A 101,028-nucleotide genomic window follows, 5' to 3' on the forward strand; every position below is an offset into this window, starting at 1 on the left:
ACTAACATTACTGGTCAAGTGGATTTAAAGGCTGTCAAAGATACATTATTGGATTTATAAGCGTGCCGTGAACGAAGATATTAGTATTTTATGCAACAGTTTTCTTTTGTTCGAGCCTTCCTCCCTTGGTTATCTTAAACGTAAATTCACTTTCATCACCCCCCGTCCAGGATGTGAACTCCGTTCCTCCCGTTCTCTCAAACTCTCGATTCCTTCTCACCGTACTGGTTTTATGTCTAACTCTTTCGCCGTTGAGGCAATCCGTCTCTGGAATTCCCTCCCTCTCTTTATTCGACAAGCCCCAAGCAAACCCGTTTTCTAACGACTACTTCGCAAGCATCTTCTGTCAGAAGAACTTAAATAAGGTTCACCATCATGTATATGTACAGAATTATATGTATTAGTCTATCTTTTATACATTATATAAGTAGTAGTATTTAACTATTTATATATTTTAAATATTATTTGACTTCACGTTTAATTTTTTCCTTATTATTTGTTATTATTTTTTCCTGCACCAACATACACAAATGTCTCTGTTTGACCCAATGGTTGACTGGTAGAGAATGCCTTTTGGCATTAAGTTCGCCATTTGTACATTTTTCTTTATGTGTGCAATAAAGTTTAAATAAATAAACAGTTGTATAAGAAGGGTCAAAAAAGGCGAGTGGCGTGAGTTACAATGTGAGCCGGAGCCGAAGGCGTAGGCGAACATTGTAAAGGAATACGCCACGAGCATTTTTTGACCTACTTATACAACGTTGCATACAATATTTTTCCTACGAGTCAACAAAAATAAATCTTAATTTAGGTAAACAAAGCAAAAGTATATACCCAAGACGCGCGAGCATACCTTGTTACGCGCCCGGCCCGCCCCGGGCCCCGGCCGGCCGGTCAGCGACACCTTCTCGTAACTCATGAGGCCCTGGTACTTGCTAAATTAAATTTTTGGACAGTTTTTTCTCAATTTTGGCCACCGTAGCCTACGGAGACTAACAAGCAACGCTAAGCGGTCTTCGTAGTCTATGGGTGTTGCTATATTACGGGTGTCACATGCGTGTTTCTGACTTATGAAGTAATTATTTTTACTATGCAACCAAATGAATATTTTGTAAGTTGGCAGCAATGCACTTAGTTTAAAACTGTGTTCGTTTTGGTTTTGTTAGGTTGGTAGCCATTAATCGCAGTATATTTATAGCGATTAAAAGCACACGAGCTTTTATGAGGAATAGACAATATAGACTTTCCTTGAAACCTTTTATGTATGTTCTTATATTCGTGTTAATGAATGCATAAATGACAGATAACAGTAGAGGAGTAGGAAAATAAAATAATGTTTTCAGGGATTGATATGTTTCGTTGGAGATTTGGAGTTAAAAATTGACTATGATAACCGATGTAAGATGTAGAAGGAATATATCCCTTCGCCTAATCAAGAATATAATAACACTTAATATTCAAATTAGTTAGCACTTTCGGAAATTGGGATTTCTTCTTCAAATCACTCATCAAAGCTATTACATTACACTACTTATTTGGATTTTTCAGGAGAAACCTGTACATTAGTGCGGCCTGAAAAAGGGTTAATTTAATTAAATGATACAAATTATTGCAGTTTGAGATTGTTTATTATGAATAACACTACACCTAATCGAAGGAAATTTTAAGATTATTAGAGGAGCAAAACATTTTTGCTGGATCAAAATCACCATCATTTACGATAATCACACCAATGCATGCTGGCGCTAATTGTAATTTTTACTTCACTCTATCATCTTATATTTCCACCTATATAACAAAGCTATATATAAACAGTAAAAGTATATCTGAATATTTTTTCATATGGCTTCTATGTGACAATAATAAATAAACCATAAGGGTTGTTTATCACCGTTAAGTTCACGGCGTTGCGTGATTATCGTCAAGAACGTATAAACCGTTCGTTGGTCACAACAAAATAGTGTCATAATAATATTAATATAAAAGTAGTTGCAACCTTATCTAAATGATTGCATATATAGGTAGATTGTTTGTCTTAATGCAAATCCTTTTGCTCATTTAAAACTAAAGATCATATCTCAAGTAGAAAATGTAAATGCTGTCCTTTTAGACTTACTAAGCCGCGTCCAGACTTTTAATTATGTTTCTTAAAAATCTTATCAAATCAATATAACTACATAACACAGATCACTTTCAATTTCGTATATGTTCAACCGGGTGACCCTTTAGTTTTAAATGTGCAGGTGGAGTTATTTGAACGAAACGATACCCAGGTTGCCCAAGATAAACTACACACGCCAATCTGATTGGTACTTGGAAAGTTCATAAAATTGAGCGATGAGTGGCAATACATCTTTCAGACAGTTAAACGTATAACAAATTTTACACCCATTTATAAAGTTAGAACGCAGTATTTGAATAAATCTTATATAATACTGGAGATTCTACATAAATCAAATATTTAAAGCAAGTAAAATATTACCTTGAATTACGACACTCTCTTGCATGATTCTTGAGGCTACTGTTAAGGTACAGATGTAGTGCATAATTATTTTCCATCGTATCTTCAAGGAAACGTGTCTTGCTATTTCAGGCAGCCTCGGTACAAAAGGTACTGTGGTTGACTGAAGTATCATGACAAATACAAAGGCTTCTGAGAAAATACGATGAACAACAATCATGCACTACGGTAGAAGTACTAGTGCTCGACGCTGCACTAGATCTCGAAATGGGCACTTTATGTCAAAGTGACAAGGATCAAGTTCGAATACAGAAAAATCTTCGTTGTTCAAATTTAACCTTATTTCCATGAAATAAAGTGCCCATGTCGGTGACTAGTGCAGTGTCAGTGTCGAGCACTAGTACTTCTACCTTATATGTGTAATATTATACTCTTAGCTTCTTCTTTTTCTTTTAAAATATGGCCTCCATCAAACCTATAGTGGTTTTTCCAGTGTCAAGTGTCATTGTTCAGTAGTAACTTTTAAGTGAGCTCGTGGAGCATGACGTTGTTCAGTAGTTGCTTTCAGTAAAGAGATAGCTGGACTTTCCAGTGACCTCAAAATATATATCGCAGTACAGCGCCCTCTATTTTAGATGTCAAACTAGGGGCATGTTTTATACACTTTACATGTCTTAAACATCAATAACTCTTTGGTATAGGTAAAAAAAATTGCCTAAATTTTGTTCGGTATGCGAACGAAAGTAGCGTTTCGCAAGCATTAACCAGGCTGACTCAACTAGGAACAAAAAAGTTTTGTATGGAGTTTGTTTCGCAAATCATTGCCAACAAAGTAAAAGAAAACGTCAGTGCTATTTATTCTGTCAAATTTACATCAAGTCAACTGTCAAACCTAATTGTCTTGTTTGTCATGAAGGCTTCAATGTTTTGTTCGGTATTTCGTGCAATTTCTTTTTTATTTAGTGAAAATATCGAAAATAGTGAACCGTGATCAGAGTAAAGAGAGAGTTTGTTACAATGCCACCGAGAAAACGGTTTACTAAGTGTGAAATATGTGGTAAGCCAGCCACTCGAGAAAATCACGAAAAAAGGGATTTTATGGCGAAATTTCCCTTGGATGGAGACCGGTAAGTATTGCTTTAGATACTTTTGACCTTATTTTGGGTCAGCAGGCTATAAAAACATTGAAAATTAGATATTTTAAATTATTTTTCGTTGTGAACTAGGGATGTACTATAACTATCGATAACTGTAGGTTTATTTGTATATCACTATCAGTGTAAATAATTTAATTAAATATGAGAAATTCCCGAGAACTTGCATGCAATATGACCATAATTAATTCGTCGAAGATTTTCATCAGGCCATTAGTTAAGATATTTTTTTTATTTGGTAAGTAATTATTTAATATATTAAACTAAAATGTAAGAAAATTATCTCTGCTTTTATGATACTAAAGTATGCATGGCATGTGTTGTGGATACTTAAAAAAAAATTATATATATATTTATATATATAATTTTATTATATATATAAAATTATACATATAAATTAATTATATATATATAAATTATTATTATATTATTTATATATATAATTTTATTATATATATAAATATTTATAAATACATAGAAAACACCCATGACTCAGGAACAAATATTCGTGCTCATCACACAAATAAATGCCCGTCCAGGGTTTGAACCTGGGACCATCGGCTTCATAGGCAGGGTCACTGCCAACTAGCCCAGACCGTTTCTTATGATTAACAGACATATAAATATATAAAAAGTTAGAGCATTGATAAAGGGTTGTTGATAATTGGATGCCAAAAAACATGATTTATAATTGCATATTAGCGCTAAATAATCAGTTGATGATCTCATTAGTCATTAGCAAACACTTGGAATATAAACTGTGGATAAAGTCATGTTTATCGTATGTTTTCAGATGCAGGCAGTGGGTCTGGGAACGAAGACCTGATACATCTTCCCATAGAAAAGTTACATTTATTGAAACATGTATGTGCAGATCATTTTGAAAATAAAGCTCTTTTAATAACAAAAAACCTCGACTTAAAAACTGTATAAAAATAATTCGGCTCCACATTAAGTCCGACCACGTATTAGTCCACTCAAAGAACTATCCACTATATAACATACAACTTAAATGTGGACTCGATACTAACATGATTTCGAGTACAAAATTTATAGAGGAGTGTACATATGTTTCAACCCTACCCATTTTGTCGATATCGATAAGAAACGCAAGCGTGTAGCTTACTACACTATTTAAATCACTTATGTTGGTACTATGGTTCTTTGACAGTTCTTTGTCGTACATTTTGGTAATGATTTGCGAAACAAACTGATTCCACTCGCTAGTATGGAAGTCCTGTCTCTTAAAACGTAGTGATTAATATGCTCTTTGGCATTAACGAATATGTCAGTGTCAAACTCGTGGTAGCCATATAGAATTAAAATTTAAAACGATAAAAGTTTAAATACTACGGCGAGCTTAACAATTAAAGGTAAACTACAAGCCTCGTGTGTAATTTATATGGTAATCGATTACCTGGCTGCCTGGGTATTTCCTAAATGACAAAGATTTGAATTAATAAACAAAATGTAAAACTTCTAGTCTTGATCACTTATATATGTTTTCTTTAATTTGGATAATACTCAATTAAATCAGACTCGTATCTATATAGGTAACCTTGCGTCAATTTAAAATAGAAATGAACTTATGGATTTCTGTCAATTATTGCTATAGGTAAAAAACTTGTATATAACCTGTTGTATGTAGTTGTGACGTGTTCGAATAGACATTTGTTTTGTTTGTGTGTGTCTTTTAAACATGTATTGTCTATTCGAACACGTCACAACTACATACAACAGGTGACTTACTTAAGTTTTTTACCTATATTGCTTTGGCAAAAATAAACTTGAACTAAACATTACTAACTCTTAGTTTTTATGACTTTAAAGAAGAGTGCAATTAGACCCGCGCGTTTTTTTTATCTGGTGCACGCTCTTATACACATTGTTTAACACGTTCACGGTCCGTGCCCCGTATATGGGTCACGGGAAGCCTCCATTACAAAGCCGTAACACACACGTTTAACAATTTAGATTGGGACAGTTAACGTGTTAAAAAAACACGAAATCAAATTTCTGACAACCACTGAGGTTTAAAAAAAATAGCGGTTCAGTCTTTTCTATTACTTCTTACTTAGTATTACTTATAAACAACATAGGACAGGGAATATCTGTGTACAGTAAGTTATAAGTGTATTGAAAAGTTGTACTTAAAAAGCAAGTGTGCATTGATAATATATATTTTCTGAAAACAAAGGAATATTTATTTTCAACTGAACATTAGCTGTATAAGATTCTCGAAATTAATTTCCTCTCAAAAAATAATAATTCAATGAGTGAATGTGTAAGTGAAACATTACTATTAAGAATTAATGTAAGGTTTACCCGATAGAGACTCACCTGTGGTTCGACAAATCGACATCACAATTGTTTTCATTTAATTTGTAAAACAGTTAAACGGAGCTCCAACGAATCATCGTTAGTAAATCAATATGACTCCTTAAGAGCCCATCAACGTGCTCACTAGCGCCACTGGAAAATAATTGTTATTGTTTAAATTTAACGATAGATATTTAAAAAAGGGGGCCGCTACATACTGTATTTTGTTTTTAAGTAGGTAGTAGCGTAGTAGTAACGTAGCGGTCCCCTTTTTTAAATACCTATCGTTAAATTTAAATAATCACAATTATTTAGCAGTGGCACTAGTGAGCACGTTGATAGGCTCTTAAATGAGACAGGGTGGTATATCCTGAATCATTTTAAGTATTAATTTCCGTAGTTTTCCTATTATCGACTAATAGTTGCTTACAGATCTCAGTGATCAATTAATCAAAATCCAATAGGGAAAATGACAGTCTTGGAAGACTGACTTTAGAGCTAAACGAAATTAAACAATAAAAAGAGTGTGGCGCGTTAGTTCAGACGAAACCAAAGTTTTTCGTTTTGATTGCGAGTAACAGTTTGTGCTTTAGCACGTGTCGGGAGGAATAGAGCGGTATGTAGAGCCGCGAGATGCAGGTGTTGGCGGTGGGCAGGTGCGCGTCGTCGGCCGGCCGGATCGTCACCGACGGCATCGGCTGGAAGCCCTCCTCGCTCGCCGGCAGCGCGGGGGACCCGGTCCAGAAGTACACCTACACCGCAACACATACAAACCTATTTAGCCTTCGTTTTTAATACAACCAACTTTTGCTCTGACAAGTGATAAGAAATTCCGAAGGAGAATGTTTAAACTTTATCAAATTCAAATAACATATGGACTTATGGAGTTTTGTAGTGATGAGGCTATAGTACATTATAAAAGAGGCCGGAAAACCGCTCAAAGATAGACGAGTGAGTTTGAGGGCCGACATGTTAGTGGAGGCCCTCAAATAATACAAGTCCATCTTTAGCATTTCCGGCCGAGGCATTATACAGAGTGCTTTTCGAAAATATATCTTTGTTGATTTTACGTTTTAAATAATACTCATTTCTGTAGCACCTTATCACCATCACAGGCCTTTGCGTCTATTGCAAACGATTTAAGCATTGCTGTTTAGACAACGGGTTTGTGAGCGGCACGACCTCCCACATTTTTGGCAGAGAAAGCTCATGCCACCTGAAGTTCCAGTCCCGATTTGCTTTTTGCGACACCTTCTGCTATCTAATGTATTAAATCAGGCTTGGCCGCATAGCCTTCTCCGCTCCACAACACGCTTACGCCATCCATCACGGTCTTCAGCTAAGGTTTCCCAGGCATGATGGTATTTCAAATACTGACATGTCTCGCTTAACAGTCTTTAAAGCGCAGCATCGGTCTTCCAACGTTCCTTTTAGCATACGCAACTGCTCCAAGCAAGACACGTCGAGGTATTCTAGAGGGTTCCATCCGGTGCACATGCCGCAGCCATCGCAAGCGTCTCTGTTTATTTATTTATTTATGTTAATTTGTGTGTGTTTGAGAAGAGCGGCAAGACTAGGCAGCTGCGCTTTTTCAAGAACCCTTTGATTTGTCACTTTATCCTGCCAAGTTATGCGTAAAATGTTGCGTAGACAGCGCATGTGAAAAGTGTTGAGCCGTCACTCCTGTTTTGCATACGTCGTCCAGGTTTCTGCTCCGTACAAGAGTAAACTTAGAACGCAAGTCTGGTGTACCATCATCTTGGTTCTAACAGTGAGATGTTTGTTACACCACACCCTTGAACTTAGCCTCCCGAACATGGTCGCTGCTTTGCCAATACAAGTATCGATCTCTGCATCAAGCGAGAGATTGTTTGACACAGTCGACCCAACTTATTGACCACTTCCAGAGCTGTGCCATCCACCAGTATTCTGGGTGTTTCCGCACTGCCCTGCACTAACACGACTGTCTTTTTGGCATTGATGGCCATGGAGAACAAAGTGCACGCCCAGGAAAACCTGTCCATGATGTTTTGCAAATCAGCTGCAGAGTTCGCCACAAAAGCTGCATTGTCATCAAACAAGAGACTGTCGACGAAGAAGTCCTCGTGGTGTATTAAGGAGAGAGATGTTGTATAACTTCCCGCACCTGAACCAGCACCAATGAGCCTATGGCAGATGATGATAACAATGAAACATTGTAGTAGTGGTGGTTCAGGTGGTACAGCTATTGCCTACTTTCTAGCTTGGTTTTAGACCAGTTTAAGCGAGGCATGAAAAGACAAGATAAGATAAAGATAATTTTTGCATATTTGTATTGTTTTGTTTGTATTATTAATTAACGTTTTTTTTTTCATTTTATTGTCATTTTGTTTTAAATGTATCGTTTTTTATTTAATTAAATTTAATTTTTCGATAGACAACAATGGTCCATAATATAATCAAATAATAATATAATTAATTATTATATAATCGATTGTTCTCAACTTACGGAATGTCATATTAATCGAAATAATAAAATATAATAATAACAGACCTGACCACAACACTGTTTAAAAAAAAAGGATAGACATAATAGGTAACTGTTTGCGTGATAAATTATTATCGTAAAATCTTGTATTTACCAAATCTTGTCGCTCAAGATGCGTCATTTTGTCAACGATGGCCCAGAGCCAGCGTTTGAAGCGCGCGAGCCGCTCCGGGGGCTCGCCGCTCTCGTCGTTGAAGCTGGTGTAGGAGACCAGCGCCGCCACGTTGATGTCGCCGACCCCGTTGAGTAGCAGTCGCAGGTCCTCTGCCGTCAAGCCTTCCAAAGCAGACTCGGGCAGGACGTCCAGGACGCCCACTCGTATTGCCTAAAGTATACACTTGCATTGTTATTTGGACAATATTCACACTAGAATTGCCTCCACGTCCACATACATACGCCAAAAGAGGAACGTAAAATTTTTGTAAAAAGACACTTGTGAAAGTATTGTGGATTACGAAGTTTGATGATCTGACGCCAAGACGAGCCAAGCAAAGCGTAAGGGCACTACCTACCTCTTCTCGAAGCGTTTTTTCTTTTTTATAACCCTCATAATTTGGTTTTGGATTCTACCAGATAAACAAAATTCACGGGATATGATGTCAATAGTAGCTTATTAAACACAAAGTTTCAATTGCATAGTTTTTGTATTTTAGATTTTGCTGATATATAAAAAAAGATTTCGTCACTGACTCACTGATGATCAACAACATTCTAAGATCCTGCTTTCAGCGAAAAAATAATTTATTTTTACTGGATTATTCACTGCTCCTTACTTTTCTGTTACACAATAGTTCTTGGAGTAACGAAACGTCCACCCACGTATTGGACTACATGTAGAATTTGTAAAGTTAGGGCTTTTAGAGTTAGAAGCTTGGCTCCACATGTGAACAGATAACTTTTTGATAACGCGAGCCATATGGTATCGTCTTGGCATTATTTTACATGAAAATGGATCATATCTTTTGGCGGTGTGGCGTTTCGTTTCGTTATTTGCAGTACTAATTCAAAATTATATTAATAATAGTGGAAATATAATAAATGAACAATTGATAAGTGGGTACTGTAGGGTGTTCATATTGTACCTCAAGCGCTTTCTCCTGCGAGAGCAGCATGCGGTGTTGCGCGTACTTGCGCACATAGTCGTACACGTTGAGGGCAGTGACCTCGAGCTCACGCCCGCCCGCCACCAGCTCCACGCACCCGCCTCCCTCCTCTTCGCACATTTCCAAGCTGGCATAAACATCACCCAAAATAAATATCGCACGTAGTTACTAGTAAGGTAACAAAAGGAAAGCATATACTATTAGAAAACCAAGAGTTATTTAATATATATAAGAGTTATTTAATATATATATATATATATATATATATAATTACCTAAAGTTGAGATCTAGAGCAGCGAATAATGAATGTGAATCGCCTGTTTCAGCGTCGACCACGAGTTGCCTCAGGCTTTCGTATACGACGGGGTCAAAAAACGCCAAGTCGTGAAACCGAACTGGTCGACCGAGAATATATTTCAGTACATGTCGATTGAGGAACATAGGGCATAATTCATTTTGTAGCAGACACAGGCCGATGATTCTGGAATCAAAATATACAGGAGATATTTTTTATGTAACAAGTTATTACCAAACAAATTTAAAACCATATGAAACATTGTATGATTCTAACCTGCCAACATTCCTAAAAGCATTAATCCGTTCAGGGGTGGCGCGCCCTTGTCTGGGCGAGTAATAGCCACGCTTGCCTGGCGAGTAGAACAGAGGGGCGGCGTCGTCGGGTGGCGGCGGAGCCGCAACAGGCGGGCCCGCGCCGCCTGCGCCCCCCGGACCGCCCGCGCCGCCGCCGCCGGACCCGGAGCCCGCCGCGGCGGCGCTTCGTTCCGACAGTGAGAAAACGTCCAGATCTGCACCCAAAACGACTATGTGAAGTCACATTTTAAACTGCATGAGTTAATACGCGGGTGCCATTCAATAGTTATTTACGATACAAGTGCAGAAAATAGGCAATTCGCACGTGTATCGTACGTTTTACAGTACATATGGCTCTTCTAAAGTTTCCACATATGCACGGAAAGTGCTCATTCCCACATGCGTGTGGGAAAGTAGCACCATATGTACTGTAAAATAATTAAATGGACAAACGACACCAGATCCTATATTATTTAAGCAAGAAAAACCGTCAAGTAATTCCCCATACAGCCGAAATAAGTTACGGAAGTATGCATCACTTCAAATCTCAAAAACAAATGTAAATAGAGAAAAATATTTAATATTTCCAAGTTAACTCAAAATTTCGGTTGAGTTCAAAGAGAGATTCAAAGTTGTTACCAGTGGTAACTACTGGGATTTTTTTTACCACTGGGAAAAAATCCCACTAGTTACCACCAACTCTCGGTTTGGCTACTCGACTTATCTTATACCTTTAAACGAGCAATTCTTGTATATATATCCGGGATCTCGGAAACGGCTCTAACGATTTTGCTGAAATTTGGTATATGGGGGTTTTTGGAGTAAACAATCGATCTAGATTAGTCTTATGTTTGGGAAAACGCGTGTTTTCGAGTTTTCATGCGTTTTTCTTTCGACGCAGAATATGGTCGCTAATTTCGTATTGCCGGCCACTGTCCGTCTGGTCCAGCGGGTTAAAACGCGGACTGCTAAACGAGTGTTACGGGTTCGAATCTCGCCCGGTGACTAACTTTTGTTTTTTTTTTTTATATGTTCAAGTTTATATATAATTTTTTAATTTTTATTGTTTAATTTAATTTAGTAAAAAAATGTAGTTAAGATTATCACCTATACACCACCATATTACAATAAATAGTTATAACCGAGCGAAGCTCGGTCGCCCAGGTACTAATTATTTATTAAAGCACTCTATATTTATACTATACTGTTTCAACTTTTTTATTAGTATTGAACACAACGTTTTGGTGGTAACTACTGGGAAAAAAAATCCCACATTTTACCAAAAGGTAACTGGGACCTGACCAAATTAAGTTGGTGGTAACTAGTGGGAATTACAGAATAAATAATAGTACTACTGTACAGAAAGAAAACTTTTTTACACAAGCAAGCATACGGCCCCCGCCTGATGGTGGACTTTCTACAAAACTGAAGTTTTACAGCGATTCAGGGCCGAATCATGTTGTCGCTTTCTAATGCATGGAACTATCCCTTTCGGCTATTTAGGGTTGTAAAAATTCATGTAATTATCTTCTCTGTGATTGTGCACGCAAAGGAAAGTCAAGTTGAGCAATGCTGAGCCGAACGGAGCCGAGAACGCCCGAACGCTCTAGTTTCCTCTCCCTGATTACGTTAACCTGTGATGTGACACAAAATTTTCGAGGCCGTATCAAACACAAAAGCTGTCACTCGGACGCCACGGATATATCAGTCATTGGCGTTAAAAAGTTTAAAGATCGTATCGTATCTGCTCACCCAGTATCGCTTCGGAGGGATGCATGACGATGAGATCCATGGCCTCGCGCACCTTCTGCTGCAGCGCGTCCTCGCTAGCCAGCAGCACGAGCAGCTGCGCCGGCGTTAGTTCTAGCAGCATGCCAGTAATTTTACCCGCGAAAGAGGGGTGTAATGAGTGCACCTGTTTAAAGTAATTGAATTATTATTAAGACATGCACTTTGGACCGGTTGCACCTTCGAGCAACACCGGCTTCCGACACGTCAGAAGGGAGGAGCCTAAGCGATATCTTACCGAACAAATCATTCTGCCATTTTTTGCGGGGGGAAACGTGCACACAGTCGCACTTCTCCCTCACTACATACAAAATCCAATATGTAACCCTTTACCAGGCTGACAGTTCAAAAATGACAATCGAATGTCAGTCTTACTCATCGAAAATAAAACACATGTTTGAAGAGCCGCATGTGGGAAATATATATCCCTTAGCCTGGTAAAGGGGTAATGACGACACAAATACATAGAAAATGACAAACATCAAAGACAAATCTTGCACACCTCGATCTCTTTTTGTGTACGGACGAGTCACAATATGCACCGCCATAGGCACAGTTGTGCCTATGCTTTGGCAGAGGGGAAATAATATGAATGCCGTCTTCCTTCCCTGTGTTGCTCGAAGGGTTGCACTAAACAACCAAAATTATTAAACTTGATATCCGGCCTAAATTTTATACATTTAAACATACAGATAAAATACTTACTTTGGGATAAAGTCTTTCGCCTAACTGTGCTTGGTGTAACGTGAGATGTTCGTTATGTCCTTGTCTGTCACCGCTGTATCCAGCTCCTTCAGTCCCTGGCGCGGCCTGTTTACATATTGAAAGTCATGATACAAAGCAGCCAAAAGAGATGCTCGATGAGAAATACGATGGTACATTCTTGCCGGTAATGCTACAACCCTTGAGAGGGAATATAAAACGATCTGATGAAGTTCATAATAAAATTGAAGCATACCTGTGGTGAATATGGTCTAGCATCGACACTGAGAGCGCGCCGTGGCTCGCGTGAAGGCGGAGGGCGCGGCGCGGGCCCGCTCGGCGACCGCCGCGTCAGGTTCTTCATGCGTGGCCCGGGCCCGCTTCTGTCACACAACACAACAATAGTTATTTATAATATAGGTGCAGAAAATAGGAAATTCGCAGAGTGGTGATAAATTAAAACGCGACCAAAGGGAGTGTTTTAAATCGACACGTGTTGCGAATTACCTATTCGCACGTGTGTCGTACATCTTTTTACGGTACATATGGCTCTTTAAAGTTTCGACATATGCACGGTAAGTGCTCATTCCCGCACGCGAGCGGGAAAGTAGCACCATATGTACTGTAAAATAAATAACAACTATTGACTATCAAACTGTGCAAACGCATAAAATACAAGTGATGATTTTACAATACATAAGTCTAAATAAACCGACAAGCAACAAATGAAAACGTTCAACGGACGGATGATATTTCTTAATTGCCTTTGCAACCAAAAACCAATGACTGATATAGGTGAGAAAATAACAATGATAAGAGGATGGATTGTATCTCTCGTATGTTTTGCATGAACATTTTCGAAGAGAAATAACTGTTATTGGGTTTTGATAGATACCTGTTAAGTCCTAGACCAAAATATCGGATTTTTTGTATATACTTATTATATTTGCATAATGATTCATGTTTATAACAAATTGTTGTGTTTCTTGCCGGTCTTTTTTTTAAATAGAATAACTGGGGATACATTTGTTATTGACAACATTTTAAAACTTTAAAAGCTGAACAATTTATTTTAGTCTCGTACATTACCACTTGTATCTTAAGTAAGGATTTATTTATAAATGGATGAAATGTAATTACCGTGCACCAGTATTGCTGCTGCCACCGCCGCCGGCCGCGCCGGCCGACCCTGGCGTGCCGTCGGTCGTGGGCGAGCGACGGGCTAAATTCTTCATACGGGGACCAGATACACTCCTGGCACACAATCATACACTCCGTTTCAGTACTAACACTGACACACAAACGATCAATATATATCATAAAATACAAGTGATCAGTGTAAAGCATTGACAAAAAATCCTCATCAAATCGTATACATAGACTGATAAAACCGACAAGTAACGCCAATTTGTTAAACATTTTATTATGACCTGGCAGCACACACGCACTAATTTGGCATATTAAGCTCCCGAAGTCCTGAGTTGAAATCGAAAAACCTTGGGTGATTAACAAGGGCCCTAATCTTGATGGACAAGAAATTTACTGTTGTATACTCTTTGAATATAAGAAAAACACTACTAAAAATTACGAGATAAGGAGTAACATCATTATTGTGTATATATTCTGCAAACAATAAGGTCATTATTACCTACGTGGTTTATAATAGACCCCCGAAATAAAGTCAGACCGCATCGTTCCAAAACACCCTACGAGTCTTCATTCGTAATAATTAATTAATGAAATAAAAGTTTAAAATTTAATAAAAACACCATATTTTACGTATTTTATTATACAATTAAAACAATGAACTTATACAAATTTACGCAATTGTTACGCAGTAAATAATTCTACTTAACTACTTTTAACGATCTCTACTATAGTTAACAAATAGTAGTATCCGCAATTCGGACCGGATCTTACAAAGTTTTTTTTTTTTTTTACAAAAAAAAAGTTGTCGATTGAACTGTCAATTGATGTTCGTTAATTCATTATTTTCGTATTATTTTATTGAAATTTCTTTCGTTTTGTTTTATTGCGGTAAGTTAATTGTTAGAATACCTTCAGAAAACATGAGTGAAATAGTGATCCGTCCGTCTGGATTACATTTTTTCAAGTTGTATTTTTTGATGGCTGACTGACGTGAAAAATTTTGTGTACTACACGAGACCAAAGTTATTTACATCTCGTGCGCTTTTGAGTCCCTTACTGCGCTCAAGATTCTAAATTAGATTCACTCGCTACGCTCGTGAATCTATTATAGAATCTTTCGCTTGCACGGGACTCAAAACAAGCACTCGAAGAAATATCAAACTTTGCTCTCTTGTTGTAAAAATAACTATTTCCAAGTTGATTGTTATTATATTGCTTTTATTATGTTTCTTGATATTATTAGAATACATTTTCTCAAAATTGTAATGAAATGTTGACATGACTTACTTCAAAATAGGTCCGGAAATACCACATATGATATGAAGATGATATGTAAAGGAATTTCATACAGCCTTACACACCTAGGCCTGTAAGGCAACCTTCTTTTGTTTTTAAACGTCAAATTATGACACGTCTTGGCATTCAACCTTCAAAATCCTATTGGGAGCGTGCACGATGACAGCGCCGCTTAGCGTTCGCAACTACTGGGGAGCTGTCAAATAATGAGCTCAACAAAATAAAGATTATTCCTTAAAAATTTTTACTATAATATAGTTACAAATGTGCGGAACCTTTTTGGTTTTTAGTGTTAAACACACTTGACTTTTGCTTTACTGAAAATAGTCAGAATTATCTGTGTATTTTATATTATTCGGTTAATTTTCTTCGTCGTTGTTTCGTTAGAAATTCAATAAAAAAATGTATGTTTCATTATGTTTTGATGGCCCACTTCGTGATCCTCTTCCTGGGGATACGTATGATGCTTTCAAGTATTAAAGTTTTGCCCTTCTTCACAGGTTTTAACCGACTCATTTTATGTTAAAACATAATTATGTTCTTTCGCTTATCATAACGTTTGTTGTTGTGACAGACGCAGACAACTCTGCGTAGTTTGTGTGCCAAAAGTATATTTCTGACAGGCTTTCGGTAACTGTCATTATAACTAATATTACAATTACTTAATGTTGGTACACTGTATTAGCCATACTATTTTATTAACATCCAAGCAAAACTCTGCGTTGACATAGACTAGATAAAACGTTTCGCCGTTACGTTGGTAAGCCTGGAATAATACTATATGATATAAAAGCCTAATTTCTAGCTCGATGTTGGAAATATATAAAGTTGACTATTACTGTTTCGTCCAGTATTATAGTAGTTTACCATTTATCAGCTGTCGTGACCTATTTTTATCGTAAATACGATTTTAAAGCAAAAAACGTGAACAAAATAACGGAATAGTATGGAAATTGACAGAAACACACGTAGCATTTTTGCCATATTTGGCCACATCAAGCGCCCTGATCGTTCCGGCTTCCCCCACCACCCGCTTTGCACGCTTCCAATAAGCAAAATTCTGCCACTATGCTTTTTTTTGTCTTTTTTGTGTTTGTTAAACATTATTTCCGGGTTTCAAAGGGGAACCATAATGAGACTATTTTTGCGCTACGACGCACGGTTTAGGAGATACAGCCCTATAATTTTTTTTTCAGTCATGTAGAAAACCGTGCGTTGTAGCGCAAAAATAATCAAATTTTCGCTCCCCTTTAAAACCCGACGCACTCAATAATCTATCACATTAGGACAAGAAACAATCATTATCATCATCATCCTATTTTTATTATTATTATTTCATTGCAAGTTTGAGAAACGCACTATACAAATCTCGGCGAGAAACGGGGTTGCTGGCCGCGTATCCCTTGGCCTGCAACCCTTGGTTTCCTATCCTCTATAGCAGGGGTTCCCAATCTTTTTCAACATGCGGCGCAGTTACAAGTTTAGTATTTCGCAACGGCGCCCTTGTAAATTTAAAATCACGGTCGAAAAAGAGTGACATGACGATATATTTTTTTACCGATGCGAGCGCTCAAATTTACCCGCGAATATTTGAGGTTTCGGATAATGATAGAACTCACGGCGCCCCTCTTTACTTTCTACGGCGCACCAGGGCGCCGCGGCGCACACTTTGGGAACCCCTGCTCTATAGTAATGTACTATTTCATAACGCACAAAGGCATTTGTTTTTTTTTTGTTACTGGCGTGGAGACTCGCCAGTAGTCGGAGACGTACTAAACGCAATGAAGTGCCGGCAATTTTTACCTCATATTCATGTATATTGATGTCTAAAAATACTAAATATGCCTTTGCACGCACGGGGACTGGGGCCTATTTCTCGAACGCCATTAGACTAATATTATGACATGTGTTGCCGTGGTAACCTATATGATTTGACAGTTCGTGGACTAATAATATTAGTATAATACCATTCGAGAAATGGGCCCCAGGAATACGAATTCCTAAATGAGTCTCGGTTATGCTCGACCAGTTATGCTGCTGATTTTAGAAATTGAAAATTTTCGACTTCGCGACCTCTAAATGAGGTAATAGGAAGCAAATTTTTGGACCATGTAAACAATGGAACGAGAAAAGACTTGTAGAGCGAGAATAAAATAACTTTTTAACTCGCTACTTAATTTTACTCGCTACGCTCGTGAATCTATTATAGAATCTTTCGCTTGCACGGGACTCAAAACAAGCACTCGAAGAAATATCAAACTTTGCTCTCTTGTTGTACAAATAACTATTTTTCATACATTCGTGAACCACCCTAAATTATATAGCTACATAACGTTGGGTGATAACCACCCACTAAGTACGAAATTAACAAAATGGAGATAAAGGTGTTTTGATATTTATTTTGATTTTATAAATCTGTTTGTAATTATGATCAGATGAAACATATTTATTTCATTATTTAGAGTTCTATCGATTACGCTGATGTGTGCTACTCCAATATCGTCCAAACTTCACTTAACGAACTGGACAGACTGCTTAACAACTACATTAGGTTCATATTTTGCCTTAGGAAGTTCGACCACGTATCAGCTTATCGTAAGCAACTCAATTAGCTTCCTATACGTGAGCGTAGATCTTTGAGACTGTTAAGTACACTTTAGTCTTTCCTTTTTGATCCAAATACACCCGAATATCTAAGATCCAAATTTAAATTTGTTACTGCTCGCCCTGGTGGTGTCCTTCGTACCTCCCGTAGCCTTAAGCTTTTCATTCCCCCTCATCGCACCGGTTTCCTGACCAGCTCCTATACTGTTCAGGCGATACGCCTGTGGAACGACCTTCCACTCAATATCAGAAAAGCTCAAAGTTAATTCACTTTCAAGCGCATGTTGCGCAAGCATCTATCAGACAGATGTGAGTAATGTTTCTCAGTAGGTACATGTATAATGTATATATGTAGATATTTATGTAAGTATATTATACAAAATATATGTTTAAGTTTATGATTTAATTATATTATATTAATTAGTAGGTATTTAATTTGTAAATAGTAGGTAGTGATATCTTATTCTCAAGTACAAAGCCTGCACCTAACAAGTCTCTTTTTGACCCAGTGGTTGACTGGTAGAGAATGCCTTAAGGTATTAAGTCCACCATTTGTATTTAATATTTTATGTGCAATAAAGTATAAAAAACAAACTAGAATTATTGTCGATATAATATTAAGGATAAGTTAATAGTAATTGAGCGTAGTCACTTTAAGCTGCCGTAAATTAGGAGTAAGAGTGTTTATAATGAAATATTACCTTTATGATTTGTTGACGACTTACCCCGTAATAGTTAGCCACGGTACGATCACTCTATCTTCGTCCTTAATACATATCATAAAAATCGCTTAAATTGAGAACATGAGTTTGATAGGGCCCGTTTGATTTTGCGCAATTTATTTTCTCAATTTTTCATAAATCTATGTAATATTCTGAAAAAAGATATTATAAAAACATGCAATAAATACGCGGCCTCTTCGAGATGATTTTTATCCCCATTTCTTTATTTATTGAATCTTACGTAAAAGAAAAGCGGAGTCTTTTATGTTCTTTAGATATATAATTAATGAATATTGGACTGCCAAAATTGCAACTCTACATGTTTCAACATACCTACTCATTAGATGGCAGTCAAAAATAAGCGTGTTACTGCAAAGTACCCTAAATTTGAATCTGAAATACAGACCTGTTGGAGAACTAAATGTTGGTTATAAAATAACATTCTAATAAAATAGGTGCATGCAAATTAACAATTGTACCTATTTTATTAATCTGACATTGATTTTTACACCTTTTTATGAAGTATAATTTCTGACAATGAAGCCGGTATTCGAGTCTAACGACAGTTAGAAAGTAAACGAGTAGTAAATAATGTCGAATTTAAATTACAAAAATATTTTACTACGTTTTGATCAGTATAAAACAAGCTTTCGAATCATTAAATTCAAGTGTTGCTCTGTGTCTGAACAACTAAGTCATAAATTGTTCGTATGATATTTATGAGTTTGTCAGTAATTAAAACGTATAAAAATAAGACCTTCTCTACCCAAAAAAAGTATACGTAGTGACTTTTGGTTGTCACGCGACGATATGACAACACCTTGATAGTGTTTTGCTCTAGCTGACGTTACCCGTTTAGGCGCAGGTATAGAATGACTGTTTGATTACCTAGTGCCGCTGTTACCGGTGCCGGCGGAGCCGCCGGTGGAGCCCGCGGAAGGGTTGGCGGAGTTGCCGCCCGGGCCGGCGGCGGGCTCCAGCGGCGGCAGCTTCTCGTTGGCCAGCAGCGCCTCGGCCACGCTGGTGTAGAAGGACCGTGCGACGCCGCTGCCCTCGCCTGGCTCGTCGCGGAAGGTCACCTTCACACGGTTGACGGCTAGCGGCGGCTGCGCGCTGTGCACGCGCCGGTTCTGCCCGGTAAACGCGGTGTTCAATTCCGCAAACGTTTGCTGCAGAAGCTTCGCGCGATCGCGCTCCATCTAAAACAAATAATCATGATATGCATGTCATACAAAACCGACACTTGATACCTAAGTCAAACCGATGGCGATATCGTGATCGTATTGCAATGAATTGTAAATCGGCGGAACATCTCACCTTATGCAAGGTAAGATCTCTTTGTTGCGAGTTTCTTAGTTTCTCCATGTCACGGCGAAACTTGACCTCCTTGACGGGAAAGCCACCGAGCTCGGCGACGACGGAGCCGGGCTCCAGTCCCACGTCCTCGGTGAACACGCGCCCGAACAGGTCCAGCGACAGCCGCCAGCGCCCCAGCAGCAGGTCGTGTGACACAGACGCCCCCAGCGAGGGGCACGCGCGCCTATACACACAAAGCAATCTTTCACTACACCATTCAACGATGCAACACTAACATGTTAACATTCATCAGACTACATATTCAAACTTACGGTTGTTGCGGCGTGCTGATAGGCGGAATTAGCGGCGGCGGAGGCAAGCCGGTGGTCTCCACGGTTACGTGAGCGGAGATCTCCTGCGACTCTAGTGGATCCGCGGCGCTCAGCAACTCGCCCTTTATTGAATAATGAGTTTTAGTTTGCTGTCAATAACTAGATATGATAGTGCACGTTTAAAAAAGCAATAAATTAAAAGTGCAAAATAAGAAAACTTACAAAGCGACACTTCACTGGTAGGGGTAATTTTATTTATCGTAGTAAGTTGATCTCAAAGCCAGAGTTAGAATATTACTTGATACAATCTAATAGAAGGATCGGGTTAAAATTTTGATAAGTAAAGTCCCCCATAAAAGTGGAGTGACTTACAGCACGTACAATGACAGTCTTGATGGGGCTGCGCGACGACGATGCGCGGGGCTCCAGCGCGATGCCGACGCCCGACCCGCTCGGTCCTGCAAACAACACCCCCTATATACCTTACCAGTTTCTAAATAATAAGCCACGGATATTAACGCGACCTTTCCAATGTAATAGTAGAAATTGATTAATAATAGAGGAGGTATAAAGTTTAGGAACAAATTGCGGCTCGAAATTGGTAGTTCAAGAAAATGTCGCAACAAATGAATAAAGACAAAATTGTGTGTGCATTTTAAAAATTTCCTGTAGGTACAACTTATAGTCTTTTTAATATCGATTTGAGCTAGTCAAATAATGAAAGTAGCAAACCTGGTGAAGCCAAAGAGGCCAGTCCCTGTCGATGTGGCGCCTCTATGATTGAGCAGGCGGTGTTGACGAGCGTGTGGAACTCCGAGGGCGGCGCGCTGGGCTCCGGGATCGACCCCAGCCCGCTCGCTAGCGCCGAGTGTGGGTGTCTGAATGAAAACAAAAACCCACTGCTTTACGTCACAATAATCTTTCAAGAACATTTGCTGTATGTGCAAAAATAGAAGGATGTGCCCAACAAGCATAGGAAACTAAGACAAATTAGACTAGTACCTGCTATGATGCTTCTTTCTGGAAATGTGGCGAGCTTCATTTGAATCAGAGTCGGATAAGTACTCTCCATCGGTATCAACGTCCATTTTCCCCATTGTATCCTTAGTACAAGATAAATCCTGGTAAGAAAATACACGTTTGCTATAAATCATTGCAATGAAGCATTTATGTAGTTCTATTGGATAACGAAGAAGAAAGAGGATAATTTTCATGCTTACAGACATCACCGTAACAAGAGTTAGAATTTTCTTGTCATGTAATTGGGTTGTCCCCAGCTGTTACGTACCACCAAGTTGTAACAATTATTAGTAAGATTGCTGAGCAAAAGGAACAAGATAAATATTGCTGCATATCCAATGTTTTGTTATGTAAGTATTACCTAAGTATTTTTTTTATCAAGGTATTGTAATGGACCCAAGAATCACCTCTAGGGCGCACGCATCCATATTTATAAAAAATAAAAACAGCTATTTAGGTCGGGAAATAAATCCTATTATAGTTATTTGTACAACAAGAGAGCAGTTTGATATTTCTACGAGTGCTTATTTTGAGTCCCGTGCAAGCGAAAGATTCTATAATAGATCTAATTTAGAATCTAGAGCGTAGTAAGGGACTCAAAAGCGCACGAGATGTAAATAACTTTGATCTTGTGTAGTCCACAAAATTTTTCACGTCGGCAGTGAGAATATATTTGGAAGGTAAAAATATAACCTGAAAATATTTAATTCGTCTTCATCACTATTTCACTTATATTTTCTGAAGGTATTCTAACAATTAATTTTCATTACCGCATTAAAACAAAAAGAAAGACATTTCAATAAAAATAATACGAAAATAATGAAATAACAAACATCAATTGACAGTTCAGTTGACAACTTTTTATTGCCAAAGAAAACTTTGTAAAATACGGTCCGAACTGCGGATACTACTTTTGTCAACTATAGGAGTGATCATTAAAAGTAAAATTATTTACTTTGCGTAAATTTTTATAAGTTCATTGTTTTGATTGTATAATAAAATATGTAAAATATGGTGTTTTTATTTAATTTTAAACTTTTATTTCATTAATTAATTATTACGAATGAAGACTCGTAGGGTGTTTTGGAACAATGCGGTCCGACATATTTCGTCTATTCTTCTATTATTAACCGTCAATATACCGTTGAATTACGTGTGAGCTTTTTTGTCTCTTTCTTTTAGCTAATGACGTGAAAGGGACAAAGACAATAGAATCCAAATATTTCGAACTGGTATTAGAACCCGCACGTTGAAATGATATTCGAATATAAAGGTCACTTGAATGTTATTTTGTCTCACTCAGTGAGAAAAATGCGATTTTGCTCACTGTTTTTAAGCAGCAAATTACCCTTGTTCAAGTATGTTGCATTTTTTTTCCCATCTGTACCTGTCACTGGGTACAGATGGGATTTTTTTCCCATTAGTTCCCATAAACTAAGATTATGCAGTTTAGTCAAAGGAAAAAAGCGCCAACGCTTAATATTAATATTACATATCAAGGCAAACGTGTTGATAAAGTGCGTGTAACAAAATTTCTAGGCCTTTCAATCGATAGCGATATGTCGTCGAAGACGCATTCCGAAGAAGTATGTAAGAAACTATACCGATTTTCATATGCTCTATTAGCGAAAACTACCGACCGTAGCACCGTACTAACTGCCTATCATGGATTTGTTTCATCAACTCTACGTTATGGTTTAGTGTTCTGGGGAAACTCTACATATCGACAATCTTTATTTAGGGCACAAAAACGATGCGTAAGGGCTATCTGCGGACTAAACCGTCAGCAAAGTATTATGCCTCTTTTCGAATCGCTAAAGTTACTGACATTCCCATGTCTCTATATTTTCGAATGCTGCGTTTTTGTTAAAAGTAATTTAAACTTTTTTTCGTTTATAGAGCAAAAGCGAACTTGCAGCCTTCGCCCAAGAAAGCCAGCGCTATAAGTGAGTAGGACTACGACAGCCTTGATGCAAAAAAGCGTACTAGTGATGGCGCCAAGGATATTTATTAAGTTACCAGAATCATGGCAAACGGCACCAATACAAAAATTGAAGTCCTTATTATTAAATTTTTTACTAGTTAAATGTTATTATAGTGTAACTGATTATTTTAATGATATTGACATATGCCAAATGTAATTAAATGTAAAAAAAAAAATATCTTATTTTTTTATATATCTATATGAATTGACTTATTGAAATATATGTTTGCATATGCCAATCTCATTAGCTCATTGCCCGTGTAAATAAATTATTGAATATGTATATAGTTAGATAATAAGAAGTTATTTCGTACGCCAAAAGGCACATCATAGATGTTCCTTAGAATACTGAGTTACCACCTATTTATGTACCTGTGATGAACGAATAAAGAATAGAATTGAATAAAAAATATTTTAGAGTTCAATACTAATACAGACCGTACAAATATAGAGTGTATTAATAATTATTGTAATGGGTGTTTTTTTAGAGGTATAGAACTTTGAAATGGAATAAAACAAAGATATTCTTTTTAAATTGACATGAAATTAACTTTATTTGAAAGAAAATCTTCTGGCATTATAATTTAAATATGACTTCTGGCATATGACCGCCACGGCTGGCTGGAACGTAGTCTAATCTGGAGGTCCAATTTTCGATTACTTTTTCCAACATTTGTGGCCGTATATCGGCAAGAACGCGGCGAATGTTGTCCTCCAAGTGGTCAATGGTTTCGGGCTTATCGGCGTAGACTAGCGATTTCACATATCCCCACAGAAATAGTCAAGCGGCGTTAAATCGCACGATCTTGGAGGCCAATTCACGGGTCCGAAACGTGAAACTTAGCGATCACCAAACGTTTCCTTCAATAAATTAATTGTGGCCCGAGCTGTGTGGCATGTTGCCCCGTCTTGTTGAACCCACAGCTCCTGCACATCATGATTGTTCAATTGTTGAACGAAAAAGTCAGTAATCATGGCCCTATAGCGGTCACCATTGACTGTAACGTTCTGGCCTGCATCGTTTTTAAAGAAGTACGGACCAATAATTCCACCAGCCCATAAAGCACACCAAACAGTCAGTTTTCTGGATGTAACGGGGTCTCACGCTTACGCGTATACGCTTGAGGATTATCATCACTCCAAATACGGCAGTTTTGTTTGTTGACGTATCCATTCAACTAAAAGTGAGCTTCATCGCTAAACAAAATTCGCTTATGAAAATCGGGATCAACGGCAATCTTGTTTAAGGCCCATTCACCGAATCTACGCCTTGCTAGGTGATCTTGTGGCTTCAATTCTTGCACGAGTTGGATTCATGTTGAAATGCCAAACCAAACTAAATATAAATCACTTGACAGCTAACAAAATGGCCGCCAGTTAAAAAAGTGTTGCCAACTTAAAGTTCTATACCTCTAAAAAAAAAACATCCGGTATATTGCATTAAATAATTCTAAGTTGTAACTTGTAACCTATCCAATATTCATGAGGTTTTATTAGGAAATTTTGATGGTGTTTAACTTTAACCTAATAAATATTAAGACAACCAAATACATCTACCAACATTAATGGTAAGATCACATCCCCAACTCTACCAGACCTGCTAGCATGAGTTACGTTCTCGCGCGCGACTCCATATATATTTTGCGACTTAATGTATGGACTCGCGCACGAGAACGCGACTAATGCTAAACGGTCAGGTGTTATAGTAGCGCCAAAGACGTGTGTAGGCGTAGCGCACTGGTAACCCACTTGGTGGTAACAGCTGGGAATAACCATAAATTTAGAGGCTAAATATTACTGGGAATGTTTTCTTTATGTTACCTGTGGTTCGTCTCGACCCATCGAGTGCGAATGCGTGGGCGGTGCCGAGGCGGGCCGCGTCCCCGGCCACCAGCTGCGTTCTGCTCCTCGCGTGGACAAACCCAAGCGGCGCGGCACGACTGCATAAAACAATACATTTATACATATACGAATTGTACGGAGCTTTTTGCAAAAACCGCTCACAGGTCATACTGCGAAAGACGAATTTCGAAATGTCGTTATCTGCTTGCATATTCTAACGATAAATAGGAATCCGATTTTCGTTTTTCGCGGTAGGTCCTCATACAAAAACATTAAATATTCAGTTACAAAGAAGTAGCGAAATCGATGTGGAGTATTTTCATTCATTTAATTCGGGCGATTAAAATGAGGAAACTTATTGAAATTTTCCTTAACCATAACAACAGAAAAAGAAAATGCCGTTAAGTGTTTTAAGTGGTAGGCGAAGGTTGCTTAGTTTTTTTAGTTCCGCTCGTATATCATATTTGTGCGCAGTAGCCGTAGTGTGCGTGCAGTAGGTTAAGTAGGTAGATCGTTCTTCTGTTAATTGTGACTATACGCAATGGAGTATATGTAGATGTGCACGCACACATATATAGCTAGTATCGGATACAAAATAGAGATAGCGCTTAGAAATTAGTTTCCTTAAAATGCTTCAAGATTGCTCTCTTTTCCTATATACTTAGTTTACTCTTTGACCACGGCAGCATTGTATCGATAAATATAGGGCCTACCGCGATTACGCGCGCCTTTTACTCCATTTCGAATTATCTTTGATGATACTTTAGTAATTATTTCTACTGTAATTCACATATTTACGGCACCTAACTAAATTTTACATCGATCTGGCTGAATGCAGGGACACGTTTGCCTATGAAAAAAAAAAAACAAAATAGCGACTATATATTTGAAATCACTTTACCTAAGCAATGTCAAAGCGTGATAGGGACCATCTTTCACCGCAGGGACTTATAGTATCACTGTTTACAATTTTCTTTTGTATTCGTTTACGTTGTATAGAAATAGAAGTTGCTTGTCGTAAGTACATCTTCACAGAAATGGTTTACAATCTTTGATCTGAGTGATAAATAAGTAACCTTCTAGCGGGTTGTTGACGCCGGGTGGCGCGTCGCCGGAGGCGGGCACGGTGACGGGCTGCCGGGGCATTCCAAACAGCTCCTCGCGGCGAGCGTTGGGCTGCAGCAGCTGCGGCTGGTCGGCCAGCGGGAGCGCCTCTTGCATCGTCACTGCAAATATAAATGGTGTTAAGTATTCTCCTCTATACAAATTAAAAAACTACCAATTGTATTGAAGCCATTTTTGATCGAGCTTAGACTGATAGGTTAAATGTCCAGCCTGCTAATAGCTTACTATTGAAAGGGTCCGGTGGCGGGCAGCCGAGACACAGCGTAGAGTCCGACCGCTGGAAGAAGTTGTGTGAACGCCCGCGAGCGCCCTCGCCCTCGCTGTCGGACTCGGCGGCTGCGGCGCCTCCCACAACCATTTCTTCGTCACCTTCTTCGTTTTCGTTTTCGTCCTGTGTAGTGATAAGTCTTGTTTCAAAACATGAGATACTTGATAGCGGACAATCAAATTACTTGGGTTTGATACTTGGGATGCCAATCTCCAAGGCCAAAATGAAACAAACGAAGACAAAACAAACCAGACTCCTTTGCTATATATATTTATTTATATTTATCTATTCCTTAAATTAACACTTACAGTCAAGCTACACATGTTAAAAGGAGTGACATTATATACGTATTGATACTAACAATTTACTTACTGCTAACTATACATTAATTGAGCTTGTCGTCGTTATTGACTCTAGGTATCGGCTACTAACTGCCAAAAAACTAGCTTCAGTGCATTGGAATATATCTAGTTTGCTGTCGCTGTCCAATATATCATTGAAGAGAGACAATGCGCGGTGCAGCGGTGAGTGAGATAATGCCCGGGTCCGCGCCACCGGGACTGCGAACAGCGCGCGGCGACGAGGGCGCAGTTGAATACTGCTGTGGACAGGTACTCAAAGCGGAACCAATGCTAGCAACTGAGGGTTATGTATTTGGCCACGAATCAGGAGATAAAAATATTTTACTAGTGCCACATTTCTTCTGGTCTCAAGAGTGGTGTAGTTAACCATTCCGAGAATATACAGACTAGGGTACATGTGAGGATAGTAACCATAAAGTTTATTGTATAGATGACGAACAAATACTTCTCGACAGTCCTTTACTATAAACTGAGATATCCCATCAGGACCTTGAGTTTGCTTAGAGAGCAAGCGTGCTATTGCTTTGCGAACATCATCCTCACTAATGTTATCAAGTTAAGTAAGTTACATGGCGATGGGTTTCTTGGACACCACGTGCAGTTGCGTACGCTTGTGCGACAGATGCATCTAGGTTTGGAGGGGTTTGTAATAGTACATTACTATAGAGGCCGGGAAACGTAGGGTTGCAGGCCAAGTAGATATATACGGCTGAGCGTAGCGAATCGGGATAGAGATACGCAGCCGGCAACCCCGTTTCTCGCCGAGATATGTTTAGTGCTTTTCTCAAACTTGCAATTAAAGCAAAAAAAAATAGTCAATTTGTTTTGTGGCGACCTACTCGGCTCGCCACTCTACTAGCTGTGTATAACCTTACGCGCGTAGGTCCGCGCGTCAGCGCGATGCGCCACCGCCGTTGCTAAGCAACGAATATGCACAACAAATCACCGTACAAAGCTAACTGAAGCTAGTTGATGGTTGGATGCAAAGACGTTGTGTCACAATTTGACGTTAAAAAACAAAAGAAGGTTGCTTTACAGTCCTAGGTGTGTAAGGCAGTATGAAATTCCTTTACATATCATCTTCACTCATCGCACCTGATATGTAGTATTTCCGGACCTAATTTGACGTAAGTCATGTCATCATTTCATAGCAAGTTTGAGAAAATAAATATTTTTGAAAAAGTCGGCAAACGAATCGGCAACTTCTTTTGGGGACAAGTTTGCAAAAGTTGCTGGTTGGTTAGACATCCTGTTTCGTTTGAAGAATGTCCAGAATGAGGATGGGTTCTTTGCTATATTTGATTGGAGAGCCTCAAGGAACGATATGAATGCGTGTGTGCCTGACTGACTGGCTGATTCATCAACGCAGAGCCGAAACTACAAAAGATAGAAAGTTGAAATGTACACACTATAATTGCATTTATAAAGTGTACAAGAAGCGATTTTGAAAACTCAACCCCTAAAGAGGGTTAAAAAAGGGCAATAGCGTTCACATTTTAAGTTAAGAACTTAAAACTTCGTGAAAATGTATTAAATTAATATATAAGAAAAGTATTTCAGCGTTTCTGGAAATTCATCTCCTAAAGGGGTGAAAAAGGGGATGAAAAATTGTATGGGGATCAAGTTGTATATTAAGTTAGGAACCTGAAACTTCGCAATAAGACATTTTCATAAAATACGAGAAGCGTAATTTCTGCGTTTTTGATAATTCATCCCCAAGGGTTAAAAACGGGTTGAACCTTTGCAACGGGAACTATTTGAGTAGGGATTTGAAATTAGTAGGAAAAGAAAATATTAGAAAGTACGAAAAATAATTTTATTGCTAAGAAAGTTAGAAAGGTGTTAAGTGTGTTTAGGGAAATAAATCCACGCGGACGAAGTTGCAGACAACAGCTGGTATATATTTTTAAAACCGAGCCTAAAATTATAAGAAAATATTAATGAACTATATTATAGCAATCTCTCAACCCATATCAAAAACGCGAGTGATGTTGGACTCACCGAAGACCATAGATGATGGTGGTGATGCGGCTGCGGCTGTGCGGCTCGCATGTAGTAGACGAGCGCGTCGAGAACGTACGCCACGTGCTTGAGCGCGGCCACGTCCAGCACAGGCAACTGCTCCGCGTGTTCGGCGCTGTGCGCGCGCAGCAGCGACAGGCAGTACGCCAGAAACTCGCGCCGGGCACTGCCCGCCTCCACGCCTGCACGCCACGCCAATACACACTTAGCATGATACATTCTTTACTACGAATTTATTTATAAATAGATGATTATTTTCTAAGTGCATAGAATCAAATAGTATCACCAAAATCGTACCTTGTTCACGGTCTCTTGTTCTAGGACCTTCCGAGAACCCTATAATGCGGGTCGCAGGGGAAGTAAAGGATGTGGCGCGCCGAACGGCAGGTGCGTTAGGCCGCCCGCTTTCCACTGTGGTTGTGCTTACGTTGTTTGATGTCAGTGAAGCACCGAATCTAAAAAGAGTTCTTATATTGTTTACATCAATTTCATTTTTAGTTATAAATACTGCACAAAATAAAGCAAATGGATGAATTACCTCAGTTGTGCCTCGGTAGCGTCCATTACAGTCACTAACCAATCCCATGTTGGTTTAAGTTGCCTCTCGAGATAGCATTGCAAGCGTAACGCTTCGCGATACGAGAGTGGCAACATGCGAGGTATAGGCAATGAGACGCGCTCGTATTCCCATAGCAAGTCGGCTATTTGCCGAATGACGATGCCTGTAGAACCAACAACAAATCATTCTTTTAAATAATATCGTAACATATGCAATATAACCAAACGTAAGGCAAACAAATGTACCACACAATTGCTAGATCATAAATAATAGAAAAAAAAATCTATTTATTTCAGTGTTGTTGTTGAGATACAGTCCGAACTCAGTTACAATTTCTATATTTGGAGATTATCTTAACTAAGTTTAGCCTGAGCTATATAATATACTTATTAATGAGTTTTGTTTACAGTTAGTGCTTACATATTATGTTAATACTAGTTGTAACAAAATTAATTCATTTGAATCAGTGCTTTCTTAAGTGTACTCCTTATTTTATCAGGATGTTTTTCTAGTTTTTACTATTTGTATGGGGTAAGCTGTGTTATGAAACCCAGTAATTTTTATTGTTGGTTAATAAAACACAATTTAATCATTTTGTATAACCTCCTGTATTATTCGTTTCCCATCTTATCATTATTATTATTATTATCAATGACAATAACCATTCAAACAGAAATGTCTGACACAGCGTCATTTGAAATGTAAAGGGTTCTGGCGAACACGACACTTGATTTTATTAAATTTCTTCAAGTTTTTGTATCTTTTAAAACAAATTGCTTTACCCAGCCTCCAAAAGAAAAAAAATATATTTGAGATCGGACGAACCACACAAATTAAATTTCAAAAACAGCCGCAAAGGTAATACAAACCAAGCCATTACACTATACGCCTTTTAGACGTTAGCCAGTTTAAAGCTTTGCTTCAGGATCAGATACATACTATATATACAAAATGAGTCTTAGGGTCGCTGCCAGTAGCTAAATGAAACAGACCAGACTAGAGTCTGTGCGGAAAAAGAAGAGTCGTGGAATGTAAATAGGGCCCAATATATTCCACCACTCTTCTCTTTCCGAACAGAGTCTACAAAGGAGCCACAGGCCGATCGTCCATGTCAAGCCGTGCATAACGGGCCTAATGTTACAAATACTCATTAAGATAAATATAAATAAGACGTACCGAAAGCCCTGGCGAGGTAGGAAGCGGTGGTAGAGGTAGAGTGCGGGTCGTGCGCACCGGCGGCGGCGGCGGCGGCGGAGCGGCGCAGCGACGCGGGGTCGATGAACACCAGCGACGAGCCGCCCGCCAGCCGCACGCCGCCCGCGCTGCTGCTCGTCCCGCGCGTGCTCTCGCGGGAACTACTTACATAACATTATAATTCAATTATTGCTCATTTTACTTATACTCGTCTTAACTCTGTAGATACATTAGCAATGAATAAATTATGCAGTGTTAATAGCAACCTTTCTAGTAGAAACAAATATTTCCTGAATAATAAAGATGTTAATCCCACAACAAAATTAAATGCGAAATATGTACATATACATATGTCATGAAAGTAAATGTTAGATTAATACTTTATAATATATTTATTTAATCAACAATTTAATTTGATCCTGGCAGTGTGGGAACGGCACCATTCGACGATTTTACCCGGCTGAACCCAGGCATTTATATACAAAATCTTATACCAACTATATAAGATTCAAAACTGACATCATAATAATATGATGTCAGTGGGCACTGAGGAGTTAAACATTATTTTGCGTTCAAAAGCGCCATTTGCGGTCGACGATGAGATGCAAGCTACAGTACCGTATGGCCCACTGCATGGAGTGCGGCGCGAGGTTGGGGCGAGAGGGCGGCGCCGCGCGGCGTTCAAGTGCCTCTCCGTCGTGCAGCGGCGGCTCGGCCTCCGCGTCCTGCTCGTCCGTCTCGCCCGCCTCGCTGTCCTCGTCCTCGGGCTGCGTCGAGTCGCCGCTCTCGTCTTCTGGGTATAGAAGAAGAGAAGCTATTCCTGACAAACAAAATGTTCTATTCTGAGAGGACTCGGTCCGTATACAAGTGAAACCGCTCTCCAGGTTCATGTTATCGGGTAACCCGTTGCGTGCGGTGGTCCTACCACCGTCTCACCATTCGGAAAAAGTTAACCTAGTAAAGGATTTAGTTACGCATCATAATTATTAAATTGGTTTTTCACAGGCCAACCAATTGTCTTAATATCTTGTTGCCAAAAGATTACGTCTTCTGGCGTCAGTTTTTAAATGATGATTTTATAGGGTTTATTTAGTGCAAATTAACTTTTCTCAAACTTGTAAGAAATGTTGACATGACTTACATCAAATTAGGTCCGGAAATAGTACATATCAGGTGCGATGAGTGATGATGATATGTAAAGGAATTTCATACAGCCTCACACACCTAGGCCCGTAAGGCAACCTTCTTTTGTTTTTTAACGTCAAATAATGGCACGTCTTGGCATTCAACTATAAAAACCTATAAGCAAAATTCTGCCAGTATGCTTTTTTTTAATTTTTTTGTCTTTTTTGTGTTTTTTTTTTCTTTTTGGTGTTTTAAATATCACTTCGGGGATTCAAAGGGGAACAAAAATTTCATTATTTCTGCGCTACGACGCACGGTTTAGGAGAAAAACCCCCAAAAAGTTTTTTTTTTTTCAGTCAAGCAGAAATCTTTATAGGGCTGTATCTCCTAAACCGTGCGTCGTAGCGTAAAAATAATCAAATTTTCGTTTCCCTTTCGGTAACAACAAAAAACACGAAAAATAAAAAAAGAAAGAAAAAGAAAAGAAAAAAGCGTAATGGCGTGCGTGGTAGCGCCAAAATAATTACATTTCTGTTCCCCTTCTAAACGCCACGCACTGAATAACCTATCACATTAGGACATGAAACAATCATCATCAGCCTATTTTTTTATTATTTTATAGCAAGTTTGAGAAAAGCACTATACAAATCTCGGCGGGAAACGGGGTTGCCGGCCGCGTCTCCCTGTCCGACCTCGCTACGCTCGGCCGTCTATATCTACTTGGCCTGCAATCCTTCGTTTCTCGTCCTCTATAGTAATGTACTATTGTGGCAAATCAAGGGAACATTGTAGTTACCAAAACTATATTTCCACGAATCGACATTTCAATCGACGAGAACCCAAGGCAATCAACAATTGGGTTGTAACAAATTCACAAATATTAAGTATATAAAACGTAAAAGTGTACCTCCATCAGAGCCTTGTGCCGCACCGGTCTGCACGCTGCGTTGGGCCGGATCTGCGTTGTCCTGGTCGTCGGAGTCGCTCTCGGTTTCGGCTTCAGCCAGTAAGTCTAATTCGCTTTCACTCTCCCCTCCTTCTGCACGCTCTGTGCCATTTTCCACTACGACGTGTTGATCTTGTCCTCTGAAAGCAAGACATATAATCTTTAACAGAAAAAAACATACTTCACAAAACGGCCGCAAGACGTAAAATAGTTATCGCAGAAGAGCTCCATTCTGGTCTTCATTAGCGGTACAAATAGCTGTTTGAATGCATATGCTTGGTGTTTAGATTAAAATATATAAATAAAGAATGTTCTTAAGATTTGAGGAGTTCCTCAATTTCTCATAGAACCATCATCAGAAGTCGACCTCGACAAAAATGTTGCTTAAAACTTAAGACAAGACATGTCGTCAGACGTGAAGTGCGTGTCGTTGAGGTGTTCCGTTCTGGTCTTCATTAGTAGTTCCACTTCGTCAAATGTCACTGCATTGTTTGAATATAAATGCTTGATTCGTTGATAATAATACTAAAATTGCTATATCTATAAGATTAGAGGAGTTCCCTCGATTCCTTATGGATTCCATCATCAGAACTAGATTTTGTCACAAATGGAACCAATCTGTAACTTTCATATAATAAAAACAAATTGATTGAGTAATTATGGAGTTCTGAGGTAACAAACATAAAAAATAACATACAACCGAATTGAGAACCTCCTTTCGTTGGAATTTTGAAGTCAGTTAAAAAGTGATACAGTGTCAAGAAACTGCCTTCGCTCAATATTTTTAGTTGTGGCATCCGTTATATTTTTCATGTGCTCTCAAATCGACTGGCAACAAATAAGATAAGTGATCGTCGGAGAGCATTCACTTCTGGCCAAGCAATATCATGAAGCGTAATGATTACCTATCACCCATCGGATCATCATGGTGCTGATTATCAGTGGGCGGGACGGGAGCGGCCGCATTGGGCTCATCGGTCTCGGAGGCATCGTCGTCGCCACCCAGCGCCTCGCCAGCGACCTCGTCGGCGTACTCGGTCGCGACCGGCGTCGACGACCTGTCGGCTACTAACGTGGAACTGCCCATCGACGTGCCTCCCGTGCCTGCATCGCGACCCGGCGCTGCGTTCGACTCTCTGAACAATACATCGCGCGTTACAGAAGCATGTTGCGATTATGATTTCCACAATATATTGCCCATTTAATGTACAGAACATAATCTTACACAAAAGTAATAAACTTACCGCCGCGAATGCGCAAGGCGCGACGCTGCTGTAGATAGTGGCTCTACTCCGAATAAATCTTCACTTCCGTTAACAAGATCAACGAATGTCGTCGCTAGAGGGAATGGGGCCGTAGGGCGCACAACGCCCAAACGCACAGGGGCGAGTAGCGCATCCGCCGCCTCGACCAGCTCTTCAACTGCAAGAGCCACTAAAGCGGCGAACACGCGCCGACACCGTACCAATGACGATGTTATCGAAAGTGGCCTAAAACAAGTTTACATTTTCTAGTATCTGTAGGTTACCAAATACATATTTCTAAAATATATTAATACCTAAAATATGTTTTAACCTACCCCTTCTTTTTTGCGGCACCTGGAGCCATTTCTACGCTAAATATGACAAATATCCGAGCAACAGAGCGTACAAATCTGCGCGCCACTTCACGCGCTCTTTCCGGGCGACCTGGGATCGCTTCGTTCTGTTGTTCTCTTATCAGCGTATTCAGAAGTGTATCAAGCATCTAAAACATAGTTTATTGGTTAATATATAGTCAAAGAACACGTGTATGTTATTATTTCTTTGGGTGTTTGAAAAGAAAGGTTACCTCGTTGGTGCACTTGACAATGAGAGCATGAGTGAATTTGTCAAGTAAGGTGGTGCCGGACTGGTGCGGCGCGGGGCTGCCGGGGCGGCTGTCCCCTTCCCCGACCGCGCAGTTGGCGCCGCAAGACACGGCTGCTTCCACTGCCGCCCAGTCGCCTACAAAATAAATGTTTATATTTATACACCCTTTTAACTAATGCCAATTTTAAAAGGTAAATTCTACGGAAGTGTACATACTGAGTAAGAATAGCAGAGCGCGGCGAGCAAATCTCGGTGGCTCCAAGTCGTGATCGGGAGCATCAACCTCTGCATCAGAGCCGGGCTGCTTGCGTGGACCGCGCCCGCGGCCTCCACCTGCCCTGAATTGACGCTGTTCAACCGCTTGTCGGCCGACAGTTTGCACTAGGAATAGTAGAATCGACTCTCCCCTGAAAACATATTCTACGTGTTATGTATCGTGCTTTTAAATGAGGATAAAGAGTTAACCGTAGCATTATATATTTATTCTGACCTCGAATTGAAATGTGTGGCCAGCTGAGTGTCCTTAGCAAGTCGAATGAGTAAATCGCAACGAGCTGCCCAGTTGCCGCCGACCAGCGCCTTGCAGCGGCATTTCTCCCAGCAGTCGCAGTAAGCCGTTGGCGAGGTGCGCTTTAGTTTGCAATCGTGGCCTTTGTGGCACACCTGAAAAACAATCATCTTAAATCAACAACTCTATGTTCTAAGGGTGCTGGACAGGATTTCCGCGTCCACACACCCTACCATCCGTGCAACAAACCAATAGGGTTGTTTCCAATTTTTTGAAACGCTTGTAATACGTTCTATATTACCCAAACATTGCCCTAAAATTTAACTTATACCCTAAAAACGGCTTTAAATATGTTAAATTAACAAAATATATTTTGACCCATGTTTTCGCACCCAAAACGCTCTTTGAAAATTGTATGACGTCACAGTTTACGGTTTGACATAGTTATGTGTACATACCAAAGAGTAAAGTAATTATATAGGTACATACACACGTAACACCAAGGCCTCCCTTTGTCTATTCTCAGTGCAGAATTTGATACTCAAGCCGTAGCTATTTAGGTGGTGGTGGAACAGACAACGGGGGGCCTACCGCAAAAACCGATAATCGTATATTGTGGGGAGCTTTTTCTTTTACTCTTATCAAGTCGTAATTAGAATGACAGAGAAAAATGCCCGCAATGACGAACTTCGATTTTCGCGGTTCTAGCCCAGTGTCAAACCGTGAGTTGTGACGTCATCAGAATCTTCATTGTCGTTTCGACTTCGGTCACGTGACGTGTGTTAAAAGATATTTTAAATTCAATATTTACAAAAATATGCTCATTAGAGGTCCACTAAAGGTAGTTTAACATGTTCTTATAATATTGGGATACTATTCTGCCCTAAGATTTGTAGATGGAAACACCCTATTATTGTCGTTGTTGCTCTTCATTGAAGTTAGCTTAGGGGACAGACTATGCTAAAGGTTCAAGATTCAACCTACGTGACGCAGAAACAACGATACTATCTAAGTGGTTTCAAGATGTGGAGAACGAACTTTAGATTGCAACGGAGTTCGTGATGGAAGCGCACGCCCTGTTTGAAAGTCTTCAAAATCCAGTAGGTTTGTTGGTGACAATTATATATTTAGTTAGACGATACTGTCACTTTTGCAGCATAGGCTTGAAAAGAAAACCTGACTTCTGAGCCCATTCAAATATTATGCACGTTCCGTGAGACCATGCAACTCATGCAAGTGAAATAGAGATAACACTACGGATGGCCTTCAATTTGAGGTACCCTAGTCATACACTTAAAAACTACATTCAAAATTGTTCCCCAAAAGAAATCTACCCCATTACACATAACAACTCTATGTTAACGTGTAATTTACTTTGTATAAATAGGGTATACAACTGAATGAGTTCCACAGAATAACTTAGGGGTAGTAGAACGCTGCTGAGATGCTTAAATTTGTGTATAGAGTGAATGAATCTGTTTTGGACGACAGCGGCGGCCGTCGCCGCACGCGTCGGACGCGTGTACCTTGCCTAACAATCTGGACGACGCGGATGATTAATTTGAAAAATGAAAATGATTTATTTCATAAATTCCGAGTACACATATGACAAATTAAACAGTGGTTCTTTGTAACTATTTAATTACTTATCTGTAACTTAAAAACTAGAAGTACTTATCATTACGACGATTGAGCAGTTGTAGTAATAATAGCTTTACGTCATAATAAGAACACTGTAGTTGGGTGCGCCTGTGTGTGTGTGTGTGTGTGTGTGTGTGTGTGTGTGTGTGTGTGTGTATGTATGTATGTATGTATGTATGTATGTATGTATGTATGTATGTATGTATGTATTTTAATAATATAATAAGGATACGCACGTATATTGTTACATGCGTAGTTCAAAATGGACAAAATTAATAAATACTACTAAATGGAGATATTTAATTGTTTCAACCTCATGCATTCCCAAAACAATCGCTTCTATCTATTATAAATATCGCTAAATAGCGGTTTGCTATAATTGTGTTGCTAAAACTATAGGCTGGACAAATGACTACGAGTAGATTTGCTTGTGACAAGTGCACTACGAGATAACTGGTATCAATCTGGTCTGAAGCTGCCATTTTACGAGTCGTAATATTTGCGGACAATTTATTGTCTTGGCGGCCAAAAGGTTACAACACTTCTAATATCAACACTTTTTAAGTGTATGATCTAGCTCATTGTCAAGTATAGCAGTATAATTATTTATTGTATAATTTTTCTATAGTTTATGTAAATACACATAACTATAACTATAAAATTAAAAACTGTTACTCATACTCAAAACATTAAGTAAAAAAAACAACGACAAAAGTTACAAAAGAGATCTTTGGTACGTACCAACCACCAACCTATATTTAAAAACTGAGAACTATCACTGAGGTATCACAATCCCTTTATAGAAAACTGGAACTAAACATTCATTGTGTGCACTGTGCCCAAACAATCAAATCCGCAAACAGCCTCTTATCCGAGACACACACGTATCTCCATTTCGTCGCGGGTAAAAATTAACAAAATAGTACCAAGCCATATTCTGATGAATTTAAAAAGCAGTGGAACCATTAAGCAGTCTGTTTTAGACACATTCATTGGATTTGCTAAAGAGACACAAGTAGCTAATAACAAAATAGCTTAAACTGCATACTTTATCAATCAGGAACGTAGGGTTATTTTAAAAGTTGTACACGAAGTTTTGGTATCATTTTTTTGATCAGTTACAACTCCAAACTCAGATGCAGTAAATATCATAAGTGCTATGCTCTCAGAACTGACTCAGTGGTTCCAATACTGCAATTATTAGTTGTTTTTACTCGCAAAGCCGTGCCTACTATCACCAGATTAAGAATGCGGTGCCCTATTACCAAATGTAAAGCATTGCAGCGTGGCGTGGAGGATAAACATTACCTTAGCGCACTCGGTGCAGCAGCATAGAGATCCGGTCAGTCCACATGTTTTACATTCAAAAATGTCCTGAGAAGAAAATAAAAGAGTTTTACATCAATAGCACAAATGATCACGTACCAGCACTAGAAGACAGATTAACGAAGCTCACCCATGGGTTCCGTTAACCTTTACAGTTAAGGAACCCTTTACAACGTAGGGGTGCAAAAAAAAGGTTGTTACCTGATTAATGTGTTCTTGCCCCGTCCACGTGAAACTGCAAGTGTCATTGCAGCACAGCACGAGGAGCGGCGAGTGGTCGGGGTGTGCGTTGGGCGGGAAGATGGCTGCCGCGCGCTGCGCGTCGTCCGCTTCGCCGTCGGCGCACGAACGGATCGCATCCAGTAGCACCACCGCGGCGCGGTATGCCCGCTCCGCTACTGCAGCCATCAGGGGCGTCTGTCCCATGCCATCTCTGCGAGGACATGCGCATTATAAACATATTGGGTTCATGTTCGTTAAGCCGACGATAAGTAATGCAATATTTGAAAAGCACTCACGTGGCAGACAGCAGCTGCATGAGGTACGGCTGTAACGCAGGACTGTCGCACATAGCGCGTAGTGCCAGGAGCGCATTGCCGCGGCGCTCGGCAGGGTCGGCACTGACTATTCCTCCTCCATTGTTGCCACCTCCTTGCATCTTTCTGTAAAAATTACTGTCACATTACTTTTCACCAAGGTACAGTACTAAAAATTTACAATATTGCATAAATATATTGTTGATACGAGATGCACTCACCCATTGCCTGTGAGTCCCATAAGGCTATCCTCATCACCTGAGGCTTCAAAGGTTTCAGGGGGCCAGGATAGCGCCGGAACGGCTTCATCTGCACTAGGGTTAATTCCAACGGTGCCCCCTGACAGGTTAGGTAAAGTCGTAGCATTTTCGACTAAAAACACACATAGATTACAATGTTTTTCTAACAATAGGTACATAGAAAAATATATAAGTCGTCTACAGTTTGTGTACCGGAAAATAAACATTTGTATATGGTATGGTAGCTTTCGTTTCACAATGGTTTCATTTACATTGTAGACGGATTAATGTACCTAACTTCAATGATTATTTCTTGCGGTTAAAGTACTTACCTATATCAGGTTCCTTGTTTGATGTAGGCGCACACATATGAACGCATGCGTGTAGTATGTTCCTATTGCCATCGCAACGCTCTTGCAATATAGATAAAACTTGTTGCTCTGTAAAAAATGGTACGTACATTATAATTGGATTGTGAGTGCAAATTTATAGTAGCACGACTATGTCGGTACATTATGCTGTTATACTTTTCTAAAGCTAACAATAATGCTAAGTGCTTGACTTAAATGCAAGACAAAAGGTTGTGCATATCTTTCTTTCGGAATCGATCTAATTTTGAGAAATAAGTCTAAAAGTAAAATATGACTTACTGGTGACGTCTGATTCCAACTGGTGCAGTAGTTGACGAATTCCATCAAGATCGCAACGTAATACACGCGGCATCATCAGTTGTGGCTCCGGTACCAAAATAATAAGCGCCACCTATAATTATTGTTGGAAGTAGTTGGTTATGGCTAGGACCAGCGGCCTATTTCTCGAACGGTATTGGACTAATATTATTAGTCCACCAACTGTCAAGTCGTATGGGTTACCATGACCACACACTAATAATATTAACACTAATACTAATACCTATGGAAGGTAGAGGCAAGGAACAAAATCTCCATATACCAAAAAGTGTCCGAAAAAAAACCATAAATAGGTGGAGCTACAATACCTAGAATACTTGAGAAAAAAATCAAATCATAGACAGCACACTTCACTCCGTCAATACCGCCTAGGTTCTTAGCTACTCTAGCGCTACTCTGGAGAGATTTGGAACTATTATTTATAGCTGACAGCTGGACACTTGCGACAATTGTGCCTAAGGAGTTTCTGTTCCTTGCTTCTACCTTCCATACTAATACCGTCCAAGAAATGGGCCCTAGGACAGTAAGGCTTGTCCATTAAAAGAAAACAAAATACGTACTTAGTTAAAATTGAGATTTTGAATTCAGATTTCACTTTATTGTATCTTCGTGCGTTCGTAGCCTAAAGAAGGACGCTTACCATGAAGAATTTCGTACATTGACCCGCCTGTTTCTATCTCTATTGCACGCGCAAAATTATATTGCTGTTCCGCTCGCACGTCATTGACTGCCGGCATCATGGGCGCGATTTGGACGGAACAAATTGTGGTAGTATTATAATATAAACGTCATAAGCGCGCTTACAAGGCCTAGTTTCTCCTCTGTGTTGGATATCATATGACAACCTCTTTCGCAATAATTAGAGGCTGCTTATTCTTGGAATTACGATTGCTAAGGCGGACTACATACTATTAACGATGCAACTGGGATAGCGCTTAGATTTAGACATCCTTTAACTGAAAATCAAACACGACCTTACTTTGCCAAATATATTCTTTCTGAGTAATGTAAAACGTACATAGCATACCTGTGATTTTAGTGCTGTGTGATGTGTGTGATGCGTGCCGTGCGGGTAGAGCGGCAGCGCGTGTGCGGCCAGAGCGCGCGCCGGCGGCAGGTTGAGCGGCGGCGGCTCGCGCACCATGCCCACACAGTCGCGCGCGATCGGGTACAGCGCGCCGTTGCCGTCCAGCATCATCACCACCGGTTCGCTGCCCTGCATAGCAAACTTGCTCGTAAAACAAGGCTTGTAATAGTGTTCATTATAATCGTAGCCCTGTATTTCAACGGCTGTTTATTAAAAATAGCCACTGGCTACCATAAATCGCACTCACACATGACTAAGATATAGATAGGGTCATCCTATACCAGTGACATGTCAAACGCTTCGCTTGACAGACAGATGAAGTGTGCTAAAGGGAAGCCATCACGTATATGAACAAACCATGAGTGCGAAAGAGGCAGACTACATATATGAGAAAACGTAACCATTTTTGAGTTCCAAGTCGGCCGAGGCGGTCAAGATCATATTGCCATATTTTTAGACGTGAAAAATATAAGAGAATCAAAAAGAAAAATCTATATTAAGTAATTTAGTGAAGATGGTGTCATGTTGTGTTCCGGGTTGTAGTGTTTCAGGGCCAAAAAACCCAGGTAAATACTCATTTCACAGGTAATTATGATATTCTGAGCGAAGTTTTCTTAACGGTATTTCGTCAAATTAACAGCATAAAAAGTGTAAAAAGCCGGTTTATACAGTTAATTATAAGTTTTTCTTCAATTGTTTGTTAATATTTCATCATATTAGTCAAGTATTTAGAATATTTTGTGTAAAAACCTATACTGTTATTTTAAGCTAGGGCTTGACAAAACGTGCATATGACTGTATCGATAACTCGTCGGTATATTAGTAGGTATGGCACTTGCAGTCAACTCGGGGGATCTCACAGTAAGAGTTCGCAGAAAACTTAAAAATAAATGTAAGAAATGAAGTAACTCAAAAACGATTTATCAATGATCACACATATTTGTATTCACAATGGACTAATTGGCGAAATATAAAAAATAATGACATTGGTGTTTATATGCCTTTAATACCATGTTTTTTAACACGCTTTTATTAGGTCGACCTGTATGTAACTAACTATTTAATGGAATCTAAGGTAACTAATTTAACCATCTTCCAAGGATCGTAGCGTCATGAAAATTGGCAGCTGTATGTAGTTCTGATGACAATACAATAATATGGTACTATCAAACTGATCTGATGATGGAGCCAGAAGAAATGAACTGGAACTTCTTGATGGAACATCGTATCATAGCTGTGTTTGAATTTATTAATAAAGTCTTGTAATGAACTTTGACCACGATTAGGTTTCAAGGTCTGATGATGAAGCCGGAAGATAGGGACTGGCATTCCATGATGGAATATCGTATCATAGTCGTGTTTGCACTTGTGACAAAGTTCACGTAATGGACTTTGAACAAGATCAGGTTTCGAGGTTATAACAAACCACCATGCACCCTACACCATAAAAAGCGTGTTTTTCTAGTGTTTTTTAAACTATTAATTGATGTCCGTCTCCGATAAAAGGGCGTGGTAGTTTCGTTGGGGGAGATAAGGAAAGGCGGTCATTGAATCCTGAAGTACTTGGATCGGAATCCATTTTGATATGCCCAAAATGCAAATAAATTTACGTAAGTACAATTTTTGATTCACAAGTCACAACTGACTCAAATGTATTCCTTAATTTGTCTATGCACGTCGTGGGTTACCAGTCATAAAACGAATCGAACGACTTCAAACATGTCAGAGGGCCTACCGCGAACACCGAAGTTCTTAAATTGGGGGCATCTTCCTCTTTCACTCTATATAAGACGTAATTAGAGTGATCGCGGTGTAGTGTTCACGGCCCTTTGTTCCTAGCGCATATATAAAAGGGGTAATATCTTATTAAACCTTCTAATTAAATCGGCTTTTCTTTTTTAAGTTAATTTTATTTTTACATTATTAGTCTTAAGTTTTCTGAGTGATGCAGCACTCTGCAGGACTTGTTTCATTCTGGCCAAAACGTCGTGTCACTAAAATGTTTTCCGCTTCGGGTACGTTTCAGATTTCATGGTCTGGATCTGAACCCATCAAGATTTGAGGAGTTCCCTCAATTCCTCATGGAACTCATTATCAAAACTGGACCTTGACAAAAATGTGTCGTTGTCCTTAACAAACTTAACGAACAAAACAAGTATGGCCAAACGTGAAATGAGAGTCATTATTGAAGAATACCGTTCTGGTCTTCATCAACAGGTTCACTTCATCAAATGGTACTTTTTTAGAGCAAATGCTTGATTTGCTGAGGAAAATACAAAATTTGATGTATGCCAATAAGATCTGAGAAGTTCCCTTAATTCCTCATGGATTCAAACATCAGAACTCGTCTCTGACAACAATGGAACCAACTTGAAAGTATATGATTGCATGCAAAAAAATATTTTTCTAAATCGGTTGAGAAATGACGGATATGGGCTCTGGTGGCTTAGCGGTAAGAGCGTGCGACTTGCAATCCGAAGGTCGCAAGTTCAAACCCCAGTTCATACCAATGAGATTTTCGGAACTTATGTACGAAATATCATTTGATATTTAACAGACGCTTTTCGGTGAAGGAAAACATCGTGAGGAAACCGGACTAATCCCAACAAGGCCTAGTTTTACCCTCTGGGTTGGAAGGTCAGATGGCAGTCGCTTTCGTGAAAATTACTGCCTACGCCAAATCTTGGGATTAGTTGTCAAGCTGACCCCAGGCTCCCATGAGCCGTGGCAAACTGCCGGGACAACGCAAGGAAGAAGGACAGTTCAGAAATGACGGAGTTTTGTGGGAGCATACCTACAGACATACAAAAAATCTACGGTATAGTTTGGTCGCTGACGTACATACCTATAGCTTATATTTCTAATAAACCTTTTCCAATATGTAAATAAAAGAACCGTAAGAATAGACTGCACATAAGCATAATCCCACTCCGGAGGACCTTACCAGTCTGTCCTAAAAGCGATCATCTTCAAAAACCTATTTTAATGATCTATCTTGTTCACAGAGCTAAAGATTCGTTTTGCTATAAGTCAAATGAAAAAGAAAAATTAAGATGTATGTAAAATTGCTTGGAAAAATTATGAATGGAATTAATTCATAACGTAACGCTGCACTGTTGCAGCTGGGTGTATAGGCTAGTCTCGTATTTACCTCAGCAGCGGTGGCGAGTTGAATCGCTTGTCCGTTTGAGTGGCCAAGGAGGGCCCCGTGGTCAGTGGGGAAGGCGCTGTCGGTGAGCGCGCGCGTGGCGCCTACTGCGTACACGGCGTAGGCGAGCGCTCCGCCCGGCCGGCGGACTACGGCGTGAACGCCGCGCCCGTCCACCTAATCAAATATCGGTCAATTTATGGCCTTGATCGAAGATCCCACTAGCAGTAATGATTAATGATTCACTCGATATAACTTTTGTATGTATAAGGGTGATTCCATTAAAGTCAGTTAACTTTGTGTTTCAGAAATTATAACAGGTTCATATTAAAAATATTATATATGTTTTCTTTCATAGATAAATATAAGCCGTTTAATCAGGTCCTCCGTTTTGATATTGATCATTTATTATAGAAAATAATGATTGTGTTTTAAAGCTCGTGCAAAAGCCATGTCTTATTTCCAAATTTTAGAATTGTTATTTTTTTACAGTTAACACTTTAGCATATTTTTATTAAACTTTATAAGGTTTTCGTTGGAGTCTGCAAATATAGTCTATTTTCTGATTTTTGTCACGACATTTGCCTTTGATTAAAATGTGTAATAATTCAATATAAAAAAAACTAAAATTTTGGGTTGGCCCCCTCTTATTATATGGGGAGATACTTACAGCAATAGAAATGACTTGGACGTCAGCCGGAAGGGCTATCTTCCTAGGCGAGCGCTGTAGGCAGTCAGGACCGCGAGGGCCTGCCGTGCCGGAGCCCCACTTCACGGCCACCAAGTCATCTTTACGCACTAAACGGCAGTCTTGAAGTAAAGCCGTCCAGTCTTCAGGCGCTGATGGAACCACCTCCTGTTTAAATATGTAAACACGTTTACGTTAACTACCGTAAGAACGAAAGATCGATATTTTTTTAAAGGCTTTCATATAAATAAAGGTCAATGAGGACAACACACTGGCATTAGGGCATGCAAAATCACTGATATCGACTCAATCCTGGGAAATTTAAAACTGAGTCACTAGAATTCCCGGGTAATCGAGAAATATCTAGGCTGGAAATTAAGTTTCATTTTAAGTAGAATATTACCGTATATTCCTGTAGGCGTATAGCAATAATAAAATAAAAAAAACACTTCAACGTGTTTTAAGGCACGTATCGAGTCTTGTCCACGATCTTTAACCTATATGCACTGCGTCTCACTTTGTCATTGAGCAAAACGTGAGACGCAAATACACGTTGAAGCAAGATATTGGACAGATGGAATACCACCCTTTCCCACAGTTTCCGATAGCTCCGCACCATTCGCCTGTATTTCGAAGCCTTATACTTTGTGTGTAAGCCTCCGATTTCGCCAATCAATCTACAGAGATGCCCTGATTTCGCGTGCCAATTTGCAGCTCAGAGTAGAAGGTGGGTGAATCAACTTTTTTTGTTTTGTTATCCTGTCCCGTTGTCCAAGGGACAACAGTGGCACAGTTTGTTTGAAGAGACGTTGTATGCCGTTCTATTAACATGCTTAGTAGGGGGCCCATTATCGACATTGGTTAAAACGACCACAAAAACGCAAGTTTAATACATTTAAGTACCATAAAATCAGTATTTTAATGAACTTTTGTCCCCTGGACAACTAATCGTAACCATGGCAACGAGTGACGCTAAAAAGTTGATTCTCCCAGATGCACTGCACAATGCACTTTTTAAAAAGTAAATGTAGGTATTCCACTAATCCACTCCTTTTCAATTTGTATTTTATTTTGCGGTGTGAAGATGTTTTACTGATGAAAAATGTATTTTAACAAGTTAAGCGACGATAAAATTCGTTTTATAAATGAATAAACATTGGTTTTTCAGGTCATTTTGAATCATTTGATATTTACCAGTCGCTTTTCGGTGAAGAAAAACATCGTGAGGAAACCGCACTAATTCCAACCAGGCCTAGTTTACCCACTGGGTAGGAAGGTCAGATGGCAGTCGCTTTCGTAAAAACTAGTGCCTACGCCAAATCTTGGGATTAGCTGTCATGCAGCCCCCAGGCTCCCATGAGCCGTGGCAAAATGCCGGGATAACGCGAGGAAGATTCACGTATAGGTGCATACTTTCTACAATGCGTTTCTTCACGCCACAAAGGAGCTTGTTGAAAAGAGCTTTTAAAAAAATATCGAAGACCCGAGTCTCACGGATCCTAATCTTTTTGGGTTCTTCCAGCTCAGAATACTAGCATATTCAAACTTGATGCCAAAAAATGTCTCCAAAATATGTAGCTTTCCATCACAGAAGGGTCCTTATGCTTCAAGTACAATAAAGGTGTGTTCCATCTGAAACTCCAACCAGTATAATATATTTTGTGAATTACATATCCTTACCTTATTCATCCAAACTGAGCAGTACCAAATTTTCTCGATAGGTGGTAATCGAGAAAATTTGGTACTGCTCAGTTTGGTTACCTGTGTTAAAGTGACATCTTTGTTGGCTATGATTCAACTTAACCTCGCCATCTTGGTTTACATGGATAGTGTAAAGATCACTCACACAAGCAAACTAGAACCAAAATCTTCTCAATTATTAAATGGATTTTTCAATAATATTCTGCAATAACTAGTTATTATTTTTTATCTTGCGCAGACAAATGAATATGTTTTACTTAAATGAATAAAATTGTATGAAATTTTCATAAGGAGAACCACCTTAAATTAAATAAATTACCACCGCGCACTTGTTGTTAAGGAGTAGTTTGTATAAAACTTCTCAATGCGTCATTTTGCAGCTTTTAGCAAGAAAAGATAGTAAATGTGTACTAATTAATATTATTCAAACGTTGTCTATAAAAAGCCATATTAATAAGATGTGGATTTCATTACAGCTTCCAGTAATAGCGTCGACCTTTATTCAAAAACTAGCATTAAAACAGAAACTATAACAGTCAAAAGTCTCCACGGACGCTTCTTATCAGCATTTAGTAACCACTATCCATTTTTTCTTAATATTGTCTGTTTAATATTCCACAATACAGAATGTACACAGCTAATGGCTCTATTTTGCAGCTTTTAGTAAATACAAATGCTTTAAGCTGAATAATGTTTGACTAATTGTGTAAGAAATAAGTATTATTCAGCTTTATTATGCAAAACCGATACTATACAAAATTTAATTGAGCATAAATTGGTATACAGGCCCACATATTTCCTTATTCCGAATTTAATTACTTCCAGCGCTTATACACAATATTAATGCAATCGTAATTTGAATAAGATGATAATTTAACTGTATTATCCTGCGTGTGCTTGGGATAGCTTATAAAGTACTTGCAGAGTCTGGGAAATGGCAATTTGTGGATGAGTATCGATTTTGTCAGACGAATAATGGTTTTTTTTTTTTTGAGCTTGACCATAATGAAGAACTTCCTGTAATATTTTTGCTACAATAAGGTGAACATTTGCAAGCATATGGCCGCCTTTACAACTGCAAGTTTTACTTACGTAAGTCATTGACGATAAATTTTCAAGTGTAAACACTTGTTGTAAGTAGCTTATACAGTAAGCTTTTTTACTGCTTTCGTAAGTTGGGAAATTACAAGTCTAAACACGTTCGTGTTTGTTTATGGAAGCGACTCACAGCTTATCGAACTAAATTAATAAGTTGAGAACTTACACCAAAACAATGTCCTCTAAACAAAAAAAAAAAAAACAAGACCTGGTCACCAGACGAGGTAGAAACTTTAATTACCGCTTTTGAAGCACGTCCCATACTGTGGGACTGCCAAAATATAGAATACAAAATCTCAGGTGGTGAAATTGCCTGTCGAAAATGTATATCGTTTTCTTTTAATGACTGGTGTAGCTTTTTCCAAAATAAATCAAAAATTTGTAGCATGATTTCTTCTAATATTGAAAAATTTGGCTCGGTTTTCCATTCTCAATTCCTTCAAAAGATTTTCAAACGCACCTCGTGCCATTCTTATTACTAGCCAAAGATTTACCCAGCATTTTCTTTCAGCATTCTTTTGGTTTCGCCTTTTATTACATAAAATTATATAAGCAGCAGCCGCTTGTACGTGGCGACTATGCGTAGACATTTTTATTATTGATTTAGTAAGCATATGTAAATGGGCGTGTAATAATATATGTAAGTTTAAACACAAAATTTACGTAAGCATTTTTTACTGTAAGTTTATTTTAAGTGTAAATGCAACCGTAAGTAAGTTATATAAATATTACGAAAGTAACTTACAGGTGTAAATGCGGCCTATTAGAGAAAAATAAGTTAGTTACCTTGCCGTCTTTGCCAACAACCGGGAACCGAACGGCCGCGTAGGCGCCGTCAACCTTTAGGACGCGTCCGAGCGGCACGCTCTTGACGTCCTCAAGGAACACGACCTCCTTCAGCGGCCATTCCTCCTCGTCGCGTTTAGACCCGTCATTCGATGAACCCTCCTCTCCACGGAAAGTCACGCGTTTGGCACGCTCTGTAAACACGTTGATTGTCATTGTCATATAATATTACACATTAATTGATGTCTTAGCTTGAGTAGCGTTAGATAAGTAACACTCTAATAAAATGGTCTCCTTACTATGCGAGGTGCTAGTATCACTGCAAGTGGACGAGGCCGGACTGGGCGGCGGCGGCATGTCGAGCCGGTCTGCCATGTCCTTGTTACTGTCCTTGCCTGCGTCCTTACTGGCACTGCTGGATGATGAGGCTTTCACTGATGACACTGTTAGCGGTGACTGGTTCTGTATAAACAAAGGTTTTAACAATCACTGCTATGGACAACAAGAACAGCAAGAAAATTAATCTCATTATTAATCCCAACACAAAGTTGATGTATCTGTGGCGTAGCTTCTTAATGGATCACTTTGATTCCTTTTTTTGACAACTTTTTAAAGTGTTTAGTGAAAATCGGTGCAGAACATCGTAGACAATCAACTGTCATCTGGGCCGTATGTTTCAAGAACATGGTAACCTAAACCGAATTCAATTTTGAACGCATATTTGTTTGTTATTTCATTCATAGATTCATCGCAACTTACTTGTAAATCTCTCTTATCCTTGTCTGAAAGCGAGCGATCTGGTTGCGGCGGGGGCAACAGTTTAAACCGACAAGTATCAGAGATATTCCAGGCAGCATTTTGAAGCACACCAACTTTAGGTACTCCCGTTGACATATTAAACCCTAAAATGGAAATAAATGTTATCATTTCAAATGTTAACATAAGTATTCATAGGTATACAAATATTTCATCAAATTTGCCATGATTGTCAATAATTTTACAGTACATATGATGCTACCTTACCGCACTTGTGCGCAAATTAGCATATTACGTTACTGTGTCAAAAATCTAAAAGGCCATATGTACTGTAAACCGTTGTACGATACATGTGCGAATAGGTAATTCGCAACTCGTGTCAATTTAAAACACTCCCTTCGGTCGTGTTTTAATTTATCACCACTCGTTTCGAATTTCCTATTTTTCGCACTTGTATCGTAATGTACTATTACAGTACTTTACCGCACTTGTGGGATAACTAGCACATTACGTAACTATGTGGAAAATTTAAAGGGTCATATGTACTGTAAAACGTTGTACGATACATGTGCGAATAGGTACCCTTCGGTCGTGTTTGAATTTTTCGCCACTCGTTTCGTATTTACTATTTTTCGCACTTGTATCGTAATGTACTATAAATAAGTTGTAACGCCACGCAACAACACACAACGGCACGTCATTGAGAACCTTGTCAAAATGCACAAAGGCTTTTGGGTTTTAGCCGCGCACGTCAGTTAAAGCCTGTGCACACCGGGTGCGTGTGCGTAAACGTGCACGTGCGCGTTGTAATATACAAATCCTTATGAGAGGCGGCACACCGCTTGCGTGACGTGTGCGTGCGCGGCTTAAACATATTGGCGCACGCGCACATCTACGCACACGCAGCCGGTGTGCTCTGGCCTTAACTAGTTTAGCTGCTGAAGTTGCAGTAGTAGAGAGTACTGACCAACGGCCCCAGGTTGGTACATGGGTGCGTTCTTCATGGTAACGCTTTGTCCAGCCTGCAGGTCCTGCGGCGTCGCGGACGAGTGTCCGCGCTGCTTACGGGACCGCGCTCGGTGCTTCTCCCACAGACGGGCGCGCTGGCCCAGGGGCAGGACCCCCCTGTTAACAATCACATTACCATATAAGGAGTGTCATTCACGATGTGGCGTCCCTTGACTCGTAATGCCTTATTAAAGGTTAGATTTGACAAATATGCGCGGCGTCATCGTGAATAACATGAACTATAATATTGTTCATCATTGAGGCTAAGACAATAATATTACTATGCGATGTTCATCATTCCGAAACAGCTGTTTGTTACGGCATCAGTCATCATTGTTACATGTTGGAGGTAATTATCGTACACCCCAACACGCAAAAAACCTGTCTGAATCTGATGCATTTTTATTGTGAATTAATAGTTTAACTCTTTTTCCATAAAGGTAGTCTGATTTTTTTACCTTAATACATACTATAAATAAAGTACCAAGCTACATTGACGTTTTTAGGCACTTAACGTCCCATCATGTTCCTGTAGGCCGGTCTTTAGGCGTGCGCCTTTGTGGCTATTCGTCAAACATGCATTGTACTTACCACCAATAAAGCGCTCCTGATTCCAGTCTAGCGACAGTGTACAGTGAGCACACGTGCAGTGATATAGCCCTGTCGGAGCCAAACTCCGAGAATGTTTGTAGAGGATGTTCTAAGCGTGATGCGCCTAGTGCATGCGCTGCAAGGAATTATTATAATATATACATTTTTATAAATTGAAATATATAAACGCAACATTGACAGTGTTATTTGCATAGGATCATTTATTTTTGGGCTTAGTTGATAGGAATATAAATGTTGGTTTCAGTTGCTGGATAATAAAGACATTTGTATTTTCTGTTTCCTAAAGTTAAGAACATCGTCAAAACAAATAATCACAATTTTGTTATCATTACTGTGTTACTGACTTAGTCAATTTGTGTAATAATGTCCTATAATAATTATTTTTATTTATTTATTTATAACTACAAACAGAGGAGGGTTTTCACCGACATAAATCACACCCAAAAAGTATTCTTAACTTTCAGGAACAGAAGATACAACCTTTGTTTGAGCAGGCTATACAAAGTTTTTGAACAGGATGTAAATAAAGACATCTTGAAACAAAAATGGCAGAGTTAAATACCGATGGATTCATCGAGGAAGGTGGCGATCCTGCCGGTGTCGGAGAGCACGGACACGCGGATGCCGGCCGCTCCGACGCTGACCACGCGCTCGCCGGCCGCCAGTCCGAGCCAGTTGGAACGAGGGTGATACGCGCATCCCGCACCAGACGCCTTCAACCACCAACAAATATGCATTATTTTAAATATTTATTTTTATTACTATTGCATTTGGCCTGGTAAATTTGGTGAAGACTGTTAAATCGAAATAGGTACAAAGAATCACCTTTTTATGTAACAAGATTATGATCAATTAACCTGCGTAGAAACAAAATCGCTAAATCAGCTCTGACAATCTCCATGACACGTTCCCTGTTCCATAGCAAGGGTAAAATTTGCTCCCCAAGTTCACTTCAGTACTTGTTATATTTATAATGTATTTTTGGGTTTATAAGAATTGTGATATGTTGTAAGTGTGCTTTTTTACTTCCATTCCCATATAATCATGTGTCCTTTTGGATACATGGACTCCGGGTAACACAGTTTTGGTATCCAAATTGACATACAGGACAGGGAACGTGTTAAGCAGAGATACTCCTTCCTCGTGAGATTCATTAATTTACTCGCGGTGCAATGATTGTTGTAGCATTATAGGAGTAAAGATTGCCAATTGCTTCCTACAAACGGTTTTTGGAATAAGTCCGAACTAACAGGTTGTTTTCTGTAATCTATGGTTTATTTTTCCGCTATGTGTATGTGTTTGCGATTTATAATAGTACATTGTGCAACGAGAGGGGTAAGTGAAATTTTGGACACGAGGGCGGTAATTCCCGACAGCCGCAGGCAGGAGGGAATTAAAGACCCGAGTTTGCAATATTCTTACCCCCGGAGTCAAACATAATGTTTTTCATCACACTTGCGAAGAAATAACTAAATTTTAAGCGACATAATTCTTAAATACGGTGACATATCAAACATACGTCCGCCATTTTGTAATTTTTTGGCAGGTGAGGCATCGAAGGCACAGACCTATTCGGCATTCAGCCGCGATTGAAAATTATGTAAAAATATTTTAACGGCTGTTAAATTAAACAAATTAAATAATTTTAAACATTAACAAAAATATTAAATTATAAACGTCAGTATTTTAAAAGTAAAACTCATTTATGCTACTTTTGTGTTTATGAATAAGTGATATAATTAAAAAAAGCTATGAGGTTCTTCAAAAAAGGAGTGTACAGATTTTTAAAGGGTCGGCAACGCGCATGTAACACCTCTGGAGTTGCAAGCGTCCATAGGCTACGGTGACTGCTTACCATAAGGCGGGCCGTATGCTTGCTTGCCACCGTTGTGGTATAAAAAAAGCTATAACTCCCTAGGGAACAAAATAGGCCTTTGTCTTTCAGCACACCTGTATGAAATAAGATCTTTATCGAGCAAGTGTGATGAAAATTTTATTTCAAACATTAATTGTCAAATTTGAAAAGCATTACTTAAATTTGTTACAGTGATAACGAAAGAACAAACTACACAAGCAAACTATTGAAGAATTTCTGCCGTGAGCCTCGAGTTTATGATAAACAAGACATTGTTTTTATTTCATTACATTTTTTTAATATATGTTTTGTATTTGTGTAGTCTAATTATTCGGTGTATTGGCATATGCTGTAATGCCGTGTAAATATTTGAAAAAATATATAATTAAAACAAATAAATTACAAAAACTAGAATTCAAACCAATAAAAGCTCATTTGTCAGTAAGAACCTGTACCCCTAGTGTAAATAATTTCGATTTCGAAACGTCACGTACGCGTTTGCGTTAAGTCTCATTTTGTATGGGTTTTTGAACAGCGCGCCAAGCGGGACGTTTTGGAAAGTCAAAAATCTCATACAAAATGACACTTAACGCAAACGCGTACGTCACGTTTCGCTGTCGAAAATATTTACACTAGGGGTACTGTTCGATAACAGTAACAATACTAAGAGAATCCTAACGGCTTTCATATTGATTGTCATTATCAAAAGGTACAAAATGAAAGAAATCAAATTCTGTATACGAGGCTTGACACGTTAGTATACGAAATTAGATCTAACTAAACAACAGATAGTGACTACTTATAAATCTTATTTATTATGATGAACATATAAGCAGTGTCAGTCGCATATAATTACAATAGACTCAATGGCATTGCGTTAAACATATATGTATCAATAGACTTCGCAATCGCGTAGTACGAAAATAATAAAATGCAACTTTTATAAATAATTATTTGAAAAAAGTTTATTGTACATGGTTACATCGTAATAATTCAGAAATTAACCTTATTGTTTTTGTTCGATTACATCGTTATTTAAAAAACTAAGTGCTATGCACGTCCATGTCATAAATGCAAAATAAGTCTTACATCTTTTGACGGTTAATTTACTGAACCGATTTTGAAGTAATTTGGCATAAAGAAAGCTTGAAAAAGGAGCGAAGGAATGACACAAACGGAGCTGCTACAGCTAGTATTGTGTAAAAAAATGTTTGCCATACAAACCTGAAATAGATATTTGTAAAAAAAAAAAAACATTTTTGTAACAAGCTTTTCGCCGACTGTAATTTTCTTTCCACAGGCAACTAATACTCATAGAGAAAATTCTATCAACTCCAAAATACAATTAGGTTGCGTTGTTTTATCACAGAGCAACAATGGTCACCTCCTGTCTTCGTCATCAGATCAGCTCGATGGTACCATAGTATTACACTGTCCACACCCAACATACATATGTATGCTAAATTTCAGCTTCATTGAAATCCAGGAAGTGGCTCAAATTTAACTTGCATGACTTGGTTACAGACAGACAGACACACAGATAGACAAGGGGACAGATGAAACTAAATAAAACCTTGTTTTAAATACATTACATAAATATAAATACGAATATGTATTGCAAGAAATTCGCATAGCAAAGAAAAACTTTTAACATACAATGAATAACATTTAATTGAATTGTGGTGAAATCACTGAGTGAAATAGATATTGTACATTTATTTATATCGTAAACCCTCCATTACTGGCCACCTTATACTAAAATGGCTAAAATAAGAATTATATTCAATTAATCAACAATTGAAATAAACCAACGCCGAGGAGGGCAGCTCTTCCCGCCCCCCTATCCCCCCTTTTCCCGACGCTCCTAGAAAAAAACACCTGGCGTCGTCTTTGGAATCCTTTTTAGTATAAGGTTGCCAGTAATAGACGGTTTACCTTATTAAAAAAAAAAATACATTTGATTTATATTTGTTCATAAGTAGAAACAAATATGCTGTTTTGTCAAATTCACATTCCCTCGCCATGCTCAATGATTTGATAATTCAATAAAGCGAAAGTTATGACATTCTTCTAAACAACTAAAAGTTAATCTAATCTGGGTATCGTATAGTTGTATCAGGAATACAAAACATTACTTACTCTCGTCACCAACCTTCAGGTTACGTACGATAAATTTGTCTCATTCTCAGCCAAAATTAATCACAGGCTGTTGTTAATAAGGGCATAAAGGGACAATTCGAAATCGACCTTGTGGACGTCAGTCGGAAGAAATAGTGACTAAAATAGCTACATAACAAGATACAAAACGTACGTCTGTGCGCTGGTAAGGGTGTGCGTCAGCCCAACGCCACTGGTGGAGTTGGCCCTGCGTGGAGATGGCCACGAGCTCGCTGTACGTCGCGGCTATGTGCGTGAATCGGATGTTGCTGTCCCAGTATTCTAACTCCTCGGACACCCAAAGCGGAGACGCAGCCATAGCAGAATCTTTTTTCTTGCTTTCAGCTAAAAAAAAAAACTTAAAATGGAGTTGGGTTTTTCATCAGCAGTAGAAAGATTGGAGTGTGATAAATTATTCAATGCATTATTGCCACATTTTCTCTCAATAGTCAATTCGGTTGGTTTATAATATAGTCCATTTGAGAACTTCCTACCTTTACTGGAAGCATACACCTAAAAATACAAATGTTACACAATTTAACCTACATGTTGGCCACATGGGGTCGCAATAAAATAATGTTTCATTAAGCAAATGATTACTGTTGTCTTTATCCCAGGAGGTGTCGCGAAGCGCCGACTCGAGCCACCTGCGCGGCCCGAAGTACTGGCGGTCGCGCCACCGGCTGAACTCGGACGGCCGCTCCTGCGTCGAGCTGCTGCTCTCGCGGTTCACCGTCCCGCGCCCGCTGTTGTTACCACCACTGCGACTACATTTTAAACATATAATATAAAAATCGTGTTATAAAAAGCTAATAAGGGAGTCCCTACTTTGGACCCATTGCACCAAGCACAATTATTGACGACTGATCAACATTACTCAGCTGTCAATTATGGAACTTCCCAAACAAAACTAGCGAATGGTGACAAGACGATTTGGTGCAACCACCCCTTATTGATGCTTTCGGTCAAAAAGAGCCTTATGTCGAGCCCATGCATTACGACTGAACCTTCGTTGCTGTTTCGGTATAGGACGCGACTAGTATGGTGCCGTATTCCTCAATCAAAATGTTCCAACGGCGAATCGAATATTAGCCAAAATATTCTAACGGCGAAATCCAATAAGTGGTGATATGTGAGCGGCCTCAACCGATTTCGCATCGATCAGTGTGGGGACTCCCTTTCAGCTGCATCTACACTATATATCTAAGGTAAAACTCAAAAGTGAAATTACGTGCAAAATAATAAGACTGAAATTTAATAAACAACGGGATCGGCGTAAGCATGAGCGTGCCAATAGATCGGGTCGTGAGCTAGGTGTTTAACACGTTACAGGCAGGACGTGACGGAGAGAGGAAAGCAGAGCGTGGCGGGTGTACCTTCTGATAGCCGCGTACCCGAAGATGTCCTCGGAGAACATCGCGTCGGCGTCGATGATGACGGAGTTGTCCTGCTGCGCCGCGTGGAAGCCGCCGTCCAGCAGCGAGATGAGGTCCTCGGGGACGTAGCCGTCGCCGCCCTCGCCGCTCTCCGGCTCTTCGCCCTCCTCGTCATCGCGAGACAATAGGTTGTTCACCGCCAAGTTCACGTCAAGGTTTGTACGCTAAAACAATATCGATATCATAGTCATTTTATAACTACCTCATTGATTTTGGTCCATTTTAAGTTTGGGTTTAGGAGAATACTCATAAGATTAGACAGAAAGGATTAAGTACATTTCAATGCAAGTGTGTAAAGTGTGTCATTATTTACGAGTCCCGAGAAGACACGGGACATGTAAATACGGACACTTACACTCGTCGTTTTTTAACACATTTGCGAAAAAATCACAACAAAACAAATATTGGTTACGTGAGTATTACACTTACATTACAGACCAAACAATTACGAATTTTCAGCAATTCATCACTAAACACTACGTTCAGCGTTGATTTACATTACAAAAATTAATCACAACACATTTGATACAAAAACACTCTCAAGTTGCAATTTAAGTTGAATAATTTTGATACAACTAATTTTTAAGTGAAGATTCTGAAAATAGCGGACGCCGGTTTTATTTATTTATTTTTCTGTTAACGACAGCCAACGTGGCAATGATAGTTTCATTCAGCCAACAAAAAAAAGTTTATGTGAAATATCGTATTATATAACATTTAATTTATATAATAACAAATAAATATTTAATTTATATCGTGTAATAATAATTTTTGGACGTAATAAACGTGTAATGGGGAAATAAAAAAACATATAAAGTTTTTGGACATCCAAACTCTTTGGTGTAGACGTATGGATTACGGTCAGAAATAAATGTAAAAAAGTTGGAAAGGTAAAAAGCACTAGGTCGCAAAATCCAACTTTGTGAATGCTAAAGAGCAGCACTGTTTGAGCAACTGTATACAAAAATGTTTTTAATAGAGCAATTTTAAAGTGTCATGGTAATCAATAAAGAAGCTATGTTATTCAATAGGTAAATTTCTGAAATACATATAATTAAAATATTTAAAATGAAAATGCTTTTATCCAATTTATCCACGAATAATTTTAGCGAATTACATAATTAAAAAATAGAAATATATAATTGTAATTTACAATAAATAAAGTTACTAAATAAAACACCTAAAGAGGCAGAGGTAAACCACCGGTTGTAAGAAATTGAATGCCATGTTTCTTAACAACAAATTTTCCACCTTTTTAGGGTTCCCTAGACAACTAGGATACTATAGTTTTGCCCCATATGTCTGTCTGTCCATCCGCGGCTTACACATTCTAATTGAACTGTAGAAAATGCGGCAAACTTTTGAAGGCGCAAAGGCTAATAGTTATTTACGATACAAGTGCGAAAAATAGGAAATTCGTAACGAGTAGCGATAAATTAAAACACGACCGAAGGGAGTTAAATCGACACGAGTATAATAATAAAGTAGGTTCATTAAAATACAATTGTAACTATTTTATTAATGTAACCCTGATTTTTAGTCCCTTTTGAGAAGTACAATCAAGGCGAGTGCAAGTTCAAAGTAAACAATTTAAACAAAGAGTAAATAATATCGTTACTAAAATTTAAACCAAATTGGTTTAATAAATATATTAGGTTTTGATTAGCATAAAACAAGCTTTCGAATCATGGTACATCTTTTTTTATTAAAAGTTTTGTATTAATTTTATCAGTAAAACATCTCAGCTCCCAAATAAGGTCAAATTATAAATTAAGTCAATGGCAATTATTACTTAAACAAAACGTTTTAATTTCAAAACAATAAGGTAATGTTCAGAGCATATAAAATATCGATAGCTGTTGTAACTTTATCGACTTGTTCCCCTCTCTGATTCATAATTAAATTCCATCAAATCTACCACTGTGTTGCCAGTAAAATGAAACGTTCCATAAATAGTAAATATATTATTGGCGAAAGAATGCACGTAAGTAAATAATTTACTACTAATTTGAAATACAACATTAAAATGCTTAGTTCAAATAATCAGACTTATTAAAAAGGCAGTCCCATTAATTTATATTGAATTTAAACTATTTTGAAGTAGAAATGTTCGTTTTGAAATGGCAATACTTTCAGGTCTAATAAACAACATTTGGTATTCCGTTTTAATACAATAACATTATCGTCTTAAGATGTGTGTATTATTAGTATACCTTAACCCTTTTCCAGGCATAGTACGATTTATCGACCACATACGCGCCAATAGAATTTCAACCTTAGCCATCCGATTTAAGGTTCAAATTAGATTGCACTTTCGGAAAATGTGACTTGTCTTCAAATGAATCATCAAAGCTGGATTTATTGGCATATATTTGAATTTTTTGGGAAAACCTTGTAGATTGGTGCGGCCTGGAAAAGGGTTAAAACGTAAATTCGAAAACGACAACTACAGGATAGTGTAATACTTACGCCGTTATGGTTACCATGATAGATTTATGGCGGCCATGACACTCACTTGTCAAGTCAAGTTGTCACTTCATTCGGCATCTGACGTCTGTTACTTATAGTATTTTTCAAACAGAAAGGGTAATCATAAAAGAACAGATGTCATCTAAATACAATTTTGCGAGATTTGGCATTTTAAGATTATAAATTGTATGGAGGTGACAACTGTCACCGTACCCAGCATGTTTTAAAAATTCTCTAGTCCCAAACTGAGTAAGGCTTGTACTGTATAAATTATAAGTGCTTAATGATTAACCCCCTTATTCATAAACGTGTACTAAAGTTACGATGCCGCTGATCATCGTTTGTCCCTTTCCGACGTATTGGTATGATGGAAAAGGTCAAACGATGATCAGCGGCATCGTAACTTTAGTACACGTTTATGAATAAGGGGGTGAGTGCGTAATTTTGTACGTATAGTGAATAAATATTTACTTATATACATATGTAACAAACATCTAACAGTCCAGGTATAGGCGACACATTTAACAAAAACCTTTTATTTCTGTAGTTGGCAGTGTTTCATTAAAGGTATAGAAAATGGAGTGACCGAAACCGGGTTTCGGTCACATATTTTGACGTAATTTCTGTATTCCATACAAAAACGGTTTTATTATGTTCGTAATAATATTGTTTATAATTCCAAAAAGGTTGGAGACATCTGGTCCGTCATACTGACGTTGACAGATTTCATTGTGACAGTGACATTTCTTGGTAGATTTGATGGAATTTAATTATGAATTAGGGTATAGTGTCGCCGCTTTCGTTTCTTACTCCACGCGGTTTGTCCAATCACAGCGAGTGAGTTGGTTGTTTGGCCACGCCCTCAATGATGTGGTGGGGGACAGTTGGAGACAACGAGACTCATTAAAATTATGCTTCGTTATAAATCTCCTTACTTCTTATATCTGACTACTATACAGGGTGACCTTAGCCAACCAGACAAACCCTGAAATCCCACGTAGGGTTACTTCTCAGGAATGTTCTGACGTTAATATTTTTTTGATTAGAACAAAGGATTTAAAAAAAAATTCGAACAAAAGTTCTTTGCAATAATCGGCAACAAACAGAAACACACTGTGTTAATCTTTGGCAGTGTTTTTGACAATTTGTTCGAAATATTTGATAATGATGACATTTTTCAAAAGTCAGAAGCTTATTAGTGTCATAAATAAAAAAGATAATCAAAAAGGTCGAAGAAGGTTCCATACTATTCTTTGAGGATATAACCTTAGGAGCTACTAAGACATACAGGCTGCTCCAAAGTAAAAAATGGTAATTTGTTAATTTCTTCGAAACCGCTACACCGGTTGTTATGATACTTCTTTGTACACTGGTTCTAAATACCCTAATGCATATGTACATTTCAGCTTTGTCCAATGGCTAGGGACACATTGTATATGTATAAGTAATGTAGACTGACCTGTAATTCTCTAACTATAAGGTTTCGGCTCTTGCCCTGCAGAACCACCTGCGCCTGCGTGACCAGGTCCTCGGGCACGAAGGGCGCGGGCACAGACACCACGCGGCCCGAGCCCGAGGCGCCGATTATAACGCCCGCAGCGCGGCTCGTCGACCCTGTTCCAACCAGTTCAAGCATAATAATGACAACCAATAAATACTAACGTTTTTTAAAATTAAATATTGAAAAATCCGTGAGAATATAGTAATATCTCTTAAATTCATTACTTGAGTTTGAATATTTATACCATTTTGATCGCATTTCCTTTACAATGTGCAAACCGATATCATAGTATTTGAAACAACAATAAAATAAAACATTTTCTTATTTTAAAATAGGTATTATATATACACATTTTTTTAAATATACAAGGTGGAATTAAAATTGACAAGTCTATTGTAAAAATGGAGCTTCCGCATAGAGCCGTAAGTTTCAACTAAAGATTATACATATGGGCATATGTGACGTTCCATGGGTAAAGGTACCTTATGGTTTCGTCTTGGCAACATTTTACATGAATTCCCCATACAAACTTCAACCCCTTTTTCCGCCTAACGCCTTTTTCCTCCCCGTTTTCACCCTTAAGGCGTGATTTTGGGGTTGAAAACTATTCTATATCCTTCCCCATAACAAAGACTATCTACATACCAAATTTCAACTAAAGCGGTTCAGCAGTTACTGAATCCCCATAGGCACAAAATTTAACCCGCCTTTGGACCCCCTTAGGGGCAATAAATTCCAAGTTATTGAATTTTTTTGATGTTTGTATACTAATATTATCCTACATACAAAACTTCAGCTTCCTAAAATTTCAGGAAGTACCCTGATCTTCAGTGACAGTGAGTCAGTGACGAAATCGGTTTTTTTTTAAATGAATGTATGAGACCTATGCAATTGAATTTTTTTAAGCTTAATAAGTCCACTATTGACATAATATCGCGAGATTTTTGTTTATCTGGTATAATGCAAACCCAGGTTATGAGGGTTCTAAAAAACGACGAAGAGCGTCGAGAAAAGATAGGTAGTGTCCTTGCGCTTCGCTTTACTCATCTTAGTCATTATAATCGCCGTGTATTTTCTGTTTCCGTTAATTTCAAGGGTGCACCTGAGCTTAAATTAAGTAACTTTAATTATTTAATAATAAATTAAACAATAATTTATTTTTATCTGATAAGGCCCTTACATTAGCGTGTACATTTGTCTTAGGGCCTGTTTACATATTGAGTAGTGTTTAGACTAAGTACTACTTCGGACGTTCTCGATGTTCGAAATTATATTGATATCTTTCAGTTTTCAATTGTTTGGTTGAGTTAAATGTAATGCCCATGTTACAACAATTCTATTAATTTCTTTTTATAAAAAAAAAAAGTTTTTTGAAAATGAACTATGCCATTTAGTTTCCTTAAACATACTTGCCCATACCTCGAAGTTAACGGAATTCAATAAAAACGGTGGTTAATAATCGGTCATTGGGTATAATAGCAAGTCTTCAGGACTGTAACGTAATATACACAGCTGTTAACTATTTAGTGCATACCTTGCGAGCTTGTGGCCGTGCGAATGGAATTCCTCATGATACGTGCTCTGGTCCGAGGCTGTTGTCTTGATCCGCAACCACCACCGCTGCCACTTTGCTTTCCCCCACTTGTCCCACCACCCCCACTGCCTCCGCCTCCATTTCCGCCGCTCTTGCTAGCGTCATTTTTGCTTAAGTCCAATCGGTCAGGTATAATAGAAAATGCAGCTCGGCATATGGTTCCGTCCTCGAGTAGGCAGGCGATGTGTGCTGGGCCCGCGGCCACGGCGCGCACACCGCGCAGCGAGCTCAGCGCCGAGGAACCGGCGCCGGTCCCGTACCGATTCCATCGCTCTGCTACTTCTTTGAGTCTGTAATGGTAACTTTTATTTAACTTCAATGTTTATATGTACAGTCAGATGTAGAGAGAGGTGACCCCCCGTGCATATAATCAGTCTATGCGGGAGTCACCTCTCTCTGCATCTGACTGTACATGTATAAAATGAGCATAAAATTTTGAAAATAGTATATACATACAAGATTGGTAATTGTGCCATACATTTGAGTACCATAAAACGGATATGATCATAGACCTGTGACACCATAGAAGTGGTAAGAGAAATTGTAATAAAAACACATCCAACCAAAACGTAATAAATCATTATCTTTCTAACGGTATTTTGATAAGTCATTTTTATTTTCAAAGATACAAAATGTACATCAGGTTGCATATGACGATTTTCTATATTATTGCTTTTTGTTTAATATCGCATGTGTCTTTTTCCATAGTTTTGATATTCTGCTTAATGTCTGTGGGTGCCGGTAAGTGACTTGAGACTGAACTGAAACTTAAGCATCTAAAATACGTGTTAAATAAGTCTGAATCAGAACAATGTTTTATCTTAACCTTTAGTAATAATACTATGTTTTGGGTTTTAACTTGAGATCTTATGCTTAAAATAAATAAATTTTACGAGTGTAGGCAAGTGGAAGCAAAATGTCTGACCTGATAAATTTGGCATAGTGTTTTTTAAGATAGATCCTGAATAGAAGGTACAAAGGACTTGAGATTGGTACTCTTGCTTAGAAATGAGTAAATTGAAATAAATATTTTTCATAATAAAGCAGAATACATTTGTTTAGACACAAGAAGAATCACTATTTATATATTTTCATACCTAATTAGTAAAAAGAAAATGAATGTATATATATCCTCCATTCCTTTTTGTAGCTATAATGGCAAATGGATTTGTCAACATTGTCACAAGTGATATTTAACGTGATACACAATGTGATATATAACGAATCAAATTTGTCATAATATTAGGAAAAATACTTTCAGTATTGTTACTGTTAGGACTTTACTGTAGTACACAGTCAAAATAAGAACTAGGTACTATTCATTTAAGTCCCATAGTAAGCTCAGCAGGGCTTGTTTTTTGCACCCTTGAGGGTGCTTAGAAAATAAAGTACACATGCCTAGAAGAAACCTGAATGGTCTGAGTGTTCCAATGTGTTCCTGGGGTTATTTATAAACCGAAAATGTTGTATAAACATTTCCGAGTTTGGCCTAGTTTCAGAAATATTGAAACATTCATTGAAATACTTCATGATGACTCAATACTATGCACTTTTTGGTTTCCAAGTCTTGACATACTTATAGACAGAAATAAAAAAAAATTTGGTCATTTTGGGATTGATTTAATATTTTTTGCTTCTATTGAATTTGAATTGTGGAATGTGAATAAATCCTTCAGTTTCTTTTTGGGCATGATGGAAATAATAGACAAATCTTGGACTAACAATTCTGCAGACGGAGTATCGGTAAAACACAACTAGGATTCCATCATCCACCAATTTCCTAGTATTTACGCGTGACACACAGACATGTCGTGCCGTCAGTCGGATCGACATGTCATTTGAGTAAATTGGTGGAAGAAAAATATAAAACATGCCGACATGCGTGGTCAAGTGTTGTAAGAATTATACAGATCGGACGAAAAAAAGAGATGGGATAACTTTTCATAGGTAAGTTCATCAATTATGATGTTATCGTGCGTAAAATCACAATATTTCAATTTCAATTTCTGCGGAACAGGAGTATGACCAGTATGTTGAATAAGGTAATTTCCCGAAAGTAGGGTAATTGATGCCCTTCTTATTAAATCATTATGTACTTTTTTATTTTATTAGCCTACATTGTGTCCCACTGCTGGGCAAAGGCCTCCCTTGTCTTCCGCCACTCGTCACGGGCGTCACGGCTTTGTGCATGCTCACGCCAGTCGCCACAAAATGAGTCAAGGTCGTCTCGCCATCTCGTTTTTGGCCTGCCTCTGCCTCGGGTGATCTGTGATCACCCGTTATGTACTTATAAAAGATTATTTAGATAAATGGATAAATTATTGATTGCGAATTTCAAAATAAGTCCGTATGGTAATTTCCCGAAAATAATGAGATTAAAGACACTTTTATGACTAATATTTGACAGTAAACCTTTGTTATGTATATTATATTTTTGTTCAAAATCAGATATCTCTAATGTCTTTTAACAATTGATTTCATCTAATGTTAAATATTATGATTTTATAAGTGTTTGCACGCGGTGCATGTAATTTGAGTCCGTAGATATGGTGAGCATGTGTTAAGACTTATAAAAGCATATATCTGCGTAGATATTTGTAATTTAGTCTATATTTAATTAAAAAATATTTCAGGATTATTTATACTTTTATAAATAATCGATATTTATACTTTTTTGATCATAATTTATCATATTTTCCGATCTGCAACATATTTTTTGTTTAAAACTTATGGTTTAATGATATGTTTCAAGTTATATGTATAAATTAAAAAAAAAAAACGAACTGATATCATCCCGATGCTAAATATTATGATTTTAAATAATGTTTGCACAAAGTAATTATGCAACATTACGCATTTACTGTCAAACATAAAGCAGTGCAATTTTTTTAATTTAAAAATAATTTTTACATCAGGGAGAATATGTTTTACATGGTATCACTCGTCTACACGCACACTTTAAAACCATCCGCCATTCCAGTGTCACAGTTTGTCATAAGTCAAATTACCTCTGATAATATCTTTACTCTATGAGACAAATGCTAATACCTTCACATAGAAAATTTCAAATCATAATCATGCTTTTTGAACAAATGATTTGTGCTCATTGTTAGCACACCAATAAGTGCCTTTATTTGAACTCTGGACCTTCAGCTTTGCAGCGTTACATACATAGCTTTGCTTCAATTAATATGTGCAAATGAACATATTGATATTAAATTATTATATAAATGAAATGAAATTATTATATCAAGGCATATTTAATATATTTTCATGTTGTATAGTGGCACCAAGGTTAAAGTTATAATTAGGAATTAAATTTTTTATCACACAGTAAGATGTTAGGGCTAATCCCAACAAGGCCTAGTTTACCCTCTGGGTTGGAAGGTCAGATGGCAGTCGCTTTCGTAAAAACTAGTGCCAACGCCAAATCTTGGGATTAGTTGTCAAGCGGACCCCAGGTTCCCATGAGCCGTGGCAAAATGCCGGGACAACGCGAGGAAGAAGAAGAAGAAGAAGGAGTAAGATGTTAGCGAGCCAAGTTGTTTGTTTCCAAGCTTAACTTACGCTAGCCAGACATGGGTCTACACCTAAAAGTAAAAAATAAAATTTTATCTTGTCAACATGCTATGGAACGAAGTATACTGAGGCTGAGAAAAATACAAAAAACGAGAAACGCAGACATCCAAACTAAATTGACAGATGCCCTTGAATTTAGTTTAAAACCGAAGTGGAACTGGGCCGGGCACTTGTCAAGATACAAAGACAGGAGATGGACTTACCAAATAACTAAATGGCCGGGCCCAACAGGCAAAATAAAATGGGGAAGACAAAAGAAAAGATGATATTTTAAAAGTTGATATAATAACCACAGCAGGAAAATGTTGGTGCATATGGCAAAGGACAGACGAAGGTGGAAAAGAATGGAGGAGGCTTTTACCCTCAGAGGGGCCACATAACAAAGATGGAAGAAATAGTTGTAAATTAGAAACACATTGCAAAACTTGTTAAGTGAAAAAAAAAGCTTTAATAATAATAATAATAAAGATGTTAGCGAGCTATGGAGTCGACATTAGCAATAAAGTTCAACTCATATTTATACTCATTCATCTATTTAATTAGTAATTTTTATTTTATCATCAAGAAAAGGCACCTTGACGAGTTTATAAACATCCATTAATTTTGTGTTTGAGTATAATAAAAATAAGAAGAATAATGACAAATTTTTCTATTAACTATATTAAGGAATAATAGAATGTATATGAAAGAAGGAAAAATATTATGTATATAAATTGATAAATGCAAAAAATTGCTATTATTCTTGTTTGTGATATTTATGCAAAGACAAAATTATAGCATCAAATAAACTTGTCAAGGTTCTTGGCCTTGATTATAAAATTAACATCAGTCAAAAAATCATGAATGAGTATGAGTTGAATTTAATAACTAATGTAAATCTAGTACAATAAAAACTTAGATGCCTAGTTATCATGAGATGCAGCATATGTTGTAACAATACAGTAAATAAGTAGTAGTATTGTATAATTAAATCTATGTAGGCTCCTTAACTCAAAAAATCTTTTTAACTATGATTAGTAGTTGTTTGTTAAAATGCATGTGTTTTTTAATGAAATATACAGCTTTTTTTTTGAGTAATTGAAAGGTTGATATAAATATTCAAAATGTTGTTTGTCTCATTTCAAACATAGACAGAGAGTAATATTGTATTTGTCTTGTATTAGTACAAGCACCAAAAAGAAAGGGATGAGTTTCCTGGTTTTTACTGACTGATAATTTATGTTTGCCAGATTATAATTGCTTGAATAAAATTAGAATAGTAAATTTCTATTCATCAGTTTCACTAAAGGTAGAGTCTTTAGAAGGTATATATAGAGTTGTTATTATTTTACTAATCATATTTAGAGAGTAGACAGGTGCTACTCTTTATTGATCTGATGACCAAGGCTCGGAACCGGTTTATTCTTCATACATAAAATACCGGTATTATTACGTTCTTTTTCGTTCTTTGGTTTATTATTTCATTTTTAATGGGACTATGTAATAATGCAAAGTTGTTGCCTAATAACATGATCCAGTCCTACGTAAAGAGTATAAAATAATTAAAAATATTGGGCTATTTTGGGATTTAAAAATAAACTGCTGATGACTAATATAAATTATGACACTGCAGTCCATAAAACATAACACTGAATCACAAGACACTAGCTAAGAATTAGCTGTTTCTTAACTCTGACCTATATTCCTCAATATTTCCCAATTACTGTTTATGTAAAAAAAAAAATTGTACCTGTAATGATATTGACGGATGAACAAGTAGTTGTTTGATAAAAATAATATAAATAATCGTAATGTGCATTTTCCTGATCTAAAATATAACATCTATTAGAAGCAGTCATTATTACGAAGATTGCAGGTAGGAGAGCTAATTTATTTCGATTTATCATTTATAGTGTCTAGTCATACAATAATGATTACAGAGCTAGGTTTACGAATAATCGCGACATTAACCCACTCATTAGCTTATTACGCCATCATTTGTAAATAAATCGTGTGGTAAATCGACTAAGTAGATAAAACACTGCCCATTTTGATGGGACGGACATCTTAGTGCGACAATATTTACGAAAGCATGAAAACGTGGCCTTCGTTCATTTTGCTATAATCCAAGCCATATTTCGGAAATATTAACATGAGCAGAAAATATCGCAGTTCTTTAGATAATCATAATGGAGTCATATAAAAGTAGTTGTTCTAAAATATGCTTACCTGTCTATCAATTGATCCTCAGTGCCAGGCAAAGGATGGACCATAAAATGCATTGTAGACATTTCCTAAGGTCCTGTTCTGTGCTTATAATAGATTTTCTTGGTTAATCTTCAACATTTGTCGAAATTCATTGAAATAACACGATACTGCCATACCCAAGAGAACACCGCCATCTAAAATACTTTAGCAGCCACCATTGTTCTCGTGGTTTCTTTCGTGATCGTTTCTCGTTGTCGTTCTCGACTCAAATACATGTGAGGCGGTGCGTGACGGAAAAAGAAAGAAAATATTAACATGGCAACTATAGCGCAAGTACCTGTAGGTTGGCAATAGAATTTTAAAGCTACCATGCATTGTCAAACTAATCCAGCATATGTGTATTTGAATGTAATTTTAGCTCCTAGCATTTACGGGAAAAGTAATAATTAGTAAAAGAGAGAAAAAAGTTATTTCGGAAATCAATCAGTCAAAAGCTTGTTACACCTTTCTCATTTTAGTCACTGACAAGAGGGATGTCACGTGCCGTAATAAGTAAGACACGAAATGAGATATATCTTATCGCTTCTCACGTATTGCGGCGTCCTTTTTGTCAGAGGGCCTACGGCAAACCACGTTCGACTTGTTGCGTCCCCGTCATACTTGCGTACGAATTTACAAGTGCCACAGAGAGGCAAAATCGCGGTTCGCGGTAGACCCTGGCCACTAACAACAAAATAAAATAAAATCCTGCGCGGCGAACTGCAAGCGGTGGGCGGGGCTTGCAGGTTTTGCCGGAACCAAGAGGCTCTTGCTTGGGTGAATTCTGAATGTGGCGGACAATAAGGCGGACTACTATGCAGAATGTGAATGGAAGCTTTAGGTGGTCAGCCGTACGTCCGTTAAGGACGCAGCTAAAAGTGAGAGCGAAAAAAGATATTGTGGATTTGTGACCACCCCAAAGTCGTGATCCCCGTCCGTAAAGGCTTTTATAGAGAAAAATATTACTTATAAAAATAAAATTACACTGCCTATTATATTCAATTTTATTTCTGTAATTTATATATACTTACTTTACTCTTTTATTTACTTGAAGTTATCTAGAATGGAAAATCAGAAACGCCATTATGACATACTCTATGGTATGACATACTGTTCGCTGTCTGATGGATTAAAAAAGTAGTTAAGAAAAATGGCGGCCAAGTCAAAGAACAGACTCGTCAAAACTCAAAATAAATTACTGGAATATGATAAAATTCAACTGAGAGATGTAATTTGCTCTATTTGTCAGTCCATTCTCTTAGAACCTGTGACATTACCATGTTTTCATAACTTTTGCCAGAGCTGCTTTAAAAGTAGCATAGAAAACAATGCTTTGTGTTGTCCCCTATGTCGGTTGCGAATAGGTTCATGGCTAAGAACCACAACAAAACAAAATAAAATAGTTAATATTAAGCTGTGGGACGTTATTAAAAACAAATTCGCGAATGAAGTGAATATTAAATTACAAGGTGAAGATTTAAACTTAAGTCAAGGTAAGCACAATCTTTGATTATTTATAACATTGTTGTGATTTCGTTTTCTTAATAAATCCATATAATGCTAATAACGTTATTTGTCTCACAGTTGCCTACTGTCACCTACATAGGGTTTGCAATCCGAATAAATACCCGCTTAAAATAACTACTGATAATATTTGAATAATACAAATCCAAAAATCCGAATAAAATGGATGTTTTAGATAACAGGAATTTTAATACATAGACGTTACCCTAAGCCATTTTAAATTAGTGCTAAGTATCCGACATAATGTTATCTTTAAATCAATACTTCATGAAGAGGGTTTATACATACTTGGATTACCTGGTGCATATCTAATTAGTATTACTTGAAACACATCTAGTGCCTCATCCAGTCCGTTCTTATCAGTTCAAATGATCTTGGCCCCTGACATAAGAGAACACCACTCTGCCCTATGTGCCACTTCAAACCAGTTGTGTACTCTGATGGTGGACAGGTCTATTATGGCTTTGTCACTCCAGCAGTATCTGGGATGCTCTTCTCACAGCTTGAACCTCTCCCATTCTCTTCAGATGACCACGCCAGTGATTATAATCTCGCCAATGATATTCCAGGCAGACACCAGAATCCTGTCTGCCACTAAGAGCTTGCTCTCTTCTTTTTAAGCCAGAGACCAAGCTTTACACCCATACATCAAAATCAGTTTAATTACTGTCTTGTAGACCCAAATCTTGGTCTACTGATTAGATTGGACACTAGGACTCAGTGGAGCGCTGCCAAGCATCTTAGGGCAGTTTGGATTTAAACATCTATCTCCTCTTCCATTCGGTTGGTATTACTTACTGTTCAACCAAGTTACCTAAAATGCCTTTGTGGTGTTCTGACTACTAGGTCTTCTCTTTTCACTCCGATATTCTTTTAGCTTTCCATTAGGAAATATTCTGTTTTCTGGTGGTTGATTCTGTTACCAATCTTCTCTCCTATCTGCTCTACAATCCTAGCCAAGGCCTTCAGGTCCCTTTTATTATGAGCCAATAGTTCTAAGTGATCAGCATATCCAATGGGCTCATGTTTGCCGTTCAACTCTACACCCACTTTATACATAAACAGTTTTTGCAAACAAGTGCCAAGTTGAACAGCATTGGCGAAAGAGTATCTCCTTGCTTAAGACTAGTGACTAAATCAAATACGGCTGTTAGTTCTCCACAAAGTTATAATTTTTACCAATTTGGTTGCACTTTAAACTATTGCAGAATTTTATACAGTTCCTCTCTGGCAACACAGTGTTGGTTAAGACTTGAGTCCATTGAATCCTCTGCTTTAAGACTACTCAGTTTTCCAGACTCACATAATTAAGATGAAACACGAGTTCTTTTTAACTTATTAGAGACCCGAGCCTTTTGTAGAGACTTGAGTCCTTTTCGGAAAACTAGTATTTTTCCTAAAATAACTTCGAAATGCGTTGGTAAAATTCATCGATGTACATAACATAAATCATACAATATCGCCTATTGCCTTTACTGTAGTTTAGGTAAAACCTATAAAATTGTTGACTGAGTCTTTATTTGGAGACTCAAGTCCTTTTGAGTTGCGCTTAAAAAATACTCAATAAAGGACTCGACACGGGACTTAAAAGACTCAGAAGTTTTTTAAGTTCTGAGTCTCGTAAAAACGAGTTGAGTTCTTCAATTTAGACTTGAGTTCCTACCAACACTAAACACACTGCCATATGTGTGGTCTTGTGCATTCACTTTTCTATTCCATTTATTTTCCACAAGCTGTTTTAACAGGAATATCTGTTCCGGTTGCGTGTTGCGGTTATAGCAATGCATGCAATACTATGTAAATAAAAACAGGATGTTTGTCTAAAACTAATTGACAACTAAACTAAAACTTGCAATCATTATATTTTTTCTCTGCAATCTGAGGCCTTATAATGCAATCTGAGAAAACTCAAAAACATCCAATAAGATGTCTGTGAAGCGAAGAGTTCTAGCACACTCTGCCAGGCACAGATGGGAATAGGCACTACATACAAATCATTCTCATCTGTGCCCGCCTCTTGAATGGCGGTGGTCACGTGGGGCGGACTTTTTTTTTCATAGTTCATATATATATTCAACATAGCCTATGCTGGGCCATTATGGACTCCATGCATATTTTTGCGAATTTTGCGCAATTTATTACGAATTATGTTTCTTGAATAAATATTTTGTTTCATTTATATTTATCCGAAATTATCCGCAATATCCGAATATTAATAATAATGTTTATTTTTTTTATTTATCAGCTCACAAAGGATTTGTAACAATTTCACAGTATGATAACAACATTTAAATTCGAGATGAGATTGTGATCCTTTGTGAGAGGCTGGAGTCTGAACTAGGTATAAACCTGTATTACAGTTCACCAGGCTCTCACCCCCGAGAAAACATTAAGTATACCTATATTAATATATAGGTTTTGGTACTAAATCTACAAGTGTACAACAGAACTGATAATAAAATAAAACTAAAAATATCGGAATAATACAAAATATGTATAAACAAAGAGTTAACACTATTTACGTATCACAATGTGTATTAGTGTTACACAGGAGTTGAAAGTGTGATTAATTTGTAAATGTGCTCGTGTGTGTGTGTGTGTGTGTGTGTGTGTGTGTGTGTGTGTTCGTGTGTGTTCGTGTGTGTGTGTGTGTGTGTGTGTGTGTGTGTGTGTGTGTGTGTGTGCGTGCGTGCGTGCGTGCGTGCGTGCGTGCGTGCGTGCGTGCGTGTGTGTGTGTGTGTGTGAGTTGCTCGAATTATATTTTAATAATGAGAGGCTAGGCAATCCTCAATCTCGTTATAAGTTAACGTTTGTAGCCAGTCAGTGACTTTCTGCTTACATTCTCTTAGTGTGAGAGCATATATATCTGTAAGGTCGTTAACCTTATTGTACAATTTAGAACTAAGGTAATCAACATGACGTCCTGAAACTGCCAAGCGAAATTTCTGTATACCACAGACACGAACTCGACGTTTATTTTTATCAAAGGTTATGGTCTTATGTTTTTTTTAAATGACTTGGCGGAAAAATAGACTTCGTACCGACAGCACTTTACTCTCTCTATAAAGATCAATGGTAGGATACCTGAAGGGTTTCTTGAAAATTACCTTTAAGACTGCACGTTGCGCTCTTTCTAAGCGCAAGAGTAAGGTTTTGCGATAAAACAAATTTTATCATTGAAATTGTCTGAATATTAAAAAAGAAGGGATATTGTAAACACCACACCTTCTACAAGCAGGCTGTCTCGTTATTTCCCACGTTCTATCCCCTATTAATTATGTTGATGTTTGTTAGCCAAGTACCGTTTTTTTACATCACAAGAAATATTTTTGAATTCAGGTGTGTCTCAGCTGACATCTACCTATGAGACATGGTTTGTTGCGTGCAGCTCATTTCGATTTGTTTCATGTTTGTTGTAATTACATTAAATTTGTGATGCTCAAAAGCTGTTATAATATTAGTTTGTAAGGTCAATGTGACAAATACCCGCTATAAGCTCTTTTGCCGCTTTCAACTCTTGCATTTGCACATACTTAAGTGTGCAAATGCAAGAACTTCACATGAGTGGCGTATGCGTATGCGCCACTCATGTGAAGTTCTTCCTGTGTCTGATCGACATACATTGTATATTAATAATAGAGTTCCTGCCCTATTCCAGTCTTCCCACCAGTAAATTCCATATGCCGGTGTTCTCCACATTCACCTTAACTCATGTTTTTCTTTAACCCTTTTCCAGGCATAGTCCGATTTATCGACCCGATACGCGCGATTAGAATTTCAACTTTAGCATTCCGATTTAAGGTTCAAATTAGATTACACTTTCAGGAAATGTTACTTGTCTTCAAATGAATTATCAAAGCTCGATTAATGGGAATATATTTGGATTTTTTGGGAAAACCTTATAGATTGGTGCGGCCTGGAAATGGGTTAAACGGAGCACATAAATGACTATGATTTTAGCAGTAGCTAGTAGTCTATATATATATTCTATTTCTTAAAATGTTTTCGATGTATGCACATGAATCCATCTTTTAGGTGTTAGCTAGTTTATTATCAATATTATCATACATTTCTGTATTGGGAATTATGTATCTTAAGTAATCATAATTATATAATTTTTGTTTTCTAGAACAATCCACTGTATGTGTTAGTGCACCAGGTGAAATAAGAGCAGAGTATGAGGCAGAACTTAAGAGATTACGAGCAGAGCGCTTACAGGAGGAGCAGAAGCAACTTGAACAAACCACAATTCTTATAAAGTTTGTGCACCTTACTTTTAGCATCTTATTAAGATTAATTGTCTATGTTATATTTTCATACTATAAGTACATAATATTGTAAGACACGTGATCTCAAAAGAACTCAACATCTATCAATTTCATCTTGCAGTACGAATTTTTTAATATCAATAGTACACTTCCTGAAAAACATTCCTATCAAATGTAAATGTGTACCCCGCACCCCCATCATGTAATTGGGTTACGGTCTATCTAAGGTGGGGAATGTAAACGCTCCAGGTAGATTCTGATGCTAATATATTTTTTCTTCAAACAACACAATACAACTGTCGAGTAACTTAGACGTTGCTACTTTTAGAATGAAATCGCCTGTAGATCTTTATTCCTTTCGCAGGGCGATAGTTCTGAATTTAAGTAACCGTTGCCGTTGAGATTGTGAAGGTTTCCAACCTTCACAGTACCTATTACAGGCGGCTAAAGTTTAACGCCGCATTGGAAAAAATATGAAAGAGAGTATTAAAGTAAATATATTTATATGGAATATACATATATTTGGCGTACATAGGCTACGGATACTGCTAACCATCAGGCAGGCCGTATGCTTGTTTGCCACCGACATAGTATAAAAAAAAAATGGAGCTAGCGAGTCACCCAATGGTACCCAAGAGAGGGAGAGAGAGGAGCAAAGAGACCTCTAATGAGATGGGATGATGACATCGCGCAGGTAGCTGGCCGTACCTGGAGCAGAGTGGCAATAGATCGGAGAGAGTGGAGAAGGTTGGAGGAGGCCTTTGCCGAAGGGCAAGCAGACAAAGATTACAAAAGATGGGAGATAATAGAGAGATAATGTGCTACTGTTCTTTGTTCTGTAAATCAAGGCTATTTTATTTTATTTTTTATTTTACTTCCAAAAAGTAAATATTTACAAAATCTTTGCTATTAAAATAGCTCTCTACCGCTGCCTTTATGTTATTGTCAGGTCTTTTTTAATACATTATAATTATTACTTACGAGGCCAGTTAAAGTTTATATTACATTTTATTATTATAGGAAGATCCAGGAAGAAGAGGATGAAACCCATAAGAAGTATCTAGGAATTCTAAAGCAAGATGAAATATTGGCCAAAAAAGTGCAAGAAGAAAATAATAAAGAACATAGTAAAAGAGTGGCCCCCGCTAATAGACACCGTCATACATTGGCTCCTGCTAAACCCAGATTAAAAACAGCAAAAATAGAAGCATTTTTAACTAAGACATCTACAAGTTACAAAGTGTGAGTTTTCCCTTCCTCTGATCTGATCTCTATTTTAATATAGCGTTTTCTGCTACTGTTTTAGAAGTTGTATGTATGTAAAGTATTACTATCTCTATCTAGGTCTTAGAGCCAATCAGAAGTGTCGTTAAAAATAACACTTTGACAGTCTGTGCTACCAAAATCGCCGTCGAGTTAGCTTGGCTTTGTAAATGTGTCCCACCGTCGCCACGTGCATCTTTCAGAGTCAGGAATTTGAAGCTTCTACTCGTGAAATTTATTTTTTCAATTGATATTTAAATGCAATATGACAATATGTGATAAAAACGTCAATCGAAGTTTAAATAATATATGGAAATAGTCACGTGACGTTTCGTAGTCTCTGTCATCCCATACATTTTTACTTTTTTCACCTTGGCAAGGCCTCCTGTTTTCCTTGAGATTATTGGCGCTACTGTAACTACTGCCTCCTGCCTCTATTGCCTATAGTGGTATAGTGGAAATTGAAAAGATCAAAACATTATGTATTTATGCATTTTTTCATAATTTCCAGTAATCCACTGTTAATTGATGACAGCACTAATAGCAGCAACAGTTCTGATTTCGCACCAGTTAAAACCGAAACTCGGGGATCTCCTGAAATGGTGCCCAGTTACAGCAAATTTCTCAAAAACATTCTAGATAAGAAAATTAGAAATATTTCAGGAATTTGGAATAAAGAGAATGGTGACAACAGTAAAACAAAGGTATATAGTGGAAAATATATTATACTCTTTCTAGTATTGAAAGTTAGTTACTCAGTGTTAAGATGGGATTCCACCAGTGTGCGGCACAAGCATATTCAGTACAAAAATGCTTCTGCCACATAGTGTGGCACACTGGTGGAATACCCTCTTTATGACAAATTTAATAGACGCTATACATACATAAAAATATTGATTTTCTTTCCAGAAAACCGACTTACTACCTCACGCAAATAACTCATTTACTACTGATGAAAAAGATCCGGATAGAACACTAAATGCAACACAGTCTTTGCCTGTATCTTTGCCTTACACTGGGATTCTACAACATAAAATGAATACGTTGGATAAACGCAGTGTTGCGAGCGGCAGTGTTGACTCCATGAGGCAAGAGCTCTGTTATTTTAAGCCAGTGCAAGGAACAACAGCAACAAGGTTCGTATAATTGTATGCTCCGTTTGTATGACAGTAAAATACAAGTCTTGCAGGCTTAAATTCATCAGCCGAAGTAGCTAAGCAGTTGAGATATTTTAATTTATCTACAAACGCTCTTATTAGTCCGTTTTCTATTGGGAATGCTTGTATGGAGAGATATACAATTTTGAGTACAGCAATGCCATTTGGTACGAATGTTATACACGTCCACCGAAGCCCAAAACGCCCGGTAGTCAGTTTGAACTCCGCGACTGGTTTCAAAGTACAGAGCTCCCGGCGCTCAGAAAAAAAATCTGACGGATTAGTTTGGACCTTTGAGTCAAGTTCGGTTTCGTTATCAGGTAACTAGATGATGCCCAATTCATTCCCCAATTTCCCCATACCAGTTTTTTAGGGTTCCATAGCAAAATATGACGCAATCCTTACACAAATAAACTTTTAGTAGTGACACAATGCAAACAAATCCGAATAGTTTTATATTAAACTTGGTTTATAAAAAATACTGCTCGAAAGCCCATTTAATGCAGATCATACAAAAATTTTGGACCCGGGTACGTCCTTAAACTACGTCCAAAAGAGAGGTATGGGCATTGTGAATGTCATCTTGCGGTCGGCAACGCGCATGTAACTCCCCTGGAGTTGCAGGCGTACATAGGCTACGGAGACTGCTTACCATCAGGCGGGCCGTATGCTTGTTTGCCACCGACGTAGTATAAAAAAAAAACCTTATACGTATATATACATTTAACTATTTTCAATGTAAAATAAAATAATTATTGCACGTACCTTCTTGATTTTTGCGGGTGGCATGCGGGCGTCGCTCGGCGGGGTAAATGATTTCCAACAACTCTCACAGTAACAGCTAAGATATTAGATGGTTCGGCTGTAGCGCATATCTTGAGCCCAGGGCCGTCAAAAACATTCGGGGATTATGCTGCCAATGTGTTTTCATCCTTTCTGATTAGAGAGCTATCTAATGTTTGGGATATATCCGGCTTTACTCATGCGATAAAATATACTATTGTGAGGGATATTTCAATGCTACTTATGGCCATCATTTTTTTTAAATTAATACCAACAGTTTTTTTATTATATATTTTTAAATGAAAGCTGTTTTAAATGGAGTTGCCGTTTTTTCTAAGCAATTCGTAATGTTATATGTATTTATACACTTTTTATAAATATCAGAAAATTTTACTTTTAAGGAAAGGACTCATTGTTGACACCTATTAATTCATAATAATATTTACTCAATCAAAAAAAACGGCCAAGTTTCGTCATTAGTAGCACCTAAAAAATTTTTTTTTTTTTTACAAAAACTGTCTATAAAATGACAGGACATATGGAGTCTTGATTACTGATTTTCATGACTGATGGTTAGGCTTCGACGCATCGAGGAAAAAATAAAATAAAATAAAAAATAAGCGTTTTCTAAAAATGAATTTACACCACTTTAATGAGTACTGAAAAGTTTTAATCGCATGAGTAGTGCCGGAGCAACTAACAACTTTTGGATTAGCCCTCGTACAAGAAAGACAGTCTCAAGAATAAAACTCGAGAAAAACAAGATTCTGGCCAACGTAGTTGGCGAACATACAAGGATTCCGAAAGGATGGGCTAACTTTCTTTGTGAGGGATCAAACAAAGAAGAGTTACACCATCTTTTGTCGTCACATTGTTACTCACACATAGAGTTCCAATGGGTAAAGAGTTCAACATAACTGACGGTGACGAAGCTCTGAATAAAACCACTTCGACTGAAAATGTGACACCGTGCAATCACGAAAAACCGACACACGGATCATGCTTCAATCTTGCTGATGCTCTGCTGAAAAGACACTCCAAAATAATGTTAAAAACAGTCGGCACAGATGTCGTTGTACTAGCCATATCTTGTGTTCCAAAGCTAGAAGGCCTAGAAAAACATCCAAGGCCAACAAACACATCGGAACAGGACGAAATCATCAATACGTGGCATATCACACAATAGCTTCATGTTTAGGTAACTAGACTTATTACTATTAGTACCCAAATCAATTTCTTGACAAGATTTACTATAACATTTCATACTAAAGAAATGATTCTCTTTCCAAATCACACTAATATTATAAAGGCGAAAGTTTACGAGTGTGTATGTTTGTTACTTTTTCACACTCAAGTGGCTAGAACAATTTTGATAAATTTGATATGGCTGACACCCTGAATTAACACATTAGGCTACTTCTTAACCGCCGATATAACCGCAAGGCACAGATAGAATAAAATTAAAAAGAAGAAAGACATAGGTAAAGAGAGAAAAATACATTTGTTTTACATAATAAATAATAAATAAAAGAATATCAATAGGTTAGGTTTTTTTAATAATGTGTTTATATCTTTTAAACTGTTTTGTGTTCTTATATTTTACTTTTATATACATATTGTAAAAATCCTAACCTAAGAAGAAAGATAAATAAAAGAATATCTATTACAATTATGAATATTATGATATTATTGTAAGTACTTTAATTTATAGATATTATGAAAACTTCTACGGTCTTTTTTCCGTCCCCTACGCTACGCTGACAAACGTCGCAGTACTTCCAATATTGTATTTTACATTGAAAATGGTCAAATTTATATTTACTGTTAGAATCTGCATTAAATGAGCCTTCGGACAGTATATAAGATTGTGTTTCATGTATGTATCCCAAACCAGGCCCAGTCTTTCAACATTAGATTTTTTTCTAATCAGAAAGGATGAAAATACATTAGCAGCATAATCCCCGAATGTTTTTGACGGTCCTGGCTGCGTAGACTAGATGCCAATTGTTAACGCTCTGTAGCGAACGAAACGCAACTGTCTGTGTCGCACTAATATGGAAGAGTGATAGAGAGAGATAACAACGCTACGCTACGGAGCGGGAACGATTGGGTTATTATTCCCACTAGTTACCACCAAGTTGTTACCAGTGGTAACTACTGGGAATTTTTCTCCCATCTTTTACCACTGGTAACTACTGGAAAAAAAACCCACTAGTTATCATCAACTCGGTTTGGTGGTAACTACTGGGATTTTTATTTCCCAGTAGTTACCACTGGTAAAAGGTGGGAATTTTTTTCCCCGTAGTTACCACCAATTTTTTTTACCACAAAAAAGTTCAATATTAATAAAACAGTAGAAATAGTATAGTATAAATATAGAGTGTTTTAATAAAGAATTATAAGTCGTTTTGTGTTTCAGTAAACTTCCTTAAAAGTGATCAAAAATATTAAAGAAGTACAAAAAAATAGAGAGTAATTAACGTTTGTATATCTCCTAAAGAATATTAAAATTCACTTACATTGAGAAATACAAGTAGTAGTAGTAGTATACATTGTTAAGTAGAGTATACATTATTACATAGTGCACAATAGCATAAAATATATTCTAATACAAAACAACTTATTTCTTTTTGTAAGAAAAAAGTTGGTAAGTACTGTGTGAATTGGCAACTGGTAAGCCAGTACAGTACAGTGAAAGTGTCATCGCGCGAGCGCGGGCGGACAGGCCTGTCGCGCAAACCAGCGTAATGTGACCGAGACATTAATAAAGAGAGCGCGCCAGAGATACGCGTTTATACTGGTTGGTCGGAGCGGTCAACACGTCCGCCGAGCACGCCCAGCAGTTGGCGATATAGTCTGGCTAGCCAAATATTGTTGACAGATATTTCCATGTTGTATCACCAATTGTCTATGATTTAAAAAAAGCTAAAAGTCTGATGTCAATTTATGTCATTCATTCAAATTGTTCGCGGTTTATAAGGGATTTACTTTAAATAATATGAATAATGACTATACCGAGTGAGATCCGCAAACTATTATTAGAAGCTCATAAATAATTACGATAATGTGCGAAGTCGACGTGAAGCGTTGTATGACGAAAAACTGCTATGTTTACAAGTCGTAAACAATTTAGTAGGTTGGAGCTCTATTAATATGTTGATACTTTAAGTACTAGCTCTAACATTTGCCTATAACTTTGAAGTACGTGAATTTATTAATACCTGAATCTCTTGAACAAGAACAAGAAAAAGGACAAGTGTGTAAAGAAACGGATAAACTAGAAGTTCTGGAAAATATCAATAAAATCAAAACATTGGAACGTAATGAGTTACTGAAAACTAATATTTAGAAGAAATCAGTGGAATGACTGGTTAGTAGTAAATTGATATAAAAATATCTTGGCGAAACATGTCTATATATGTCTTTGTACTTTAAATAGAGGTAGAAATTACGTGAGCTGTCTTTAAGTGCAAATCAACGTATATTAACTTATTTCCTTAAGTACCTTACGTGTGCACAGAAAATCAAAAATATTTTCTAGTATCAAAGCTATAATTCCTACTACACAAAGTGTGACCGGCCCAAGAATTTTTGGAATTCCCGCCAAAATATTGTGTAATATTTCAGCAGCCAGACTCTAACAGTCCTACAACATGCATGGCGTTATATGACGTGTTAAATTTTAATCGCTACGTGCCGATAGCAATTCAATCAATGTTGTTTGTAATTTTTTTGATACGTATAATAAATATTTTATGTTGTTTTATTTGGAATTGTTACATTATATTAATTATTGGATTATATGTTTTTTTTCTTTTCGCCATCAACCTGGATAGCATGTGACATTTATCTTATTAATTGTAAATTGAATTAATTGTGACGTTATCTATGAAACCTGGACCTTTTGTCAAGGGTGCTTACGCCACACTGCGTAGCGCAGCGTTGTATTTATATAGGAGCATTGTTGATAATGGCGTAAGCGCCATCGACAATAAAATCCCTTTCACTAAATAACGTCACAATTATACGAATGAACAAACAAATCAGTCAGACGGATTTTTTTTACATTTAAGACAGTTTACTGAAACACTAATCGACTTATAGTTAAACTAATAATTAATTAACTTATAATGAATTGAACTTTTAATTAATTATTGATTAAAGCACTCTCTATTTAAACTGTTTTTATTACTATTGAACGCTAACCAAATTTTGGTGGTAACTACTGGGAAAAAAAACCCACCTTTTATCAGTGGTAACTACTGGGAAAAAAAACCCCAGTTGTTACCACCAAACCAAGTTGGTGGTAACTAGTGGGATTTTTTATCCCAGTTGCTCCAGTGGTAAATGGTGGGAAAAAAATTCCCAGTAGTTACCACTTGTAACAACTTGGTGATAACTAGTGGGAATAACCCGAACGATTGGCATCTTGTCTACGCAGCCTGGGCTCAAGATATGCACTACACCAGAACCATCGAATATCTTAGCTGTTACTGTGGGAGCTGTTGGAAATCATTTACCCCTCCGAGCGACGCCCGCGCGCGCCCGGAAACATCAACTGGGTACGTGCAATAATAATTTTATTATACATTGAAAATACTTAAGTGTATATTTATTTTTAATGTTTTTATGATCTGCATTAAATGAGCTTTCGGAAGTTACGGACAGTAATATTTTTTTTTAAACCAAGTTTAATACAAAAATATAAAACTATACGGATTGGTTTGCATTGTGTCACTGCTAAAAGTTTATTATTTTAAGGATTGCGTCAGGGGGGACACTATCAATATTGTTGAAGTTAGTAAAAATGGTAGCAATTTCTGTTATTTCATTCCAGAAAACCTGCTTTTGCGTAAAGTTGACTTCCGATTATGTACACTACATCACTAGATGTCACTACAAATGGATATAATGTTAAGGCATGAATACAACATTAAAAAGGTTGTATATACCTTGTTTGTCAAGACCTTTCTTTATTTATAATTTTGTTACCTAGCAACTATTGTTTGCTGTCAATCAAAAATAAATAAATGTCTTAAACATATTTAAGAGCTTATTTGTTCTCTTTAATTTTCAAGTGGTAAAGCCTGACAACAGTTTATTTAACCCTGAGATAGTGTCGCTGCCACGGACTTATAAGATTATCGGGATAGGCTACATTGGCCAAAAAGTGTGTTCACATGAGAAGTCAAGGTTGCATCTCTTTCTAATTAGGGTGACCATGAGTTATATGTATCTGGGATATTAGGATAACGTGGAATATATAGTTTGGCCAAGATCTTTTCTCATTCGTGCATAGTCAGAGAGAATCTTACTGTCTTTTTGGTGTCCTAGTATTATGGCCCCTGAAAAGGGATGGATATAGTTTATTCTCTTGTGTAAAACGCTTCACAAAGTCTTACTTAATTTAGTCGTCCTTAAAGCTGTTACTGATAGGCGTACCGGACCGCTACTATCATCGATCTTGAGGAAGGTGGTCTGCCGTAACTTCTGTCAAAAACACAGGTATGAGTAAGAGAGAGAGAGAGAGAGAGACAGACAGATATGCTGACAGAACCAGGGTCGCGGTCCACTCCGCCCATTTATTATAGTTTTTAACGAAGGCGCTTGTCAATGGAGCGTAATATATATTAGAGAGAAACATATTATCTTTTTCTAACGATAGTATTATGGAGCTTGTTAGAGTCGAGCCTATCGCGAACGCCGAAGTTCTCAAATTGCGAGCATCTTTCTATGTCACTCTTAACTCCCTTATATCTCCATGTATAAGTTATTAACTAATATAAACGGGACTTAATCACGTATTAAGTTTTATGTTTATGTCCGACGTTCCGAGGACGGCGTTGTTGTGGACGGCATCGATAATTTGAAAAATTATAACGCCTGCAAAATTGTAATAGCAAGCAAAATATAAAATGAGTAAAACTTGGAACCAAAAATAAAATGACTCGTATTATAATTGAATATGAAGGTACAAAAAAGGTACAAAAATTTGGCTTTTATAGAATTTATCAATAACCACGGGAACATAGCGTAATAAAGTACACCCGCCATTCTGCCTGTCAGGATGGCGGGTGGCCTGTTTTTTGGTGATAACTTTAAGTACCGTGAGGTACAATTTTTTTTAAAGGAGGTACTAAATAGTACAAATTAGGTACAAAAATATGGTATGGTTTTCATTTAATTTTATTTAGGTACACCCGCCATTCTGACATTCATAATTATTGAAAAATAAAACAGTAGACAAGTAATCATAAAATCATTCGATTTCTAGGTATGCTGCTATGATACTTCATAATTGCAAAATAAATAAGTAATACCTATTAGGTATAATAGAAATTGGAAGGTTTAAGGAAGGTTTAGGAAGATATCGGGGCTGCTATCGAGGGGCTTTGCCCTCCGAGCTCCTCTCGTAGGGAGCTTCGCTCTTCTGTCCCTCTCCCCCAATAGTCGGACTTTGCGTCGTTAAGACTATCGAAATATTTTGTTAAATCGCTTTTTCTCTTACGTCAAATATTTATTCAATATTATATGCTTTTAGATTGTACAGAGATTTACGTAATAAGTAGTTAGTGTTACCCGTGTGGTGTCGGGTTAAGAATTTCCCCTCCCTCTTTCCTCCCGTGGGTGTCGTAGGAGTCGACTATGGGATATGGTTTCAAGTGTGTTGTGCATGGGCGATGGGCTGGCAAACTGTCACTTGGTGCAATATCACAAGTTCGTTATTGTTTTGTTGATACCCCTTAATTGCTGGAAGTGACACTGAAACTAGTAGCAGTATGTGCTCGGCCTACCCCTTTTGAAAATACAGATGTGAGTTTAGTATGTATGTTATGTAATATATGACACTTGTTTAACATTCTACTCCAAGAATGTTAGGTATATTAAGCGTTCTCCAATGTTTATGACTACTGATAATAATGTGTACATAAGAATAAGTAACCTTCTTAACACAGCGTGTGAAGAAAACCGAGGAACGTGGAACATGGTCCTCGGCGACTTTAACGCAAAGGTCGGTATAAAAAGAGAACTGGATAACGACGATGTGATTGGTCCACACGGACTCGGTAGTCGGAACGAGCGTGGCGCTCGCCTTATTCAGTTCGCCTTTGGGCAAACCTTAAAAATCTGCAACACATTCTTTTACAAAAAACCGCATCGTCGTTGGACATGGGTATCACCTGCCGGAAACATTAATAATGAAATAGATTACATTTTATCATCCGATAGCTACATAGTCAAAGACGTATCTGTTATCAACCAACTACAGTTTAGTTCCGACCACAGACCGTTAAGAGTAAAACTAAGATTCAACACGAAAATTTACAGGCAACAGCTCTTCAAAAAACAAATAAGGCGCCTCGACAAAGATACCCTTATTTCAAACAAAGACACCCTTATTTCAAACAAAGACCAATTAAATTTGAAACTTAGTAATCAGTTTAGCCTTCTCGAAAAAGACGCAGATGTACAAGCACAGTATAATAAAATTAAAGACTGCGTTAAAATAGCAAGTAATAAAATAAAACAACCCAGAAGACACAACAATAAACTAAGACAATCCACTGTAAAATTAATAGAGAACAGAGAAAGGAACAAACATAATAGCAATCTATACTCATTTCTAGACAGACAAGTAAAACATACGAAAAGACGTAAGAGACTTCAATACAAAATTAGTAAAAATAGCCATAGAGACTCATGCCTCCCTCAGATCCGCAAAAAATGGATTAAGAAATGGAAAATCATAAGTTTACGAGATGTAGATGGAAGAAAATACAGCAACAGAGACAAAGTTACCGAAATCTGTACTAACTTTTATTCATCGCTGTATTCAAATCCATCTGCCTCGTCGACGAGTGATAACTATATATGTCCAAACACCATCCCTCCCATAACAGGTCATGAGGTCAATGCTGCTCTCAAGAGTTTAAAATACCAGAAGAGCCCAGGAGAAGATGGTGTAACGACTGAAGCTTTGAAAATTATTTAGCAAAGTCATCGAAAATCGCATTGCCTCACTGCTTGACAAACACCAACCCCCAGAACAAGCTGGCTTTCGACCCAGTTTCTCCACAACAGACCACCTACACACCGTCAATCAAATAATAGAGAAGGTCAATGAGTTCAAAATACCACTCTACCTTGCATTTGTGGATTACAGTAAGGCGTTTGAAAGTGTTAAACACTCTGCTGTATTTTCTGCTATGCGTGAACAACAAATCAATAACACTTATGTTGAGCTCATTGAAGGCATCTACCACAAAAGTACTGCAAGTATGAAACTGCATGTTCCCGGTCCTAAATTCTGCATCCAAAAAGGAGTCAAACAGGGTGACCCGCTGTCTCCAAAGTTGTTTACCTCTTGCCTACAGGAAATCTTCCAGAAGCTGGCGACCAAATGGGAAACAATGGGCATTGACGTCGGCGAAAAAAGGTTGACAAACCTGCGTTTCGCCGACGACATTGTCTTATTCTCCCGCACTGCACCCCATCTAAAGGAAATGCTACAAGACCTTAGCACGGCAAGTCTTGAAGTCGGACTCGAAATGAACAGGACAAAAACCCAGTTAATGACCAATGGCGCGAAACGTGGGGTCACGGTAGATGGGCAGGATATACAATATGTTGATGAATACACCTATCTGGGCCAGATAGCATCCTTCGATAACAGGCAGTCCAAGGAAGTCGATCGACGCATCGAAAACGCCTGGAAGAGATTCTGGTCCATGAAGGCGTTAAGGAAGGGCAACCTTCCACGAACACTAAAACGCAAACTTTTTGACATGTGTATCCTGCCTATCTTAACCTACGGCGCCCAAACTTGGTCATTAACAGAAGCTCAAAAGTCCCGACTCAAGATTTGCCTGCGAGCAATGGAGCGGAGCATACTCGGAGTCCGTAGAATCGATCGGATAAGGAACACAGAGCTGCGCTCCAAAACAGGTATCGCAGATGTGGGTGTGAAGGCTGCCAAGCTCAAATGGGATTGGGCGGGGCACATCTGTAGGATGCACCCGGACAGATGGGCCAAAATAGCGACCGAATGGGCACCGCAGATCACCCGAGGCAGAGGAAGGCCAAAAACGAGATGGCGAGACGACCTGGACTCATTTCGTGGCGACTGGCGGGAGCATGCACAAAGCCGTGACGAGTGGCGGAAAACAGGGGAGGCCTTTGCCCAGCAGTGGGACACAATGTAGGCTATAAAAAAAAAAGAATAAGAAAGGGATTTGTTAGAAATTAGTATTGACTTTTATTTATTAATACGATTAATACTCATTTGTAGCCACCAACTTTAATAAATCCTTTTTGTATTATCTAGTAATCTTTACGCACTGGAGACAGTACACGATTTATAAACCCAAGGAAAGTTTTATAGAATTTGTACAACTCTGTTATTCCGAGTAAAGAATATTAATTTCACGATTAAGTAAAACCGTTTTGTATTTCCTAAACTATGAAATTAATAAAATTTTCTTGAAATTATAATATTTACTATCGCCTAGAAAAACATTGTAAAAATTAATAGACTTTGCAATTCCCGTCTTTTAGATATCAGGTTTTTAATTCGAACAATATTTTTTCTCTCAGTGCGGGAGCTCTGTACTTTGAAACCAGTCGCGGAGTTCAAACTGGCTACCGGGCGTTTTGGGCTTATAGGTGGACGTGTATAACATTCGTAACAAATGGCATGGCTGTACTCAAAAATGTTATACTGTTTCCCAATAGAAAACGGACTATATTTACTGATTAACAGATTGTGTTAAAATTATATTGTAATAAATATCTCTTTCGCTTTCTACAGACTGCATGTAATATTTTTTGATTAGATTGGGCGAATCTAGATCGGTATTCAATTTGGGTCTAACTAAATTACACTTATTGGTAATTTTAAAATTGTTTTCTAGTTTATGAAACGGTAAAACATCTTCCAAGTTTCTAAACACCGTACACATATTCATCTATACTCGTAGATACTATAGAATTAAAGACAGTTTACAATTAAACCGCGAGCCAGGAATAGATTTCCATAACCAATCGCCTCCCGGCCGAAAACTCGTGTAGTGGTTAATGGCTAGGTATGATGAACCCTCGTGGACGTCAGCTGCCGCTCCGTTGGTGGGTTGAGGAATGGCAGCCATCGAAACACGTAAAATAAAACAAAAAATTGTCATCGCCTCTCGTTTGATACTTTGCCAAATGATAGTTCAGAATTCAGATGCTATTGTTAATAAAAAAAACAGCCGGTTATATCGCGGTCAAAGAACATCAGCTGGTCGTATGAACATGTAAAAATAAACGCTATACCTCTTTATGATAGCAATAACAAATCATGAAACTTTGCATATAGCATTTCATCAGGCGTTAAAGCCTGATTAGCTATCAACGGACTACGCAATTTACTAATTACGCATACTTTGCTGCACATAAAGTGGTCAGCACAGCTGACGGTCTTTTCACCGCGATACAACCGGCTGACGGTTTTTTAAAATTAAAACAGCATCTAAACTATCATCTGTATTGTGACCGAGATGGGAATCCCACACTGAGCGTGGCCCGACACGCTCTTGGCAGAGACTTATTAAGTTCGGTTAAAAACCAGTTTTAGGAGCTACTGACCGCTGTATAACCGAAACGATATTTATTTAACTAAACGACCTAAATTGCAATATAATAGCGTCAATGTTAAATGATTTTAACTGTAATGTAATTTATGTAATGCGATTGTGTTATTTATTAGTTTTCAATGCAAAGTAATCACTTGAAAACTTGTATAGAAGTCAGTTAATCCATCCTTATCGATTATTCTAAGTATTCTATTACCTTGATCCTGACAGTGGTAAGAATACCTACCATTATACCCAATTACAGTAGGGGGTAACATTTAGGGAATGCAAAAACCGGAGGTTTTTCAAAACCGGTTTTTTCTTCGGTTTTACCACAAAATAAACCGAAACCGGTTTTAACCGGTTTAGAATCAACAATTCTTAAATTCATCGCCATGGAATAAAGAAAAGATTGCTTCACGTGTAAAAACGAATGCTAGTATAGTACGAGGGTTGCTACTTATATATCCGGAAACAAAAAAACAAACGTACACGGCTGAAAATGGTTTTATTGTTTTTCAAAGTATTCCCCTTGATGATCTATGCACTTTTGCATTCGTGTGAACCAATTTTTGAAGCACTTCTATCACTCCGCCTGAGGTACCTCCATAACGTGTTGTTTGAATGCGTCGACAGCATCTTCAGCGGTCGAAAATCGTTGACCGCGTAATTTATTTTTTAAATTGGGAAATCAATAATAATCATTGGGTGCTAAGTCAGGGCTGTACGGCGGATGACCCGTTAATTCCACATTTTGACCTTCCAAAAATAGAGTTGTTTCGCGTGACGTATGACAGCTGGCATTGTCATGATTAAGAATGATTCTTCGTCGCTGGTTAGTTTTACGAATTTGTTCAAATACTTCCGGTAAGCAAATGGTTTTTTTTTTTTTATGGAGGATAGGCAGGCGATCGACGATCACACCTGATGGTAAGTGATGATGCGGTCTACGGTGGAACACGCTTACCTATGAGATACCTATTTACTCTAGCCTTGAAGAGATTCAGATTGTACTCATACGGAAACACAGACTCGGGCAGGGCATTCCACTCCTTGGCAGTTCGCATAAGGAATGTTGAAGCGAAACGCTTCGTGCGTATTTGTGGAATACCTACCATGAAGCGATGCCGAAGTGCCGATTGTCTGGTAGTCCGATGATGAAATGGGGACGGAGGAATAAGGTTGTGCAATTCCTCAGCACACTCTCCGAAATGTATCCTATAAAAGATCGTTAGGCTGGCAACCTTGCGACGATGCTCCAGACTTTGAAGTCGAGCATTCGTCAAATCGTCGTCATTAATAATTCTCTTGGCTCTCCTCTCGCCTTAAGCTGGTATTTGGCTGAACCATCCCACAGATGTGAACAGTATTCCACACACGATCGGACTTGTGCTTGGTAAAGGTTGAGCAGCTGCCTAGGTGTAAAATACTGCCTCACCTTGTTGAGGATGCCCAGCTTTTTTGCTGCTAACTGTGCTTTCGACTCGATGTGCGGGCCGAAGTTGAGTTTCGAAGTTAGCGAGATTCCGAGAAGCTCAAGATGGTCGGTTATCTGAAGGGATACATTTCGGAAAGTAGGAGTCAGATGGAATGGACTCCGTTTAGCGGAGATAAGACACGCCTGGGTCTTACTACCATTGAACGAGACCAAATTGGCTTCACCCCAATCGGACACTGCCTTCAGTGATACGTTCATGCGTTCGACCATAGCCTCTCTGAGTGACTGTATTTGGGCTCCACTAGCTCGTGAATTGGGTATGTAGCTTTCAACAACCGTAGTGTCATCTGCATATCCGAAAGTACCTCCTATAGAGATAATCGCTCCGAAAGAAAAAAAAATAGTGTCCCCCCCCCCCCCCCCTCTAACTTTTGAACCATAGGTCCAAAAATTATGAAAAAAATCGTGGAAGTAGAGCTTAAGAAAGACATTAAATGAAAACTATAGCGAACATGGTCAGTTTAGCTGTTTTTGAGTTATCGCAAAAAGTTCCCCCTTCATAGTAAAAAGACTTACTTTACCTAATTAGGTACTGATTATGCAAATTTGCCTATTTGTAGTATTTGTTTAACTCGCGTGAAAGGTACCGTTACATCCCTTGGTTAACAATTTACTATACTTTAAGCTCCAGTTTAGCTTATTGTGACGGAAGAGTACTACGGAACCCTACACTGAGCGTGGCCCGACATGCTCTTGGCCGGTTTTTATTGATGTACAGGTTCGATTTGAGTGCTGGTTCGTGTTTAAATGATGATTATTTTACCTGATTTCCTCGCGTGTTTGCAGAAAAGCACTATATATGACTCGGCAGGAACAGCAATTCGTGGATTCGTCTTCTTTGTCGGACGACGCGAAGCGAAATCGAAGCTCATCCACGAATTGCCCTTTCCCGGCCTCTGCAATCTTATAAGTTCAAGTTTCAAGTTTGTATATATTTTTTTAATTTTTATTGTTTTAGACAAGTTTAATTTAGTAAAAATAACCGGCCAAGAGCATGTCGGGCCACGCTCAGTGTAGGGTTCTGTAGTTACTCTTCCGTCACAATAAGCTAAACTGCTGGAGCTTAAAGTATAGTAAATTGTTAACCAAGGGATGAAACGGTACCTTTCACCTGAGTTAAACAAATAAGCAAATTTGCATAATTAGTACCTAATTAAAATAAGTCTTTTTACTATGAAGGGAAAACTTTTTGCGATAACTCAAAAACAGCTAAACTGATCATGTCCGCTACAGTTTTCATTTAATGTCTTTCTTAAGCTCTACTTCCACGATTTTTTTCATATTTTTTGGACCTATGGTTCAAAAGTTAGAGGGGGGGGGGGGGGACACATTATTTTTTTCTTTCGGAGCGATTAACTCCGAATATATTCACTTTATCAAAAAATGTTTCTTGAAAACCCCCATTAGTTTTGAAAGACCTTTCCAACGATACCCCACACTAGGGTTAAAGCAAAAAAAAATTTCACTCCCACTTTACGTGTAGGGAAGGTACCCTAAAAAAAATTAAATTTTTAGATTTTATTGTACGACTTTGTCGGCTTTATTGATTTATATAGCCATGCCAAATTTCATCTTTCTAGCACTAACGACGACGGAGCAAAGCCTCGGACAGACAGACAGACAGACAGACAGACATGGCGAAACTATAAGGGTTCCGTTTTATGCCATTTGGCTACGGAACCCTAAAAATGACCTATGTAATAAGAGAAATTGACAATAGATGGCGTTACTCTGTCACAAGTGCTGTACTGTAAGGTTAAAATCGATTGTAAATAATAATAATTGTCAGTTCACATTTTACTTTTTAAGTTTATGTAGATTATCACCTATACACCACCATATTACAATAAATAGTTATAACCGAGCAAAGCTCGGTCGCCCAGGTACTAATATACTATTCATGGTTTACTATGCAGACATTAATAGTCCCAAATTATCATAGGTACAATAATTTTCTACATGTATGGAACGTAAAAAAGCTATCATGAAGACCAAAGTATTTTTTTATATTACATACATATTACATGGTGCATTTTCCTGCAGTTATAATGCAAAGAGAGGGTTGCCGCTGCGTGTGCCCGTTATTCGCGTGGAGAAACCAGAGACCGCATTGGTGCACAAAGAAGCACCCACTCAAATGCAATACGTTGAAGGCCTGTGTCTCCTGCGCAAGCACTCCCTGGAGCATAATTTGCCTTCGGCATTTGTCATAGCACTCACTAAGGTTGGTACTTCTCACAAATTACTAAGGTACTAATTATTATTATTTATAACGTAAAATAAGGTGTTCCTTGCGTATTTTCCAGGGTCTTATAAATCAGTCTAAAACAAAGGCAAAGGAAAGCACGACGGGAAATGCTGTCCCTGAAGCAGTAACTAGAAGAAATTTAGCGACAAAAAGTAAACACTGCGTACAAGTCGATAGCATCGACAAATTGGACAAAGAAACAAGTTTGCGGCGGACAAGGTCTATGGGAAGTATTTCAAAAGCTGAAAATGAAACATCTAAAAAGGCCAAAGCGAAAGCTAGACAAGTCGTTTCTGAAAGAAAACCGTACTTGAGAAGCGAATCTAAGAAAAATAGTGTTAAGAAAGAACTAAATAGCCCACCATTCAATTCAGACTCTGCAAATAACAATAAAGTTAATTTAGCTGTAAAGAATTTATCTAGTCCATTGCAGCATTGCGATGTTAAACAAATGTTTGAAGAACAACTCAGAATTGTGAAACAGATGGAGCAGGAGAAGAAGGATCTAGAGTTGGCTCGCAAGGTGGACGCGGAGTTGAACCGCCGCATGCTACGCCGCGCGCCCGCCGCCGCCGAAAAGCGCGCGCTGCCGCTGCAGTACGCGCTGCGCCCGCCCAAGAAGCTCAAGGTTTAATGTTCCGTCACAATCTTATTACCTACTATCCTTCTCGCAAACATACTAATGTTTGCGTGATTATTTACTTGTTGTTATTTTTCTTTAGTTATTGAATGCAGCTGACCCGAGATAAACGTCAGATTTTAACCAGATGCTTACAGAGAGTACTTATGTACTAAAATGATTTGATTGAAAAAACACTAGTATACCAATTAGAACTTAGAAGGAAAAGACGACGGAGTACGACGTATGTTGATTATTTACTCGTATGCCGTCATAAATAATTATATGGTTTAAATCTGTCGACTACCTCCAGATCACAGTGTATTGGCACATTGCAGTGTGCTACTTTATCTCGTACAGTATTAAAACATTCAATAATAATTTCATTTCTAGTCTGTCCTGGGAACTTAGATTAGAATATGAACAAGTGCAGTCACAACCTGAAACTGAATAAATGAAAATTTTCTGCAATAAAAATATATATATTAAAAACTAATCAACAAAACATAATCCCCCTTATTTATAAACGCGTATTAAAGTTACGATGCCGCTGATCATCGTTTGTCCCTTTCCATCATACCAATACGTCGGAAAGGGACAAACGATGTTCAGCGGCATCGTAACTTTAGTACACGTATATGAATAAGGGGGAAAGTATAGTACGGAGCACTAAAAATTCATATACCTAATTACCGAACCCGCACACAAAATTTCACGAGAATCGGGTAAGAAACACGATGCGCTGAGGAGAACGGGCGAGCTGACATATGAAAGCAATTACGCCCAAACTGAAACGGAGACGCTTCTCGCTCGTTCGGTCAGAAAATCGGTATAACTCCATCACCATATCGTTTAGGTCGAATGAAGAGAGTAGATTTCTCACCATATTATCTTCATTATATCCTTTTCGTCATTTTATCCTTATTCATAAAATTTCAATTGCTTTTTTTAGTAAAATTAATATCATAGAAACAAATTGAATGTTAGTGAGAAGTGTGAGAACTTATGAATACATTGGTTGCACCGAGTTCACAGTACAGACTATAATCTTTTATGCCCTTTGTGGGCTTTAATGTTTGATTCTAATGCAATGCTTTTTAAAAGAATTGTAGTTTCTCGTCATTTACTTTGATTCCTGTTTTCTTACAATCATTACACACTGTATAGGCAAGATCCTATATGTATGTAGGTATGTATATTATGTCAGAATAACATACTGCATACAATTTTCTACCGCTGCAGCATCAGCGAAAAAATATATTTTTCTATTGCTTATTATTTTTAAGAGTTATGTAACTGTTTAGAGCTGTGAATCTTAGTTAAGTGTTAATATTTAGTAGCATACAATGAAAAGGAAATACGCACATATTAAAGTGGGTCAATATAAAAACTTTTCAGCGGCCTATTTTTTTAGACGTATTTTTTATAGACGTAAAGTGGCCAGGGATCTGCAGCAAACAAACGAATCAGCTGAATGTACATCCACAAAAATGCGTCTAAAGAAATAAGGGGACAAAACGTTCCGATATTAAGAGTCCTTATTCCTACAGACGAGCGTATTTTGTAAAATGCTTCCTTTTTCATTCAAGATTACGACGTAACTATTAGTATTTATTCAAAAACTGATAACGTACTTAAATAATCGTTTCCTAAACTAGGGGCTCCAACAGTTCAAATTTTCATTTTCTCTTTTAAACCTCTTTTTTAATGAGGTTTTTTGGGAGTCTTTTCCAAATTTTGCAGTGAGATGTGGCGTTTCGGTTCTCAATTTTGCTATAAAAAAGAATCATTTGGTACATGAATGACTACAATTTGATTCAACATATCTCGTACGAGGGGCTGGAATGATTAACAATCGAAAATTCATTTGAAAAAACTGATAAAATACCTTCCGAGTTTTCTTCATTTTTTTGGCGAAAACAGGGTTTTATTATATTTTATTTCCGCAAATTGTACGCATATTTTGCTTTAAAAATAATATTGTAGCAAACTGTAACTTTATGTTAACCTATAAAAAAAAAATCGTAACTATGGGACCTACATTGCCATAAATTTATATTTTTTTAAAACACGTATAAATCACGCAGCAGCGACGCCCCGCTCTCAGTCCGCGCGGAGCGCGCTTAGAGGACGGACCTGTGCTCGATTGTCAGGCATTCGTTGCGATCGTAATCAGCTACGGAGTTCCGAGAAGTGCTATATACTGCGATTAGAAAATCTTAATAAAAGTTCATTTTTTACAGTATGCCAAACAGACTCGCTTATTGATGGATTTTCAGTGTTACTTTTTTTTAATACTAAGTCGGTGGCAAACAAGCATACGGCCCGCATATGTACGCCTGCAACTCCAGAGGAGTTACATGCGCGTTGCCGACCATAACCCCCTCCCGCCCCTCGTTGAGCTCTGGCAACCTTACTCACCGGCAGGAACACAACACTATGAGTAAGGTCTAGTGTTATTTGGCTGCGATTTTCTGAAAAACGCATTTTCACTTGAAATTACGTTAGGGTTTGCATTATTATTTTTGACCCGGATGAAGTCCAAGTTCTCATGATGGAGTCAGGAGTTGGTCACCAGAACTCCTAATCTACTAATTATAATCCCATCGTGTTTGGGCTCAAAAGATTTGCCCTGACGAACACCATCGATCTAGATGAGGTCCAGGGTCTCATGATGGAGTCAGGAGTTGGTCACTAGAACTCCTAATCTACTCATTATAATTCCATCGTGTTTGGGCTCAACAGAGTTGCCCTGACGAGCACCTTCAATCTAGATGAGGTCCAGGGTCTCATGATGGAGTCAGGAGCTGGTCACCAGAACTCCTAATGTACTCATCATAACTCCATCGTGTTTGGGTTCAATAGAGTTGCCCTGACGAGCACCATCAATCTAGATGAGGTCCAGGGTCTCATGATGGAGTCAGGAGCTGGTCACCAGAACTCCTAATCTACTCATCATAACTCCATCGTGTTTGGGCTCAATAGATTTGCCCTGATGAACACCATCGATCTAGATGAGGCCCAGGGTCTCATGATGGAGTCAGGAGTTGGTCACCAGAACTCCTAAACTACTCATCATAACCTCATCGTGTTCGGGCTCAATAGATTTGCCCTGACGAGCATCATCAATCTAGATAAAGTCCAGGGTCTCATGATGGAGTCAGGAGTTGGTCACTAGAACTCCTAATCTACTCATTATAATTCCAACGTGTTTGGGCTCATAAGATTTGCCCTGATGAGCACCATCGATCTAGATGAGGTCCAGGATCTCATGATGGAGTCAGGAGCTGGTCACCAGAACTCCTAATCTACTCATCATAACTCCATCGTGTTTGGGTTCAATAGAGTTGCCCTGACGAGCACCATCAATCTAGATGAGGTCCAGGGTCTCATGATGGAGTCAGGAGCTGGTCACCAGAACTCCTAATCTACTCATCATAACTCCATCGTGTTTGGGCTCAAAAGATTTGCCCTGACGAGCACCATCGATCTAGATGAGGTCCAGGGTCTCATGATGGAGTCAGGAGTAGGTCACTAGAACTCCTAATCTACTCATTATAATTCCAACGTGTTTGGGCTCAAAAGATTTGCCCTGATGAGCACCATCGATCTAGATGAGGTCCAGGATCTCATGATGGAGTCAGGAGTAGGTCACCAGAACTCCTACTCTACTCATCATAACTCCATCGTGTTTGGGCTCAATAGATTTGCCCTGACGAGCATCATCAATCTAGATAAAGTCCAGGGTCTCATGATGGAGTCAGGAGTTGGTCACTAGAACTCCTAATCTACTCATTATAATTCCAACGTGTTTGGGCTCAAAAGATTTGCCCTGATGAGCACCATCGATCTAGATGAGGTCCAGGGTCTCATGATGGAGTCAGGAGTTGGTCACCAGAACTCCTAATCTACTCATCATAACTCCATCGTGTTTGGGCTCAATAGATTTGCCCTGATGAACACCATCGATCTAGATGAGGTCCAGGGTCTCATGATGGAGTCAGGAGTTGGTCACCAGAACTCCTAAACTACTCATCATAACCTCATCGTGTTTGGGCTCAATAGATTTGCCCTGACGAGCATCATCAATCTAGATAAAGTCCAGGGTCTCATGATGGAGTCAAGAGTTGGTCACTAGAACTCCTAATCTACTCATTATAATTCCAACGTGTTTGGGCTCAAAAGATTTGCCCTGACGAGCACCATCGATCTAGATGAGGTCCAGGGTCTCATGATGGAGTCAGGAGTTGGTCACCAGAACTCCTAATCTACTCATCATAACTCCATCGTGTTTGGGCTCAATAGAGTTGCCCTGACGAGCACCATCAATCTAGATCAGGTCCAGGGTCTCATGATGGACTCAGGAGTTGATCACCAGAACTCCTAGTCTATTCATCATAACTCCATCGTGTTTGGGCTCAAAAGATTTGCCCTGACGAGTACCATCGATCTAGATTAAGTCGAGGGTCTCATGATGGACTCAGTAGTTGGTCACCAGAACTCCTAATCTATTCATCATAATGGTAATTTGATGGTGCTTGTCGGAGTAAATCTATTGAGCACAAACACGATGGAGTTATGATAAATAGATTACGAGTTCTGGTGACAAACTCCTGACTCCATCATGAGACCCTGGACTTCATCTAGATCGATGGTACTCGTCAGGGCAAATCTTTTGAGCCCAAACACGATGGAATTATAATGAGTAGATTAGGAGTTCTAGTGACCAACTCCTGACTCCATCATGAGACCCTGGACTTTATCTAGATTGATGATGCTCGTCAGGGCAAATCTATTGAGCCCAAACACGATGAGGTTATGATGAGTAGTTTAGGAGTTCTGGTGACCAGCTCCTGACTCCATCATGAGACCCTGGACCTCATCTAGATTGATGGTGCTCGTCAGGGCAACTCTATTGAACCCAAACACGATGGAGTTATGATAAATAGATTACGAGTTCTGGTGACCAACTCCTGACTCCATCATGAGACCCTGGACTTCATCTAGATCGATGGTACTCGTCAGGGCAAATCTTTTGAGCCCAAACACGATGGAATTATAATGAGTAGATTAGGAGTTCTAGTGACCAACTCCTGACTCCATCATGAGACCCTGAACATCATCTAGATTGATGGTGCTCGTGAGGACAAATCTATTGAGCCCAAACACGATGGAGTTATGATGAGTAGATTAGGAATTATGGTGACCAACTCCTGACTCCATCATGAGACCCTGGACTTCATCTAGATCGATGATACTCGTCAGGGCAAATCTTTTGAGCCCAAACACGATGGAATTATAATGAGTAGATTAGGAGTTCTGGTGACCAACTCCTGACTCCATCATGAGACCCTGGACTTCATCTAGATCGATGGTACTCGTCAGGGCAAATCTTTTGAGCCCAAACACGATGGAATTATAATGAGTAGATTAGGAGTTCTAGTGACCAACTCCTGACTCCATCATGAGACCCTGAACATCATCTAGATTGATGGTGCTCGTGAGGGCAAATCTATTGAGCCCAAACACGATGGAGTTATGATGAGTAGATTAGGAATTATGGTGACCAACTCCTGACTCCATCATGAGACCCTGGACTTCATCTAGATCGATGGTACTCGTCAGGGCAAATCTTTTGAGCCCAAACACGATGGAATTATAATGAGTAGATTAGGAGTTCTGGTGATCAACTCCTGACTCCATCATGAGACCCTGGACTTCATTTAGATCGATGGTACTCGTCAGGGCAAATCTATTGAGCTCAAATACGACGGAATTATAATGAGTAGATTAGGAGTTCTAGTGACCTACTCCTGACTCCATCATGAGACCTTGGCTAGTCACTATCATGGGTGCGTAGCCAACATGCCAATCGTTTACGATACGACAACGAAACACTACTCTCTCTCTATCGCACTAATATACGCAAACGATTGATATTTTGGCTAGGCACTAAGCAAGTGTGTGGCCAACATGCCAATCGTTTACGATACGACAACGAAACACTATCTGTCTCTCTATCGCACTAATATACTTTATTTATACCTGCAGTCATTTACTAACTTCTTCATTTTCCATTGGTGTGAAAGAGACAGAATAAAGAGCAAGGGTTATAGTACACTCTGTAGTCTGTACACTTAGTAGTAGTGTACATAAAAAAAACTACTGTGCTTAAACAATAAAATAAAGAGTGCCCATATGATATCATATGACACTAAAATTAATGTTGCTTGAAATTATATTGACAACTATCAAGATTATTCTAGTCTGCATTGAAACGCGCGTCGCGTTGCCGGCGCTCGCGTACCGAGCGCCAACGCCATCTATCGAGCGTTATTTCGTGAAATCGGAGAACGCTCCAAGGATTAAGGGCTCTTAACCAGAGTTTTATAAACTCACAAGCAATGAAAACGGGTAAATTTCTATAGACATTTCATTTCCATATAAAAGAGTCGTTTTAATTGCTCGTGACTGCAGTTTATCAAATAACGAGGACGCCGATCGTGCGAGCCTGTGGCGGCTGGCTACGGCAGCAAATGTGGTCGTTGTGCCTAGTGTTGGTTCAGACTCGAGTCCTTGGACTCCTCTGCTTTAAGACTCGACTCGGTTTTTCAAACTCATATAATTAAGTCGAAACTCGAGTTTTTTTCAACTTGTTAGACCGGAGTCCTTTTCAGAGAACTCTCTTTTTTTACAAATAAATCAAAACGCATTGTCTACGTGTACAATGTATGGATTAGGTACACCACATAATACCGCTTATTTTGTGTACTGCTGCTAGTATTTAGATATAACTATAAAATTAAAAAGTCCCTGTCCCTGCGCTATATTCCAAAAAAATATAAATCCATTTTATGACAAAAATGCCTTACATCAGTATGGAAAAAAGCCGACATTCTTCAAACTGCAGACTTCAAAAATACCTAAGAACCCCCAAGGCCCCAAGGCTTAAACGTTTAAAAAGTCGGATGGACATCCGTCATGTCCGTGTTTGTGAGTTTGGCTTACGAAAGACTCCATAGCGAACCGACTCGCGTCTTTTAAGACTCGGAAATTTTAACGCAGTCTCGTAAAAGCGAGTCGAGCTCTTCAAATTTAGACTCAAAAGTTCCTACCAACACTAGTTGTACCTGCAAATATAGAAAACCAGTTTAATTTCAAATTTCTTCAACGTGACACGTTTTGAGTACGGACCTAAATACGTAATCTAACGTAGCGGCTGGTTAAAATGGAGTGGACGAAACTGGGTTATGCGTGCAAAGTGGGTGGTGGGGGAAGCCGGAACGATCACAGCGCTTGATGTGGCCAAATGTGGCAAAAAAGCTACGTATGTTTCTGTCAATTCCCATACTATTCTGTTATTTTGTTCATGTTTTTTGCTTTAAAATCATATTTACGATAAAAATAGGTCACGATAGCTGATAAATGGTAAACTGCAATAATACTGGACGAAACAGTACTAGTAAACTTTATATATTTCCAACATCGAGGTAGAAATTAGGCTTTTATATCATATAGTATTATTCCAGGCGTACCAACGTAACGTCTAAACATTTTATCTAGTCATGTCAACGCAGAGTTTTGCTTGGATGTTAATAAAATAGTATATATGGTTAATACAGTGTACCAACATTACGTAATTGTAATCATACATGTCAGAAACATACTTTTGGCACCCAGAGTTGTCTGCCGTCTGTCACAACAAACGTGATAAGCGAAAGAACATATTATGTTTGAACATAAAATGAGTTGATTAAAACCTGTGAAGAAGGGCAAAACTTTGATACTTGAAAGCATCATACGTATCCCCAGGAAGAGGATCACGAAGTGGGCCATCAAAACATAATGAAACTAACATTTTTTTATTGAATTTGTAACGAAACAACGACGAAGAAAATTAACCGAATAATATAAAATACACAGATAATTCTGACTATTTTCAGTAAAGCAAAAGTCTGTTTAACATTAAAAACAAAAATATTCCGCACATTAGTAACTGTATTATAGTAAACATTTTCAAGGAATAATCTTTATTTTGCTGAGCTCATTATTTGACAGCTCCCCAGTAGTTGCGAACGTTAAGCGGCGCTGCCATCGTGCACGCTCCCAAATCTATCGTCGTTTAAAAAAAAAAACTATTTTTCTAGATAAAAACTGGCTACCGACCAAATGTCATATTACGCTTGCTAGTTCAGTACCCTTATGTCTTATATCTATCTAAAAGGGGCAATGACGCAAAATAATTAACTATAGTGTGGCAAGCGATTTCCGTCAGTAGAAAAGGCGGCAAATTTGAGAAATGTAGGCGCGAAGGGTCGGTCTTTCATACAAAATTTGAATTTCGTTCATTTTTCTACTGAGAAACTGGATAAGCCAGATAATATATGAGCTTTTTTTTGTATAAAATGTGTCACCTGCCTCTCGCTCGTGGCGCGCTTTTGTTAAACAAAATCCGTACAGTCGGCGTCGGATATAACGGAGCGGTCAAGTTGTTCACAAATATCTGAACAAAGCCTTTATTATCAAGAAGTTAAAGTGCATGTTCAGCTATTTATGAGCACTTTGGCCACTCTGATAAATCTGGTGCCGACTGTATTGTAGATAAAATATATTAAATAAAATAAAATTTGGCGAAAATTACATAACAGTATCGACAATGGTAAACATTTCATAATACATGACGAGTGTTCCTTATAAGTTATAAGGTCAATATGGGTAACTTTGAACAGATAAATCAAGATCATAAAGTTGAATTTCGAACACTGCCCTAAGGTACAATACGGTACGGTTCAACTTTAGCTGGAAACAACGTGTTTTATGTTATTTTGATGGTTACTAGATGGTACTTAATGTTTTAAATGAAAGTAGCGTCAGAGTCACACTTCCCCAGCAAAATGAGGTACGTGTAACTGCATTGTTAGTGAATGCTAGAAAGCCCTTTTTAATTTTAAAACGTAATAACCATGATACTAAACGATGATAATTCATTAATTTATATAGTTAGTTATTATCATTTATGATAAAATAAAATCCGGGGTAACTGTGGCATATGTGTTCCTAGCTGGGGTGGAAAACCTTTTTTTAATAAATTTCTTTTATTTTTATTTAATTAATTTATGTGTAAAGATTTTAATTATTTGTTGTTTGTAATATGGATGTCTGGTCCAAAATAAAAGCTTTATTTATGCATTTTTAAGAATTTTTTTTTTAAGACTACGTCGGTGGCAAACAAGCATACGGCCCGCCTGATGGTAAGCAGTCACCGAAGCCTATGAACGTCTGCTACTCCAGAGGTGTTACATGCACGTTGCCGACCCTTTGAAAACCTGTACACTCCTTGTTGGAAGAACCCTATACTGTATACCCTCGGGAAAAACCTGTGCAGGGAGCTCATTCCACAGCCTCTCTTTTATTAAAGCCTTTATTATTGAACAAAAACTAACGATTTTATCAAGATTTTATTGTTTTACATTATATCATTAATAATATAACAAATAATTGTTTACGATCCCTGATACGGGGCAAGTGTATCATACAGTCACACTTGCCTCAAGTGAAATAGACACACTTTCGCAATCACTCACTATTTAGGTTACATTGTTAAATGCATGTACAACTCTTATTTTTTATAATTTTAAAGGAATAATAAGAATAACTTGAAAAATAAAAAGCATATTTGATACTTACCTATTCAGACAGAATAAACGGATTTGACGAATTTTCTTAGATTTTTATAGATCGAAGTGCATCGTGTGAACTGCAGCTTGTATTAAAATTTTTACAGATTTCAGAATGACGATAGTCTCACAATTTGCTTCACAACGTCACATGTAGGACTTAATTTGAATAGATCGTTTATTTGCTCATGACAACTGATCATACCAGTATTTCAAATAGTTTACGCAACATGAAGGCCAGTTACACTTATCCCGTAGCTACACTTACCCGTCCAGTTACACTTATCCCGTAGCTACACTTATCCGTATTGACCTAATTGACCTTACTTTATATTGTTTAAATGTTATTAGCAAAACAAATTTCGCTGTCCGACTATCTCTTATACAAGTTGATTTTGTT

At 38.1% G+C, this 101,028-nt stretch overlaps 2 protein-coding genes across 16 annotated transcripts; one reads left to right on the forward strand and one right to left on the reverse strand.

The window, feature by feature from the left end:
- Positions 1 to 1,606: 1,606 nt before the first annotated feature.
- On the reverse strand, positions 1,607 to 67,681 carry LOC133520466 (E3 ubiquitin-protein ligase hyd). Of its 15 annotated transcripts, none has more exons than XM_061854950.1 (51): positions 66,964 to 67,681; positions 61,117 to 61,466; positions 59,541 to 59,695; positions 55,571 to 55,776; positions 54,777 to 54,943; positions 54,331 to 54,521; positions 50,727 to 50,877; positions 50,144 to 50,279; positions 49,512 to 49,669; positions 48,548 to 48,690; positions 48,088 to 48,250; positions 47,789 to 47,982; positions 44,186 to 44,371; positions 43,519 to 43,692; positions 40,308 to 40,496; positions 39,242 to 39,353; positions 38,924 to 39,031; positions 38,574 to 38,724; positions 38,335 to 38,490; positions 38,018 to 38,249; positions 37,799 to 37,864; positions 34,832 to 35,004; positions 34,558 to 34,748; positions 34,322 to 34,476; positions 34,071 to 34,237; positions 33,736 to 33,981; positions 33,397 to 33,627; positions 32,453 to 32,631; positions 31,039 to 31,240; positions 30,403 to 30,584; positions 29,206 to 29,389; positions 28,965 to 29,122; positions 28,647 to 28,849; positions 26,241 to 26,406; positions 25,967 to 26,116; positions 24,870 to 24,988; positions 21,047 to 21,165; positions 20,777 to 20,943; positions 20,417 to 20,502; positions 20,045 to 20,166; positions 19,734 to 19,956; positions 19,305 to 19,615; positions 13,786 to 13,899; positions 12,902 to 13,028; positions 12,649 to 12,753; positions 11,908 to 12,070; positions 10,136 to 10,385; positions 9,839 to 10,045; positions 9,544 to 9,691; positions 8,556 to 8,786; positions 1,607 to 6,686 (listed from the first exon to the last, which is right to left on the reverse strand). In XM_061854950.1, exons 1-51 carry the CDS (start codon positions 67,023 to 67,025, stop codon positions 6,474 to 6,476), a joined length of 8,742 nt encoding a protein of 2,913 aa, XP_061710934.1. In that variant the 5' UTR covers positions 67,026 to 67,681; the 3' UTR covers positions 1,607 to 6,473. The 15 variants fall into 15 exon arrangements, with proteins under 15 accessions (XP_061710934.1, XP_061710970.1, XP_061710962.1 ...); XM_061854986.1 differs by having other exon boundaries at positions 31,039 to 31,210; positions 55,553 to 55,776; XM_061854978.1 differs by having other exon boundaries at positions 31,039 to 31,213; positions 55,553 to 55,776.
- A 251-nt stretch (positions 67,682 to 67,932) lies between these two features.
- On the forward strand, positions 67,933 to 92,659 carry LOC133520577 (uncharacterized). The gene is made up of 7 exons (XM_061855086.1): positions 67,933 to 68,474; positions 72,635 to 72,764; positions 73,794 to 74,015; positions 74,548 to 74,740; positions 74,946 to 75,172; positions 90,128 to 90,308; positions 90,391 to 92,659. Exons 1-7 carry the CDS (start codon positions 68,132 to 68,134, stop codon positions 90,964 to 90,966), a joined length of 1,872 nt encoding a protein of 623 aa, XP_061711070.1. The 5' UTR covers positions 67,933 to 68,131; the 3' UTR covers positions 90,967 to 92,659.
- Positions 92,660 to 101,028: the final 8,369 nt, after the last annotated feature.

The sequence above is a fragment of the Cydia pomonella genome, chromosome 1 (assembly GCF_033807575.1).
Source record: "Cydia pomonella isolate Wapato2018A chromosome 1, ilCydPomo1, whole genome shotgun sequence".
Taxonomy (NCBI): Eukaryota; Metazoa; Arthropoda; class Insecta; order Lepidoptera; family Tortricidae; genus Cydia; species Cydia pomonella.

What these genes read in the sequence shown, in the direction of transcription:
- LOC133520466 (XM_061854902.1), bottom strand. Translation starts at nt 67,025, where the DNA reads ATGTCTACAATGCATTTTATGGTCCATCCTTTGCCTGGCACTGAGGAT. An exon ending in CTTCCTCGATGAATCCATCG is followed by an intron (nt 50,280 to 50,726) that starts GTATTTAACTCT and finishes AATTCCTTGCAG; the next exon opens with CGCATGCACTAGGCGCATCA. An exon ending in AGGATAAGAGAGATTTACAA is followed by an intron (nt 48,251 to 48,547) that starts GTAAGTTGCGAT and finishes TTGTTTATACAG; the next exon opens with AACCAGTCACCGCTAACAGT.
- LOC133520577 (XM_061855086.1), top strand. Translation starts at nt 68,132, where the DNA reads ATGGCGGCCAAGTCAAAGAACAGACTCGTCAAAACTCAAAATAAATTA. An exon ending in ACATCTACAAGTTACAAAGT is followed by an intron (nt 74,016 to 74,547) that starts GTGAGTTTTCCC and finishes CATAATTTCCAG; the next exon opens with TAATCCACTGTTAATTGATG. An exon ending in CAAGGAACAACAGCAACAAG is followed by an intron (nt 75,173 to 90,127) that starts GTTCGTATAATT and finishes ATTTTCCTGCAG; the next exon opens with TTATAATGCAAAGAGAGGGT.